At 42.6% G+C, this 144,179-nt stretch overlaps 1 protein-coding gene across 3 annotated transcripts; it reads left to right on the top strand.

The window, feature by feature from the left end:
- Positions 1-25,856: 25,856 nt before the first annotated feature.
- Agfg1 (ArfGAP with FG repeats 1) lies at positions 25,857-86,081 on the top strand. Of its 3 annotated transcripts, none has more exons than XM_052191937.1 (13): positions 25,857-26,303; positions 46,114-46,207; positions 57,767-57,882; positions 62,454-62,616; positions 63,287-63,440; positions 66,866-66,985; positions 68,911-69,120; positions 70,021-70,138; positions 72,876-72,952; positions 73,148-73,240; positions 78,283-78,441; positions 79,354-79,445; positions 80,003-86,081. In XM_052191937.1, the coding sequence occupies exons 1-13, from the start codon at positions 26,137-26,139 to the stop codon at positions 80,060-80,062; spliced, it is 1,623 nt and encodes a 540-aa protein (XP_052047897.1). In that variant the 5' UTR covers positions 25,857-26,136; the 3' UTR covers positions 80,063-86,081. The 3 variants fall into 3 exon arrangements, with proteins under 3 accessions (XP_052047897.1, XP_052047896.1, XP_052047895.1); XM_052191936.1 differs by having other exon boundaries at positions 69,958-70,138; positions 72,879-72,952; XM_052191935.1 differs by having other exon boundaries at positions 69,958-70,138.
- The last annotated feature ends 58,098 nt before the right edge of the window (positions 86,082-144,179 follow it).

Below are 144,179 nucleotides of genomic sequence, written 5' to 3'. Positions count from 1 at the left end.
ACCACCACTGCCCAGCTGGACTGCTATTTCTCACATGGTATTAGGAGAGAGGCAGAGGGGTGGAACTGGGGCCAGGGTGGAACTGGGGCTGGGGTCTATTGAACAGCAGATGGGAGAAGAGTTGCCCTTTTTTTTTTTTTTTGGATTTGGAATTTTTTTTCAAGACAGGGTTTCTCTGTGTAGCCCTTGCTATCCTGGAACTCACTCTGTAGACCAGGCTGGGCTCGAACTCAAAAATCCGCCTGCCTCTGCCTCCCAGAGTGCTGGAATTACAGGCGTGCACCACCACTGCCCGGCTGCCCATCTGTATATCTGTATTTGTATTGAGGTTCTACCAATGTAAAGTTTACAATGCCAATTCCTTTTTATTATATGGGTGGGACTCCAGCATCCAAGTAGTACATTCATTTCAAACCAGTCCTTGGTGTTTAATACGGGGCAGGGTAGAGAAAGCTAAGTAAGAGACTCTGGCCAAATGAGTTAAACCATGCTTGCTTTGGGAATCTGGAAAAGTCGCTTCTCTTCTGTGTGTTCTGGTTTCTTCATTGTCAAGTTGACACTGTAGTCACTACTTTGCAAAAACAAAGGAGCCAGTCTCGTGACACAGGCCTCTAGTCCTAGCCCAAGAGAAATTGAGGTTGAGGACAGCCCGGGCTACACACAATGAGACTCTGATTTAAAACCAAACCAAGAAAAAACAAAAACAAAAACAAAACAAACAAACAAACAAAAAAACCAAACCAAGCAAAACAGGAAAAAGAGGCTGGGGTTAGGTAACAGAAGGCATTGAGGCCAGGCATGGTGGTGCATACTTTTAATCTCAGCACTTAGGAGACAGAAGCAGGAAGATCTCTGTGACTTTGAGGCTAGCCTGGTCTACATGTAGAGTTTCAGGATAGCCCGAGTTGCATAGTAAGATACTGTCTCAAACAGAAAAGGCATTGAGTTCAATATCTGTTGAATCTGGTTTTTCTGTAAATGTTACCTTAGTGATAAATAAGCATTGTGGAGAGCATTCTGGGAAGTCAAATAACCAAGAACCAGCCCATCAATTAGAAAAATCTGAAGACGGGGCTACATCTGAAGATGTAGCTCATGTGATATAGAACTGGTCTAGCATGCATGAAGCCTGAGGTTTAGTCACAGCACCATATAAAACCAGACATGGTAGTGCATACCTATTATCCCAGGACCAGGCAGTAAAAGCAGGAGGATCAGAAATTCAAAGCTAGTTCCTGTTATATAGTGACTTTAAGGCCAACCTGGACAATATGAGATCTTGTCTTTAAAAGATTTATTTATTTATTTACTTACTTATTTAATGTATACTAGTACACTGTAGCTGTCTTCAGACACCCAGCAGAAGGGGTCAGATCCCATTAAAGATGCCACCATGTGGTTGCTGGGATTTGAACTCAGGACCTCTGGAAGAACAGTCAATGCTCTTAACCGATGGGCCATCTCTCCAGCCCCTGAAATCTTTAAAACAGAAATCACTACTGGAGAAGCACCATAGAAGGCTTAGAATTTGGCTAGAGCCAAATAAATACATTTCTGCATTGAAGCAGTAATAGCTAATATGTTTCATGTCTTGTTTGTTTATTTTCTTATTTTTGAATATTTTTTGTTTACTTATGCATGGGTGGGATCAGAGAACAGCTTATGGGGTCAGTTCTCTCGTGACTCTATACAGTTCCTTTGAATTGAACTCAAGTCATCTGGCTTGGCAGCTAGCATCTTTACTAAGCAACAGGCCATGCCTTGTGCATTTAACACCCAGGTGCTCCTCCTCATGAAGACCGAGGCACAGAGAGCTGACATAACCAACCTAAAGTCCTACAGATTAGTCCTGACTGAGCCGAAACTGAAACTCATAGCCACCACTTAGAATAGGGCGGGGCAGTTCAGATCAGGTGGATGTGAATCGAGACCTGAAAGGATAGAAAATAATACAGCCTAACTCTAATGACCCCAAGAAGTCAGAAGTTTAAAATGCTATCTTGCTTTGTTAGAAACTAGGTAAAAGGTCACATTCCAGAGCCCGCCCTTTGTTTAGACCTAGTAGAAAGGCCTTGAATAGGTGATCCTGGCCCCACAAGGTAACTGGAAATGGGCTAAGCTTATCTTACTTCTGTAAACTGCTTACGCCGTTACCCCTATACCAGAGTACACGCAGCTATAGACATTCAAGAAAATAGGAAACTAATTGGTCCACTGAGCGCGGGCTCCAATAATTTAAACTGACTGGCCTAAAAGCTATGGAGTGGTACAAATCAATTGGCTCGCATTTCGCGGGCTTTCCATGCTAAGAAATGATTGGTTTGTGATTCGAGGACTTTTTCGTAAACTTATAAAAGTTGTCACAATTCGGCACTCTTGGTCCATGGTCCTCTAGCCCTGCGCGATGTATGGCTGTGGAACCCAGAATTCTGGAATAAAGAAACCCTCATGTTATTGCATCAAGACCGTTTCTCGCGAGTGATTTGAGTGTCACCTTCCGGGGCGTGGGGTGCTAGGGTACCCTCAGTTTTTGGGGTCTTACAGAACAAGCACTGTGGGACCAGAGAGGATGCTGTAAGTCTCCTATTTCCTTTCTCGGGAGAAGCAGTGGCTAAAAGGGAATGATGCACAGTTCAAAGGAAACCCCGTGTGATGAAAAAGGTTTAGAGTCAAAAGACAAGTGGGACAGAATTCTCACAGTCAAGCCACAGAGAAGCTGCAGAGAGACTGGCTTGCTGTCTGGACCAGTTAATACCTGTGGGCTTCAACAGCAATGAGGAGGGCCCAGGGTTTTGTGAAACCACACGAGCCCTTCAAAGGTGGCCTGAGATTCTCACAAGACTGCCTTGTCTAAGAAGCCAAAGCTATCCTCTTCTTTGTCAGGAAAATGTTGCTGCTGCTTCTCTTTAGCCAGAAAAAGCCTTTTTTCTGGTGTGGCCTCTCGTCGGGTCTTGGCGATTGCAGGCATTTCCTAAAAGGTTAGACACAGATATTTTTCGGATTTGAGCAGCAAAATGTCATCGTGCATGCTTAATGAATCACGTCAGAGTCCAGACTGTGAAAAACAACCTTGCAAAGGGTGTTGAAGGAAAACAAACATTTGTTAAAATCCCTACAACACAAATGCCATCCAAAAGGTATGTTTTTCTGGGCAGGGGCTATAGCTCAGCGAGAGAACTCTGGACTAGGATGCCACAGGCTCTGTTTATTTTGACCAACACAGTGGTGAAAAACAGCATATTTTCCTTTAAAGACTCAAAGCATGTCATGTTTGTAATGTATGTGAGAGGTCGGGCTCTCTGCTTTCAGAGCTTACAGACACAATCTTAACTGTCTTCAAGTGCTGGACTCTGCTTCACACAATTGTGAGGCCTTCTTGTCCCAGCATTATCAGCAAGATGCAAAGATGTTGGGTTAGGCGGTGGTTACTGATTGATAATGCGTTTCATTGGCTTAGCATGAACAGTCTAGACAGCCCGACTCACAGCCAAGCCAAGTGGGGCCCAGTGGGAGACAGCTCTGGGGCCCTGTGTGAACCTCCACCTGTTGCTAAGTACTGAGGGCTACTGTGGGGGTAAAGCTTGTTTGTATAATAATGAACATATTTCACATTCCTCTGAGGAATGTTAACGACTCCACGAGAATTAGAAACAGCAAGGGTGTGGCTATGTCACTGTTTACAAAATGGTAAATGCCAGGACCTACAGGACAGCCCTTAAGGCTATGGGAAAGAGCTCTAAATACACGAGTCTGAAAATATATAATTTCTCAGCTATGCAAAAATATAAGGATGCAATATGAATTATGAGGGACTTCATGAATCTAAAGGAACAAAGGCAGCTGCATTAGTGAGCCAGCTTGTCAGAATGATAAAGGCAGGCAGATTCCTGAGTTCAAGGTCAACCTGGGACTCAACAAGGTTAGACCCCGGTGTGGTGGAAATGGTAATTTTAGGACAGGGTCCCACCGGGCAGTTTAGCATCTTTGTGTAACATTTTTTTTTTCTTTTTTTGGTTTTTTGAGACATGGTTTCTGGCTGTCCTGGAACTCACTCTGTAGACCAGGCTGACCTCTGCTTGCCTTTGCCTCCCAAGTGCTGGGATTAAAGGCCTGAGTCACTATTCTTTTCAACATTAAAAGAAAAAGGTGTGCTGCTATTTCCTAAGAATCAAAGGGCTGGGTTTACAGGATGACTCAAAGGATAATCAAAGGAAACCTGCAATAAATAACTGAATTGATATGTAAATAAACTGGGCTTTTAGCTGGACAGAGGTGGCACACGCCTGTAATCCCAGCACTCTGAGATTTCTGAGTTCGAGGCCAGCCTGGTCTACAGAGTGAGTCCCAGGACAGCCAGGGCTATATAGAGAAACCCTGTCTCGAAAAAAATCAAATCCAAAAAAACAAAAAAAAAAGAAAAGAAAAAAGAGAAACTGGGCTTTTGGTCTACATGAGATGAACTAGCAGAAAGCAATTTTTCTTTAGAATTTTCTCTATCAAGAGCTGAGCTGCCTGAGAGATCTCTGGCAAGTAAAAACAGCTCTTCAAGAATTTTTTCTTGGAGGCAGAGGCAGGAGGATTTCTGAGTTCGAGGCCAGCCTGGTCTACAAAGTGAGCTCCAGGATAGTCAGGGCTATACAGAGAAACCCTGTCTCGAAAAATCCAAATCCAAAAAACAAAACAAACAAACAAAAATTCTTAATATTATTTCTGACCTGGTCAGAAGAACCAATGACTTTTTTTTATAGCAGCCTTTCTGACTTTAGCTATCCAGATAGTTTATAGAATTATCAGCAGAGAGAGCTGTGGCAAACAGAGTTTTTAGAATATCAAGAAAAAAGGATGCCTAGAGCAGAGCACACACACACACACACACACACACACACACACACACACACACACACACACGGGGAATCGAACACTCTGGAAAGCCATCTCAGCAGAACCTAGGCTGTCAGCTTGGACCCACAATTAGACTTTGATTTATTCGTTTGTTTTAGCCGATCGCAGACGCCCCCTCTCTCGGAACCCCTCTCCATGCTGAGACTGGTTCTTGGCATCTCACTGTGGCTTTTTGGCTCCCGACCACATGACCTCACCTCAGGATGCGAAAGTGTGCTTTTTCAGTCATTGAATGGTAGTTAGTCTGAGCTAGTCAATCATCTAGCTCCTCGCTCTCACTCTCTCCTGCCCCTCCCTTACCCATCAATCTGATTCTCATTCCCAATTAGCCACCTTCTACTTCCTAAGTCTATTTATTTCGTGACCCAATGGATTTCATTAGGGTTGCTTACAAGGTGTGGGCCGGGGGTTTGTTTATAGGAGCGTGTGCAAATACCTTTCTCCTTCATCACAGCTATCTGAGCATAAATTCTCAGGGACAGGTGGGGCCCCATCAAGCACTTGAATTTTGTATATTTATTTCTGTTCTCTCTCTCTCTCTCTCTCTCTCTCTCTCTCTCTCTCTCTCTCTCTCTCTCTCTCTTTTTTTCTGAGACAGGGTTTCTCAGTGTAAGCTCTGGCTGTCCTGGAACTCACTCTGTAGACCAGGCTGGCCTCGAACTCAGAAATCTGCCTGCCTCTGCCTCCCAAGTGCTGGGATTAAAGGCGTGTGCCACCACCACCTGGCTATTTCTGTTTTCTATACTTGTCATCCAATAAAGAGAAACCCAGTGTTTCCTCTGAGTCCTTCCTCTACACAACTGTCCTTTCATTAAAGCAAAACAGCGGGTTGAAGAGATGGTTCTTACTGAGAGCACCCAGACCTGGTTTAGATCCCTGCATCCACATCAGGGGGGCCCCCAACTGTCTGTAACTCCAGTTCTAGGGAATCCGATGCCTTCTGGTCTTTCTCAGTATCTACTTACAGGACGCACATATATTCACATAGGCACACACACATACATAGAAATAAAAATAATAATAAATCTTTTTAAAACTCTCACATTAGTGCTTTATAAAAGAACTATGATACAACTCCCTGCTCAGACTGTTGTCAGTTTTATTCCTATGGGGGAGGGGAACAGAAGAAGAAGAGGCATTGTACTGGCTGGTTTTGTGTGTCAACTTGACACAGCTGGAGTTATCACAGAGAAAGGAACTTCAGGTGAAGAAATGCCTCCATGAGATCCAGATGTGGGACATTTTCTCAATTAGTGATCAAGGGGGGACAGCCCCTTGTGGGTGGTGTCATCCCTGGGCTGGTAGTCTTGGGTTCTCTAAGACAGCAAGCTGATCAAGCCAGGGGTAGCAAGCCAGTAAGAAACATCCCTTCATGGCCTCTGCATCAGCTCCTGTTTCTTGACCTGCTTGAGTTCTAGTCCTGACTTTGGTGATAAACAGCAATTTGGAAGTGTAAGCTGAATAAACCCTTTCTTCCCCAACTTGCTTCTTGGTCATGATGTTTGTGCAGGAATAGAAACCCTGAATAAGACCGGCATGATGTCTATATGTGTTACATTTGTGTAGACTGGTCTTCTTGTGGGACTCCTAATAGTAGAACAGGGGCTATGTCTGACTCTTTGCCTTCTTTGGGGCCCTTTTCCTTATACTGGACTACCTTGGCTAGCCTTAGTAGGGGAGGTGCCTATCTACTGCAACTTGATAAGCCAAGTCTGGTTGTTATCCATAGGAGGCTTGCCCCCCTCCCTTTTTTTTGAAGAGAAACTGGAGGGATGGATGGGGGTGGGGTAGAGGGAGGGAGGAGGAGAGACTGGGACGGGAGGGGAGGAGGGAATTGCTGTTACAATGTTTAAAAAAGAAAGGCGTGAAAAAAATTTCCAGAATGGACTAGGAGGACTCCCCCCAAGACCCCACCCCTGTGGGAGGCACCACTGATATCTGATGACTATTTGGGAAGAGAGTCACTCTTTGGGAGTGTGACCGCTTGTGGCAGGTGGCTCATGCTTGGGGGGATGGCCACATACCACCTGCCTATGGGCAGCACTGGTTGGACTTGAAGGTTAGTAGTAACAAAACTAAGAGTCAACATAAAGATGAGAGGCAGGTGGGATGGGGCACTAGGGTGAGGTATAAGATAAAAAAGAAAAATACAAAATCATTTCTCAGGTGATCTAAGAAGACTCCAGCAAGAATAAGTAGACTCCTGAACATGTGGTCCACATTTGCAGATGATAAAGCCTATTGAATGGCTATATTTCTCTCTGTCTCTCTCTCTGTCTCTCTGTCTCTCTGTCTCTGTGTCTTTCTGTTTTGATTTTTGGTTTTTCAAGACAGGGTTTCTCTGTCTAGCCCTGGCTGTCCTGGAACTCACGCTGTAGACCAGGTTGGCCTCGAACTCAGAAATCCACCTGCCTCTGCCTCCCAAAGTGCTGGGATTAAAGGCATGTGCCACCACTGCCTGCTGGCTGTATTTCTTCTTAAGGTTTAGAATACATCTTGGTGAAAAAGGTGGTAGTAGTGGGGGTGTTGAGGGGAGAGCTCTTCAGAGGCAAAGGGAAGGAAGTAGGGGGTGAAGAACTCTTGGAGTAGGGACTGAGAAGGGGGAAACATTTGGAATGTAAATAAAACAATTTTTAAAAATGTATTAGGGCTGGAGAGATGGCTCAGCGGTTAAGAGCACTGACTGCTCTTCCAGAGGTCCTGAGTTCATATCCCAGCAACATCTGTAATGGCTCACAACCATGTGTAATGAGAAACAAATAAAAGAGCGGGACCTGGAGCATTTTGTTTTGTTTTCTTTTTTTGTTTTTATTTTAAGAACAGATAAACAACACAACTAGTCTATACTGGAGAGTAATGGCATCTACTGCTGTGTTCAGGTTCCTCTGCTGTTTCTCCACCCCGTTCTTACTTCCTAATCCTTTTAGAGGTGACACTGACTGCTAATCATCATTCAATGTAGCCCATCATCCAAGAGCTTGGTGTCTGTATTGACTGGTTTTGTGTGTCAGCCTGTCTCAAGCTGGAGTTATCACAGAGAAAGGAGCCTCCCTTGAGGAAATGCCTCCATGAGATCCAACTGTGAGGCATTTTCTCAATTAGTGATCAAGGCAGGAGGGCCCCTTATGGGTGGTGCCATCCTGGGCTGGTAATCTTGGGTTCTATAAGAGAGCAAGCTGAGCAAGGTAGGGGAAGCAAGCCAGTAAGAAACATCTCCCCGTGACCTCTGCATCAGCTCCTGCTTCCTGACCTGCTTGAGCTCCAGTCTTAACTGTCTTTGGTGATGAACAGCAAAGTGGAAATGTAAGCAGAATAAGCCCTTTCCTCCCCAACTTGCTTCTTGGTCATGATGTTTGTGCAGAAATACAAACCTTCACTAAGACAGTGTTCAACCATCACATAGAAACAGCCCTCTAAGTGCCTAACCCTGTTTTAGGCACTTAAAATACATTAGAGAAAAAGACGAAAAGACCCCTCCTGCCTTCTTAGAGCTTACGGTCTCTTGGGACATGGTTAAGACCTCAAACATAATATACAGCAATCATATGGTTATCTAGGAAGTTCTTAGATAAAGAGTGGTGTATATGTGGGGAGATAAGAGAGGACAAACGTATTAAATAGGGGTCCACTGTAGACAACCCCAGAGCAAAAATTGAGATGGAGAGAAGTTAAGGAGTTATTCAGGCCAGGATCTAGCTGAAAGGAGAGCCAATGGCTAGAGGAAACTCCCAGGCAGGGATCTGGCAAGTGTATGACTATCTACTGTGCATGCTTGTCTGTGTACCATATGCATGCCTGGTGTCCACAGATACCAGAAGACAGCACCGGATTTCCTGGAACAGGAGCTACAGATGATTATGAGTAGTCTTCTAGGTGTTGGGAATCAAACTTGAGTTCTCTGGAAGAGTAGCAAGGGCTCTTAACCACTGAGCCATCTCTCCAGCCCCTCACAAATGTTTTGTAGGAAGCGGGCACAGATACTAAGCACAAGTTGGACATGGGACTTTCCTGGGTGCGTAGTAATGTGACAGAATCCTACGTCCATGTTTAAATGAGCCCTTCTTGTGCTGATGTAGAAGGGACATTGGCAGGGGTCAGTGTAGAAAGTAGGGAAATCAAATTACTACTTTCTGAAGTCACATCAGAAAATGGTGACGATCCTTCTTGATTAGTACTTCTTTAAATCAAGCTTAAGAGCCTGAGGCTGTGGCCCAGTTGCTACAAGTGCTTGCCCAGCAAGAGTGATGCCCTGAAGTCCATTCTTAGCCTCAAACAAACCCCACAGACTACGAACTAGAAGAGAGAGAGAGAGATGGCTCAGTGGGTACAAGCTGTAGCCGAGATGTGATATGACACATCTAGCCCTGATGTGACACCCAAGTGAGGGCGGACTCCACAAAGGTATCCTCCTGCCTCCCCAGGGCAGCATGCACACACTCCTTCCTTAAGAGTAATCAGTAAGAATTAAGAACAACAGAATTATAGGGGGGTGGGGGGTGGGGGGGATGGGGATGGAGGGTTGGGGGGTGGGGGGTGGGGGTAGGTGATGGCACAAGCCTGTAATCCCAGCACTCTGGGAGGCAGAGGCAGGCGGATTTCTGAGTTCGAGGCCAACCTGGTCTACAGAGTGAGTTCCAGGACAGCTAGACCTACACAGAGAAACCCTGACTCCAAAAAAAACAACAACAAAAAACAAACAAAAGAATTATAGGACAAAAAGTAACCCCACCTCTGACTCAGTTGGACTTGCTATTCCCTTGATTAGAAACTCACACTCACACACACACACACAAACACACACACACACACACAGTCTACAAGCTGCAGCATGCCTTTTCCCTTTGGAGGCTCGAGGGATCTGCATAACCTAGCTGTGTTCCATTAGGAGAGGAACACTTGTGTCTCGGAAGACAAACTGTGTCAGCAATCCCTGAGGCAAACACAAGGCCGGAAAGTTCTGGAAGTGCTGTTCGGGACTGCTGAGTGACACAAAGAATAAACTGAGGAACGTCAGCAAGCAGGATCTGCGCATCCTTTAACCAATGTTCCAGAATCATAAGACATAACTAACACCGGGCAGCTGAAGGAAACAGGCAGGCCGCTGCACCTCGCCCTGTCGTCTTCTTAAAACAATTCTTTTTGACACAGGGTGTGCCAGTCTGCTCTCTGTCGCTGTAGATAATACGATCATCAAAAACAACCTGTGGAAGGGAAGGGCTTCGTTGGCTTGCAGTTGTGAGTTATAGCCTACACGGGGACACCAAGAGGGAGCACAACAGGAACCTGGAAGCAGAACCGGAAGCGGAAGCCATTGAGGAATGCTATTTATGGCTCCTTTCCTCTAGGTTACCCAGCTACCTTTCTCACACAGGACCACCTACCCAGTGATGGCACCACCCACGGTAGCCGAGGCCATTTGATAACTATCAGCAACCAAGAGAATGTCCCACAGACACGCTCGCCGGCCAAACCTCAATTCAGGTTCTCTTCCCCATGCAATTCCTCAGTTAAGGTTGTTTCTTCCTAGGCGTGTCGAGTTGACAACCAAAATTAGTCCTGACATAGGGTTTCGCTGCACCTGAACTTGCTATGTAGTTCAGTCTGGCCTACGATTCATAGAGATCTATGTGCTTCTACCTCCCAAGAGCTAGAACTAAAGGTATGAACACCTATGCACGCATCTAATTTTTGCCTCTAAACCAGTGGTTCTCAATCTTTCTAATGTTGCAACCCTTTAATACAGTTCCTCATGTTGTGGTGACTCCCAAACATAAAATTATTTCATTGCTACTTCACAACCGTAATTTTGCTATTGCTATGAACTGTAATGTAAATATCTTTAACTTTTTTTTTTTTGAGACAGGGTTTCTCTGTGTAGGTAATGTAAATATCTTATATGCAGGATATCTGATATGTGGCCCCTGAAGGAGTTGTGATCCACAAGTTGAGGACTGCTGCTCTAAATGTTTTTGGTTGTTGTTTTGTTTTTGTTTTTTGGATTCAGTTTTTTTGAGACAGGGTTTCTCTGTATAGCCCTGGCTGTCCTGGAACTCACTCTGTAGACCAGGCTGGCCTCGAACTCAGAAATCCGCCTGCCTCTGCCTCCCAGAGTGCTGGGATTACAGGCGTGCGCCGCTACCACCTGGCTTCTAAATGGTTTTGATGTAGCTTAGAGTTTGCCAAAAAGTTGGATTTGAAGAACACAGAAAAGGAGTGGGGAAGAAGGGGAGAGAGAGAGAGAGAGAGAGAGAGAGAGAGAGAGAGAGAGAGAGAGAGAGAGAGAAGAAAGAGGAGGGGGATAGAGGTAGTTATAGAGGTAGAGAGTGAGTGCACATTTACTGGTATGTAAGAGAGGCTCAGAAAAATTAAGTCGTAAGATCTAAGACCTATAATAAGATCAAACCTGAACTTCAGAATAACAGTTGTCCTAGCCTTTGTCAGCCTAAGTACCATTTCAACAACAGTGTTCAGGGATCCTCATTATTCCACAGATGTCGGAGTACAGCTATTCAAAGAACTCCTAGGAGAGACGGCTGCCCTAGAAAGAGAGGTCTCTAGGCCTCAGCTGCACCAAGGAAAGCCAGCAGAAGTTTAAATAGAACAGCAGAGATCCAGTCACGTGAGGCAGAGCAAAGGTCAGACAATCTTTTAGCCATCTCAAGGCGAGGCTCCCGCCGGGATCATCTGGAGCAATCTCCAGGTTAGGAATGGCACGAGGGTGAACAGTGATTATTTGCAGGCCATCCAGGCAGGAGAGGTGAGCCCAGATAGCATACTTAGCATTCCTGAAGAAGAGGCTCCTCTTGACATTTTATCTATCTGCATAAACACACACACACACACACACACACACACACACACACACAATGAGGGACTAATTCAATTTTTAAAAGAGCAGATTAGAACAAGATATGATACCCCTTCAGAGGTATGCAGGTTGCTACTTAAAAGTTTCCCCAGCTTTGGTCAAGAGTGCAGGTACATCATACTACCGGAACCACAACAGAGTCCTCACTGCGGCAAGAGTGGGGATGGTGGACTGATTTCCTTCTTATCTGAAATCATAGATGAAGTCAGTGAATTGACACAGTGGCTTCATAAGGATTGGTAACATTCCCCCCCCCCCCCCCTTCACTTTTCAAGTGAGGAAACTGAAAAGCCCACAAAATGCTCTAGGTCCTAAGCAAGACATTTAAGCTTGGCCTGAGACTAAGTCTGACGTCACCATTGTTCTCCTGTCTCCGGAAGGACAGGAACACACAGGAGACCCAGGGCCACTTAAAGATGGACACCATTACTTCACTTCCTCCCATGAGTTAAACATTAACACACGGACATGGCGTTTCTGTGGTTACCAGCGTGCGGGGCATTTCATCCGGACTGAACTTCACCAGGTATTTACTCAGAACAAATAAAAACTTGTGCAGACCGAATTAAAACCGAGCCCTTGATGCAGGCCACTGCCCGACTTTCAGGACCGCGGCGACTCTAGCCAATCCAAGTGCAGAACTCAAAGACGAGCAGGAGGGGGTTTTCACTTACAGAAGCTTCTGGAAGTCAAAGCTGAACTGCAGTGATGGTTGATGTACAGTGGCCTTGAGGAGACGTGCACTAAAAGGATGGGGGGAGTTAGGTACATTTCAAACCCACAGAGCGCGGGTAGTGACGGTCACCCCGGTACAGGTGCTGCTCTAAGTGTATTTTCTCACTTAAGCTCTCCCTTTCTGGGCTCAGGGCTGGGATACTGAGTAATACTTTTACTGTACAATTATTTACAGTAAAAATGGCTGTAGGAGCAGGGCAGTAGTGGCGCATGCCTTTAAACCCAGCACTTGGGAGGCAGAGGCAGGTGGATTTCTGAATTCGAGGCTAGCCTGGTCTATAGAGTGAGTTCCAGGACAGTCAGGACTACACAGAGAAACCCTGTCTCGAAAAAACAAACAAACAAACAAAATGGCTGTAGGAATGCTCCTCCTGTACACTTGCTCCTGGGATCTTCTCTATACCTGTTTCACTCTAATCTCTCATCACAGTACCAATGACAGACCTGAAGAGAGCAATTATCAGAGTGGATATTCAGAGCGTTATCCCTAGGGGGCCGCTGTGTGTGTGTGTGTGTGTGTGTGTGTGTGTGTGTGTGTGTGTGTGATTTTCCTGGTTTGAATAATTTTTTTTGTTTTGTTTTGTTTTGTTTTGAGACAGGGTTTCTCTATGTAGCCCTGGCTATCCTGGAACTCTCTCTGTAGACCAGGCTGGCCTGGAACTCAGAAATCCACCTGCCTCTGGCTCCCAAGTACTAGGATTACAGGTGTGCACCACCACTGCCTGGCTTGAATAACTTTTCGAGTGAAGAGCTTTCTGGCTAGCAGTCGAGGGCTCTGGAGGGTGCAGCAGCATCCTTCCCAAGGCAGGCTTCAGGTCAAATCACCCAGTTAAGTCTTGTCCCTAGATTGAACTGGGGAGAAGGATACTTACTTGCCTTTGGACATTGGCCACCATCCTTTTTCCCGTTTGACACTGAACACGGTTGGACTCCCAAGAAAGAGGCTACAACAGATCAGGTGCACTGCAGAGTTCTTTTTCTTGCGGCCCTGACAGTACCTGGCAAAAGCGGCTTTAGGGGAGGGTTTATTTTGGCTGAGATTTGAAGGTACCGCCCATCACAGTGCAGGAGGCAGGCAACAGGAGCAGGAGGAGGCAGTTGGTTACCTTGTATCCACAATTAGGAAGCAAAGAAAGAGATACAAGTTTGGACTCAGATCACTTGTCTCTTTTATGCTGTCTGGGATCTCAGCCCATAGAATGACACTCTCTGCCCACCTTTGGGTGGATAGTCCCACACCAATGATCAAAATGTAGAAAATACCTTATAGACAAACCCTGAGGGTTGTTCCTTAGGTGATTTTTAGATCCTGCCAGATTGAACATCTGGTTAAATTGGTTAAATCATGGCCTCTAAAAGGAACCACCTTTCTTCTAACCCCAGCTCCACGATTCCGCAGCCTTAGGACCAAGGCACAGTGGTCAGGTCATCTGGAGCCTTAGTTCTTCATGTGTAAAGTGGTCGTAACAATACAATCTACCTGCAAAGGCTGCTGTAAGGATTATTCCTTACAGCCAAGGATTAATGGGGCCACACTACAGTAGGTGCTTAGCAGCAGAAAACGTCAGGCATTATTATTGGGGTGTCAGATATGTGTAGTTCTGGGCAAATCACATCTCATCTCAGGAGTGATGGCTCAGCGGAGTTATTTTATGTTCAGTTCACCCAAAGTTGTATCAAAAGCCACTGCCTGACTACTGGAATTCAGTGAGAAAAGCCATGAGCAATGAGTTGTAACTGTACTTTTTGGCTATTTTATTGGGTTCTATTTATCTACCACCCTATTCTACACTTAATTCTACTCTAATCCCTTCCAACCCTCCCTCCCTAATACTAGGTAGGAGAGAAAGAAGGTTAGAGGGGAAAAGGGTGGGGGTGTAGATCTCTTTAGACTACTCACTGATGATTAGGGGCCTTGAGTTCGTAGGGGCAAGTCGAATCTTCATCGCCAGAATAGCTCCAACCAGCAATTCAGCAATACCAAAAGCAGTAAACACAAAGGTAGGAACTACCAGCAGCTGTAGGGACCAGAAGCAGGTGATGTGTTTTTATAAAGACCAAAGGTATGTTTGATAGAGCCAAGGATATACTTTGTAGAGTGCTGTATGGTGTGGCAGGAAGGGGTACCTCAGCAGGTCCATGCTGAGGCACCCCCGTGCCCCCCAAGGTACCAGCCATGCGGTAATGATGATGGGTATAGTATAGAATAAAATTTATTGCCGGGTGTGGTGGTGAACGCCTTTAATCCCAGCATTTGGGAGGCAGAGGCAGGAGGATTTCTGAGTTCAAGGCCAGCCTGGTCTACCGAGTGAGTTCCAGGACAAAAAGGACTACACAGAGAAACCCTGTCTTGAAGAACAACAAAAAAAAATTATTTGGGGGCATGGGAGGGGGAGTTGAAAAGGAAATAGAGGCAGAGAAAGAGGGATAGAAAGGAGAGAGAAAGAGAGAAAGAAGAAGAAGGAGAAGGGGGAGAAGGAGCAGGGTGAGGAGGAGGAGGAGGAGGAGGAGGAGGAGGAGGAGGAGGAGAAGAAGAAGAAGAAGAAGAAGAAGAAGAAGAAGAAGAAGAAGAAGAAGAAGAAGAAGAAGAAGAAGAAGAAGAAGAAGAAGATACTACGGTTCCTGTGGAGAGAGAGGGAGAAGGGCAAGGGTGGAGAGTGAGAAAGGAGTCAAAGAGAGAAGAGAGTCAGAGGCCAAACAGTCCCTTTTATAGCAAGCCAGGCCTACCTGGCTGTTGCTAGGTAACTGTTGGGTGGAACATAGAAGGAATGCCAACAGTAAGGATGGCAGCAGCCACCAGGGGCTCTCTTGGCACCTCAAATTTATGCCCTCTCAGGAATCCCCAGCATTTCAAACATAAACTATCTGCAGTTGGCAAAAATCACGTTCTCCTAGAGCAGGAAACAAATCAGAGTTAGTGGCTAGGACAATCTGAGGTGGCCCCATATCTCAGACCTAGGATTAAAACAAAAACATAACTTTTTTTTTTAAGAAACCAAAAATTTTACTACAGTGAGTGTTTTAGAGAGCCACTTTTACAACACCTCTATCATTGCTTCTCGGTCTTTTTTGGCTAAGTGCAAAGTACCTTAATCTGGGACAGCAATTGCTTCTCAACGAGCTTGGACATGATGAGTCTGGTCCCTGTGTTCTACATGGTAGAGAGAGAGAAGCCGGGCGGTGGTGGCGCATGCCTGTAATCCCAGCACTCTGGGAGGCAGAGGCAGGCAGATTTCTGAGTTCGAGGCCAGCCTGGTGTACAGAGTGAGTTCCAGGACAGCCAGGGCTCTACAGAGAAACCCTGTGTCCAAAAAAAAAAAAAAAAATCCAAAAAACAAAACAAACAAAAAGAGAAGTCACTCCTGACCTCCGCTGGTTCCATGGTACACACACACACACACACACACACCCTGTAATAATAAAATATCGCTCCATGTGCTCCCTTTAAATGGAGGAGAGACAGGAAGGGTCCATTTGCCTTTTTCTGTGGGACCAGAAAGCCCTGTGGGGGTTTCCTTTCTGATCACTAGAGCAGGTTTTTTTTTTTTTTTTTTTTTTTTCCCCCCACAGGGGCCCCTTTCTTTCCCCTGAACCAGAAGGGAAGCTCCCCTTTCTCTTTTCAGTCATGGGCAAGAACAACGTTCCATTGACAGTGTGAATGGAGCATTTCTTACCCCAGGCTCTTCCTGTTGAGGAGGCAGGGCCTTATTCTCTTCCCCCTTGGCTGCCAAAGATTGTGATTCAAGTTCTGCACTGGCCAACAGGGCAGCCTGGGAGACTTCAGTCTGGCACAGACTGAGTAAGAAAGAAGGCAGCCTGGTGCAGAGTCTCCAGGCTGGGTCATGCTCTGTGTCATTTCTCAGCTCTGTGAGTCTGAGGATTGTCCCTCTTGCACCTACTCAGGACCATGTGACCTCCCTGTAGAATCTGCCCTTTTCACTGTGTATTCCATCACCCTGCTTCCTTTGGCCTCTGAGTCATCTGGCCAATTATACTATACATGGGACACAAGCCCTCCTAGATGAGACACTGTGTCTGGTGCCCTGTCTGGCAGAGCCGCTGCTTTGTACATAGATGCTGACAGAAGCCTGGAATCTACTGCTGGGTTCCCTTGAAGGTCTAGATAAGTGAATAACGAAGCCAGAGGAGATGCTTTGGCTTTCTAGATTGGCCTGAGATGGGCTCCATTAACCAAGGGGAGTACTTTGTATGGCCCGGCAAAGTAAGAAACACAAAGGTTATGTATGATCAGATCCTGGAACTCTCTGAGCACACTGAATTCAGCTGGTGAGGGAAAGTTTAAAATAAGTTCAGAAAAGAGAATTCAAGCAGAAGCAATAAAAGCAGGTCTTCGTCAGCAGGGATGGCCAGCACTTAGTGTGCAGGCATCTCAAGGAGACAGACACCCGTGACGGAGAGACAGCAGCCAGGTGACCGCCTGTCAGCCTTGGTGGTGAGGAACTCACATCTTGGGCCTCTGGTTTTGACACCCCGGTGCCGTCTGTCTGCATAATACTCAGAAAGCACGCTATTTCCAGGAAGTGCACACCGACTGCTGCTTCTTAGTAATTTCTCCCCCACCCGCCTTTCTAGCTCACTGCGTTTCGAAAATTGAAAAAGTAAGCCAGGAAAGCAATGTTAAAAAAAAATGAGCAAACCACAGCTGAAGGAAGGCACTATCAGAAGAAGAGGAAGGGGAAAATATCACGTTGACTCGTCTTCTACAGTGCTTTGTACTTGGGTGACTGCCCACCATGTGAAACCTGGGGGGGTGGGGGGCGGGGCAGGGGAGGGGCCTGGAGGCGTTTGTGGAAGGGACGCTGACTTTTCCTTTGCGTGACTTACACCGGCCGTTAAAAATTAGTATTGACTCCTTAGCAGGAAGCTGGAAAAGGTCCTGCCACTGGGAGGGAAGTACGTTCATCCAAAAGGAAAATCCACAACCCTGGTTTCCCTATAGTCTGAATTCTTCATGCTGTCAGTTTACCCCTGCCTCTCTGGAGAGTCGGTCTCAGGTCACAGAGGAGCCCGGGGTGAAGGATCAACTGAAGACCAAGAATGGAAGCAGAAGCACTCCATCCACCATCCAGCCCAAATGGATCTCTTGGGAAGAGGCTTGTGGAGACTTCTATTTTGGGGCCAGGCAAGACAATCAGGGCGTGGGAGGAAGGTAGGGAACCACAGAGAGAACTCATGCTTCCTTTAATATTTTCGAGATTCTGAAAAAAAAAAATAGAGAGGCAAAACAATCCTCAAAATGGAGATATCTTTAGAAGGTAGTTAAACTGCCCTGGTTTGAATCTGCAATGTCCCCCGACAGGCTCATGTTTTTGAATACTTTGTGCATATTTATTGATTGGTTTATTTATTTTTTGTGGTAGCCAGATGTGTTGGTTCCTTTCTGTTGCTGTGATAAAACATCACATCCAAGGCAACTAACTGATCAAAGAAAGGGTTTATTTGGACTTAGAGTTCCGAGAGGTGAGGGTCCATGACGTCAGGGAGGCAGGGCAGCAAGCTGCCGGTATGGAGCAAGAAGTGGAGAAAGCAATCAGGAAGTGTGTGAGTCTATAAACACGTAAACTCCACCCCTAGTGACACGTTTCCTCCAGTGTGGCTCCACTTCCCAAAATTTCCTCAAACTCCTAAACTGTTGGGAGGTGATCTGTGCACGGGCTGCCCGGTTTCAGGTAGAGCAACGACTTTGAACCCAGGAGACCTGGTGTGGGGGGGTGGCTTCCACCTATGACCTTGTGGGCGGAGCTTCCACCTGCAGGGGATGGGAGGAGTTCAGTCACCCAACCCCCCACTCCACCCCTGCAGCCCCACAACCCCCTGCAGGCGAGACGCAAGATTGTCAGTTGCAGCACCAAACTTTCCCCATATATAAATAAGGTTTCCCCAAGCTCTCAATCCAAGCCAATGAGAAGTACCTGCTGCCAAACCCTGGAGTATCCCCAAATTGTATATAAATCCTATCCCGAATCCTATAGAATTAATAAAAGGGTGTTCGAGGATCACTCCCTCGTCTGGGGGGTTTTGTCCTAAGAAATGTGACACTAGGGAAGAGGTCCTTTCTCCTCCACCAACTGCTCCACTGCAATCCTCCCTGGCTGGGCGGCCATCAGCAGCACCAAACCTGACTGGACTAGGGAGCTGCGCAGGTAACCAAGACACCAAGACCACAGCAGTGACAGCAACAGTGATGGCAGTGGCGGTGCAGAGACTGTGGAAGCGTCTCCCATGTCCTCCCCTTCTGCTAGAACCGTCGCACCCACACCTGGCTGGGCCTCTGCATTCCAGGCCACACTAAACAGCTGTCATTCAAAGCAACACACTAGGGTTGAATTTAGGGCTGTGAGTGTATTATGCAAGTGCAACAACTCTTATCTATTAAAACAAACAACAAACAAAAACAGCAACAACAACAAAACAAAACTTTGAGATAAGTTCTCAATAAGAGAAGGGAGGCTGGGCAATGGTGGCAGTCACCTTTAATCCCAGCACTTGAGAGGCAGAGGCAGGCAGATTTCTGAGTTCGAGGCCAGCCTGGTCTACAGAGTGAGTTCTAGGACAGCCAGGGCTACACAGAGAAACCCTGTCTCAAACAAACAAACAAAAAAAAAACAAAAACAGGGTTGATGAGATGGCTCAGTGGTTAAGAGCACTGACTGTTCTTCCAGAGGTCCTGAGTTCAATTCCCAGCATCCACATGGTGGCTCACAACCAATCACAATCCCTCTTCTGGTGTCTGAAGATAGCTACAGTGTACTTAATTTGTTTGTTTGTTTTTTATTTTGTTTTTTTCGAGACAGTGTTTCTCTGTGTTGCCCTGGCTGTCCTGGAACTTACTATGTAGACCAGGCTGGCCTCGAACTCAGAAATCCACCTGCCTCTGCCTCCCAAGTGCTAGGATTAAAGGCAGTGTATTTATTTATAATAATAAATAAATCTTTAAAAAACAAGACAAAAAACCAACACAGTTGCCAAGGTAGTCTTTGAACTTGCCACCCTCCCGTCTCAGCTTCCTGAGTGGTTGGGAATACAAGCCTGTAACACCCTCCTGTCAGGACCACATTAACTATCCCTGTACCATCCCAAGTTTAGTAGAGGTCGTGGAGAAGCGAGCACCCAGGGTATTCTTTTGAAGGCTCTGGAGTCCTTTCCCGGGGTGGGGGTGGGATGCGGTGGGCAGGAGTTGGTCTTTCGGGTAAGCGTCTGAATATCTGGCCCTGTTGTCAGCCCCTTGTCCTCTGCTTGCTGATTTGTGCCACGTGAGCCAGCCTCCACTACATATTCCCGGTCCCATGAATGCAGCTATGCCTTCCTTGTCATGGTACATTGAAATGTCCCCACAGCCATGCACCTTACAAAATAGACCCTTCTCCCTTTGAGTCATTTCTGTCATATATATATATATATATATATATATTCACAGCAATGCAAAGCTCAGCAACACAAAACAGACCTTTCAGATCCAAGAAAGAGGCAACCCCGCTATTCACTGCCTAAATCCAAGCTACTAAAAATATGAACTCAGAATACATCATAGGTAGCAAGGAGGACCAAGGGGACAGGTTCCTGTCTGGCAGTGGATCTCTGCAGCTCTGTGGAACCAGGTAGTGTCGGAAGTCTGACACATGATCCTCCATGAAGTTCAGGAAGCTCTCTCCATTCCACTCAAAAGCTCCAATGGCTGAAACCTTCTCCAGACAAGCTACGTGGTTTGCCATTGCTTATCCTGCTTTTGCCTCTGGGCCTGGCCCATGGCGCGGAGGGCAGGCCCACTGCGGATGAGCTGGCAGCTGGCTTCTGACTCCGTGGGGCCTCTCAGACACCAGGGTTTGTTCAGGACATTTTCTCTGACTCAGTCCTGGTGATAATAGGCAAGACCTTGAAGCAACCCAGTCAACATTTGAGGAGGTTTTAGTTTGTTTGCTTGTTTTTTTAACTATTGGGGGATTGATTTCTGAATTTGCAAAACCAACTGTAGTTTTGACAGAACTGTCACCATACTGGGAGTCCAAACAGCAAACAGAATGCAGAACCCTGCTGCCTCAGACCAAGGAGAGCTTTCCTATTTGACTTGTCTGTTGCTGTATTGTATTTATTCACTCAACTAATATTTACTGAGCCCTTTCTAAGTGCCAAAATCATTTTAGGTGCTGGAGCAATAATGCAGTTCAGGGCCCTGGTACCTGGTCTCTTCCTAAATAAAGCCTGTAGAGGGGTGTGTGTGTGTGTGTGTGTGTGTGTTTGGGGAGCGGGAAGTGTCTCACCAACAAAACAAGATCTAAGCTGGGCATGATGGATGTGAAGGGAGTTGCCACTTTCAGTTTAAAGCCATGATATGTGGAAAGGTCCTTCAGGAGGGAAGAGTGCACATATAGCTAGAAGCGGGGATGGGCAGCCATGGCAGATGCTTAAAGTGGTACCCAAAGCATGTGGGGACTGGGCCGGGGAGACATAATTTAGTAGACAAGGAGCCTCTTGGGGACTGGGGTTGTAGCTCGGTTGATAGTGTTAGTATGGTACTTCTCTAACACGCAGAGGGATTCAATCCATAGCACAGCGTAAAGTTGAAAATGTGACACGAGCTTGTAAACCCACTCTGGACAGGTGGAGGGAGGAAGACCAGAAACTCAAGGACTACATGGTGAGTTTCAGGCCAGTCTGAGCTACAGAAAGGAAGAAGCCCCCACCCCCCACCCCCCTGGGTTTTCATCTTAAAAGCCACATGAAATCATTGAAAGGGTTAACAGGGGCTTGGGGGAGTTTTCTGTGGGGGATTCCTGAATTGCATTTGCATTTTGAAAAGATTATTCTGGCCGCAAAGCTAACATCTTTTAAGGTCATTTCTGCTCAGCAAATCCAATAACCACACCATGGAGGCACCAGTGGAACTAGTTTGAGTTTGAGTCTTGACTGCATGGCTCACTGCTCACAAGGCCTCAGACAAAAAAAAAAAAAAGACAGTCTTTTAAAGCTTTAGTTTCCTTGTCTATAAAATGGGATAATTATCTCTCTCATGTTCTTGAGAGGGTTAAAGGACTGAAAATAAACACAGTCTTCCTGCATCCCCAAGTTATTCTCTGATGTTTTAAAAGGAGAAATTGGTGTTGATCTTAGGTGTAGTAAGAAAGCTAACATTGGATCGGCAGGTTTTTCTTAGACAAAACACAAAACACCTTGGATTTCATATGAACTTCAGCTGGCTCCACATCCGTCCTTTGGAAATCATCACTCCCTCCTCTTCAACAGTGAACACACAGCAGATACAACCACTCATTTAACTAGCCGTAGAAGCTGCGGCCACCCACCCTTCCTATTCTGGCATTTGCTAGATGATAGACCACAGGACAGATGAACGACCAGAATGCAGACAAATGATAAGTAAGCCTGACAAAGATAGAAACCGAGGGCCGTGGGAGGGGTGTGGGGAAAGAGGTGTGGGAGGCGTCTGCTGGGAGCCAGGAAGAGACTCTGGTGCTGTGCTCTCTTCCTAGTGGGGCCAGTAGTTCTGTTCTATTCCGATGAAGGCGAGCATTTTGCATGCCTCCATCTTTTGGTTAGCCTGGGACCTAGACAGAATGTGACTCCATGGATCATAAGTCTGAGTTTTGTTAAAATACACTAGAGCTTACTTAGTCTCCCATTGGCCAATGGTGAGATGATGTCAGCAATGACATCATTGGTTTATTAATTCTTTCATTTATCATTATTATCATCATTTATTTATTTATTAAAAATCTTCGATCACTATGGGAAGATGAAATGTGACCAATAGAGGGTCACCAATAGAGGATCTTGGAAATCCAGAAGCAAAGGAGAGGAATAAAATATTTATCTTGTCTTTTTTCATGAGTACTTAGTAGATGCAGGTATATTCTTCTGATTGATTGATTGATTGACTGATTGATGCAACATCTTACCATGTAGTCCAGGCTGGCCTGTATTATGCTGTGTAGACTGGGCTGGTCTTGACCTCACAGAGACCTACCTGCTTTTGTCTGCAAAGTGCTAGTGTTAAAGGGATCATGGCAGGCTTTGTTTTTTGTCTATTTTTTTTTAGATTTATTTTATGTATATGAGTACACTGTAGCTGTCTTCAAACACACCAGAAGAGGGGCATTGGTCCCATTATAGATGGTTGTGAGCCATCTGGAACCTCTGAGTTCAGGACCTTTGGAAGAACAGTCAGTGCTCTTAACCTCTTAGCCATCTCTCCAACCAGTTTTTTGTTGACTTTAATGGAAATATTTCAGTTAAAATAATAAAGAATTGGGTATGACAGAACCAGAATATCATTAATTGTCAGTGACTGCTAACATCATGACAACACCCCTGTTATATGTCTCCCAATGGAAAAACATGCTATTGCCCAAACTGAACCAGTTACAAATAAACTAGATCTAACCTCCTCGTTTTTGGTAGAAAATGGAGAGGATGGGGATGTTAAATGACACAGTGGGAGACTCTAGGAAAAAGAGAGAGAGCTTGAGCAGAAAGAGGCTGCAGGACATATACCACAGGCTTACTGCTCTAGAGCTGAGGAGAGACTCTGGGGTCAGAGAGGATGGAGCTGAAAAATGAGGAAGATGAAAGTCTCACACAGGAGCCGACTTTATTCAGAGCATCAGACAATTTATACTCTGAGGGTTAAGAGGAGTCACATGAGTTAAGTGTACAAGCATAGGGCAAGGAGAATGTGGTGAACTGGAGAGGTGAAAACATGATTTTCCATGGAGGCATCTGAACAGGTAACAATAGCCAGTTGTAAATGAGTCATCTGACATAAACTCAGTTCTATCTGATATAGCTGGGAGGGGAATGAGAAGGGCATCCCAAGGACAAGTTTGCATATTTGAAGAAACAGAGGTTGCAAAACTGGTCTTGGTTTCTTGGAGTTTTCTCACAAGTACGCAGAAATCTCCTCATAGGACCCCATTCTTGGACCATGTTCTGTTAATACCTAACTACAATTGTACACTAACCAGTCAAGGAAAAATATTAGATTTAAAAAAAAAAACTGGTGGCACACGCCTTTAATCCCAGCACTTAGGAGGCAGAGGCTGGCGGATTTCTGAGTTCAAGGACAGTCTTATCTACAGAGTAAATTCCCGGACAGCCAGGACCCCACAGAGAAACCCAGTCTCAAAACAAACAAACAAACAAACAAACAAACAAACACAAACAAACCTGATCTGAGCACTAGCATCCAGAGTAGCAGGACATTTGGTGACTGTCAAAGAATTATTCAGAACTTTCTATGTGTGCAGTTGTACCGTAGCTACATGAGAAGGAGGGAAGGAGGGAAAAAGAGAGAGGGGAGAGAGAGGGGAAGGGAGAGGGAAGAGGAGGGAGGAGGGGGGAAGGAAAGAGGGGGATGGGAAGGCGGAGGAGAAGAGGGAGTTTTTACTTTTCTAGGGCTGGCCTATACATAGTAGTCACCACCCTGCCACTGTAATAAATGGGTTTATTTTAAAATAAACGATATGATATTGACAGTTTAAATTGGGCAAGGGGACAGAGAGATTAGGTGATGGTATCAATAAAGCAAGAAGAGGCAAGAGTTGATAGCTGTTGAAGGTGAACTCGGGATACTAGGAATAGTTTAATGTCTTATGTAGGAAAGAGTTCAGAAGCACACTAGCCACCCTATCTGTCTCCCCACCCCCTTTTAATAATAATGCCATTTACTATTATAATAATGTTAAGTTAACCTTACGGTTGGGGGGGGGGGGGCGACTCAGCATTTCCAGCTATGAAACTTGAATTCTCCTCTTGTGAAAACTACTGCGTTTGTGGTGGGGGCTGGGATAGTACTCTGTAAGCCAGCTCTCTGAGTCTCCCACTCGCCTTTGAGAAATGAGGGTACAGATGGTTTCCCACACCTTATGGTAGCAGCTCTCAACCTTCCTAATGCTGTGACCCTTTAATCCAGTTTTTCATGTTGTGGTGACCCCCCCAAACCATAAAATTATTTCCATAAAATAATCTTATTTTTATATAATAATAATAATATAAAATTATTTTTATAAAATTATAAATAAAATAATTTTAAATTTTATTTAAAATAATTATAAATAAAATAAATTTCCATAAAAATTTTATTTCCACAAAATTCTACTTCATACCTGTGGTTTTGCTACTATTATGAATAGTAATGTAATAGCAATTGTTTCCTGATGGTCTTAGGTGACCACTGTGAAAATGTTCTATCCCCCAGGTTGAGAACCACTGCCCTAGGGGCTAGCAGTGATTTCCTGTAGCAATAAAAGGTGGGTGTTGCCAATGGACTAGGTTGGAACTCTGGCTTCGGCAGGTAAATACCGTGATAAATTTATCCCAGTGTGCCATATTCCCAATTGGTGGCATGGAAATACCAATCATGCTTAGCTCTTGGGGCAGCCATGAAGGTAAATCAGATACATGTTACGCATGCATTCCACCAACAAGGAGCTCTGAGCCTAGAAATGTTCCTTAGTTCCGGGAAGTTCATGAATGGAGCAGTGAAGAAAATTCAAGGGGCAGGCCATGTGGAACCTGATGAGAAAGTCCAGAGCCGGCATGAAACAGTACTTCAATTAACCGTGGCTTTGAAGGAGCTATGAAATAACGTAGTCATTTGAGAGAGAGCAGCTCCCAGAGAGGTGAGCTGCAATCGCAGGGATCGATCCAGGGCAGTCTGGCTGGTGGAACCTCATGTGACCAAAGTGAAATAGACGCCAGGGGGTGATCTGGCCTTGCCCAAGTAGGAGTCATTCCAGCTCCTCTCAACCTCGCTGGACATCCGGCAATGTGTGAGGATTTTTGGGATGCTGTATCTTGGAAAGAGAGGGGCCAAGCGATCACAGCATTTAGTGGACAGAGGCCAGGCATATCTCCCCCACCCCCCTCCAAACTACACCTTGCCTAGGACAGCCACAACGACAAAATTAAACTCTTCCAAAATGTCAGGAGTGATGAAGTTGGTGAATCTTGTTTGCTACACAGAGAAAAAAGTAAGCTGTGCGGGAGAAAGAAGTCTAGAGTAGCGGAGTGAATGGGAATGACGTGGAAGAAAGGCGACTAGGTTAGACTCTGCTAAGGGAGGAACTTGGAGTTTCCCCTATAGCAGCGGGAAGCTGCCTGGAGGAAGATAGGCGGCTGGACTAGAAGCGTTTAGCCCGTACAGGCACCCAGCAGATAAAGTCTGTTATTTATTGCCACCATTGTCTTCCCTACCCCGCCCAGCTCCGACCCCTGCCGCAGCGTGGGCGCAGTGACTCCTCCCGGCCAGCAGAGGGCGCCAGCCTGCACTTGGCCGCCAGCCGCCCGAGGCGGGTCTCCTCTTGCCGCTCCCCCCCGCCCCCACCTCGTCTTTCCCCCCCTTAGGAGAAGTCGGGAAGGTGGCAGCGGCGGCGCTGGCGGTTGTCCCGCCCGGCCGGTTGGTGTGACCGGTCGGCGCGTGCTGCGCAGCTTCCGCGCCTTGTCCAGCCGGGCAGAGCCGAGCGGAGGCCGAGACCGGAGCCCGCGAGGGCAGAGGGCAGAGGCGGCGGCGGCCAGGGCGGCCCGTGGGAGGGAGCGCGGGGCCCCGGCAGCGCCGCCGGCTCCCGGCCCTGCCGGCCTCCTCGGTCGGAGCCGCGGCCATGGCGGCCAGCGCGAAGCGGAAGCAGGAGGAGAAGCACCTGAAGATGCTGCGGGACATGACGGGGCTGCCGCACAACCGCAAGTGTTTCGACTGCGACCAGCGCGGCCCCACCTACGTGAACATGACGGTCGGCTCGTTCGTGTGCACCTCCTGCTCCGGCAGCCTGTGAGTGCGGACTGAGGTCGGGGGTACCGGGCCGTGGCGGCGGGGCCCGTTGGGGGATGCGGCCGGCCTAGGCCTTGGGGGCCCGGGATGCTCTTGTTCTTTGGCCGGGCGAGGGTCCAGCCTTGGGGTGGCCGGCGTGGGTGGGGCGTGGGTGGGGTCGGGGTCAGCGAGCGGCCGGCTCGGCGGAGCATCCCGGCTTCCCGCCGCGCAGCGGGCGTGGCCGGGCCTCGGGGGGCGCAGGCAAAGAGCAGCCCCGAGAGAGCCGTGCGGTGCCTTTGTGCGACCCGCAGCTCCGCGGTTGGGAGCCCGGCATTTGCTCTGTGCCGCTGAGCTGGTGGGAAGGGAGAGAGAGCAGGGACGCAGAAGCTGGGGATCTACCTCTGGTCCACAGCACTCAGGTAACTGGGACGTGTTAGGGGCGGGGGGCGTTAAAAGGTCTTGGTGAATCCCTGGAGAAAAGTTCTCCCTAGAGGATTAATTACGTGAGGCGGGGAGGCAGCAAGAGCATGAGGGTTGTGGCTGCATGGCTCCAAGTGTCCTGAGTTAGGGAAAGTTTTACTGGAAATGGATTATCGGGAGTTGTGCGCTTCAAAATAAGGATGGAGCTCGATGAGATTACTGCATCCATACCCAAGTGTCCCATCAGTATGGAGAAATGGGGACAGGGAAGACAATATTGAGAAAGGAGATGGAGGTGGCCTCCTGAAATTACTCATATGGCATATGTCAAGGCCTCTCTGTGTTGTGATGGGAATTTTTGTTCCTGTGAAATTCATTTGGAAAGGTTGCAGGTGATTCTGGAACTGATTAGATGCTATTATACGATAGTTATCTTGAATTCAGTACATTTTTAACGAACTGGTAGTTAATATTCCTTGGGTCTTAAAAAAAATATTACCGTGCGTGTCGCAGTGTGGGGACATGTGTGCATGGTGTCTATATCTGGGCTCACGTTTACAGGCTCTCCCTTTTCCTCGGCCCTCCAAAAAATTTTTATCATAATATTAATAACGATGTACATAACACATAGGACATTTTCTAAAAACGTTAGATGATGTTGATGTGGCCAATAATTCACTATTCCCCCCTTCTCCCCGCCCCCTGTTTTAAATTTGGGCAGGGAGGCATCTTTGGTTCTCCATGAGTATAACATTATTTTGGGTGGTTCCTATTAGGTTTTTGGATGAAACTTTAGGGTGTGGTGATAAATAAATGCCTTGTCTCTAAGCATTTACATCCTAATAGAGACAGTGGAACTGCATAAGTATGAAAAGTCTTGGGTACTATGCTCAACCTTGGAGTAGTGCAGTAAGAGGTCTGAGAGGTTCCTTTCAAGTTTATAGTTAGGAAACACTCAGAATTTGCCAGCTGTATATATAGTTCATGGCTTTCATTTATAAATGAAACAAAATTAGGACATTAAAGTCATTTGTGTAAGGCAACTTTGGTTAAGCTAATAGTCCAGTTTATTTAAAGTGTACTTTACCTTTTTTTTAAAAAGATTTATTTAGTTATATGTATATGAGTATACTGTCACTCTCTTCTAATACACCGGAAGAGGGCATTGGATCACATTACAGATGGTTGTGAACCACCATATGGTTGCTGGGAATTGAACTCAGGACCTCTGGGAGAGCAGCCAGTGCTCTTAACTGCTGAGCCATCTCTCCAGCCCCATGTACTGTACTTTTAATATGTGCTTAAGAAGTATGTCCTGCTTTTGTAAAACATGAGGTCCTTTGATGAATTTGAGTCATTGGGTTGGTATACATATATTTACATATGTATAATTTATTGCTTTAGAATTGACATGATTTAGAGCTCTTTATAAGTACATAAAGTGCTTCTCTTGCAGCAAGTATGTAATAAAATGATTTCAGTGTTTTAGAAGCATTAGACATATAGGATCTATCAGTGTGATTTTTGTTTTCCATAGGGTCTCTCTGTAGCCCTGGCTGTCCTGGAACTCCCTCTGTAGGCCAGGCTGTCCTTGAACTCACAGAGCTCTGCCTGCCTCTGCCTACTGAGTGCTGGAATTAAAGGTGTGTGCCACTACCATCCCTGCCTCAGACTCATAGTCATTACCCTACACAAAATTCCAAATCGAAGGACCTGAACATAAGGCCAGACACACACCACCACCCAGCTCTTTTCTGTGTACTTGTGTATACAGATGCATGCACCATAACATTTGGGTGGCTTCAGAGGAGGAATTGCAGGAGGCAGCTCTCTCCTTTCACCTGTGGATCCTGGAGATCAAACTAGGTCACTAGGCTTGGTGGCTAGTGTCATTACTGCACTAAGCTGTCTCTCTGGGCTGCTAGTATAATTTTTTATTTTAAGGGATTTTTTTTTCTTGAATATGTCGTTGGAACACGTGAAGGTTCATATAAAGATATCACAGAGGAGTCGCTGTCTGAGGAACGATCTTCAAAGACAAGTCCCAGGTAGCAGCAGCTTTGTGTAGAAGTCGAAAGGTGGGGTACTTAGCTAGGTGACCCTGCTTTTTCTTTTGCCTCTTAAAGCCATGCAATTAATACTGAAAATAGGCACTCAGCAATTTTTTCCTGGATATGAAATAGAATAAAAGCTTCTGATGCAGATTTGTTTTCCATACTAGAGATGGCCTCATACAGTGGGTGTTACTAACAAGAGGGAGGCGGGAATAAAAGACAGTGATGTGAGAAGCGCCTTCATCATCTGTCAGATCCTTTTGGGCTGTAACTTCAATCCTGACTCAAATGGACTCAAAACATGAAGACAGTTTGCTGATAGGGTTTAAATGATAATTTTATTTCCCTCCTATGAAAAGATGGTTGCCTACAGCTCCTGGAGTCACATGCTGCACTTGAGTGTAGTTGGTTAGCCAGACTCTGTCTACCCTGAGCCAGAGTCCTCACTACATGCTCCATCCTCACGTTAGAACAAGGATCCCCAGAGGCCTAGTGCAGAAGACTCAGATTTCTGCAAAGGAAGCAGGGATAGTGCAGTGTGGCCATGGAGTGTCTGCTGTAGCCTTTGGAGAAACTGTAGTTCCTGAGGAATTATATCTCTGGAAAGCCATAAGGCTGGAACACAACTTAGGAAGAATGAAATAATACTATTTTATATTTAATAGTATTTCTTATTTAGAGGATATGGTGTAGTCCAAAGAGTAAGTCATGTACGTGTTCATCCCCTTGGCTTTAGATTTAAGTCTGTGATGACAGCATCGTGTGCTCATGGTTGTTAAGTGGGACTAGCACGTGCGCTGTAGTAACTTATCGCTGTAGTAACTTATTGAGTATTCTGTATGTGAGGCTAGGGCAAGCAGTGTAGGTACATGGATGAAGCAAGCAAGGCTTGTCGGCTGCCACTGCCCGACTTCTCTAGCAGTGTCACTGTATAGGTAAACAATGTCTGTCACCAGCTCTATGGTTTAGGATGATAAATATAATTAACATACTTTTTATTCCCTCAATAATGTCTTTGTTTAGATGAAGCCACCTTTGCTGGCACTACTAGATTCAAAGCTAATCTCGCCTGTTTCTCCCTCCCCCCCCCCCCCAAGATTTCTGTCTGTCTAGTATACTTGGATGGTGCTCATTCAGAGTAAATGAACACGATTCTGAAACTTGCAATTTAGATGCAGTTCAGTGTTTGTTAGGGAGACCAGGCATGTTGTGACTTACTGGTTTGTTTCTCTCTTTGTCTTTGTAGAAAGAATACTTAAATTATGAACAGATATTCAAATAATAAACTACAGACAATAAAAATTTGTCATGGCACTGGGTTATAAACTCCCAGACTAGAGTCTCTGGGTTTAATCTCTAGGACTGAGAATGGAATTTGCTGTAATTACTTTTGTTGTTGGAGTTTCCTGTAACCCAGGCTAGCCTCAAACTCACTGTAGTATTAAGAATGGCCTTGAACTCCTGATCCTGTTGGTACTGCTTCCCGAGTGCTGGGTTCCCAGGCATGCACTGCCATGCCTGGCATATGCAGCACTGGGGACAAATACTCTATCTCCTGAGCTGCAGCCTCTTTTTTGTTGCTGTTATTTGAGACAGGGCCTTATTGTGTAGCCTACACTAGCTGTAAACAGGTAGTCCTGCCTCAGCCTCCTGAGTTTGGACTTATTGGTAAGCTACAGTATACTGCCTAAGGACTAGTTTGGGATGAAATTGTTTTGTGGAGATTGAAAAGAGTAGAATCAGAAAGCAATGCGAGATTGTTTTATTTTGAACAACCAACCAACCAACCACATAAATTGTTTAGTGAATGAAGGCTTAGGCAAAATAAAAAAGGAACATCTGAGAGATGGTTTGTTTGCTTGTCTACCTGTGTGCAAGTGTTCTGTCTCTGTCTCTCTGTCTGTCTCTGTTTCTTTTGACAGTGGTCCACCATATGGCTAGGATAGCTTTCCACTTACCATATTTCTTCCTTAGCTTCTGGGATTACGAGTATTTGCCACCATGCCTGGTTCCAGACAACTTTACTCAGTACAGGATTTAGCTGGACAGAGGTAGGGCTAACCATTGAATGCCCATTATGTGTTAGACATTGCCTGGAGCTTTTCCAAAGGAAAGTCAAAATAAGGACTCATGCAGTACGTGGGTTAAGGGGCAAACCTATCTGGACTGGTCTTTTTCCTGAGCTACACATGTACACATTTGTGAGACACTTGTAAAGAGAGCTTTGGGACTAGGATCTTTATCCCTTCCTTTCCATTGTGCATTTTCCCCCTTTCAGATGGCTGAAGTAATGACGTCTAGGGAGCACAGTGAATTTCTCTAATGTGTGTATAGAAGATGAGTCATTTACAGCTTTTTGAGGACTTTGCCTGGAACACATGCATTCCTTATGACTTGCTTTTACTTACTGCCTTTGTGCACTGGAGCTGTGGCTTCAGAGACACCTGACTTTACATGATGAAAAGAAAATATATTACTTTACACTGGTGACAGAAAACTTATTCAAATTGCTTAAAATACAGAAATGATGTCTATTTCAAAAGTTTGAAGGTGCTGGGTGGTGGTGGTGCATGCCTTTGATCCTAGCATCAGATTAAGAGGCAAGCTCAGCATTTGGGATTAAGAGGCAGGTAGATCTCTGAGTTGTAGGCCAGCCTGGTCTGTAGGTGGATCCAGGGCAGCAAGCATTACACAGAGGAACCTTGTCTCTCAGTAAAACAAACAAAAAAGGAAGTTTGAGGGTAATTTAAGACTTCTTAGTAAAGTCTTAATCCTTTTGATTAAGTATACCCTTCTGTTATGGTGGCTTATTTTCAGAGGTGCCTTAACAAACTGGAACATGCACTCAGGAATGTGATGGAAACAGTAGAATTCCCAGGAATCAGAATGCTGTTATCTTGAAGAGGAGGCTTGGGGAGGGTAGGAATAGTGTACAAAGGTAACTATGGGTAATTTAGGCCAGTTGTAGTAAAAGAGTAATGATTTCTTCTGTTACTGTAGGAAATATGGTATTACTTGAAAGAAGGAAAGAAAGTTTTCTTAAAATTGTCATGTCTAGAGCCTTTTGTCTTTTCTCTACTTTTAAATTTTGCAGGCCTTTTAGTAGAATTAGAATTCAAATTAGTGGGACTAATGTATGAAACATATGTAATATATGTAACATAAAAACCTTATCCATTTTCTTTCCAAGCTTTTAATCAGTTGGTTCTACCTTGGAACATTTGTTCAAAGTGTTTTCTTAAACGTAGCTAGTGTACAGTCAAGAATCTTGGAATTCTTGAAGCTTATAAAGGTCTTCAAGTTTTATGGGAATATTTTCCCACCAGCTAAAGAAAATAATCTATAAGTGTGTGCTACTTAAGTTAAATTTGAAAAGCAATTTGAGTTCATTTTATGTTAATTTTACAGAATTTTTCTTATTTTAAAAACACCACAAGCCGGGCGGTGGTGGCACATGCCTTTAATCCCAGCACTTGGGAGGCAGAGGCGGGCGGATTTCTGAGTTTGAGGCCAGCTTGGTCTACAGAGTGAGTTCCAGGATAGCTAGGGCTACACAGAGAAACCCTGTGGAGGGGGGCGAGAGGGGGGGAGGAGAAAAAAAAAACAAAAATGGAAAAAAAAAAACAAAAAACACCACATAAACTTTTTAAAGTAAAGTCTGTGAACAGTGGTCCGTAAGAGCAGCAAGTGCTGCTAACCACTGAGCCATCTCTCCAGCCTCACCCCAGTTCTGATGACCACAGAAAGGCTTTGATCCTTTGACACCTTTCCTATTTATTATTTTAACCTAACACAATATTCTTTTTCTCTTGTCCCCCAGTTTGGCTCTCCCCACCCTTTCTCTATAGGAAGAAAACAGGATGGCCCTCTTACACAGCGGATCCTTCCTCAGGTTCTAGTGGTCTAGTTCTCTCCATAAGTTTTGCTTTAGTGTATGGATAATTACTCGGCTTTTTGAAATTATCTGTGGCTGAAGTATAACATTTTAGTGTGATAAGACACTGTATTAGTGGGTGGTGTGTGTGGTTTTTCTGTGTTGTATATGTGAGTGTGGTATCTGGAGGCTTTAGAACATTGGGATGCCTGCTCTGCCACTCTTCCTCATTTCTTTGAGACACTCACTCACTGAACATAGAGCTAGGCTAGCAACCACATGCTTGGGCTTATAGGCCTGTGTTGGCACAGCCAGCATTGAAGTGGCTTCTAGGGGATGGGACTGGGTCTTGTGCAGCAAGCGGTCCTGCTCTCTGAGCTGTCTTCCCCAGCCCACTTAGTGTTTTCTGATAAGTCATTTCTGGGTAGTGTTTGTAATGTGCTTTGGCAGTGTTGCTTTCTAGGGAAGCTTCTTCCAGGTTGATTGTGAGTTCCTTAGAGCTCTGCACTCTCCTCCTGGCCCCTCCATTCTAGTATTTGGTTAAAGATGACTGGGGAGTCACTTGGCAAGTGAGGTGGCTCTTTGCCTTCTGCTCTTCGGTTTCAGGATGGCACGGGATGCCATTCTTGTTACGGATTCTTTACGCCATGCTTTCTTTCTGTTTTGAGACTTGTTTTTTAATTTTTGCTACTCTGAACTGTGTTTTGAAATATTGAATATTTTGGTGTAGGATTTTCAGTCATGTGTGGTAGGGCTGTTTTTCTTTCCCTTTCTTTTTAAATGTAAGAATAACGAGCTGGCAGGGTGGCTCAGTGAGTGTTCTTGCTATGAGGACTGCCAGGTCCCCCATGGTGGGAGAGGTAAGTTAGTGTCTTCTGCAACCACATGATAAATAAATATAATAGAAACATTACTGCTGATCGGTGTTCATTCAACATTTACAGTAAACTACTCCATTAAGTAGCATCCTAATACTATAAAGTTATTCTGAACTATTAACCCAAATACAGAAAAAAATGAATCCTACATGTAAAGAATGAGTTGGTGAAGCAAAAGCAAGCTGATGCATTATTTATGTTGTAAAATGTTTAGTCATTTATGTCAGCAGCTCTAACTTCCTAACATCTCCATCCGTATGATTGCATGTTCATAAGCAATATTAGATATTTCTTGAATTATAGCTGTTTTTCTTTTTCTTTTTTTAGATTTATTTATTATTTTATGTATATGAGTACACTGTCACTCTCTTCAAACACACCAGAAGAGGGCATCAGGTCCCATTACAGATGGTTGTGAGCCACCATGTGGTTGCTGGGAATTGAACTCAGGACCTCTGGAAGAGCAGCCAGTGCTCTTACCCGCTGGGCCATCTCTCAAGCTTGAATCATAGCCTTTTTATACACAAATTTCAACTCTGCATAAGGGAATGTCTCACCAAGTCTCATTTAAACAACAGCCTACACAATGATTTGTCTAGCTTCCTTCTTTGGTAGTAAGTTGGTAATGATAATAGTTTGCGTGATGATAGAAAAATAAATTCTCGTGTGGCTGCTTTTAAACTATCGCACCCAAGTTTTAAGAATCATCTATTTAGGGGGCTAGAGAGATGGCTCAGCAGTTAAGAGCACTGACTGCTCTTTTGAAGGTCCTGAGTTCGAATCCCAACAATCACATGGTGGCTCACAACTATCTGTAATGAGATCTGATACCCTCCTCTGGTGTGTCTGAAGATAGCTACAGTGTACTTACTTAAATAGAATAATAAATAAATCTTTAAAAAAAAAGAATCATCTATTTAATACCAAAGGTATGACCTTAGAAAAAAATTAACTCAACAAAACTGATTTTTGATACATAGGAAATCAGGGTTTCTTTTTGGCACTCAATCTCATTAATAAAAAAATTCAAGAATAGACTCAAATAGGAGCTCAAAGAAAATATTATTAGGGTTTAAAGGAAAAACTCCCAGGGCAGACAAGCTGTGGAGGAAGAGAGAAGAAAATGGTGCCATTTATCTGGCATGGAGGTCAGACCCATGGCTGACAAGCAGTTCCATGGTGGGGAGGAGGACGAGGACGGAAGAGGAGCCGGGAGGGAGGGATGGGGGGAAACCTGGTGTTAGGGAGAGTATGCTTATGGAAAAGAAAGAAGGAAAGGAGAAGTCATGCTCTTTCTGAAGGATCAGAAAAGTGGGCGGGCTTAGGAAGCTGCTTGGCTATATCCTGCTAAAGTGCTGCATGGACTTCTAGGAGGGAAGAGTACAGTCCCTAACTCAAGGACTAAGCACTCAGCCTATCTCTTTAGCATGACTTAGGGTGAGCTTGCCTTCCTTGGGAGGTCCCTTGGCCCAGGTGAATGACCTAGCCCAACTGGAATGTTAGGCCTTCACTTAGGCAAGAGATTTTATTATTTTCTGGGCCAGAGGCATTTCCCTTAATTAGCCTTGATGACAATTTCTTAGGTTTCTCAGAATGATGGATTCTGATGGATATGGGTTATGAACCATTGTTTGTGTTTTGATGAAGTATTTTAAATTTTTAATTGGATGGCAATGGAGCGGGGAGTTGCCAGTGCTGTTGTAGGCTAGAGATGTCAGACCCTTCCAGCTGGAGTTAACAGGCAGTTAGGAATCAAACTTGGTCCTCTACAAGGACAGTATGTTCTCTTAACAGTTAAGACTTAAATGCTTGACTGGAGAGATGGCTCAGCAGTTAAGAGCACTGACTGTCTTCCGAAGGTCCTGAGTTCAAATCCCAGCAACCACATGGTGGTTCACAACCATCCATAATGAGATCTGAAGCCCTCTTCCGGTGTGTCTGAAGACATCTACAGTGTACTTACACACATAATAAATAAATAAAAGACTTAAATGCTGACCCACCTTTCTAGCCCCCTGTTTATTTTTTTTAGTTAGTTTTTAAGGCAGAATCTCATCATATAACCTTGGTGTTTTGGAACTTGTTGTGAAGACCACACTGATCTCTAGGTCAAAGAGATCTACCCACCTTTTCCTCCTCAGTACTGGGGTTAAAGGTATGTGCCACTGTTAGTCTGATGAATATTTTAAAATATTTGCTTATACAAGTATTTTATGTATCCAGGCAGACAACAACTACCAGAATGGTTCTCATACCAGTTATAGATAAGTTCTGTTTGAGTACTGACTGGAGATCCCCAGCATTTGGAAAACACTGTTCTTCAATACAGGGCAAATAATCATGGCATCAGATACTTTTTTTTGTTAAAGAAAGCAAGTCTAGAAAGCTTTTGTTTCATTTACTCTCACCTGGATTCTTGATAAAAAAACAAACAAAAAAACAAAGAAAAAAAATCTCAACAGTTGTCAGTACTTCCAGAACCAACATATCACACTTAATATGTAGAGTGTAGTTATTATTTCGTCATACAAATTAGTTTAAAACTAAGACCAAGACCCAGATCTCTTAACGTGTGCATGCAGGAATGCATGCAACACACACACACACACACACACACACACACACACACACACACACACACACACTTACTTATCAGGAAACAATGCCAGCAATTATTGTGCTCCGTCTTCTATACAAGAGTGTCCAGTTAGTCTCTTGTCATAAAGAGCAGTTATAATTTTATAATCTGAGGGTATTTATCTTTGCCTCTTCTGCCAGCACCTGCTACCCTGTCTGAATGCTTTCATTTCATCCATTCCTGTCTGTGACCTGGTGTTTTTTCAGTGGAAGATTTTTGCTGAAACCTCTTGGTTTGTTAGTAGGAAGGACATGACTACTTCTGGGTATAGTGGAGAAGAAAGTTTATTGTAGATAAAAGGGAGAGCATAGCCAGAGGTAGAGACACGTGGGGGAGTCCAGAGTGAGCATGACCCTGAACCTGTAAGGAGGGTAAAGTTTAGACAAAATTGACTGGGTATCTAGAATATCTGGATTATATGGGGAGGACAGCCCAGCCCAGCCCAGCCTAGCCCAGCTCAGCCCGGCCCTTGGGCTGGGGACATTTATAGTATGGGGTAGAGTATGCCAGCCATGACCTGTAACAGGCACCTGAGGGATGCTGGGAGCCTGGACTGCTTCCATACCTTGAGTAGGCACCTGATTTATCCCTTTGTCTTGGGTCAGCTGTCATCAGCCTCACTATCATACAAAGATCTTTTTTGTGTTATTTTTCCTTTCCCTTTTTTTTTGAGAATTGATTAATTAATTAATTTACAATCTTAGGTTTTCTTTGGCTTTCCAAATGCTGTCAGTATGTAGACCCTGCCTTACCTTCCCAGAATTCAACATGTGCTGACTCAGTGTACGCGTTCTTCGGGCTTTGCCTTTCAGCTGTTCTTTTCATTCTGTTTCCCATCTTTTGCATTACGGTTTTACTAGAAGCCATAGCTTAACCAATGGACTTGAGTTCACTGCTAAATGTGCTTTGGGTCAAGGGTTCCGTAGCCTCTGTTGAGTTGAAAATGTTTTAATTTAAAAAAATTTAATACTTATGAATTGATGTTTTTAAAAAAAGATTTATTATATGTAAGTACACTGTAGCTGTCTTCAGACACACCAGAAGCGGGCATCCAATATCATTACAGATGGTTGTGAGCCCTCATGTGGTTGCTGGGATTTGAACTCAGTAGTCAGTGCTCTTAACTGTTGAGCCATCTCTTCAGCCTTTAAAGAAATTGCTTTCTTTAATTTTTATTTTTCAAATTAATTTCAGAGATATTTGCTGTCATCTTTTTGGAAAGAAAAAGCTTGGCTTCCACTGCTCTGGAGTCAAGTGGAGGGAGTACCGGGAGCAAGTAACCTGTCAGTATGTGATGCTCGGTTTTTAGCATGGAGGCTAACATAAATCCCCAGCTATGCTGTTTCCACAGTCTTTTCATGGAACTAGTCTATATTAAGCTTTTCCTCAGACTTTGCCCAGGGCCTGGTGAGGGGGTAGGCTGGTGGCTGTTGAGGAATTGTGAGTTTTGACCCTTGCTGTATTCTTTCTCTCAGTGAATCTTGCAATGAGTCCTGAAGTGGGACTCAGTGCCTCCTCTGGTTCTTCCATTCACAGGAGCTCTGCTCTGGCTTACCCTACAGTGAAGTTATTGCTGGCTTATTGATGCTTGTTTGTTTGTTTTTGTTTGTTTGTTTTTGTTTTTCTTTCTTTTTTCTTTTTTTTGTACAAAGACTTAATGCTGTTCCAGGCTGGTCTTGAACAGCTGGCCTCAGTTGAACTTAGCTTCCTTAGAGGTTGGAACTATAGGCCCTGGCGTGGCATGTTTAGTTTTTTCTTCTGAAGTTTGCTATTAAAGAACTGGATTGTGTTTAGGGGCTCTTCAGTGTTTTTTCATTCCATTGTTTGTTATGGGCTAAACTTTTTCCTCTTTGCTGTTCTGCCAGTGGAGTATTAAAGACCTAGTGAGCACAGTCCTTAGCTTTGTCTGTCACTGTTACCAGTGTCTGTCAGCTAGTTACTTGAATGCTGGTCTTTAAGTGGTTGTCCCTAGTATTATAAGGACCTTAGGGTTGTAGCTTTCTAAGGAAAAAAAAAGGAACTTGTGCCTTACATTTACACACACTCACACACTTACACACACACACACACACACACACACACACACACACGTTTGAACTCTGGGTGGGTTAATATTTTGAACAATCTATAAGTATATAAAGTGGCTTGGAGCCAACAGTTTGGAGAGTCTTAACTTTGGAGAGTCATCTTCTGTTTTAGATTTTTTTTTTATACTATGAAATGTGTGATTTTTTTTTTTTTTTTTGTAAATAACTAGGATCAGGATAGACCTAATGTCAAATTAACTTTAAAATATTTTGAACAGCTTCTCCCTCAGTAGGAGAAAAACAATTAATAAAATCAACCAAATGAGCTTTCTTACTCATCCAGCACAGCTTGGTATTTGAATTGAACAAATGACTATTTGCAAGATTGGGGCCTAGTTAGGAGCATACTGGCAGACATATGTGTGAGTCACACCATCTGGTTACAGTCGTACCTGGGTGGTGGTCATTAAAACAAGACTCCTGGGGATCTGGATATGACTTAATTATACTGCAGAAACATATTGGGCTGAATTGGCAGGTTACTTTGGAACTTAAAGCCAATAAACTGGCATACATGCTTTCAAAACATAAATACTCCAGTTACTAAATGAGTCAAAAAAATGTTGGCCCAAATTTGGAGACTCAGTGTGTATTTTTAGAGTTCAGAGTGGACAGTGCTTTAATATTGGCTATGGAAGAAATGATGTGATTTATTTGCCTAATACTTTCATCAGATAGATAGTATGACTCATATCATTATAATAAGCTGTATTCATGTGATCAGCAGACTAGCATGAGGAGATGTGGCATCAGTTTGCAGGAGTACATGCTAGGAATGTGCCAGTTTTGATTCACTAAGGATTCTGTTTATTTAAGAGATAGAGAACACATTTCGCCAGCTGGGCATGGTGGTGCACACCTGGAATCCAGGCATGTGGGAAGTGGAGGTGGAAGGTTCAGGAGCTGAAGGCCGACAGGCTACAGAATGAGTTGCAGGCAGACTTGGGCTTGGTGTGGCCTGGTCTCAGGAAAACCAAACAACAACCCACAACAATGTTAACTTCAGACATAATAGTTCTTCCCCCCCCCTCACATGCACACACATATACAATTTTGTTTTCTGTTTTTCTTTTCTTCTTGTAACTACCACCACAGAGTGGAGGCGTCCGTCACCTTGTGAAACTGTTAGGCTTTGTCCTGTCTCTGCTCTGTGGTTCTCTTCTCTGCAGGCTTTGCCTTCCAGGGAACGGCGTGTGATTGGAAGCAGCTTTTTCCATTGCCCACCGTTACTCACCGTACCTGTGAGACGAATCCAGACGTGCTGCTTACAGTAGCTTGCCCCTTCCAGTTCTTCATTTCACCATATTTCATTGCTTTAAAAAAACAAACCAAAACCAAAAAAAAAAAAAAAAAAAAATCCAAAACAAACAAAGCAGTTCCTCCTTTAAGAGACAGTTGTATAGCTGGGCAATGGTGGTGCACACCTGTAATCCCAGCACTCTGGGAGGCAGAGGCAGGCGGATTTCTGAGTTCGAGGCCAGCCTGGTCTACAGAGTAAGTTCCAGGACAGCCAGGGCTACACAGAGAAACCCTGTCTCAAAAAACAAAACAAAACAAAACAAAACAAAACAAAAGGCAGTTGTATTGTTTCTAATTTCTGTTGTATGTGAATAGAGAAAGTATAAACAAAAGACAAGTATTTCACTTGTGACTTTTACTACAAGGTTTATATAGCAAGTTTATGTATATTTGACGTTATTTAAAAAATAACAGGCTTGTTCTGATTTTTTCTTTCTACTGGTTTTAGAAACTGCAAATTCCATACTTGTTAATCACTGTTGCAGCCATGTTATTCACACCAACATTCTGGGATTGATGAGTGTTTTAATTTGATACTATATAGTTGTTGAAAATACAAACCGCTTTCTCAAGTATTTTATTGCTAAAAATGTATCCTTTTACTGCTACAAGTTGACATTGTATGTTTAGATTTGCCTTTGTTTGCTGTGGTGTATGTCTGTTCTTTTGTATCTCAAGAACTTTTTGTATAGTTTTGCTTTTTAAAGTGTATATGATGTATATTTCTTTACTAAAGTCTCCTGGGTAATAGCTCTGTTTTTACTTTTAAGTCTGAAACTACTAGCAATTTATCATGTTCTTCAGCAATGGCTTTTCTGATCCATTTCCTTTGCCACATGAAGGTGTTATTCTCATTCCACTGAAAAATGATTGTAATTTATTTTAAACTTTTTTTGTTTTTGTTTGTTTTTTGTTTTTTGTTTTTCCGAGACAGGGTTTCTCTGTGGAGCCCTGGCTGTTCTGGAACTCACTCTGTAGACCAGGCTGGCCTCAAACTCAGAAATCTGCCTGCCTCTGCCTCCCCCTCCCCAGTGCTGGGATTAAAGGCATGTGCCACCACTGCCCTCCCTCCCTCCCTCCCTCCCTCCCTCCCTCCCTCCCTCCCTCCCTCCATACTTGTTAATCACTGTTGCAGCCATGTTATTCACACCAACATTCTGGGATTGATGAGTGTTTTAATTTGATACTATATAGTTTCTTTCTTTCTTTCTTTCTTTCTTTCTTTCTTTCTTTCTTTCTTTCTTTCTTTTTTTTTTTTAACATTATGAACTTATATTTTTCTGGCCAGTTGCATCGAATGATATAGTTCATTCTTGGCTATTTGCTGCTATACTGTTTTTTATTTTTTTATTTTTTGGATTTGGTGTTTTCGATACAGGGTTTCTCTGTATAGCTTTGGCTGTCCTGGAACTCACTCTGTAGACCAGGCTGGCCTCAAACTCAGAAATCCTCTGCCTCCCAGAGTGCTGGGATTACAGGTGTGTGCCACCACCCTCCGGCTAACATTTATTTTGTGTACATGTGTAGGTGTGGGTGTGTACAAGCACATATATGGAATCGGAGAACAGCTGGTGGGAGTCAGCTGTTCCCTCCATGTGGATTCTGGGAGGCGAGCTCTGATCACCAGTGCCATTCCTGCCAAGCCAGCTTGTCAGCCAGCCACACTTTAACCTTTAAAGATTTTTTTGTTCATTTAATGTATGCACATGTGCCTGTGTGAGTTCATGTGTGCAGGAGCCCTTGGAGACTGGAAAAGAGTTATCAACTCCCCATGGAGTTGAGTTCCAGGCAGTTGCGAGTCTTTGTGTTGGTGTTGGCAATAGGTCCTGGGTCCTCCGTGAGGACTGTAGTAAGTACTGTAAGTAGTAACTGCCGAGCCTTCTCCTGGGCCCCTTGTTTTGGTCTTTTGAAGTGTGTGTGTACTTGTACTCATGCACTTTACACTTGTTTAATTGTTTACTGTTTTAGAAAGATTTAGGTATTTTACTTTCTGTTTTATATATAATGTTATGGAAACCTAATTGAATACAGAGTGAAAGAGTGTTTGGCGAAGATTAAAATCACTGTAAAGTTTATACCTGAATAGAGAGTCAGAGGAATTGTTTTAGTCTCTTTAACCTGATAACATTTGTTGTATTTAGACCAGTGGTTTTAATGATCGGGAATAAATTTGATTGTTCTTACTCATTGGGCAGTACTACCTTTAGTGAGGCCAGGGACACTGCTCAGTACACAGCGCCCCCAGTAAAGTGCAGATCAGATGTCAGTAGCACCTAGGGTAAGAAACTGATTTAATGAAAAGAATATTCAGTGCTGGTGCTGGTAGGCAGGCGGGTGTCACAGTATTTGGGAAGAAAGATTTTCAGGTTTCAGGACAATGCAAAGAAGGCCGTGGGAATCCTATTCTCTCTTTGCTTATTTTCCTTCTCTATGTGGCCCTAGTTGTTACATCCACAAAGCCAGGATTAATGTCCAAATGTTTTTACTACCACTTCTAGTCAGACAGATTTTCTATTATTTCTTGCAATCTTTTTTTAGTTACATAAATAGAATTTTTGTTGTGGAAAACTTGGAGAAAGAAGAGAATTAAATATAGGAAAAATAATTGCCATTAATGGCTCAGTGGATAAGTAGTTGTTACACCAAAGTCAGAGGTACTGTGTCTACCATTCTGTCATTTTTATGGCAAGATGGGAGTAGAGACAGCAGAAATAGTTAGCCTGCCTCTAACAAGGGAGAAGGTGAGAGCTGACAGCACACATAAGTTAAAAAATGTGCAGAAAGAAAGTTTAATCCTATCTTTTGTATGAAGGACTCTTTTTTTTTGTTTGTTTGTTTTTGTTTTTTTTTTTCTGTGTAGCCTTGGTTGCTTGGAACTCACTCTGTAGACCAGGCTGGTCTTGAACTCAGAAATCCACCTGCCTCTGTCTCCCAAGTGCTGGGATTAAAGGCATGCGCCATCACTGCCCAGCTTGAAGGACTCTTAACATGAAATCTTTTGGTGTTTTGCAAAGATTATTTTAAAATAGCATCCTGAAAATATTGTGTAAATTTTAGTCGGAAAGCACAATCATAAATTTGTATACTATAATGTGGCTTTACTTTTAGCCACATGCTTTCTGTGTGTGTGTATGTTTTTTTTTTTTAAAGAAATTGAAGTATTTCTACTGTTTTCCTATTGTGAGTAATGTGTAATGACCGTCTCATACTTAATTATTTAGCTACATTGTAGATAATCTCTTTAGAATAGCTTCCTAGACAGGCCCAATGGCATAAAAAACTAATTGTTACAAACTGATGAATTGATCCCACCCTTAGCTCCTCCTGAATAAACTGACTAGAAGTTAAAGAAAGTAGCATGAATGCATGTGGAATTTCCTTGACCTTAATATGGCCTCAGTAAATTGAGTCTTACTATTTTATGTGTATTGGAAGAACTTAGATCTTAACTCCTCCATCTCTCTAAATGGGAAAAATAATGTCATAGATTAGTTGAGTTCATTGTGGTTGTTTTTATAAGTTCATCTTTTATTTTGATAACATGAATGCTTTTGTCTTATGATGTGGTATTTGTCTTAGTCAGCATTTTAATGCTGTAAGAGACACCATGAACCAAGATAATTCTTACCAAAGATGCATTTAATTGTGAGCTTGCTTACAGTTTGAGAGAGTTGTTTATCATGGTGGGGATGATGGTGGGGATCGTGGCTGTAGGCCATGTAGTCAGGGTGCTGGAAAAGTAGCTGAGAGCCTGGTCCACAAGCCTGGCTGGCAGAGAGAGAGAGAGAGAGAGAGAGAGAGAGAGAGAGAGAGAGAGAGAGAGAGAAACACACACACCCACACCAGAATTGACCTCAAGCCCATTTCCAATGACAAGGTCATAACTTCTGATCCTTTCCAAATAGTTCATCAACTGGGAACTCAGCTTACAAAGGCGTGGACCCACATCCTCATTCTGACCGCTGCAATAGTCCTTTGATGGACATGGATTTTTTTTTTAATTTTTATTTAAAAACTATGTATATAGTGGGTGGGTGCATCTGCTTGTAGCACATGGAGAGGTGAGAGGACAATTTTCAGTAATTAGTTCTCCGCTGCAAATACATATACCATGTAGATCAGGTTATCAGGCTTAGCAGCAAGCATCTTTATGCATAGTTGTATCTTGCTGGCCCAGACATTTCTTTTTTTTTTTCTTTAAGAGTGTTCACAAGGAAGATAGAAAAGTCAAAGCTTTACTGGAATAAGGAGAGGCAAAGTAGCAAGTGAGAGGAAGTAGGCATTGGGGAGGGAATTCTGTAAAGGTTAGGGCGTAGGTGTGTGTCATGAGTTAATAACCCCCTAGTGGTGAGTTTACCTTGTAATAGAGATGAATTGGGAAACAAGTGTCATGATTTTGGTGCATATGACTTTCTGCCGTTAGAGGTTGAGAAGTAATGTTAACAGGTAGCTGCAAGATCCTTGGAAGTTACATTGTGGTTGTACAGTTCAGTTCTGGAAGCTGTCCAGTTGTAGCCGTTACTGCAGTGGCTCGTGTTAGTGTGTCCTCTGTCCACTGCTTATTTCCATACTTTGTTCTTAGGGAGCTGGTGGAAACAGTTAGTACATTGGTTTAAAGTTGAAGCAAAGTAAAACCAACAAAGTCCAGGTTAACTTCTCCTGCCCAGACAGTGAAAGAGATTAAAATGTGACTGGCCTTCATTCTCACTGGAATCCCGTAAGATGCTGTTATCACTGACAGTAGGGTGGAGAAGGCGAAGCAGAGAGGTTGGGAAGATGGCTGCTTCAGGAACAGTTCTCCTTTATGTTTAGGCTTAAAAATGAGTTTCTAGATTATACATAGTAATTGCTCAGAAATGTTTTTGGACTTTGAATGACTTTTGGATCACATATGTCATTGTTAAATCTCATTTTTTTTTTCTGTTTTTTGGATTTTTTTGGTTTTTTCGAGACAGGGTTTCTCTGTATAGCCCTGGCTGTCCTGAAACTCACTCTGTAGTTGGCCTGGCTGGCCTCAAACTCAGAAATCCGCCTGCCTCTTCCTCCCAGAGTGCTGGGAGTAAAGGCATGCGCTACCAGCGCCCGGCTATTAAATCTCATATTTAATGTTTATAACAAGCTTCGTAAATATAATACATTTTGGAAACTGGACTCTAAATAAGGTCTTTAAGAAATTTGATGGAGCATTGCTTGGATTGTTTAGCCCTGATTTGGTATATAGATAAGCCACTTGGTGCTTTTAGTGTAAGATTCTCAGTACATTTTTGTTCGGGTTTCTTCAAGCCATTTAAGTCTTAATTGTAGAATTAACTGTACATTTAATTTTAATTTTAAGTGTAGATTTCTGGATCTAGCTATCTCTTGAGCCTTTTCTCTGTGTAACAGCCCTGGCTGGCCTGGAACCCTGTTGGACAGGCTGACTTTGAACTCACAAGAGATCTGCCTGCCTCTGCCTTCCAAGTCCTGAGACTAAAGCACACCTGGCTAGGTTTAGTCTTGAACATTTACTGCTTATTGAGGTGATTAAACAAATGTCTTTCTTATAAATCCTTATTTGAATTGATAGCTATTAGTATTCTAGTTGGTGGAGTGAATCTGGGAGAGTAGAATCTAAAAGTGAGATCAACTAAAGTTTCATACAATAGCCAATTTCATTCTGGGCATCAAACAATTATGTTTTGAGGGCATTCTGAGGATTAAGCAAGTTCATGTGAGCAAAGTTCACTTGAGTTCAAGTTGTGTACTGTCTGAAAGGCAAGGTCACAGAAGTCTAGGCTATGTACAATCATAAAAGCATCTTGTGCTGGGAAACATTCTGAATAATGATGGGTAGGATTATGGGTAATCTGAAGTAAAGCATTCCTATTATTACATCTGGGAGGGGTGTGCAAGCGCATTCCAAGAACAAATCTATGTTTTGGAGGAATAGAGGTTCCAAGATTCTTGGTAGCTGGGTAGTGGTGAAGCATTCCTTTAATCCCAGCACTTGGGAGGCAGAGGCAGGTAGATTTTAGAGTTCAAGCTAGCCTCATCTACAGAGTGAGTTCCAGGACAGCCAGGGCTACACAGAGAAATCCTGTCTTGGAAATAAAAAAAGACTCTTGGTTTGTTTACTGGAGTTTTCTCACAAGGTCTTGAAAATCTCCTTGCACACCTTTTTTCTTGGACCATGTTCCAACAGACTGGGAGATGGGACTTTATTCAAACTGATGAGTCACCTCAGATTTCCTTTGTCACTTTCCATACAGTGTTCTTTTGTTATGCATGTCTGAGCACATCACTAGCTCTTTCTTAGGGAACCGTGAGGCTTGTGTCCACACAGATGCATGTAATAATGCTTTTTCCAGACACTGGTGTGTTAGAGGTTCTGCTTGTTCCTCTGGGGTAGTTGATCAGATTTATCTTGAAGAATGAATGCTAGTACTCTGGATTCTAACTACATTTATTGTATCTGTATGATAAGCAATAGTTTAATATTTAATACTTCTATTTATGGAATGAAGTTACTTGTAAGTTTTTGAATAAGTAAAATAATTTAAAAATACAGAGTAGTAAAATTTGTAAAATATTTTATCTTTTAGGAGAGGGTTAAATCCACCTCACAGGGTGAAATCTATCTCCATGACAACATTTACACAACAGGAAATTGAATTCCTGCAAAAACATGGAAATGAAGTAAGTATTTTGCAATTTTCAAGTATGTTGCAATCATTTTAATGTGATTTAATACGTTGCTTAAAATGGTAAGTTTCTTGTCTCAATATTAATTTTGTATTCCATATTTGGATATCTCAGAAAGTCTTATTTGATAATGCCTTTGGGATTAATGCCTAAAATGATTTACTGTGGTACTGAAGTGAAACATAGATAGGTATTTAAAACTTAGCAGTGTTGCTGTAGAAAGCAGATTTGGTGGATGTGTTGTATCTCGGGGAGGAAGAAGAGCCAGCTCTGTAATAAGGCGCTCAGCTGGTGAGCATGCCTTGTGGCGAGCTCTCACTTGAGGCCATCTCATGTCTGTATGATGCTTAATGCTCAGCAGGTGCTTAGCAGAGGGAGTTAGGAAAAGATTTGGAGAACTGTTTTCTCTGACCTCTCACAGGCTCCCAGGAAGCCATGCTGTTTGCTTATTTATTTGTAGATTTAAGTTTAGTTGCTAATAAAAGTAGTGATCTATTGTTTTAAAAATGGGTAAAATTGAGAGTGTGGTATTGCTTTTTCTGTTTTGTTTTAGGGGGAAAGTTTTGAGATAGGGTTTCACGATCTATCTATCTATCTATCTATCTATCTATCTATCTATCTATCTATCTATCTATCTATCCATCCATCCATCCATCCATCCATCCATCCATCCATCCATCCCTGGCTGTCCTAGAACTACTGTGTAGACCAGTCTAACTTCGAACTCAAGAGATGCACCTGCCTCTGTCTCTGGCATCAAAGGCATGTACCACTATGCCTGGTGGGAATGCTTTTTTAATCTTGCTCAGCTCAGCTCAGCTCAGCTCAGTTGATGGGTAGGAAGCATTTTCATTTTACAGGAAAAGCCTGCTTTTTAGGAAGGCAGTGGGACTTTAAGTGTACTATTTGGTTGCATATCTGTGATGACCTTAGAGGTGACAGAAGAGGCTGAATGTTAAGATTTTATTGGTTTTAGTCACCTCTTATTTAATTATTAGAAAGTGTTTACAAGTTTATTATAGTCTTTTTTTTTTTTTTGCCAGTGCTTCAGAATCATTATTAACATAACTTGCCTAACCAACCATTGTTGGACATGTATAATAATCCAGCACTCAGAGGCAAGAGGATCAAAACTCAAGGTTATCATTGGTTACATAGCAAGTTCTGGGCCAGCCTGGGCTGCATGAAAATCACCAAAACCCAAAATGGAATACAGTTATTTGCCTAATATGATTGACATCTAGTTTTGTTTCTAAAATGTGAAGAATGAATTCACAATTGTGAAGTTTTCTAAAATACATATTTAAAGAATAGAGCATACTTTAAAGTTTCCCAGTTTTGCCAGTGATAAAATATTTTGGGTTAGTAGGTGATTTGAGTACAATATAGGAAGCTACAAAGCTGGATACCATGGCTCACTATTTAAGAGCACATGCTATTCTTTACTGGAGCTTTTCAGCTCCTAGAACCCAAGTCAGGCAACTCATAACTCCATGGGATCTGATGCCTTTTTTTTTTTTTTTAAATCTGCCTTACCCCCCACCCCCATCTTTAAAAAAGGTGTCATACTTAAACACATATATTTAGGATTAAAATGGCAGTGTCATATATCTTATTTATGAATAGATTTATATCTGGAGATGAGTGCTTCTTTTTTTATTTTTTGTTTTTTTAGATTTTTGGATTTGGTTTTTTTCGAGACGGGGTTTGTCTGTATAGCCTTGGCTGTCCTGGAACTCACTCTGTAGACCAGGCTGGCCTCGAAGTCAGAAATCCACCTGCCTCTGCCTCCCAGAGTGCTGGGATTACAGGCGTGCGCCACCACTGCCACTCAGTTGAGATGAGTGCTTCTTAATTAGGAAATCAGAAAGTACATTGGTTTTGGCAGCATTCTTAGATCTTTTATTCTCCTGCTCTTTCACCATCTTAAAGGTTCACCATGCAGCAAGTGTGTTAGATTGTTGTCAGTATTGGAAAACATTGGTAATTTAAATTTGAAAGCACCATGGATGATAGATAACTTGTAGTGAACAGAGCTGACCTGCATGCCATGTGCTGTGTACAGTCACTCAGACATTCATATAATGAAACCATCTGTTGTACAACCATATGAACATTCACCTTGATCTTGTATTACACATATTTCAGTCATGTACATGTTAACTGCAAAAGAAGGCCATGCTTCCTACCCAGAAGGTAGTGGGAAAGATTACCAAGATTCAAGACAAAAAGACATGAAACATAAAACTATTAATTGAAACCCTCAGTGTATTGGTTTATCACATATATCCATCTAGAGAGATTATCTATTCATTCTGAACTTTGTCAAGAATTGGTAACAAAATTGAAAATTATAAAACTAATAGTTATAGTCGTTATTGAAGTGCCTATGTATTGGGCTGTGTTGATAGCTATTTATCACAAACAATACTGTTATTTATAAATATGCACCAAGGTCATATGTTTTAGAGAATATTTCTTTAGTTTCTTTAGATATGCTTTATAAATGAGTTGACTATTCGGTGTGTGTCACAGACCAGAAGCAGCTGGAGTATACCTCTCAAGTCCTAGGGCATGGCGTGCCAGATGGTTAGAATTTATGTGACAGCAAAACAGTGCATTTATTTGCTGTGTTTTTGACCAACAAATTGTTTCACAGAATCTCTTCACCCACTTCACCCTGTAGCTTGGTCAAATTTTTTGTCACTATAATAAATTACCTGAGGTAACCTATAAAGAGTACGTGCTTACTTTGACTTTTAAATCTGTTTTGTTTTTTTATTTTTGAGATAGCATCTCTGTAGCGCAGTCTGGCCTAGAGATTGCTATGATCTTTCTGCATCAGCCTTTGAATGCTGGGCTATGGGTATATGCCACCATGCCCAGCCTTAGAAGGTTTGTTCTGGTTTAGAGTTTTAGAGACTTCAGCCTATATGTCTCACCGGGGTGGGAAGGAACAGGGCTGGCCTGGGATGTCTTAATTGTCTTCAAGGACTTGTAATGACTTTAAACACCCCCCCTTCCTCCACCCCCAGTCTCTTCTTAGAGGTTCTACCACCTTCCAGTATGGCATGGTTGGGACTAAGCTGTTACCACAGAGCCCTCTGTGTTACATGCTAGATTCATCTGCTTTAATCTGAAAGTGTCTTGGGATGTTGCCTTTGTGTTCCAAAGTGACTTCCAGTTTCTGTCTGATGTCTGCCTGAGCATGAGGCCCTACATTCAGATCCCCAGAATCTACATTAAAATGCCTGGCTTAGCAGCATGGGCCTGTGGCTCTAACCCTGGGAGCCAAGGACAAGAGAGCTCTGGAGCTTTGTGTCCAGCCATGAAGCCAGTCAGTGAGCTCCAGGTTCAGTGAGAGATCGGGGTCAGAAAAGTTGAGGAAGACATCCAGCATACACACACACACACACACACACACACACACACACACAGAATTTCCAACATTTCCTTCACGTGACATTGCATGTAAATCATGACTTTTTAATTAAAGGGATTTCACTGTTGGGTTAGCTTTTTGTTCTCAAAGTAGTAGAAAAGGGGCCAGTGAATGGTGGACTAGATAATTACATAGAAAAGAGAATGTAATAATTGTACAGTTTTTTTTCTAGAAGTAAATCTCCCTCACTGCTGAAGTTCTGTAGGTATGCAGTCTGTGTAGATGTAGTACCTTTCACTGCTTCTGGTGTTTGATGAGCTTTCTGCTAGTTTGAGGATATATTAATTGGTTTTGAGAAAAAGTCTTCAAGATAAAATACATTTTTTTCTGTTAGGTGTGTTTGATTTGTCACCTTCCTTCGTGTGTGTGTGTGTGTGTGTGTCTGTGTGTCTGTGTGTCTGTGTGTGTGTGTTAGTAAGGATGGAACCCAGGGCTTCTTGTTTGCTAGACACTACCAACTGAGCTATGTCCAGCCCCTTCTATTCTTCGTTTTTGAAACTGATTTATCACCTGTTTATCACCTCCTGTTCTTGGGTGCTAGTGTTACTGTGATGAGCAAAACTTATCCCAATGCTAAGCTTGAAGATTATATCTTTAATTGTGGTAAGTATACTTACATGAGACAAACGCTGATACATCTTTTAGTGTGCAGTATACTTTTGCTAACCCTAGGCAGGCACAGTGTTCCTCAGCATATTGCTTTAGTCAGTCTTTCTGGTTCCTCCTCAGCCCCGACAGCCACCATTCTATTTCAGGTGTCACATACAAGTGAGATCATAACATTTTTGTCTCTCTTAGGCAAATTAGTTTAGCTATTTGTTCTCGAGGTTCATCTTTGTCACATATGACAGACTTTTTGAAGAAATATATTTTAGGGAGGTGGCAAGGTTAGCTTAGAGTGTATCATTCTCTTCTTTTCCTTGAGTCAGGGTTTCTCTGTGTAGCCCTGGCTGGCCTGGAGCTTGCCTTGTAGATGAGTCTGGTCTCAAACTGACAGGCACGACCTGCTTCTGCCTCTCCCTCTGCCTCCCATGTGCTGAGACTAAAGATGTTTGTGGTTACTGCCTGGCTTATAAAAAAAGATAGAAACAGCGTATAAGCACTAAAGGCGACCAGAGTGGGGTCTTGTCCCTACACTCCCTTTTTTCCTTTCATTGGTGTTTTTGAGACAGTCTCCCTATACAGCCCAAACTTAACTCTGATTCCTGTTTAGCCCACGCTGCCCTCAAAAACCACATGATTCTCCTGGTCCAGTCTTTTTTGTTCAGGGATTGTGATTTTGTATCTTCCGTGGCTGCCTACTTTATCTGTGTTTTTATAACCAGAATCCTATTTGAAAAAACGAGTAGTTGAAGGTTTCACTATGGGGCTAGGAAAAAAAAAATCAGTTTTCATTTTATTACGAGTGATTTATGAACCTTGTGACTGTAAGCAAACCATTTTTCTCTCTTGAGTTTCATTTTCCTTTGGAATATATTGCTAATTCTGTATTATTTATTGCCCAAGGCTTAAATAACAGTATCTTAAAAACTGATATATTTTATTAATGCACGCTGACCCTTTTATGTGGAAAGATACTTTCTGATTAATTTCTAAGTTTAGACAATAATTATAACAAAGGAACATGTTGTGCCTTGAATAGAATTTAGTATACAGAGAATTTTGTAGAAATGTTTCACTTAAGGCAAGCAGGCATTACTGTGAGAGGATGTCATTTTAAACTGCTGTTTCCCCTGGACAGCGCTATGCAGTAATGGCTGTTGCCTCCACTGGAAGACTTCCTTCCTTTTATAGCATCATTTCCTGTGTACTTTTCAATGCCTTCTTCTAAAATAGGCTTCAGTTCTTCTTTTTAAATATTAGTCTTGAATGCTTGGGGAATGTCATTGTTAGTCCATGTTTACGCAGATGTTTCCTATGAAGCATGAAATGTAAACATCTTAAGATCTTTGCTGGAACTGATCAATACATATATTATTGTCTAAACTAGTCAGACCCTAGGTGTAAGCAAGTAGATGTGGCTTTTGCTGACCTGTGGTTGATATATATTTAGAATTTAGATCATTGAATTTATTCTGTCTAACTAAGTTGGGAACGAAATGTTCTAGGTCAGCATACATATTTTAGCTGGAACAAAGGGAGAAGCACTTCATTCTACAGATGCTTCAGGGAAGGTGGAACAAAGGAATAATACACTAGACAGGAGGTTCATGCATCATGAAATCTTTACCTAAAAAACTATAACACAGTTAGCAGTGCATCCTAGGGTGTGTATCTGGGGTTTGTTGTATCATTTCCCCTTGGATTGGATAGGCTGGGAGGACTTGTTGGAGGAGTAATACCACCAGATACCTTTGAAGAGTTACCTAGGGGTCAGGGCTTGTTGGGTATGATTGGTCAGGACAAGAACTTCAATGCTTCTTCAAGGATGTCATTATAAGGCAGGGAATTCTGTGCTTTAAGCTAGATGTGGTTGGTCCTAAGTCTCCTATTATCTCACATGGTTTTGTGAGGCAGGGTTATAGACCTGTATCTGGTCTCACAGATAAGCTTCTGGCTATTTTCACGCAGCTGTATATGCTTTAATTCTTGATTAACACATTAGAAAAAGCAAAATGTTAAGATGGAATATAAGGCTGGAGAGATGGCTCAGCATCTAAGAGCACTGACTGCTCTTCCAGAGGTCCTGAGTCCAATTCCCAACAACCACGTGGTTGTTCACAACCATTTGTAATGTGATCTGATGCCCTCTACTGGTGTGTCTGAAGACATCTACAGTGTACTCATATAAACACACACACACACACACACACACACACGATCAAATCTTTTTTTAAAAAAAGCATTAAAAAATGGAATAAAATGGTTTTAAAATGTATATAAATAAATATAGAATTGTTAATTTCTTTTGTATGAGACATATGGATAATGGTGGTTGGTTTTTATCTCTGCAAGCATAGTTCAGTTTATATATCATTTAGATGCTCTTATCACTGAGAAATATGTATCAGCTGGTGATCTAGAAATACTAGCATTGTCATGTGAATACAGCTTACTGCATGTAAAACTGTTTATATTGTGTTTGCTATTGTATTACTTGATCCATGACATGTATTTGAAATATTTTTCTTATTATAGATTCTCTCTACCTTGTTTTTTGTTTTTGTTTTATTTTGAGACAGGGTTTCGCTGTTTAGTCCTACCTGGCCTGGAACTATGTAGATTAGGCTGGGTTCAAACATAGAAGATTCACTTACCTCTGCCTTTCAAGTCTTGGAGTTAAAACCATGTGCTACCGCATCCTGTAGAGAGATGGATAGGCAGAATAGTGTGTTGGTAATGGGCTGGAATGTAGCTCAGGGTTAGAGAGATTACACCTATGTACAGGACCCTAAGTTTGATTTCCCAGCACCTCAGCAGGATAAGGGTTGGCAACAGCTGGATATGATAGTACTGTACCATACTGTAATACTGTAATGCCAGACTGAGACAGGAGGATTGGAGTTAGAGGCCAGCTTGGGCTATGTACATAGCAAGACTGTGTTTCCCTGAAAGTAAGTAAGTAGAAAGTAAGAAGACTTTCTATTACTTTTGGTAATAGACTTTTGTACATTTGTAGTAACTATTTAAAGCATTTCTAATAACATTATAACATTTATTCTTTAATTAATAACTTTTTACTGTTTCATTTTCTTTTTTGCCCCTATTTTTAAAAAGGCAGAAATCAGGTACTTATCTTGAAATTTTAATTTATTTAGCTCTCTCTTTTTGTATTTTATGGAAAATATTAATTATTAAATGTTTTATTATGTCTTACCATCATGAGTCAGTACTCTATCTGTATTTAGGAGACAACAGACCAAAAAGAAAATTTGAGAAGTTCTGTGTAGAGATGGATTATTGGGAAAAGATGCTCCAACTCCATCCTCCTGCTCTTCTTACTCATCTAGAAGTGAGCAGAATCATGCTACGTTGTTTATACTTTCCATGCTTTATGGACAGTAGAGGTTTATCTCAACAAAGGGGGATATGTATGTTAGCATTTCTATTCTTTCCTTGTGAGGATTATAAAGCAGGAATAAGTGATCCATGTCTTACCTGATCTTTTCTCAAGCTTATCTAAACTGTTTCTTATTTTCCCTTTTTAACACGAGTGGTTTGTTATGCTATGCAGCTTTCCTTCTTTGGGCTTGCTAATTTGCTCCTGTGTGTGTTTGTCTTAACAGCTGTCACAACCGCTCAGCTACACCTGACAAGCCTGTGTGGAACCCCTTGTTTTTTGGTCTGTGGTTGGGTTGGCCAGCCCTTTTAGATTTCTAGTGACTCTTTTAGATTGAGATGATTGGATCCTTTGATGCTCACAGCTCCCTTAAAGCTGTCTAGCTTTTGAGGTTTTACTGAGTGTTTGACTGCAGTGGCTGGTGGGTGCTGCCATTACAGTCTGGGGTACTGTGCTCCAATGTGAGATTTCCTTACAGCCAGGCTGTGCTTTGCAATAGTCGCTTGGCTAACTTCCAGTTTTCCACATTAACTATCCATTTGCCAACAAATTCTTGAATGGTAAAAGTGTACATTAAAAACACTTTACATTCTGTTATTGGCGATCATGATGCCAATTCTAAGATCACTTAGCGCTATAGTGAGGAAAGGATAACTCACAGCTTTATGAATTGATTCCTTGGCTCATTTGTTCTTTAATTTTATATTTAATTTTTTCCTAAGATGGGTTTTGAGTCATTTTGTTCATTGAACATTTATGGCTCAACTTAAACGCATCATAAGGGTTAGTACTGCGTCAGGCACATGCTCAGTGAGTCTAACATGGCCGCTTATAATCTTTTTCTGTAGAAGTATGTAATGTACTTTGTGAGTTCATTTTGGTTTTTTGGTTTTTCAAGACAGGGTTTCTCTGTGTATGTAGCCCTGGCTGTCCTGGAACTCACTCAGTAGACCAGGCTGGCCTCAGAAATCTGTGTGCCTCTGCCTCCCAAGTGCTGGGATTACAGGCGTGCGCTACCACTGCCCGGCATAGAGGGTGATTTTTCAAGACCCCTTTGATTTTGTCTGCAGCAGGGTTAAAGGTGGACCTCATTTCCTTCGTTCCTTCCTCAGCCATTGTTGTCCAACCACCCACCACTGCAGATTTCTCAAAATAAAACAGCACAAAAAATTAACAATATACCAATGCTATATTAGTTCATATTACAGTAATACAGTTTGTATCTCAGTATCAGGTGTGTTAATGCATTGAGCCTGCCTAATATCCCTTTCATTAACTTCCTAATATTTTTACATAAGAAGATATGACATATCTTACAGCTTTGTAGCAAGAGTGGGCTGAGCTAGTTTAGGCTTTCAAGCACCACAACCACGTTATGCTATAATTAGGATGATTATTTACCCCCTTTCTCCGGAGAGATCATCAAAACTAATCTTACTATGTATTGAGCCCTTACAAATGATGGCTTCCAAGGGTCATTATTATTCCTCACTACTGTTTTTAGCCCACACCCCTAGGTTCCCATGTTAATAGATGCTATTACTTTCCGTGTCTTCTTGTTCATTTTAGATTTTAGTTCCTTACACTTTTCCTGCTGTTGCTAAATTCCAGCTAGTGTTCACAAGGATTCTTCCCATAGCCTTTGATCCCCCATCCCTTGTCTTCCAGTGGTCTTTCATCCCAGTTGCATTATCAATCACTCTATGACCTGTTGGGTTTACAACTTAAGTATTTTGTGGCAAGATCTCCCCACTGATCCTTTCTTCCCAGTTTTTTCACTGTGAAACTTAGCTACACTAGCCAACTAGCAGGGCCTTCATTCTAATTTGCTTTGTCTTCACCTCTCTTTGCCTGGCGTGAAGTTCATGGTCTGTATTATAACCACTCTACTTCACCTTTTGTCCTATTGCACTTGGCAGACATCAACCACCTGCAATTTTAGTTGGCTTTTTTCTTCATTCTCTAACTTAAAGGACCCCCTACTCCATTAAATTTTACTAAAACATAACAGACAGAAAACAAACTGCTCTTAGCAAAGGCTTATAGATGGTAGTTTTAAGATGATAATGGGAATAAAACTCAACTATTCAGGGGCCAGATAAATTGATCTCCAGGAAGCAAAGAGGCTTTTTTTTCTTTTTTTGGGCTGGGAGATAATGTTGGGAAAGTTTGGACTTTGATAGGAGTCTTGCTTAGTGACAAGTTTTCTGACTAAATTTTTTTGTTTGTTTTTGTTTTTCCGAGAAAGGGTTTCTTTGTAGTTCTGGCTGCACTAGAACTCACTTTGTAGACCAGGCTGGCCTTGAACTCAGAAATCCACCTGCCTCTGTCTCCCAAGTTCTAGTATTAAAGGTGTGTGCTACCACTGCCTGGCCTGACTAAATTTAAGAAACACTTTTTTGTTTGGTAGAAAGAGCACTACATAGAGGTGTGTCATATCACTTGTCAATTGTACAAAGAATGGAGGTATATTCATAAAATTAGTATATTCATAAAATTGCATATGTGTACATGCACAGCCTCCTTCCCTCAGTATACACCTGGAGGTCAGAGGGCAACTTTTCGGCATCTTCTCTCCTTCCACTGTGGGTTCCAGGGGTTGAACTTAAGTTGTCCACGGGTATTTTTATCTGTGGGTTGTGTTGCCTATTTTATGTTTGGTTTCATTTTTCCCAGTCAGCATAATTGTCTAGAAGTTTTGTCTTCGGGTTTCTATTGTTGTGAAGAGACACCATAACCATAGCAACTCTTATAAAGGAAAACATGTAATTGGGGCTGGTTACAGATTCAGAGGCTTAGTTTGTTATTGTTGTGGTGGGAAGCATGGTGGCATGCATGCAGACATGGTGCTGGAGAGGAGCTAAAAGTTCTACATCTGGATGGGAAAGCAGCAGGACTGGAACTTGAAAGGCTACCCCCCTGTGACACACTTCCTCTAACAAGGCCACATCTGCAATAATGCCTTTCCCTATGAACCTATGTGTCATTTTCACTCACACTGACTGCCACAAAGTTTACGCATCGCCACATTGCTCCTTTGACTTGCTGCATAGTCTTTTCTTGGTCTGTGCTGCAGTTTGTTCGTCCATCACCACTACATACAGTCGGTTGCATTCTTTCCAATTTGGGCTCCCCAGTAAAGCTACTGTGATCAGCTGTGTACAATCCTGTGTGCAGACACCTGCTTTCATACTTTTGGGGGACATAGTTCCAGAGTGACCTGGTCATGGAGTAGGAGTATTTAGTGTTTAAGAAGCTACCCAACTATTTTCTTTAGGGGTTGTACCATTTACATTCTGGAGTTTCAGTTGCTCCATACTCAGCATCAAGAGATATGGTCAGTAAGTAAATAACTGTCATTTCATAGTAAGACTATGGGACTATGGGTCTGTATCCTGCGTTTCTGCTGCCAGGTTTCAGCGGCATATGGTGTTAGCTTGCTTTGTTGAAGTGACTGTTTATATACCCTGCCTCCCAACTTAATCTTAAAAGTTGTATTCTTGTTTCTTAGTACTCTAGGCTCAAGGATTTTCAAATTTTAAACATTTGATTATGGGTTCTTATCTTTTTTTAAGTATCTTTCTCCTTTATAATTCCTTTTTGCATCTTGTTTGAATTTTGTTTCTCTTAATTCTTCAAAAAGAGTTAAATGTCTCACACACTCATAAGGCTAGTATTTGTGTTATGCTTTATCGACAGACTGCTTACACTTCTGGTATTTTGTGTCCTCTTTGGCTGTTGTTAGCTTGCTAAGGGCCTTCCATTGCTCTTAGCCCAGTTTTTGTTTTATCAGTAAAGGAAGGATTTTCCCAGAGGTTACTTGAATCCTTTGACATGATGATTGACAGCTCATGATCATGCTGAGACCAAAAGAGCCCAGTGCTCCCAAGTCTCAGTTCACCACTTGTTTCCTTTTAGATTTCTCTATGAGCTTGTTGCTAAGATTTCACTGTCTTGCCACACATGCCAGTAAGTTCAATTCCTTAGTTTATGATTGCAAGCAGCATTGTAAATGGCTTTCTCAAAGAAACAGAATTTTCTCTTGAAATTTCATTAAATTAGGACATTGATTTTTTTTTTTTTAACCCTTTTTTCTCAATTCTTTTCAAAGGTCTGCAAACAGATTTGGCTAGGATTATTTGATGATAGATCTTCAGCAATTCCAGACTTCAGGGATCCACAAAAAGTAAAAGAGTTTCTACAAGAGAAATATGAAAAGAAAAGATGGTGAGTGAAAAATTGGTCTTTAGTTAAAGCGCATAGATCGGGCATGTGGTACAACTTGACTGACTGATTCAGGCAGGCAGGCAGAACTGCGGTGTTAACGGTTGGTTATACAGCCATGCCCCCCTAGATTTGGTTTCCAGAGACCTTTGCTTGGTTTTATCTTCACACATCTGTGCTTGGCAGCAAGCAGCCTTTCATAATGATGTCAAGGTTCATGCCAAGGACAATTCGTGGTCTCCTAATCCTTTCTGTTTCCTTAGATGTTTTTAGTTTGTAATGCTTCTTTCTGTAAACTCCTTATTTCTTCACTATTTATTACGAAGTATCTTTTAGGCATTGTTAAAGCTCTTGTGTCTGTCTACTTAATTGTGTCCTGCTGGAGGTCTGTGCCCCAAATATCCCTTATTTTTCACCCAAGAAATTAACTTGCTGGTTGAGTGAGAAGGGAACAATTTTACTCCTTATATACTACACTAAAGCCAAGATGACCTTTCAGCAGAGCATGGGGGCTGTACTGATAGAGCAGTCACTCAGCCCCTCAGCTTTAGCTTTATGAAAGAACTAAGTATGGTTTTTTGTTTTTGTTTGTTTTTTTTTTTTTTTTTGATTTGGTTTTTTTCGAGACAGGGTTTCTCTGTAGCCCTGGCTGTCCTGGAACTCACTCTGTAGACCATGCTGGCCTCGAACTCAGAAATCTGACTGCCTCTGCCTCCCAGAGTACTGGGATTATAGGCGTGCACCACCCGCCTGCCCGGCTTATCTGTTTGGTTTTTATAGCAGTACTGTACAGTCTGTATTCCTGCTTAGGGGATTAAGATGGTGAGAGAGTTGAGGATAAAGGGGATTAAGATGGTGAGAGAGTTGAGGATAAAGGGAGCAGATAATTGGGAAGTTATCTTGTTTCCCCAGAGGAAATAGTATTTTGACCCAGGGAATAATGTAGTCAAAGGTGGGATTGGGTGGAAGGAGTTTACTATGGATTATGGGGAAGATCCCTTTGAATAGTGAGCACATTTTCTCCGAGTTACACATTCTGTGTAGTCTGTGTTTGACTACTTCTAAGAAGTTTTTTTTTTTTTTAAACTTCTTATTTTGTTTTTTTGTTTTTATGGTTTTTTTGGGGGTGGGGGTTGGATTTGGTTTTTTCGAGACAGGGTTTCTCTGTGTAGCCCTGGCTGTCCTGGAACTCACTCTGTAGACCAGGCTGGCCTCGAACTCAGAAATCTGCCTGCCTCTGCCTCCCAGAGTGCTGGGATTACAGGCGTGCGCCACCACCGCCCGGCTACTTCTAAGAAGTTTAATAAGAGTTATCTAGAACTCTCTTCATGTGCACTAGATTGAACTAGATAGATTAGTTAGGCATATAGATGAAAATGTACCAATGAAATTTTAGTTCAAGACAGAAGAAAATATTTGCAGATCCTGGAGTGATAGTTAAATATCATACACAAATGACATTTTTAATAACAAAAGCTATCCCCCTTTTATCACTTTTGTTCTTAATTGTCTAAATTTCCCAGCCTATAGAGAAAATAAAACTGTTCTCCTTAAGGGACCCCAGCATAGCTGTTTGCTTAATGCAGCAGGACTAATTTTTAACAATTCAGAAAGTGAGTTTGCTGTTAGTAGTTAGATGGCTTGAGTTTTAGTGATATTAGCCCTAGCTGCAAAGGGGGGCAGGGATGTGAGACAGGGAATGTGAGTGTCACTAGGAGAGTAAAATCCTCAGTTCCTCTCCTGCATTTATAACAGGAACCCTGAAAATCTCAAGTAATAGTTTGTCTTACTTGCATGCCTTTCCTACGAAGCACAGCATTCCTAATCTCCTTTGCAATAGCAGTTATAACATGTGAAATAAGATACTTGACTAATACAATTATACAGAAGAGCATGGATGCATTTTAAGTGCAGGTCTTATTACTATAATCAAATGATTTCATATTGATGTTTTTATATGACTCCTCCCTGTCAAGCACTAAAATGTTGAACCATCATACTTTATATCTGTAATGATATAGATTATGAAATCTCTCAAACTCATTGCAGCAGATAACTATTTTGAGTCATTGACTTCATTTTATATTTAAAAATTATGAAAATATCATCTGTCATTATATTCTAATTAGAATTGTTTGTGCATAATGCTTTGGAAAAATGGGTCTTTTATGGGAAAAACTGCGATAACTTTCTATGGCTTTCAAAGCTAAAATATACAATATACTAAACCAACTCTAATATTGCTTCTTGTGTTTTACTGTTAGATTAAATTACAGCTTTTATGGATGATTAAATTTTAGTACATTTTCAAAAAAATATAGAACAAACACAAGCTTTCTACAAGTGTCAGTGGGTCCGGAATCTGCATGTGTCTGTCTTATCACAGAGGCGGGGTTTGTATGTGGTCTGAGCAGCAGCCTAGCACCCGGCCTCCCTAGGAATGTTTGTTGTAGGGAGTGGCTTGTGCAGCAGGGATAGTGTTGTCTTGAGATGGTTCTTTTCACTTAGATATACATTCTTACTTTAAGTGTGGTGAATCATTATAGCCATAAACTGTTATCTGTCTGATCCTGGGATCGGGATTAGCAGCACCCAAGAATTCATGTTGTTAGTGTAATGACAGAGTATTGGAGAACATTAAGTGTTTGATTCTCAGATCTCGTCATTCCTGTGTTCTCGTAGTCAGGTAGTTGTATTGTTTGTGAATATTACATGGTTAGTTAATAGCTAACACATTGGCAGTTAATTCTAACCACACTACAAACGTGAATTTGTTTATATCCCACAGTAACTTAATAGGCAGAAAAAAATCCGAAGCATGGAGATGAAATGATTTGCTCAATGTTTCATAGTTGTTGAGTGGTGGAGCTGGGGTTGGAACACTGTCTCTGAAATAAGTGTTTTTAACTACCTTAATCCTTTATCCCCTCCCCACTCAATAATGGTGAGTGAGGATGAGGGTAGGAATACACTTAAAGTCATAGAGAACAGAAGGTTCCAACAGTCCCTTCCCTGACACGAACACTGCTGATATTTGGGCATTATATTCCTGCAGTCTTTTCTCCTTCCTTTATTCCCTCTCCTGTGTCTTTTGTATGTGACCGCTTAGACCTGAAAGACTTGTTGAGTCACATGGGCATCTGTACAAGCCAAAGAAACTTAGGGGCTATGTAGAATTATATACATTTTAGAATAATGTATGTAGTTTTCTATTGACAGGTATTTGTTAACTTTGTTCCCCAGGTTTTTTTTGTAAGGATTTATTTATTATTATATCTCTAAGTACACTATAGCTGTCTTCAGACACCAGAAGAGGGTGTCACATCTCTTTATGGATGGTTGTGAGCCACTGAGTGGGTGCTGGGATTTAAACTAAGGACCCCTGGGAGAGCATTCAGTGCTCTTAACCACTGAGCCACTGCTCCAGCCCTGTTCCCCAGTTTTTAAACATTAAGATTGCAGGGGTAACATAATGTGTATCTGTGTATACTTATCTAGTTACTTGCTAAGGATACGTTTCTAGGAGTAATTCTTCTGAATATAGAGCATACCTGTATGTGATTGTCATTAGATAGCAACTAAAAATTCAGTTCATATGGACCAGAGGTGTATAGTACATTTATATTTTATTTGCCTTAAGTTTTCTTTATGACTTGTTTCTTTTGTCCATTTTCAAGTGGAGTTGTTCTTTCTTTCTTTCTTTCTTTCTTTCTTTCTTTCTTTCTTTCTTTCTTTCTTTCTTTCTTTCTTTCTTTCTTTCTTTCTTTCTCTCTCTCCCCCTCCCTCCCTCCCTCCCTCCCTCCCTCCCTCCCTTCCTTCCTTCCTTCCTTCCTTCCTTCCTTCCTTCCTTCCTTCCTTCCTTCCTTCCGTCCTTCCTTCCGTCCTTCCTTCGAGATAGGGTTTCTCTGTGTAGCCCTGGCTGTCCTGAAACTTACTCTGTAGGCCAGACTGGCCTTGAACTCAGAAATCCACCTGCCTCTGCCTCCCAAGTGCTGGGACTAAAGGTGTGCACCTCTACTGCCTAGTGGAGTTCTTATTTTTAATAGTTTATATATTTTAGGCCATTATAAGTGTTTCCTCACTGATTTATCTTTAGATATTTATGATATTAAGAGTTCCTCACTTTAAAAATTACAGTATTGTTTGTTGTGATTTCTTCCAGCAGCAGGTGTTATGGTGTATTGTCTCAGGAAGGCCATGAGTAAATAATTGAAACAAATTTTATGACCAATGCACATTTTTCTTTAAATAATTTTGGGCAGTTAATAGCCTTAAACTGTCAGTTTTAAGTTCTACCTTTTCCAGTAATACTAGTGTTGTAAGAGTGCTGTATAAAATTTAGATTTAATAATTTAAATATGGATTCCTTAGCCATGCAAAGGTGATGCACACCTTTAATCCCAGAACTTGGGAGGCAGGGATAGGCAGATCTCTGAGTTCAAGGCCAGCTTGGTCTACAGAGCAAGTTCCAGGACAGCCAGGGCTACAGAGCAAAACCATGTATGGCAAACCAAGAAAAAAATATGGATTCCTCAAATTTTTCTTAGCAGTCTGTTTTGATTTTCACATTGCAGGTATGTTCCGCCAGAGCAAGCCAAAGTGGTGGCATCGGTTCATGCATCTATTTCAGGGTCTTCTGCCAGCAGCACAAGCAGCACCCCGGAGGTCAAGCCCCTAAAATCTCTATTGGGAGATTCTGCACCTGCATTGCACTTAAATAAGGGCACACCTAGTCAGGTGAGGGTTGGTAACTCCTGAGGATGACAGGAGGGTCGAGTGTTGAGAGCCTGTAACACTGTGTCTGTGATCTGTGAAATACATTAAAAGATTGTTCGACGTGGTAGGAACATATGTTTTTATTGTCTTTGGCTTTGACATCACTTTGTAAAGATCTTCTGTGATGCCTTAACAGAAAATAGCAGGATTTGCAACATACCTGATTATGTTAAATGTGTGCTTATTATCATTGAAATGCAATGGTTTTAACAGTGTACCTCATCAGTGAACACTGAAACCATTTATATCCTCAATATTCACTTTGTTCTACTTAGAATGTTATGACTGTTTCTCAGTGTGACACTGTTATGCTATACTGTATTTGAATGAATAGCTTTGAAGTTGTAATGTAGAGCAAATCCTACCCTTTTGATAGTGTATTCTAGAGCCTCTGAGGAAATTCTTCTCTTTCCATAAGGCTTAAAGTGGAAAAGTGAGGAGAGGAGTAAAGTCAGGATACTGTAATCTTCGTGTGTATAAATGCATTTTTAGTACAATGAATTGGAGAGCTTTTATAAAACTTATAGCAAATATGACTGAAAAATCTTTATGATTACATAAGTAATCACATAATTTTGTAATACATAAGTTTGTATTTTAGAAACACCACGAATAAGTACTGTGCTTGCAGTCCCCAGTTGTAGGTCGCTCTCAAGGGCAGCAACAGGAGAAGAAGCAATTTGACCTTTTGAGTGATCTTGGCTCAGACATCTTTGCTGCTCCAGCTCCTCAGTCAACAGCTACAGCCAATTTTGCTAACTTTGCACATTTTAACAGTCATGCAGGTATGTCTTTTCCTGATAGCTATTGCCTAGGATATGTGTAAAACACCAGGAAACATTAATCATTTGCTATACTTAAGTGTCAGTAAGTGTAGTTCACTGAGGAATTTTGATCATCCATGAACATTGTAGCATATAGATATATACCCATAGTATTTTTAGGGGGAAGATCTTAGATAGCATCTTTTGTTTTGTTTTTGTTTTGTTTTTTTTTGAGACAGTTTTTCTCTATGTAGCCCTGGCTAACCTGGAACTCACTCTGTAGACCAGACAGGTCTTGAACTCATTAAAATGTACCCTGGTACTTTTTACTTTTTAATCACAAAAGAAATGATGTATAACACATGGAATGTGACTTCTTTTCATGAAAAAAAAATAGGAGAAGAATTACATTTTTAAATTTTTTTTTTTACACTTTATGGTGTGTGTGTGGGTGTGTGTGTGTATGTGTATGTGTGTACGTGTGTACGTACACTCCATGGTGGATGTGTGGAGGTAAGAAAACAACTTGTAGGAGTTAGTATTCTTTTTCCATGTGTGCCCTGAGGATTAAACTCAGGTTTTCAGGCCTGGTGATAGGTGCCTTTCCCAACGGCATGGCCTGAGGCAAGACATTACTACGTATATAGATAACTACCTTTTTATTATGGACAATGACGACCAAATGCAAATGTGTAATGTAACTTAAGTATGAATCTCATGTACCTAGTACTGTTTTCTTTGTCATTCCACTCATCTGAGTTTGAAACACAGTTTAGACATAAGTACTTTGTGTCTATGTGCCTCCTCCAGTGTATTCTTTGTCTGTTCTTGCACATCTGCACAGTACCCTTTCGGACAGTCTGCACCAGCTGACTTCTTATCTATCTCTCTACTTACTTATTTTTAACACAGGGTCTCACTGAATTTGTAGTTAACCAATTGGCTAGCCAGGCTAGCCAACAGCTCTGGGTATCTTGCCTCCGGTTCCTTATCTTACTACCCCAAGCTCTGGGGATACAGATGCTTTTTTGCTTGTGTGGAGGAGCTCTAAGTTCAGGTCCTTATGTTTACAGACTATCTACTTTGCTGAGTTAGAGTCATTGCTCTAGACCCTAGAATTTTCATTGTTAAATGTCACAGTCAGTGGTAGAATCATTCTAAATAATGGCAATAGTTTATTAGTATTTGAATGTTAATTCCAGTTCAGATTTGTGATTTATTGTGTTCAGATTTATATATATTGTATATTATGTATAGATAGAAACACACACTGCTCTCGCACACAGTATATATGATTTATTGGAATCAGGTTTTATTTCAAAAAACATATCCTTTGCAACTGAAATTGGTTAGGTTTCTAAAGGTTGTTCCTTCTCTTTTTCATTTTGATGTGTTAGAAAAAGTAGATTATTTGTTTTACAAATTCTGTAGTATTCTGAACTTGTTAATTGTCCCCCTGTTAGAACCTTTAAAAGCTTTCTCTTGTATTGCTTATAAGTTAGTAGTTGGATCTAGAGATTCCCATCACTTGAAGGTTTGTATTTTTCTTGGCAGGGATTGGGACTGCTAGGTAAGTGACAGGTTTGTGGGTATATGTCAGTAGAATGCAGCAGGGGGCTCATAACTTAGGGCTTAAGAGACTTTAAAAGCTTTTAAGATTTATTTTATTTTATGTGTTTGTGTTTCAGTTGCATGTATGATTGTGTGCCACGTGTGTGTCTGATGCCTATTGATATCTGAAGAGGGTGGTGGGTTCTGGGTTCCCTGAACCTGGAACGATAATTAGTTGTAAATCACCATGTGCATAATAAAATTGAGCCTGTATCCTCAGCAAGAGTATCAAGTGCTCTTAACCCAGAGCTGTGTCTCTGTTCTCACATGATTTTATAAAGGAAGGTAGAATAGTGTGTCTCTTGAGTTAAGGCCAACCTTATCTACATGGCAAGTTCCAGGCCAGCATGTTGAGATCCTAAGGAAGGTTAGAAATTTGCAAGTTTCAGTAGTTGAGGTATATGGCAGTTTTCTTTTTCCTGTGTTAGTCAGGCTACAAAAATTTCCCAAATGAGAACATTTTCTCTTCTCCTTTAGGTAGCCTATATAGCAAAGTTCTTCTTTGACCAGACAAGGAATTAAGGTCTTAATTCCTATCACCTTCCCCCCTCCTTTATAACATTTATTTTTAGTGTACTAGTATTTTGCCTACATGTATGTCTGTGTACTGTGTATACAGTACCTGTGGAGGTTGTAAAAAGGCGTTAAATTCTCTAGACAGGAGTTACAGACAGTATGAGCCACAGTGTTGGTGCTGGGAGCTGAACCTGGGTCTTCATGGGAGCAACAAGCGCTCTAACCACTGAGCTATTTTTCTAGCTCTATGCTTCTTACAGATTATGGTTTTATTTCCATTTTCAAATTGCCTTTGAATTATTTTTTATTTTTTTATTTTTGGATTTGGCTTTTTTAGAGACAGGGTTTCTCTGTATAGCCTTGGCTGTCCTAGAACTCACTCTGTAGACCAGGCTGGCCTCGAACTCAGAAATCCACCTGCCTCTGTCTCCCAGAGTGTTGGGATTATAGGCGTGCGCCACCACCGCCCGGCTGAGACCCTGTTTCTTAAAACTAAAAACAAAAACAAAACAAAAAAAGAAAACAAAGTGTTTGTATCATTATTTTAGGTACTTAATTACTCTTCAGGTTCACCAAGCTGATTGTCATTTTAAAGTGGGGTGCTGGGCTGGGAAAGTGGTTGAATAAAGTGCTTGCTGTGTAAGCATAATGACCTCACTTTAGTCAGCCCACACATGCAAGTTGAGGACAGAGGTGTGCATGAAAATCAGCACTGGGGCAGAAGAGACTGGGGATCTGTGGGAGTCAGTGTCCAGTGGTAGAGACAGGAGCACAGGCCCAGTGAGTAGCCCGCCTCAAAAGAGTGAGGAGAGCAGCCAAGGAGACACTTGATAAATACAGTTACAAACTTAAAAAGCAGGGCTAGCCTGGTCTACAGAACAAGTTCCAGGACAGTCAAGGCTACACAGAGGAACTCTGTCTGAGAGAGAGAGAGGGGTGGTGGAGGAGGAGAGAGAGAGAGAATATGAATATTTTGTGGTCTGCATCCACAGTTTTATTTACTAAGAGGAATACATTTAGGGCTCTGAATTAGCTTTCTTTTGTTACTAGAGTCTTTAGTGCTGTAACTGCAGCAATTCAAGGGTACTATGAATAGATTATCCCTTTACAAAACACTTTGGGAGACTTCTGGATACTCTTTAGTATATATTACTAATTGGGCTAATACTGGTAGCATTTAAGATGTGAGTTTTAAATGAATTCTCTCTAAAGTGAGTTGTAGTGCATTGACATTTCATAAAATTCTTAAATTCATTTGTCATGTCTTTTCAGTTGTAGTTTTCATATTCATTAACATATGTTGTCCTTGCCATTTACAGCTCAGAATTCTGCAAATGCAGATTTTGCAAACTTTGATGCATTTGGACAGTCTAGTGGTTCGAGTAATTTTGGAGGTTTCCCCACAGCAAGTCACTCTCCTTTTCAGCCCCAAACCACAGGTAGAGCTTCTCCAGCATTGCGCTTAAATGTTTGCTTTAAAAAACAAAATTCTCCTAATGTAGTTTTGAAAAACTAAATTCTCTAATGACCTATGTCTAAAGTAGCTCTATCTTGCAACGCTCTGGGGAAACCTGAAGTCTGTTTCTCTGAACTCTTTGTCTGCTCTGCGTCATCTCCTGTCCTCCTTTTCCTGCACATGGTCTCCTGCAAGACTCCACCCAAAGAGGTGGGAAACACCACAAGTACATGCAACATCGTGCCTAAGGCTCATGGTGTATCTTAGGCTAAAGGAAGCTAGTTGACGGCTTCTGGAGAAATAAAAATGTTATTTTATGGAACAGCAAATTGTTACATTTATTTAGTCAGGTATAAATTATTACTGGCCACCTTAATCAAATGTAGAAATAGTTCTGTGCAGGAATTGGTTTTCAAACATTGAAAATTCTTCTGTTAAAGTGTATTGTTTTCAGAAATTCGTTGAACTCTTATTTAGCTTTGTGGCTGATTATTTTTCTTTCAACTTTTAACTCTGTATGTGTTGTCTTAAAGGCTTTTCTTTCAATTTTCTCCTACCTCCTTAACCTTCATCATTTACATAATTTCTGGCTGTCCAGCATTTAGAGTACTTTCATCTAGCTGCAGTTTTGGTGAATTTACTTCAGCTTTTCCTCTCCAGGCTACCCACAGTAAGTTCTGTTGTCCAGTAGGCATTTTTTATTAAGTTATATGTTTTTTGTATTATTTCATGTTTTTTAGTTATAGATCATCATCCTTTTTAAAGATTACCCTTCTCCTTTTAAACTCAAGAGTTAAAGGTATATAGTAGTTATCAATGAAAGTTATTTGGCTTAATAATTGGAAATAAAAATTTTCACAAAAATCTTAGAAATTTTATATTTAGTCTATTTGCTAGCTACTCATATCAGATCACTATCTTTTAACATACATGTCTATTTATGTTAATTTTAGCTAATTTTTCTTTGGAAATTAATTTTTAAAATGGAGACTTAATTTTTTGACTAGGTTGATGTTGAACTGGCAATTGTCCTGCTCAGCCTTCTGAATAAGTCAGATTATAAGCATGTGTCACCATGCCCAATTTTTTTTCATTGAAACACCCAGAGTTTAATTCTTGAAAAAGATTTATCAGTTTATATTTTTTTGGACTGTCAAAGAATTGATTGATGAAAGGTATTTTAATGATCCATTTTTGCCTTAGGGGGGAAAAAAACCTTTGAACTTTGCTGCCACCTTAATTTGTATAATATGGTTTTGACAGTTTAGGGAAAAAGAACTCCTACTTACGTAGGATTCTAAGCATGGAGAAAGAGGGGTGCATGGCCTGTAGTCTTTTGTGAAGACATCAGAAGTCTTGGGTAGAGAACATATTTTACAGATTTAGTAGCCCAGTTGCCTACTACAGCTAGGTGAGTTGTGCTTTATAAAGGCAACAGTCAGCGTCAGGTACTTTAATCCTGTACTTCGAGCTACATGGTGGGACTTAGTTTTACTGTGAGCATCAGGTCTGTTGAATACAAATTGAATTGCTGCAGAGTTAAGTAATGGCTCTTCAGTGAAAAAAAAAAGGCAAGGACTGAAATAAAAATTTTCAACAACTTTATCCTCAATATAATCTTACACATTGCTCAGAGTCTGCTGAGGAATTCTCATGACACTGCAGACCTTCGTTCTCGTGTTTATCCCAGGGTAGATACTGTCTTACATATTGTCAGGGCCTTAGAAGGTCAAGTTTCATATTTTACTTAAAAAGTCATGTTTGTCATTTAGCAGTCACTGATTTTTAGGAGTATGCATGATTATATATGTATGTATGTATATCTACCTCAGGCAGAAATGATCAAATGCATCTACCAGCGAATATTGAGAAGCGTAGAAATTTCATGTTTTGTTTATTCTGTTACAGGTGGAAGTGCTGGATCAGTAAATGCTAATTTTGCTCATTTTGATAACTTCCCCAAATCCTCCAGTGCTGATTTTGGAACCTTCAGTACATCCCAGAGTCATCAGACAGCATCAACTGTTAGTAAAGTTTCAACAAACAAAGCTGGTTTACAGACAGCAGACAAATATGCGGCACTTGCTAATTTAGACAATATCTTCAGTGCTGGGCAAGGTATCAATGTGTAAACAAAACGGATACTAATTTGTCTAAATTACATACGTTAAAATCTGAGGAGAAAATGCTTTTCTCACTTGTATAGAAAATAATGTGTTCATTGAATGCTTTAAGTAAAGGTTCTTGGAATTTTTGCACAAAATATCAACTATGAAACCAAAGACCTAGAAATTTATAAACAATTTTGAAAGGAAAGTAATTGAAAATAATTGTATTTTTGTCTTAAAACCCATGCTCTACTGTTCAGTGGCTACAGAGGGCCAACATTTTTCATGCACATAGCTAATTAAAATGTTGTTTTGTAATTTTAATCGTATTTGTTTTGAACTATTATTTACCAACATTTTGGATTTGTCCCATTATTTTTGTAATATATTTTGTAGTAAGTTTTGGCTTTTAGTAGTTCCCTGTAACAGTATATATAATGGAGAACAATGGGAATATGTTCTACACTTGATTCTCACCCTGATCTTTGGCATTGTTTTTCTCATCTGCAAACTGGGAGGGGTCATAATTGAAGTATTGCACTTAGATTTTGTGAATTATTGTATGTAAGACATTTAGAGCAGTGCCTAGCTCAGGAAGCACCTTAATTTCCTAAACCCTGGGAGACTGGTACTATTAATAGATGGTGTACCTTAGGTCCATCCATCATATAGTCTTCTGTGTTAATTTGAATAAAACCATCCATTTTAGAGTTCTTTGAGTCCTGTCCACTTAAAATTTAGGTCCAGTTAGTTTTGGGTTTACCTGTGGTTCATGGCAAATATGATTGATAAACTGAGAATATGATATTAAAGTTTTGGTGTAACTTTTTTGTTTGTTTGCCTCCAGGAGGTGATCAAGGGAGTGGTTTTGGGACCACGGGTAAAGCTCCTGTTGGTTCTGTGGTTTCAGTTCCCAGTCATTCAAGCGCATCTTCAGACAAGTATGCAGCCCTGGCAGAGTTAGACAGCGTGTTCAGTTCTGCAGCCACCTCCAGTAATGCGTACACACCCAGCAGTAATGCCAGCAGGTACCCTCCCTGTCTCAGTCAGCACTCCTGTCTGTTTCTTTCTGTTTTTTTTCCACATCTGAATAATGTAGTTAAAGTGTATGACTGTTGTGGGGTTGTAATTTAAAAATAATTGAGTAGTTTTTATGTCTGAGGGAAACTGAGTGTAATTTGCTATTTAAAATATAATTCTTGTATCTGCCACAGTTGTTTTATCAAATCTTAGACATCTTACCCCTTTTCCCTCTTAGATGATAAATGTACTTCAAACAGCATACATTTTTAGATGGGCAATTATATGCCTATGGATCATACTCAGCAGAAAGTTTGTTTAGCAGTCAGATTTCATATATCAGGGCACAGTTTTTAGTCGGTTTGCACCAAACAGCAATACTGCTGTCCGGTCTCTAGCTCATCGTTGTCTGTGTGTTAAGTAAGGTTGGTTGTGATCTCACGGCCCTGTCTGTGTGCACAGTGCTTACAGGGTCATTGTGTGTTAAGTAAGGTTGGTTGTGATCTCATGGCCCTATGTTTGTGTGCACAGTACTTGCAGGCATGCACTGCCGAACCCGGAAAAGCATCAGACTTTCAACAGGCTTTTTAAACTTATCAAGAGTATACAGTATTCTAGTTATTTCTTTTGTTTCATTTCTGTAGATTATATCTGTTCTATTACTATTATTTATTTTATTTCTCTGACACCTTTTCTAGAGAGAAATTCTAACTACTTGAGATGGGACAAATTGAAGCCAAATAAGAAAATATTTGTTATATCTTAATAGTAACAAAGTGGCCTTAAGGCCTAGAAACATAGATGAATTCCATGTGATAAATGGATTATTGATATTGTATGGTGATACATTAGTGGTTTACAAGCCTCTTTCAGGGTCTGTGAAGTCAGACCTCTTTTTCATAATAATCCTGAGGGGACTGATTTGATTTTTCAGTGATTGACATTTGTATTTGTGGTACACAAAATAAAATAAGGCAGGAAAACCTTGCTGGAATCTTGAGCAGAAATTACAGTAATACCATCAGATTGTATCACAGTAGACATTGTGTTTCTTCATGAACACTGTTTCATTTCTGATTTTTAAAAAATGTGGTCTTCTTTTGTGGCCTGGACTAGTTAGTTAGGGTTTCCACTGCTATGAAGAGACACTGTGGCCAAGGCAACTCTTATAAAGGAAAATATTTAATTGTGGTTGGCTTAGAGTTTCAGTTCGGCAGGATCCAGGCAGACATGGTTCCAGATAAAGAGCTAAGAGTTGGGTTCTACATCTCGTCCTGTAGGATGCAGCAGAGACTGTGCCACACTAAGTGTAGCATGAGCATAGACCTCAAGGCTGTTTCTTCAGTGATACACTTCCTCCAACAAGGCCGCATCTCCTAATAGGCCCTCCCTAGGGGTCTGGAACGTTCCACGTAGTCTGTGGGGGCCATTCCTCTTGAAACTACCACTCCTAGTGTTTGAGTCATGGATTTTACTCATGCTCTCAAGTTGCACGTGCTACCATTTCCCTCTTTACCTTACAATCAGGTTGATGAGTTTTTCTAACTAATATTCTTGGTGAAAATTACAACTGTTTTCAACTTTATTAAATGTTGTCTATTAAACATTTTCTGCATGTTAATGTTATGCATGTATCAAGTAGATTGAGTGCATTGTTAAATATATGGTCAGTTTGAAAGAAATTTATGGTTGTTGAGTTTTGGGTCAGAGCAGCTCCTTATTTTGTGGTGGTTTGGATTTGAACTGTAAAAACTGCATCTTCTGAGGCAGGCAGAGCTCAGGCGATAGTGCTTACCAAGCATGCACCAAGCTCTGGATCTAATCCCAGCACATAAATGGGGTATTAGCAGCACCTGGAAGTAGAAGCAGAAAGATTGGAAATTCAAGAACACCCTGTGTAACAGATTCCAGGCTAGCCTGTGCTATATGAAACTTTGTCTCAAAAAAGAAACACATCTTGTAATTGATGCTTTCAAGCAAATGTTAGAATTTTGGGCAATTTGTATATTCTACCATAAATGATAGCTTTCCTACCATAATGATAACTTTCCAATACTTCAATGAAATGATTAATAGTATAAATGAAAATGAATTTAAAATTTTGCATATGAAAATATGCCAACATTTGGAAGATTGAGACAGCTCATTGAATAAGTATTTTCATTTTGTTAAATAGCCACCATGATAGGAAATTGTTCAGTCATTGAAAGTCATTAAAACTTTGGCTTTGTGGAGTGGGAAAAGTTCATCAGTAGGTTTCAGTTTCCCTATTTCAGTTAGCTTTAGCAAACTGCATTTTGGTGTCATGTCAAAGAAAATGAAGTACTCGTGTTGTTCAGTGTGTATATAAAGCTACATGTTCTTTCTACATGTCAAACAGATGCTAATATATACATTTCTTTTCTGCTTAGCCAGTATGTGGATTAGTACAAATATAAAACAAGTTGTCTTTGCTTTGAAATGCAGTTATTAAAAATGTTTATGCTGTCAGATAATGGAATTCAATCTTAGATAACATTTTTAAATGAAATTTCTATAAACTACTGATTACTGAAGATAGCATATATAAATACTTTGTTACTGGAATTTCAATAATTTTTCAGAATATGAACTCATCTGGCTTATCTGTGGTGAGAACTACAGTGATGTGTGTGGCACGGTTGTTTTTATGTGCTTGTATATGCTTTGAGCACTGTAGGTAGACTGCCTTGTCTCTGGGAAATACTGACTTGGTGTTCTCTCCAGCAGTGTCTTTGGAACAGTGCCTGTGGGTGCCTCTGCTCAGACACAACCTGCTTCAAGTGGGCCTGCACCGTTTGGGGGTATGTGCTTTTTTATACAGAAGCTGAATATGTCGTATGACGTTCTTTTTAGGGGTGCTGGAAGGCAGGAAGAGAGCAATGTTTTGTTATCAAAAGGTTCACATTTCTGTCTTAAAATATATTGAAGAAAATTTTTTAAAAATCTTGAGTATAAAATATTAGGATTTTATAGCATGTTTTATACTTCTTTAAAAGCTACGCCTTCTACGAATCCATTTGTTGCTGCTACTGGTCCTTCTGCGGCATCGTCTACAAATCCATTTCAGACCAATGCCAGAGGAGCAACAGGTAAGAAGAAAAGACAGAATGAGGAGTTATAACCTCTGGGGAAAGGAGCTTACCGTAAAGACCTAAAATGCGAGCCCTCCTTCTTACCCTCAGTAGTGTAAGAGGAAGGGCAAGGGGCTCTATTCAGAAACATACACTCAGCAGCTGGGTGTGCTGTGCTGCTGGGTGCCTCTCATCCCAGCACTTGGAAGACTGAGGCAGGAGGATAAAGAGTATGAGGCCAGCCTGAGTCACATGGAAAGACCTTGTCTATAAAACAAAATAGGACAAATGCTACTGAAAATGTATAAAATTTAGGAATCAACATACTGGAGCTGATAAATTACGTTTCAACCCTCTTGACAGAAACGTTGGTTTTTCAGGTGAGAAAGCTCAATATGGATAGAAGAATGTGATTGACAAGAGTAGTTTGATTGACTCGCTGCCAGAATGGTTATTAGTCATTCAATATTAACAGAATATTTCCTCACAGCCCCATGAGATTATATCAGATGAATGAACTGTGTTATATTTCTTTATTATTTGATATTTGTAATAATACTTTATTATTGTATATAAATACAATTATATATAATTCTAATTAAATATCTCTAGTGCCTCTATTTTAGGGTTTCTATTTTTTGTTTCTCTTTCTCTTTCTAATAAGAGCTGAGGATGAAACTTTGTGTCCTCCTACATTCTAGGTATGCATTATACCAACTAAACTATATCCCCACTTATTTTGGAGTTCAGTATTTGAATATTTTATCTTTCAATAACTTCATTATTTCTGTTTATCTCCCCCCACCACACCTTTTTTTTTCTATACTTGTTTCATACCCAAGCCAGTCACATTATTCTCATTGAATTTCTTCCAGTTCTGTCTTGCTGCCATTCCCTGGCATGGCATGCCAGCAGTTACAGGTGGTGTGGCCGACTGTCCAGTCAGTCTAGACTTTGTAAGCTTTGTTGCTGTGTTTCAGAGTAATATTGGAACGAGAGCTTAAACTTCAACTGAAGCAAGTGTTGATGTGAAGTTTCAAGAGTCTGTCATTATAGGCTGGGCTGTGGTGGCATATGCTTTACCTCCCCAGTACTCAGGAGGCAGAGGCAGGAATGTCTCTGCGAATTTGAGGCTAGCTTGGTCTATAGAGTGAGTTCTAAGATAACCATGGCTACTCAGAGAAATCTACGCCGAAAACCCCCACCCTCCCAAAAACTGTACGTTGTTGTTATATATCTAAATCATTAAGAATTAGTAATTATGACTGATGTCTTTATTATTTTTAAGACTAAGGATTATGATAATAGAGCTTCCATGGTGGTATTTTGTCTATAAACCCAACCATGAGGGAGAGGCAGAGGAGGATCAGGTGTTGGAGGCCACTCTAGACACTACAGGGAGAACGTATTTAAACAGAGAGACAAGAATTAAACACTGTGTTATCACAAGTCTGAATAATAAGTATTTTTTTCATTTACACAAATACTTTAGTCATAATTTAAGTATTTGAAATTCCTATCAGATTTAATAAAAAAATGATGTTTTAGGGGCTGGTGAGTCAGCTAGGTCTGTAAACGGCTTCTTGCTAATCCCTCATGAACTGGGACTCGGATCGTGGGGGAAGAGAGCCATTTCCCCTACTCTGTGGCTGCTGTGCTAAAGTTGTTCAGTTTGTAGAGATACCCAAAAGAAGAAAAGCTCAAATTGCACCTTGTCTGGTAGTAGATTTAACTTAGCTCTAGTTAAATCTGTGCTTATCTCTCTGTGTGAGCAGTGCTCTCTGGGTAGCCAGGCTGTGAGGTCAGAGGCTTTAAGTCACGCGTGTGTTTGTGTTCTTCTGTGTACAGCAGTTAGGGGATCCCTCACCGCCTCTTTACTTTTTTCTGTTTTTAAATAAGAAAGTTTTTGTTTTTTAAGATTTGTTTGTTTTATGTAAGTATTCACACATACCAGAAGAGAGCATCAGATTCCATTACAGATGGTTGTCAGCCACCATGTGGCTTCTGGGAATTGAACTCAGGACCTCTGGAAGAATAGTCAGTGCTCTTAACTGCTGAGTCATCTCTCCTGCCCAATATGAAAGTATTTTAAGAGCTAAGATTCTACATAGACTATAATACTATATATAAAATCTATAGCCAGCTTTGGGGGGTTTAGAAATCATTATTCAACGGAATGAGTTCTGCTGTAGTGAGAGGGCATAGGGGGAAGTACGGAGAAAGCAGTTTCACAAGCAGTACTGAGGCAAGAGTAGTTGGTTGAAGCCTCTGGATCCTAAGAAGAGAGTAAAATATAGTGACTAAACTTCATCACCGAACTCTTCTTGTCAACTTTTTCTTCTCTTAAACTTTAAAAAATGAGAGAGAGGAGGGAGGGAGGGAGGGAGGGAGGGAGGGAGGGAGAATACATGGATGCTCATGTGCTTCATAAAGAGTGGACAGCACAGTGCTGGCTGTCATCCTCAGGAACACCATCTACCTCTTTTGAGACAGGCTCATTGGCCGGGAGCTCACTGGTCAGGCTGCACTTGCTGTGTGTGTGTGTGTGTGTGTGTGTGTGTGTGTGTGCACGCGCAAGAAAGAAAAAGGCAGGCAGACAGACAGACAGACAGACAGACCTGCCTTGAATTTACTTTGTAGCGGAGGCTGGCCTTGAGCTACTGATCTTTCTGCTTCTACATCTAAACTTTTGTCAGGATTCCATGTGTCTGCTCATGCCTGGTTCTTATTATATTGTTTTTTAGGGTTATGGTTGTATTTTCAAATGCTAAAACTAAGATTATTTTTGTTTGGAGATAGAAGGTCATTAAGCAGGCTTGATTAGTCTGCAATTTGCTATATAGATAAGGCTGGCCTCATTCACAGATAATCCTCCTCCTCCCCAGTCTGGAATTAAAGGTATGGGCTGCTGTGACGAACTAGGAAGGAATTTTAAGAATGGATTTCATCAGTGGTTTTTCATTTGGCATTTATTTTTCTGAACTGTTAAAAGTGACACATTACAATGTGATGAATGTAATTGAAACATGAACTCTGATTTTGGGGTGTGTTTCCACTGTTTATTCCTGTGACACCCAGTGGGCAACAGCGTGTTCTAACTCAAGAGATCTTTAATGAAACCAGTTAACTTTTACTTTAACAGTAGCTGTATATGACTTAATTGACCTTGGTCTCTTTATGGCTTCCCATAAGGCCTTTCTGGAGCAATGCATTCTCAAGTGTTTCCTCACGCTCATTTTGGTAGGTGGCCACAACTAGATTTGTGTGGCAATATATCTAGCTGCTTGTGGAAGCTTCTGCTAGTGTTCTGGATCCTTGCATGTGGAATTAAGTTATTTCCATGTTTTAATATGGAGTGGGCATGGATGTGTGGCATTAAGGTCACATTGTATTTAAAGTAACATGAGTATCCTATGTGTGATTTATGCTTTAAGATTGAAAAGCATTGCTTACCTCCATGGTCACAGTAGAATGTTAATAGCTGTTTTGATCATTTTTCTTATGTTTAAATTCATAGTACCTTTAAGTGATACCTTTTTGATGTACCAACTCATTTTCCTGCTTTATCTCATCTGGAGTTTGGTTTGCCTAACTGTCTGAGCTTTGCATTGAGTGCCTTAAACAGTGACTTGTCAGTTGCATTAGTACATTTTGTCTGCAGTGAAACCCTGTCTCCCTTGCAATGTGCTCAGACTTTCTTTCATTCACTTGCTTCCCAATAGCCTGGTCTTTCTTTTCCTTTCTCATCCCCCCCCCCCCAAAGTAAAAAAATTAAAAAATCAAAAACCTTCTATAGTTTAATTCTTTGAACAAATTCACATTGTCACAAACATTAGGATTACTGTGGGTAACTTTATGTAACACTTTTCAGTTTGTTTGTTTTTAGCTAAAAGATTTTATGGAATCTTTTTAATATTTAATTTCTTTACCTTGAATCCATCATTAGTTGGGTAAAATATTTGAAACTGGGAAATTCAACAAATTGATAAGCTTTTCAGTATTTCTCTGTATCCTTATTTTACTAAGTCCCTTCCTAGAACAATCATATCCTTGGAAGGTGCTCTTTTAGGTATTTCCTACCAGTAGCTAACATAGCATTCTGCTATTGCATGTCTCTAAGATGAGAATTTGTTCATATATGTGGTTGTTTATGTAATTGGGGGCATAGGCATATCACATAAACATTGGTGATTTCCACATAGATTACTGGTTAATGTGCTATCCATCAAGCACAGTAAGCCAAAGAGGATCAACTAACATTGAACATGGGACCTGTGGGCCTGATAGTTTTCATCTCTTCTAAAAATGGTCTTTGCACTTATTTTCCAATCTTTGTGCATTTAAACCAACTTCTGTAGCTCAGTAGTCCCAGATATCCTCCATTCTCTTGAAGTTATGAAATGTGTGTGTGTCGGTGTGTGTATATATATATATTTATTTGTTTCTTATGTGTATATACATATAAAATATGTATATACACATGTAATTAGTTAATAGGAACTTAATATATTCTTATACTTGTATTGATGCTTTTGATTTTTCTTTCTTTGTCTTTGGCTGTAGTTATACAAGTATAGTTTTGAATGGCCTGTGTTCATCCTAGTTGTCCTATAAATTCTGTAACTTTTAGTGAGTTCTTTTGAAGAGGTCTAAAATTAGAAAAGTGAACCTTACACAATAGTAGACACTAAGAAATTAAAGTTTGCTTGTTTTTCTTTTGTTAATTGAATATAGGAAAACAACCTCAAACCCAGGATGTATATAATGCTGTCCACATGACAGTATGACTGGCTTCTGAAAGCAGGCTGTGGTTTGACTTTATGTAGTTGCTTATGGAAGTTTTCTTGAGATTTCAAATGACAGATTTAGTAGTTTTTCTCTCTGGTCATTGCATTTCGGAAGAAAACTTCCTAGGTTACCATAGAGAGTGCTAAACTGTACTAAACTTTGTCAGAATTTGGAGGTTTCAAATGCCCTTAGCGGTTTCAAGGTGAGTGTTTGTATTCCACACTATGGACTGTTCGCAGTGTCTCTGACCTACCTTTTCTTTCTTCTGTCAGCGGCAACCTTTGGTACTGCCTCTATGAGTATGCCAGCAGGGTTTGGCACTCCTGCCCAGTACAGTCTCCCCACCAGCTTTAGTGGCAGTTTCCAGCAGCCTGCCTTCCCAGCCCAAGCAGCTTTCCCTCAGCAGACAGCTTTTTCTCAACAGCCGAATGGTAAGTGCCAACATTTGGCCAGTGGCATGACTTCAGTACTCTTTACATAGCGTGATGCTAAGTAATTGAGACAAAGATTATCTTAAGATTGCAGTCATCTTATGTGCTAAGTATTGACTACTTAACACTAGAAGAGAGAGCCTTTGGTGGTGTGGGCTTAAGAAGATTGTGGTTTTATAAGTGTCCTTGATGCTAGGAGACATCAGTGACTAAAATGCTTCTCAGAATCACCCATGTCTTTGTCTCACAAGTCCATCTTGTGTGTTCTCACATGTTTCTTGACTTGATGTGAATATTTTATAGTCCTGTAGAGTATTAGGTTTTTGGGTTTTTTTTTTTTTTTTTTTGCTTTTCATGGCAAAGAGCTGGTATGCTTTTAGGGTGGGCATGTGCATTTTGATTAATACTCTAGATAGGCGACAGTGTTGTGCTTGCAGCTTATTTATAACATGCTAGAAAATTCCATCAGCCTTTCTTTTTACCTAATTTTTTACTTGCTTAACTTTGAAATCTATACACTTCAAATAGATTCATGGGTCTCATGCATTCAGTAGTTAGGAAATACAGTGTATAAAGTCATCATAAATGACTTTATTTCATAAAATACGTGGGGTTGTAGGATCCATTTATTGTCCCAAATAATCATGCAGTCATCAGTTAAATCTGTGAAGGTAGAGTTAGATTATTTCAGAACTCTGAGGCTCTTAAATACATGCCATAGGAAGTTTGTCTCTGATATCTAAGAAGACATGAGACCTAATGTGTTAATCTTGTTTTTTTTTTCCCAATCTGTTAAGAATTTTTATGAAACTTCTAATACTGAGATAGGTTCTTGGTGGCAGTGTAATTTATAATTGATAGTATCTCATTTTTTTCTTTTCTTTTTTCCTTTTTTTTTTTTTAAACAACAAGGTGCAGGTTTCGCCACATTTGGACAAACAAAACCAGTGGTAACACCTTTCTGTCAAGTAGCAGCTGCTGGAGTATCTAGTAATCCTTTTATGGTGAGTGAATTTTAGAACCTTAAAAAATACATTGTGTCTTATTTTTAAACTAGGGAAACCAAAGTGGCTGTAATATGACTGAACACAACCTCCTGTTCTGTTCGTATGTGTTCCTGTACAGTTTGTGATACTGTAGCGTATGCAGGCCCTTATAAGACCTTTTAGATGGAGTTGCAAATCAGTGCTAATAGCAGATTTGCTGTTTCATTATGAAATGCAAGCACTCTTGTCAGATTATGCTTGAGGAGAAACTGCTAGATTTAGGGAAAAGGAGATGTAAGAATGAAATTTTTTATTTGAACTTACAAGTTCTTCTTTAAGTGTTAGGTTCCTCTTTAGGTGGTATTCAAACCGTGAGTGTATGTGAAAGGCATATATAGTCTGTAACAAGTAGTTAAGTAGATTTGTAGTTTGTTGACAGCAATGGTGAATAAATGTTGTCAACAACAAATTCTTAATAAAATGTTGACATTAGAATTAAGTACAGTCCAATGCTCTCATCTCAAACAGACATCATTTCTATTTGTTTATTTTGTCCTTTTGTTTCTTTCCGACAGACTGGTGCACCAACAGGACAATTTCCAGCAGGAAGCTCATCAACCAATCCCTTCTTATAGCCTTATATAGACACTGTACTGGAACGAACTTTTATGTGATCATATTACATCTCTTCGCCTCTTGCACTGTTGTCTTGTTTCACTGATCTTAGCTTTAAACATGAGAGAAGTCTTTAAACTGCCTGCATTGTGTATTAAACACCAGGTAATACGTGCAAAACAGAGGGCTCAGCAACAACCTTTCACTTGTGAAATGGCAGGAAAAGGTAGCGGCATCATGTGAGTTAAAAATTGGCTAATGTTAAGTTATTGCAGATCCTACATTCATTATGCTGCAGTACTGTACATACTTTTCTTAGAAATTAGCTATTTGTGCATATCAGTATTTGTAACTTTAACACATTGTTATGTGAGAAATGTTACTGGGGAAATAGATCAGCCACTTTTTAAGGTGCTGTCATATAGTTTGGAATGAATGATTAAAATCATTTGAAGCATTGCTTCTGGAAAATTCAAATTGGAAGGTTTTATTCATTCTTGGATTTTTCCTTCTAAAGAGCTCTTCTATTCATACATGGCTAAGTTCTTTAAAGATGTGGAGGACACCTGTCTGCGGAATTAAGCTGATCATGTTTTGCTACAGTTTGCAGGTGAACAAAATAAATATTAGAAAATATGCTATTGTTTTTGTGTTCTTGCTGCAATGCCTTTACCAAAGTGGCCTTAAATAATGAGTAGTGAGTTGAGAACATCTTGAACTCATAAAGACTTCTAGTGACTAACTTTTTTAAAAAGGCCATGTAGAAAATTTATTAAAACTACTAGGACTGCTGTATTCAGGAATGTGACAGTGGAAAAGCATTTAAATGTAGCTTGTCAGATTCACCATGCTACTTCTAATTTCTCTGCAACTTCTTAATTTTGTGAAATTTGTAAATATGGAGAATTTGCATGTATGTGTATTTACAAATATTTTTTAAAGATCTTGAATTCTCAGACTGCAAAAGGCCTACTTTAACTATTTTTTCTCTCTGTTTTCATTGTCTTTGAATGTATTGGAAGCAGACATGCATTGACTGTGACATGATTGCACCTGAGGTTTTTCCCCTCATTTTCTGGACAGACTGATACTATCTATCAAGCATTTGTTTGTGTTTGTTTGGGGATAAAGAAAAAGGAACCCAATGTTACCTTTAAGTGATACTTGTGTAAAAAGGTAGCAATACTAATTTTAGTTTATCTTTTTGTTAATATTCAAATGAACTGTTAAAATATTTATATGTAGTAATGCCTCATTCATCCCAGGATAATCTGGCCCTTTCATCAAAACCAAATACAACTAAGAATTGAAATGATTAAAAAAAATCTTTGAACTATACCCCTAAGTTATGCATTTTGTATGTAGAGCATATGCGTTTCTCTGAATGTGAGTGTTTAATAGTTTGGTAATTTGATTTATTGGTTCATAGCATATTAGTGTTGATGAAAGGAAGGGTCCCGAACAAGGGTCAAAGCATGTATGCCAAAGGCCCCATGGGGACAGCCAGACCAGGCAAGAGGTTGTGACTCCACGCCGTCAAAAAAGCTGGAATTGCATACACAGCATGCCATGCCTATTAGAAGATGGTAACTTAAAAAATGTTAAAGGATTGGTTTTAAACAATATAAGCATCACTTTTCTCACACATTTTATTTTTATTGGATGCATTTTTGCAGTGATGGCTATCATGCACTGAGACTCTAAAGTCTCAGTGTTTACTTGAAGCACTGTAGTCGTGTACCCTCCTTACCATGAAGTTGTCCTTTCTATGTACTTGACAAGTTATGTGCCTGAGTCTTAGTCCTCTCTGAACAACCTGCCACTGAGAATCTGGTTAGCGTTGCTGAAGCTCACCTGCATTTTGGGCATAGTCTTGAACTCTTTGTACATTTGGGAATCTCATCTGTTTCCATGGAGGGAAGACTTTAAACTTTTGTTTGAGATTGTGTTAGATTCAAATCAATTCATATGTACAAGTTAAATTATATAATTATAGGCCATCACTCAAATAACCCAGCAGACTTTCTGTCTGTTAAGTAAATTAAACAGTTGTTATCAAAATAACTTTAAAGACTATTTTTTCTAGTAGATCTTGAGATGTATAATAAGATGGGGGTCTGGGGATTGTTTTGACTTTCAGTGAGTGCCTATAATAAAAATACAAGTACTTAGGTTCAGAACAGTTCCAGGGTTAAAGTGGATTTTCACATGCTTTTTTGTCTTTTAAAAATCCCCTTCTTTTAGGCTTAAGTTTTGGTTTCCTTCTAGTTTTCGGCACCATGTTGAACATTGAAAGGTTAGTGCTCGGAGTGGAGGCTGAGTGGCTGAGGGACACTGCGGGCTCATTGCTCACACCACCTTCCAGCTCTGTCTGGTCAGAAATGGAGTTCTGTGTTGAGAAATTTAAAAACATCTTGATCTTGTTTTTATGACTTAAGGAATGTTTTAGACTTTTTTTTTTTTTTTAAAGAAATAGAGGTTAGGTTGTCATCTTCCATAAAATCATTTTTTCTATAAGTTTAAATACCCATTGTACTTGGTAACTCTTCTGTCAGTTGCAGAGTCGAGAAAGTGACTGGCTGCTTACAGCCATTGCCAGCATTTATGAGACATGCTGTTTTACAGTCATAGTTTTTATAACTGTCGATGATCCATCCCACCAAGAGCTTCTGTTTACTAAACTTGACTCTTTCATAGGTTAGTATATTAGAAATAAGTACAGAAGGATTTCTAAAACATACCTTTTAAGTATGACTGTAATAGTCCTATTACTTGATAACATAGATATTTGATGTAAAATAACTTTTCTAAAATGACAACAAACACTGTTTATGTCTTGCCCACGTTTTCGATGTCAGGCTTAGTAGAAGCTGAAGACAGTCATACTTTGGCATTCAGACGCTTCATGTAACATAGCAGGGAGGCACTGGAGACTGCACTGTGCACCTGTGAAATCCAGATACTGAAAAAGGCACAAACTGACTTAGAATTAGCAGAAAAGCAGCTAGATCTGGTGCAGGTATTCAGGATCCCTAGATAACATTTTGAGAACACAGCACTTTAAGTTTGTGTGTTCCTGATGATCTGTTTACCTCTGATGGGGAAATCTTGCTTCTTCTGAACTTAAGGGATTGTTTCTTTTGGTGAAATTCCAGTTGAAATCACTGTTAAATATTTTAAAGTACTAATGGTGATGGTGTGGGTGTGGTGTTTTTTACACCCTAAGTGGTTTTTATCTACTACTATGTATTGGAATCTACAAGGCATAGAACAGGTAAGCTAGTAACAGTTTGTATTCTTGGGAGAAAGTACTGTTGGATTAAATTGTGCTTTCATATTTAGGTGTTAGTAGACCTTGTCTCTTTACCAAGTTACTTCCTATATTCTCAGAAATACTTAAATCATTTACCATGAATTCTTTTATACCTTGATCAGATAAGTACTGTTTGCTCTGTAGAGTCTTGCTTTGTTTGCTTTTTTAAAATGGCACGATCTCTACATAGCCCTGGCTGTCCTGGGACTCCAGCCTCAAACTCACAGAAATCGTCTGCCTCTGCCAGCACACCCACCCAGCCCACTGAGAGTCTTGGTAACCTGTAGAGTAGTGGGGTGAGATGGAACAGCTTGGCACCTCAGGTTGGCAGTGGCTCATTGTATGGGACAGCTTACCTTTATTTATGTAGTCTGTTCCCCCTACAGTTTCAAAATGTGCTTTTTTAAAGGTAATTAAAAGTTTGTATAAATTAGCTTATTGTACTGAATTTATCAGTTATTTGCACTTTGTGTATTTTAAAGCAATGTTATTACTTTGCTTTTGTATGGTTGAGTTTGAACAAATGAAGATATGAGTGTAACCAGGACTGTGCTGCTGGGTGAGTCACAGCGTCTGTGAAGAAAAGATGAGGGAACCTGCCTTGCAGCAGCAGGCTTGGTTTTACTGGTGGTCTGGGCTTGTGAGATGCTGTTGAAAGCAGCCCGAGTGGAGCCCGTCCCTCGCCAGGTTCACCGCCCCTTTCATGATGAGATCCAGGCTTTGAAAACCCTTCGTTTATATTTTTAGTGATGCATTCTATAAGCATCTAGATACTAGTTTATATCTGAAAGTACACCATAATTTGGAAATGTCCAAGTGCTGGGAAGGACTGGAGCAGACGATGGTCTTTCCTGTTACAGGGCTGACATCTGCTGTCTGCGGATGTGCCAGTGTCCCAGAGGAGCAGAGCATGGACTCGCAAAGGGCTCCTTGTCTCCACATCTATCTCACTGCCCTGCTTCCCTAGCCTTTCAATGAGAAGATCCTGGGCAGGGATGACAGGTGGACAGGGCTTTCCTCTGGCACCTTTTCTTCCATTTTAGGATTTTGGATTAGTCTTTCCAGTGAAGAATTCTGCCAGGAAGGTATATCTAATATCCTATCCATTCTGCATGTTTTATGCCTATAGTTAGAATCGTTAGAATCCATTGTTTTGAAATCTGTACTTGTCCAGTACCTAGATCTGTGGAGGCTAAGGAAAACAGAATGTTTTGATACAGAATTTTATCAAAAGAAAAAAATCCTAGATAGAACATTTTAATTACTAATAGACATGCCCATTGGATTAATTTTTTAAATTGGTTTGTTCTCTAGAGTCTTGACCACTTGTTGTCTGAGTCACAATCTTAGTAGCCTTGTGGTTATAACACTTGAGGCAACAAAGGTTGTAAGCTAATGTTCCATAGTGTTCCTAGAATGTGTGAATAGAACCAGAGTTTTAGAGACTTAGACGTCTTTATCTGTTGTAAATGACATGCTTAGGGTTTTTACCGTTGGGCAGTGTACACAGGGTATAAGGTAAACACAGACTGTCTCCCTCTGCAACTTGATTTTCTCACTTGAGGGGACTACTTACTGTTCCTTGCATTTGTAGTTTTCAGGAATGCTGTCTGTTTTGTCTGTCTACATATCTGTGTATGCCTTTCATGGTTCTGCCTTTTTAAAATGCAGACTTAGCAACCTTCTCCTTGGTTTTAACTTGGGCGCCTTTCTATTTTGCCACACGCAGCACTATCCTGTTGTATGAATGGCATCAGGATCCAGGAGTGGATGTCCTTTGTAGGAACATTTTTGTATATATATGCATACACATACGCACACATATTCATATACATATGTATACACATATATACATATATGTGTATGGTTATGAAAATTCTTCATTTTGCCTGATAGGGAACTTTCAGCAAAACAGATAATTCTATTTTGAGGCTCACCAGCTATTTATATATGGTATTTTATTTCCACCTGAAAAAATTTCAGGTCTTTCAAATAATTGTAAAGTGTCAGCATTTAAATTAGATTGTGAGGGCATTCAGTGCTTTCACTGAGAGACTATGGAATCTCATGTCTTATTTTATACCTTACTCGTTCTGTCACCCCTACCTGCGACCCCTCAAGTTTCTAAAAGAATGGCTTGAAGACTTTTACAGTTTGTCAGTATTATGCATCTCCTCATTCACATTAGCTTGGAATGAACCTTATATTTATGAAAGAAAGTGCAAGTCTATTTTTTCACGAGAGTCTTCAGAATTAGCTTTTGCTTTGGAAAATGTTTGGGGAACAACTCGTAAATTTTTGACTTTGACTTAACAAAAATAATATGCATTTAGTATTAGTTATGCATAGAACTTGCTTCCTAGAAAAGTTTGTTTTTCATGAGGAACACTTACCTAGTGACTGACTTGAAAGCACCTGTGTGTGGAGGGGAGGCGTGAGGGAGGTTCCCAGGGCAGTCAGTGGTCAGGCTGGCTTCTGCAGGCTGGGTTTGAAAAACGTAACATGCTAAGGTCTTTGAGGCTCAGTCTTAGTTCAGGAAGTAGTTTTAGGTCTAGATACTGATTTTGATAATTGTTTCTTTTCTCTCTTGGAGATGCTGAGGATTGAACCCTCAGTGTTGCACATACTAGGCAATGCTCTATAACTAAGTCCAGCTGATTTCTTGTTCATTGTAAACTATTGTTGAAATAATTTTTTAAAATAAAGACATGAATTTGTGTACCATTTGGGATGGCCTCTTCAATTGTGTCATAACAAGATAACTAGGAGATTGAAAGATGCTCCTCTTTCTGTATCTGCTTGCAACAGAAATGTCTTTTTCTCTGCTTAGTTTTACCAAACTTCTGGATATGGAATGTTTGTTGATGGAATTTGGTATCTTCATTGAGTATTTCTTTTTTGCAAAACAACCCCCTCCTCCAAAAACAGACGTAGTTGTTTTTATCCTGGCCAAGATATAGTGCAGTGAGGGATGGAGATAAAAGACGGGGGGGGGGGGGGGAGGAGGGGACAGGTGGAGGCGGCACTAAACCAAAGTAGAGCACTGGCAAATGACGTCTATAAAAAGAAATATCCAGCTGAGACCTGAAGTCAAGGAAGAATGATTTAGTTCAAAGTCAAGAGCAGCGCACGTGTGGAGGTCAGGTTAGAGCAGAAATGTAGGGCTTGGAGGGAAGGGAAGGCTGTGGGCACAACTATGAGGCCAGGCTGAACTGGTTGAAGACAGGCTTCCAGAGGCCATGTCAGTGAGAGTGAAGATAGCCTGACCTACAATTTTGAGATATGACAGGCTTTAAGAAAGAACTCAATGAGGCAAGAAGCCTGAAGGCTGTGCTGACTTTTGAAACATTTCAGTATCTTGATTCTGTAATTTAGAGGCTCCCGAGCACCTCCCAGTCATGCTGTAAACCAAGTGAATGGAAAAGAATCCTGAAAGGATCAGGAGAAAGTAAAGGCGCTAATGCAAAGCCTCATCTCTGATTCCAGAAGCACCGTCCCGCAGCATCCTGGAGCCAGAGCTTGTAAATTATGGAGAGGGAAAACTGTCCAATAAGCAGCGTTCTCTGTCTCCTAGAAACACCGTTTAGGAACACAAATGAGTGTTCAGATAAGTGAAGGCAAAGACTGTGTTGCCTCCAAACACTGCTAGAAAGACTGAAGGCAAACATGAAACAGATCTTTGGGAAGGAATTTTTGGGGCCCAGAAAGGTAAATGTGAGAATATTTTCTAGGCCTCAAAGGAGTAGGTGTATGGAAGTGACTAGGCCTGCAGTGGTACATTTGAGAAGTACACTGAATTACAGGTGACTGGGGGGCTGGCATGAAAATTAACTTGATACAGAACTTGGAAGAAAACTTTTGAAGACGGAAGAAGGTGCAGTCCACTGTATCACCATTCTGGTGTGTGGTGGTTTGAATGAACACCACCACCCCTATAGCTCCATAAGGAGTGACACTATTAGGAGGTGTGGCCTTACTCAAACTAGGTTCAGTGCCACTATACTCTTCCTGCTGCCTACAAATCTCAGCTGCCTCTCCATCACCGTGTCTGCCTGGATGCTGCCATGCTTCCTGCCACAAGGAGCCCTGGACTGAACCTCTGAACTGTAAGCCAGCCCCAATTAAATGCTTTCCTTTGTGAGAGCTACTGTGGTCCTAGTGTCTCTTCACAGCAATGGAAACCGTAAAACAGGGAGGTGCTAAGATGCTCTGAAATCAAATAGATCTTGGGAATAGACTGAAATTGAGATATATTTCATATACCATAACTATATGTCATACATTTTGATTATAATTGAAAGGAAAAAGTTTTATTCGATATATTTTTTATTTACATTTCAAATGATTTCCCCTTTTCTGGCCCCCCACTCCCTGAAAGTCCCATAAGCCCTCTTTCCTCCCCCTGTTCTCCCATCCACCCCTTCCCACTTCCCTGTTCTGGTTTTGCCCTATATGGCTACACTGAGTAAAAGGAAAATTTTACACTATGAAAATTATATCTCATAACATTTATATATTATGTGTATGGGGTCGGTGAATGCACTTGCAAGGGTGCACTCAACGGGAAGGTCAGAGAACAGCTTGTGGGAGTGGGTTATTTCCTGTGACCATATAGATCACGTCAAGCTTGGCAGCAAACACTGAGCCATCTCTCTGGCTCTCTATCTCACTTTTAAATGCAAAGGTAAAATAACTAGAACACTCTAATATTTACTCTCCCATGCTGAAGCATGCAGGCTTCACTTGAGTCTCTGGCATAATATTAGTGCACACCAAGCTGTAGGCACTTTAACACATATTATTTTTAAGCAAGTGAGCAAGAGGATGGTTGAATTATACCATAATCTAACATTTGACACATTTCCTGGGATGATGAGATTAGGGAAACTGGGTCACTGTGTTCCCAGTTGTGATGTGCCGCCAGCCTTGGAAATGATCCTTATTTCCCATCACAAGGGCTTTTTCGGCCAGCCACTTGCCCATCATAAGCCATGTCTATACTTAAGAAGATGGCAGCTCAGCTACTAGTGATTGTCCTCCAGCACTTGGCTAGCGATCTGTGTGAGAGTTCATATAGGAAGTATCCTATATGATAACGTAGATCAAATAAGCCATGTGGGACGTTGTGTTGTCATAATGATAGAAGCTAACCACTTTTCCCATCTTGGGTAGGAGCACAAGGAGGAAGCAATGGTACAAATGGCAATAACGATAAAGGGGGCAGGAAACTATCCAAAGTCCAACTTAGAAAGAATCCAGTATCTGAACCCCTTTGCTGCTGTTTTAGTTGAGTGATCTGAACCTACCAAGGGTTTAGTTGTCTTCAGTGTATTTCCTAAAAATGTTTTTCTTTCACTAGAAAGAATGAACAGGTTTGGTAGCCTCTGTTAAAATACATGATGATGTCTAGCCATCTCCCTCTGGTTATTCACCTTGGTTCATACAGGACCTACTGCTTTCATGGCTCTGCAGGTATTTGTGGTACAGTGATTAATGTTGACTGCTGAGCCCCTTAAATGTGGATTCAAATCCCAGCTGTGCACCTGACGCCTTATGTAAGTTACCAGTTATGAATTTTTCTGTTTGTAAGATGTGGATCAGCCGGGTGGTGGTGGCGCACGCCTGTAATCCCAGCACTTTGGGAGGCAGAGGCAGGCAGATTTCAGAGTTCGAGGACAGCCTGGTCTACAGAGTGAGTTCCAGGACAGCCAGGGCTATACAGAGAAACCCTGTCTCGAAAAAACCAAATCCAAAAATCCAAAAAACCAAAAAACAAAACAAAACAAAACAAAACAAAAAAAGATGTGGATCATGATACTAATCTTTTATTGCTATCAAAATTAATTTAGATGGACGGATGTCCTCCACTAAAGATAACTACAATCTATAAACTTATTTAGCCACTTAATTAGTTTAAATGATTAACATGAATTTTATCTTCAAGGAAGATAAATTTTATCTTCAGGAAGAATAGGTTGGAACCCATTTTAAGAGTAAGGTTTGAAACTGTTTGTTTTTATTAATTCACTTTTATAATTCTAGCATCCTCTGCTTGACTCTTTATGAAGAAACTAGTCTTCACTGAAATCACACATTAGTTCATCAAGTTAGTAAAAACACAATCTTAAAATCAAGTGAAAACCCACTTCTGTCATTGGCAATCCCCTTAATGAGTGCACATTAGGGACTGCATTTTTTTTTGTTGTTGTTGTTGTTGTTGTTCAAATGGATCTGTGGATCATTGAACTCACTTAGGAATTTAAAAGCTAAGTGGATCCTTTGGAAACCAATCTGACCTCTAGTGTAGCCAAGGGAAGACTCAGGCTTATGGACCTCTAAGGGCCATTGATGAGCAGACATCTGCCTACTGTTGTCATCACGCTATATGGAACCATCCCCTGGCCTTATTGAAGATTCCCTCTAAGGCACATTGAATTCCAGTGTTGAAAAGATGAATAATGAGATGGGCCCTTTATCCCAGGCTCTCTGTGTCATCCTTTCAGTGATCTGCTTGCCTTTTCCGGTGCACCACCCCATAGCATAGTCTCTCTACTCAGTCTGGACTGTTCACCCATAACACTCGGCTTGTTTAGTACCTCCGTTCAAAGGGCTTCTTGGAGCTTCCAGTGGCAATTAGAGTCTCCCACACAGTATTCCCACAGTGTTATGAACAATTACCAACTGGTTATTTCTTGGTAAAAGTGATCACCACTATGTCCTCTGACTCTTGTGGAGAATTGTTTGATGAAGATTTTGGTCCTACCTGCTGTGTTAGCAATACTGCCTAGACACCTGTTTTATGTTTCCTTTAGTGGCTTTGGGTTTTTAATTCTTTATTCTTTTCTCTGTCAGAATGACCCAAAGAGAAAAGATATCATTAACATCTTTCTTGAAAAAAGAAGCCATTTGAAGACCTTAGGTTTTCAGGAAACTGCTATGTCTCTTTGTTCTTGCTTTGGTCCCTCTGGTAAAACTTTCTACCCCAGCATCAAGAGTCTAGTGGTTCAGCTGAACAAAGATGGCCTTTGGGGTTGGTATAGCTGAATGGCCTGAGGATGCTTTACCATCTACTGTCTGCACATGCATGCTGGCTGAGAGCAAGTTTCTCTGGAGGCTGAGTGTGTGGCCTATAGAAAATAGTTGAAATAGTTGGGGAGTGACAAAAGCGCCAACACTGATTGGCATTTTAGATGTTCTCACTGAAAGTCTTTTCTTTCCTTTTCCCAATTCATTCATCTGGTTTTTGACATTGGAGGGGCTGTGTGTGTATATGTGTGTGTTGTGTCGCTCAGTTTTTTATATACTACACACATGTCTTTTATTGTATATATATACTTGTGTATGTGTTTGTGTCTGTGTATGTAGCAACAGAAGACACCGATGAGCTGGAGAGCTGGAGTTAGTGTTTGAGAACAGCAGGGTGGAGACTGGAGAAGCAGCTCAGCTGTAAAAGTGCTTGGTGGTCTTTCAAAGATCCCATGTTGAATTACCAGCCCCACATCAAGAAACTCATAACCGCCTGGGTCTGCAGTTTCAGTTTCTTGACATAATTTTCTGGAGTGTAGTCACCTGCACTCAGTGGTACACATAAAAACATTCAGGCCCACACACATAAATGATTCTAACACAAAAGCAAACAAAGCCCACCCATGTGGCATCACACTGTCAGGAAACAAGAAAGAAACATTTCAAGAGGTCTTTGTTCTTCATATTTTTATCACTTTCTCTGCTGACCCCTCAAAGACTTGGTGGCCCAGAGGACATGTGACTAGCCATTCCTTCCTTTGGAAATAAGTTTCATTCTAAATAAAATTTATTGCCTTATTTTGTGAGACCCTGTTTTCTCAGACAGTATGCCTTTTACAGATAGTTTGAATTCCAAGTATTTGTAGAAGATATAATTGTGGTTTGATTTCTCATTTTGTTGCTTGTAGGAGTTTCTTATGTAGAGTGTCTTCTGAGGTGTAGGGACACAGCTGAACCACATACTTAATGAGCTCTTCTATGTCTGACCCATATGCATCACATAAGACACTCAGTACCCATCATCACTGACATTGTAAATGGCTTTAAGTGGATTCTTGATGACAGCAACCATTGCATAGAAAGTGGATGAAGTCATTTGTTCATTAAGTCTTAATGGATGCCATTTACTGTGAAAGGGGCTGGAAATTTGAGACTGCCCATGGTGGGTGGGTCCTTGATTGAGCTCTTCAAGGTCTTGGAATCTAGAGTTCCACTGGGATTGTTTACGAAAAGATGCCAACCCCGGGGGAGCTGGGACAGCTGGCTACGAAGCTTGAAGAGGAGAGCTGGTGAAGACTCTCAGACTTGCTTGCCCTGTGTCCGCAGAACATTGAGAGTTGTTGAGGCACCGGCAATAAACAGGAAGAACAGCACATCAGAGTGAGCCAAATAGAGTATGCAGATTATGCATCTTAAGGTCAATTTCAGATGAGATGGACAGGAAAGCCGACTGAGACAATGATGGGTCATTTTATATCATCAAGTGAAGCAGGAGCCAGTTGTGCAAAGGGGTGAGAAAAATCATAAAGAAAGTAGCTTAGGCAACAGTGCTAAAAAAAGGCCCAAGATTTATGCCTTTGAAGAGGGCGAAGAAGGCTAGAGAGGGCTGGCAGGGCACTCTGTTCCAGGCGGGTGGGACTGGGAGCTTTTGGATGAAATGACTTACAGTACATGCAAAAATGTAAAGGGGAGTCACTGTGGGTGTGATGTGGCCCAGACTCCAGCTGTGGAATGAGAATGAGCGAGGGCAGTGGAGGTGGCACCGCTAAGTGCTTAGCAGACAGAGGGTGGGGTCGGAACTGACGGTAGCAGGGGGAAAGGATACACTTGTGAAAGAGGAATTCAGAAGTACGCATGCAGATGTCAACACTCAGTATAGGAGCATCATAATCTGAGCCAATGGTGAGCCAGTGGGGCAGGCTGAGAGATGGCGGGGAGACAGCTGGGGTGTCTTCCTTCTACGTGCTGTATAAGGAGCACTTCTTTACATTTCCCCAAATTTATTTCTTTTAATTTTGATACATTATAGATTTATGTATAATTTAAAAACTAAATTGGATTTTTTAACTTTTGTGTATTGTATGTATGGTGTGAATGGGGGGGGGGGGGAGTATGCACACTCTTGTGCACATTTGAGCCCAGAGGCGGTGTCCTCCCCCTGCCTGATTCCCTTGAGGCGAGGTCTTTTTCTATGAACAAGAAATTCCATTTTTGCTCAGGCTGCCAGCTAGTGAGCCCCAGAGATCCTCCGTGTTCCTCTCAGAGCTGGGGTTACAGGCTTGCGCAGTCAACGAGCATTCTCAACCACTGAGCCCTTTCTCTAGCCCTTTTTGTACAGTGTTAAGAAACACCCTTCACTCAGTTTCCACCCACTGGCAGCCCATTCTGTAAATACAGTAAAATACATCATTAGAAACTGACATAGAGATTTCAGTTACTGCACAGTGTGTGTGGTGTGTGCATGCAGAAAAAATGCTAATTAAGGTCGAAGTCCACCATGGCCAGATAGTGGGAATTGTGCAGTCTGTGTAGTGTGGGAGACTCTTCACTAGCAGAGCCTCTCCTTCTCTGACCTGGTCTGGGGAATTCTTTTTTCTTTCTTTTTTTTTCTCAAAACTTCTGTTTTCATTTAAGAATAACTTTACCATTAAGTTTTACTTTTAAAGATAAATTCAGTGACATTCAGCTGGATGTTAGCAAGCATCTAGATTCTAAAACCACATGATTTTAACATACTATGTGCAACTACAAGCAATTCAACTCAGTACATTTAGCAACTGAAAAGGATGTTGGAGTCTCTTAGCCCACATCATGTCTTCAAGAGCAGTCCGGGGAATTCTAAGCCCCCTCCCCGCCCCCCCCCACGCCTCTGCCGGAGGAATGTCACGTAACCTCAATTAGGTTACAGGATCAATCTCCTTTTCTCCTGATACAATCTGTTTAGCTGGCACCTGAGATTGCTGAAATGCTTCCCCATGCTAATGAGGCATTTTGCTGCCCTAAGCCCTCACCCAACGACCTTCACCCATCCTGAATGTTCCTACCCTCAGCCCCCCAAAACATTATAAGCTTGAATCGCCCTTAGTAAAGTTCTCTGACTCCTAATAGCTGGCCCTGGTGTGGTCATTCACCGTAAGTACTCACAGGGCTTCTGAATCACCACTACCCCACTCACTGCCGTCTCTTTTCCTACTGCCTTCATGAACCTTTAGGTGGACAGTCCACGCGAGCAGGGAAACACGTGCATGTAGGTGTACATCCCCATGTGCCCAGGAATGTGTGTATGGAGACCAGCAGAGGATATTGAGTATCCTGCTCTACCTCATCCCTTTGAGACAAGGTCTCCCACTGAATCTAGAGTTTGCTTTTATTTATGTATTTTTTCAGCTAGACTGGCTGGCCTGTGATTCTTTGGTCTTCAAGCCCACTCTACTATGCAGGGGTTGTAGGTGCACATGGGCATGCTCAGCTTTTTGTGGGTGCTGGAGATAGGAATATAGCCCCCATTCCTGCATGCATGCATGCTCCTCCTTGTCACATATTTCCCCAGCCTATTTGCTATCATTTTTGAACAGTAGCAACCCAAACTGAGTTCATGTTCCTTCGGTGCTACACATAGGCAGATGTGAGGCATAGACATTTAGGAATGAGTAACTACATTTTGGTAGTTACAGAAATGAGTGTCACAAACTATGAGGCAAGGGACATTGAACTTGGATGAGCACGGCTGCCTTCAGACATGTTCCTACATGTGAGCAGGATTTCTGCCCTGAGCTAATATTACATCCATAGTATATCTCTGTGGGCCTTTGATCACAAAGAAGCAAATCTGACCACAGGGGGATTTCTTCCCAACCAGGGCTTTGTATTTACTGTATATTCTTGATGAATATATAGAATACAAAGGGTTGTTTTAGCAAAATAGTAGACAAAAGTACAAAAGAGATCCTTGGAAATGTGTGTGTGTGTGTATGTGTGTGTACCTATACATTTAAATTTTGGAATTACAGGAGCTGTGGCTGTAAGACTATAGTGGAAATAGTGCAGAGTGTATGACCAAAGGTACAGCCATGGTTACCGGAAAGGGTTCCTGAAACACTTAGCAAGGACCATGATTCCGTTCCTATCTGTTCCATTGGTCAGAGAGACCTCCATTAATACTATTAAATTATTAATCTGTGATATGACAGGAGAGTAATATCCACAGCAGTTGAATGCATGGGAATGACCTCTGGGTCATGGGAAGAAAGTAGGAAAACAGAAAGCTGACCAACCAACAAGCAAGGACATCTCAGCAAAGACGCTAGAGGCCAGCAGCTATGCTAGCAGCAGCACTGCTTCTTGCAGCCACACCTATGCTGGCAGCAACCCTTCCCACAGCCACAGCCACAGCCACAACCACCCATGTTAGTAGAGTGGACCCCGGTTGAAGAGAGGAGAGACCTGAAGAGAGAAGGAGGTCCAAATGCCTGGCTTGGCGTGAGGCTTATGGTCACTCCCTTGTTGATGCTTTGGTTTCTGTGGTGAACACTTATTTCCGCTTGGCTACTCCCTTACCTTAAAGGGCACACAACTTTATTTAAACTGCAGTTTTAGGTGGATTCACTTCCTTTTCAACAGTGGAATGTGAACTGTCTGAAATATTGAACGAACACGTTGTTCTGTCTGCTTGAGAATGAGATTTCTTTGACCTCAGCTGGAGATGAGCATCTTCCTTATCCTTGCCAGTCAGGGCTGGCACCCCAGATGGAAGGTGTCATGCCTTAGTTTTATTTTCACATAATATATTAATGGTAAGAAGGTTTGGAGAGGAAAGAGCCTTAAAGTCAATATTCATCAATAAAGATGGTCTATGTATTAAGTAGAAAACCTTATTTTAAAAAGAAGCCATTCAAGGGTAGAAAGATGGATCAATGTTTGCATCCCTCTCTCACACATAAAACCGTGGGTGGGGTGGTGCCCCTAAAATCCTAGCACATGAGAGCATAGAGAGGATCCCCTAGGCAAACTGCCCAGCGATTAGCTGAACGGGCAAGGTCTGGGTTCAAATGAGAGGCTCTACATTGATATATAAGGTGGAGAGCAGTTGACAAAGATGCTGGAGGGAACGCCTAGTTTTTATGTAAACCCGACACAAGCTGGCATCATCTACGAAGGAGAAACCTCAGCTGAGAAAATGCTCCTACCAAACTGGCTTGTGGGTGGGGGGCATGGTCCATTTTCTTGATTGATGATTGATATGGGAGGGCCCAGCTGTGCCATCCCTGTACTGGTGGTCCTGGATACTCTTAAGAAAGCAGAGTAGACGAACCATTGAGGAACAAGTCAAAAAGTAATGTTCTTCCATGGCCTTTGCATCAGTTCCTGCTTTGAATTCTTGCCGTACTTCAATGACCGATGGATCACAAGTTGAAAGATGAAATCAACTCTTTCCTCTCTGAGCTGCTTTTGGCCCCAATGTCTCATCACAGCAGTAGAAACCATAAGAAAACATGCCAACCTCTGGTCACCACATGGGCCTGCACACTCATGAGCACACATATGCAGATACACATGCAACCCTTACACATAAGCATGCAAAAGAAAAGCTATTCAAAATGGAAAAAATAATCATAAAAATTAGCATAAAATCAAAATATTTGCTAGCTATATATGGAGAAGACTATTATATTGCATCGAAAGGCATGTAAGAAGTCGTGAAATGCACTAGTTCCATGGAGTTCTATTGAGTGTAATGAGAGAGTTATCTTCCTTTCTTCCTTTTTTTCCTTTGTTCCTTCTGTTCTTTCTTGTTTTAATTTTTCATGACAAGGTTTCTCTGTGTAGCCACAGCTGTCCTGGAACTCTAGAGCTTTGTAGACCAGGCTGTTGGAATTGAGATCTTCCTGCCTCAGGCATGGGATTAAAAGTATGCACCATCACCACTGCACCATTTTTCTTTCTCTTAAAGTCACAGCAATGTTTCTAAAATGTGAACGTCTGTAAACATCCTCTTAGCTTTGAAACTTTAGTAAATTCACGTACCTTTTTTTTTTTTTTTTTTTTTTTTGGTAACTGGTGAGAAGATGGGTTTCTTCCTTCCTTCCTTCCTTCCTTCCTTCCTTCCTTCCTTCCTTATTTCCTTCCTTCCCTTCCTTCCTTCCTTCCTTCCTTCTTCCCTTCCTTCCTTCTTCCCTTCCTTCCTTCTTTCCTTCCTTCCTTCCTTCCTTCTTTCCTTCCTTCTTTCCTTCCTTTCTTTCCTTCCTTCCTTCCTTCCTTCCTTCCTTCCTTCCTTCCTTCCTTCCTTCCTTCCTCCCTCCCTCCCTTCCTTCCTTCCTTCTTTCCTTCCTTCTTTCCTTCCTGCCTTCCTGTCTTCCTTTTTTCCTTCCTTCCTTCCTTCCTTCCTTCCTTCCTTCCTTCCTTCCTTCCTTCCTTCCTTCCTTCCTTCCTTCCTTTTTTTCCTTCCTTCCTTCCTTCCCTTTTTTCCTTCCTTCCTTCTTTCCTTCCTTCCTTCCTTCCTTCCTTCCTTCCTTCCTTCCATTTTTTCTTTTTTTCTTTCTTTAACAATGCCTACTACAGTGTGGCTCATAAAAAGACGGGCAGCCGGGCGGTGGTGGCGCACGCCTGTAATCCCAGCACTCTGGGAGGCAGAGGCAGGCAGATTTCTAAGTTTGATGACTGCCTGGTCTACAGAGTGAGTTCCAGGACAGCCAGGGATACACAGAGAAACCCTGTCTCAAAAAAAATCAAATCAAAAAAAAAAAAAAAAAAAAAAAAAAAAAAAGACAGGCAAAAGCCAATTGCTGGTGGGGGCTCACCTTAATCGGGGAAATGATATTTAAACAGGATTTGTTGCTGGTGAAAATCTAGAAAGATAAAGGAATTTGTGTACTTGTTTATAGCACCTAGAGTGGCCAGGGCCTGGGGAATGGGAAAGAGAGGACGACACAGACGTAAGACTTAAAAGGCCTTGAAAGGTAGCTTTGAGAACAGGTAAAGGCCTGGCCTTCCACGGCAGGAGCAGGGAGACATTGCCAGCCAATGGCAAGGAGGAGGAAAGGCAGGCTGTTTTACAGACGTCGTGGTAGTGCGCGAGAGTATGTCAGAGTTTACAGGTAGCAGAGACATTGATTGTAATCTTCCCGGGACTGGGAATTCAGTGAAAGAGAAAGGGGGTCATGGGGTCATGGAAAGGGTAGGGCAGAGGGCACAGAGGTCCGTGGGTGTTGGGAATGTGGGTCTTCTGCCTAATCCATATGTGTTCGTAACTGGGAAAGCATCACCCCAGCACCTTTAATTTTACCCTCCACTGCAGTAAACAACTATAGATGTAAGCTATAAGGTGAATATTTTCGGGGGTCTCCGATGCTCCTCAAGGTCACAGACCCTGAAGCTGGATGGTCTGAGGATAGGTTGCCTTTCTTTTTTTTCTTTTCTTTTTTTTTTTTTAAGATTTATTTGTTTATTTTGTTGTCTTCAGACACACCAGAGAAGGCATCAGATTCCATTACAGATGGTTGTGAGCCGCCATGTGGTTGCTGGGAATTGAACTCAGGACCTCTGAAAGGGCAGTCAGTGCTCTTAACCACTGGGCCATCTCTCCAGCCCCGATAGATTGCCTTTCTATAGCTCCTCTGTTCTGTGGTCACCATGCAAAACGCTTTGCTAAAACTACTTTCAAAATCTGATTGTGGGGCCACCCTTAGAGAAAAATGGTCATCTAGACTGAAGGCAGGTCCAGAAGTCACACAGTCTGGGCACAGAGCACCCCTACAGCCTTTTTCCTTGGAGTCAATGAACACATGACAAATGAAAACGTTTTTTTTTAAATTTTTTTTTGGTTTTTTGGATTTGGTTTTTTTGAGACAGGGTTTCTCTGTGTGTTCCAGCCCTGGCTGTCCTGGAACTTACTCTGTAGACCAGGCTGGCCTCGAACTCAGAAATCCGCCTGCCTTTGCCTCCCAGAATGCTGTGATTACAGGCATGCGCCACTACCGGCCGAGGTATTTCTTAAGCATATGGACTCTTTCCGTATAATATGTTCAACATTCTGTGGGGCTAATATTGTGTCATTCACAGTCTGGGAGGCCTGAGGGTGATTTCCCCATTTCTTCAGGCAGACAGGTTTTTTGTTTGGTTGGTTGTTTTATGTTTTTTAAACAGAAGGCTTCCTGAGCCTCTGAGACCACACCCCACCCCCAGTTTGCTGTGGTACCTGATGATCTTAAGACAGGATCTAGAAGCATCAGCCCTGTGAGGAGAATGAGTTGTGAGGAAGCAGATGGGCTTTGAAGATGGTGGACCTCTCCACCAATGGTGACTTGACAGTTCCCCTGAGAAGTTCCTTGGGTTCTAAGAGCATCCTCTTAGGTAGAAGATATAGCCACTAACCTAAAAACCTAGGGCCCTTTCAACTGAGATTCAAACCAGTGTTGAACACAGCAGATGGTGGAAGCTACCTCCCTAGGACAGGTTCTGTCTTTTTCTATTGACTTACAGGTGTCAAGGGAAATGCCTCAGGGAAAATGCTAGTAAGGGAGAAAAATGTCTATGGGCAGATAGACCTCCCTGGTGCGGCTATTCCAAGAATGGCTGTATTTAGAAACAGGTATCAGTTCCTCCATACGTCCTCAGTGAGAGGGACAGGCAAACTGAAAACAGCTGACTTAATGACTAGGCTGTTTGACAGGGAAATAAACAGGAGGAATTCAAGATTTTCCTGTAGAAACTAATAAACAGCAACAAGGAAGGAGTCACGTGCTCTGCTTGGCTCTCCCGAGCATTGGTACTTAAGGGCCTCCCCTCAGCAGGCGGAGCATCACATCTCCCTCTCCTCTCCTGAGTTTCTCTCCTCACTGTACCTGATTCCTCTCTTCTGACACCATGGGTTGCTGTGGCTGTGGAGGTTGTGGTGGCTGTGGTGGCTGTGGCTGTGGAGGCTGTGGCTGTGGAGGCTGTGGCTGTGGAGGCTGTGGCTGTGGTGGCTGTGGAGGCTGTGGCTGTGGTGGCTGTGGTGGCTGTGGCTGTGGTGGCTGTGGCTGCTGTGGCTGTGGCTGCTGTGGCTGCTGCAAGCCTGTGGTCGTCTGCTGCTGCCGCCGCTGCTGCAGTTCCTGTGGCTGTGGCTCCTGTGGCTGCGGCTGTGGCTGTGGGAAGGGCTGTTGCCAGCAGAAGTGCTGCTGCCAGCAGAAGTGTGGTTGCAAGAAGTGCTGCTGCTGCTAGGAGAGCCAGGTGCTCTGCTCCTACCTAGGAGATATGGAAGGTCACACTGTGCCCTGCTGGTAAGCAGTCACCGTTTCCCCCTCTTCCCTTCCTCCATTTCTCACCAGCTTATCTCCAGCTTTGTCTCGGCTCTGCATGCATCTACCCAGACCACAGGAAGCAGGTACACAACCAAAGACCTAATGGTAAGCTGTCTAAATACAGCCAGAGCCAGCTGGGAACCCTGTTCCTATGTACGACAGTTTCCATAAGTGTTCAATCTTTTATAGATATTCAGACTTATATTAAGTCATTTTGATGTTTTCTGACTGCTTGATGGTTTCTATATTCACTCCTTAAATTTCCAAATAAAATAACTTGATATGCCTTAAAACCCTCTTCATGCGTTATGTTCTCATCCCTGCAGTGCTGGTCTCACTAAGACCCCCTCAGCCCTGCATCCTCTTCACACAGCCCCCAGCCCCTGACATGTGTCGCCGTTAGAGAACAACAACCCGTGTGCTGCTGCGGGATGACCTTTCCCCAGCAGTGTCTGGGTCCTTGGGTCTCACCTATATCTTTCTAGGTGAAGGAGGTGGGGATTGGTGGCATCGGTGGGGTTTTATTTCTTAATTTGCCTAAATAAGTAAGAGTGAGGCTGAAAGGAAGGGGGGGCGTGTGCGACTTTGACCCCGTGACATTTGGCAATTTCTGAAGAGACTAGAAACTTTGGCTCGCCATGAGTGTAGTTGCTATGGCACGGAGTCGGGTGGGAGGAGTGGGTGGGGCTTGGGGATGTCATGAGGCTCTAGCCCTATCTGGTGCCTGTGGATCACCTCTCTCATCTGCTGACGTCACAGGCAAACCGCATAGGCTAGTCTCATGAAAGGAGAGACCTGCAACACGCCTTAACCCACCAACTCTGAGGTCATCAGAAGGTGGAGACTCACTTTGATGTCATTCTAAACCCCATTTAGAGCCCACCTCACCAGCCATGCATTAGACGGGCCCCTCTTCCCTTTTGCACCCTGACTCTGGACAGTTCAGAGAGGAAGAGAAAGAGTGGGGTTTCCTTAGACCCTTCTTTCTGGATATGAATGCTTGCTTCCCTTCTTCCAACAAGCCTAAAGAGGCTGGCTCTGGCCAGGCAGTGGCGACACACTCCTTTAGCCAGCACTCGGATGGCCCAGTCAGGCAGGTCTCTGAGTTTGAGGCCAGCCTGATCTACAGAGCAAGTTCCAGGACAGCCAGGGCTACATAGATAGACCCTGTCTTGGAAAAACAAACAAAAACAAAAACAAAAAAAAAACCCCAAAACAAAACAACAGCAATGATGACAAAAAAGAGGCTGAGGCAGGGGCAATAAAGAAAGGGAAAGAGTTAGTGCAGTCAGCCTGATGGAAGGCCAGGTCTCTCTTCCTCCATGCTCTGGCCACGCTGTTTTCTACACCATAAAGAGTTTGAGTTCAGAAGTGTCCCAGCTTTCCACATCCCCCTCCCCATTTCCCACCCTCCCCAGGTTCACGAGTGCAGGTTGCCCTTCTCTACCATGTGGCCTTTGGGGCTCTCCCTGCAGTGGAAGCCGCCCTGGAACTGCTTCCTTCTCGTATCAGAGCCAGTTCTGGGCACACGTGAGCACACTACAGCTTTTGACTTAGCGGGTGACAGCTGTTATCAACACCTCACAGATGTAATGCTTAATCTTGAGAAAGAGATTCTTTCGTTTTCTTTTTGAGACAGACTTTCATGTAGCCCAGGCTGGCTCCTAACTCCCTATATGGATGAGGCTGGCCTCAAACTTCTGATCCTCCTGCCATTACCTCCCAAGTGCTAGGATTACAGAGATGCACCATTATGCCTACTGATACTCTTAACAGATCTTATCCTTTAAAAATAAGGATCTAGGGCCTTGCATGTGCTAGGCACATGCTCTGCCCCTGAGCTATATCCATTGCCAAAAGAGTTTTCTTCAAGCTGCTCTTCTAGATTCCAAGCTAGATGCATAGGAGATATTCTTGACATGGCGGGACTATAGCTACTTTTCAAGTCATACCCCTTATAGAGGTGGCACGATTTTATCTGGTATCTCATCTTCCTCTTAAAATGTCCTCTTCTTTGGTCTGCCTCAGAGAAGTGATCTCTCTGTTGGTTTCCTTAGTAACAAGATGTCCTAGTTTCATTCTTGTTACTGTGATAAAATATAACAAAAAGCAACTTAGGGGAGAGAAGGTTATTTTGGCTCACAATTCTAGGTGGCAACCTATCTTAGGGTTTCTCTTGCTGTGAAGAGACACCATGACCCCAGCAACTCTTACAGGGAAAATAGTTCATTGGGGCTGGATTACACTCAGACGTTATTACATTGCCATCATGGTGGAAGTGTGGCAGCACACAGGCAGGCAGAGTGGTGCAGAGGTAGCTGAGAGGAAGGCTAGGTTGGCAGGCTGCAGGAAGTTCGAGGGAGTGACTGGGCCTGGCTTAAGTTTCTGAAACCTTAAAGGCAACCCCCCCCCCCCCCCCCCCGTGACATCCTTCCTCCAACAAGGCCACATCTCTTAATAGTGTCACTTCTTATGAGCCAGTGGGTACCCTTTTTATTCAAACCACCACACAACCTATCATTGCAGAGGAGTCCAAGTGAAAGGAAGTTTACAATAGTCACATCCCATCCACAGGCAAGAGTGAGAGAAATGAACGCAGGAGTGCCTACTGCTCGGTTCATCCTCTCCAGGACAATCAGGACAGTCCTTTACAGACATGTCCACTGTCCAACCTGATCTTGACAACTAAATATCGCCACCACATGAGGTAATATATTCACTTTTATTACGGTGTCTTATGTACATGAAATGATAGATGATTTATAGATGCTCTGCACACACATATAAATATATGTATATATGGCTATGAACACACACATATACATATCTATGTATATATATATATATATATATATATATATATATATACACACATATATCGTCTTAGGGTTTTACTGCTGTGAAGAGACTCCATGACCAAGACAACTCTTACAAGGACAACATTTAACTGGGGCTGGTTCACAGGTCCAGAGGTTCAGTCCGTTATCATCAAGGTGGGAGCATGGCAGCATCCAAGCAGGCATGGTGCAGGCGGAGCTGAGAGTTTATCTGAAGGCTGCTAGCAGATACTGACTTCCAGGCAGCGAAGACAAGCAAGTATAAAGTATTATGAACAAATATTTCAGTAAGACTTATTTTGTGTTTGAGGGTTGTGGATGGGTATGAAATTCCATACCCATAGCCACCTAGCTTGCCCTATCTTTGAGTTCTTGTCTTAGTTTATCCATAGGTTGTGTTGGGTATCTAGCATTCTTATCATGTCTAATTTACTGTCAGAAGAAGCATCAGAAATTCAATAGCCTAAACTTTATAACTAGTCCTGACTTTTGTTTCCAGCTCGACTGTCTGCTCACTTTATTGGATAAAGCTGGATGCTATAGTCAAATTGTTTTCTTTCTGAGTTCTACTTTGAGATACTAACAATGGCTAAATTAAGTGGTTATACTTGCTGGGTTTGTTTGTCAACTTGACATAAGCTAGAGTCATCAGAGAGAAAGGAGCGTCCATTGAGAAAATGCCTTCATGAGATCCAGGCGTAAGGCATTTTCAAATTCAGTGATCAATGACAGATGGTGGGGCTAGCCCATTGTAGCTCTGGGTTCCATAAGAAAGCGGGCTGAGGAAGCCATGGCAAGCAAGCCAGAAAGCAGCACCACTCCGTGGCCTCTGCATCAGCTCCCGCCTCCAGGTCCCTGCCTGCTTGAGCTCACGTACTGACTTCCTTTGGTGATAGACGGTAATATGGAAGTATAAGCAGAATAAACCCTTTCCTCCCCGACATGCTTTTTTTGGTCACGGTGTTTCACCACAGCAATAGTAACTCTACCTAAGTCATGGTCTCCTCAGCCCTGCTATGGGCGTTTTAGAAGTGTTATTTCCTGTGCATTTTACACTGACTCTTTGGATCCGTTGTTATCATTTCTGTCAGAGAATTAAGGTCTAGGAAGATTGACGCACAGCTGTCTGGAGGGGGTGGGGAGGCCAATTCATGCAGGACAATCTCAGACATTCTCAAAGACCCTTGGTCCCTAATTCCTTTCCACTTCCTCCTGTCCTGTTTTCCTTTTAAGATGCTGTCAAAGTTCTTCTTCAAACAGCCTTACAGGGCCAGGTGCAGTGGGCACACCTTTTTAAATACCAGCATTTGAAAGACAGAGACAGGCAGAGCTCTGAGAGGCCAGCCAGGGCTGCACAGTGAGTCTCTGCTCCCTGGAAGCACTCTCCCCTCTTATTACATAATTGGAGGAAATTCGTCACCTTTAAGTACTAATATTCATCAATAACTTTACCAGCCATTACCTTGAGGCATCTGCTACCTTATTAGACTTCATACCTTTCCTTCCTTCTTTTTCTCAATTTCTTTATATTTTTCTTATCAGTTTAGAGTGCTTGAATGCACATTTCTTGCACTATCCATACTATCTTGTACAGAATGAGGTTTGGCAAATCTTTTTGATTGGCTTTGGTGCTTCACAAGTGTCTTATTTTTCAAAATAGAACGGTAAGCATTGAACTTAATTGGTAGGTGCCCCAAATAGCATTCCTTATGTATTCTGAGTAGCTGACACCTGACTACTTTTAGCTGGAATGTTGATGCATTTGAGCCATGATTTAGATAGATATTTGTATTACTAACAACTAGGTTGCATGTTTAGATAACCAATCCAGTGACCTTGGTTTTATGGGTTGTCTGATTAGAGGTTGAAAGTTTGGTCTATGACCATACTGAGATGAGTTGACTGCTCACAGGTAGATAAATCTGAGTGCAGACACATTTGAATAAGCTCTGATCATAGTCTAATGTTATTTTTAATATAATTTTGTGTAAAGACTTAGAGCTGGGGACATAATTCATTTGGTAGAGTACTTGCTGAGCATTCACGAAGTTTTGAGTTTGATCCTCAGAGATGCATTAAAACACAGGCATGGTGGTTCACACTTGTATCACAATACTCAAGGAGACAGGGGAACAAGTTCAGCCTCATTCTTAGTTGTAAAGTGAGTTTGAGGCCAGTCTTATCTGAACTATATGAGACCCTGTCTTAAACAAACAAACAAACAAACAAACAAAAACAAAAACAAAAAAACCCCACCAACAACAATTAATAGAATCAAAGTTCTTTTTAAGTGTGATTTATGTGGTAGTCTGGTTTCATACTCTGAATAATTATAGGGACACCCACACCATGCTACGAGGGAAGGCATTATTATTAGGATTAAGCATCAAAGTTTCAGATCTCTGGGTAGCCTTCAAGTGTACTGTATCTTGATTTCTGTAGTTTCTGTCTGTCTTTTATTAGCTTTCTATCACCTGTGAGCTCTGTGAAATGACTAACACACACCTTCAAGTCACATTCATTGAAACCTGTCCTTTTCTACTCTTTTTTCCCCTCTGGTGTATATTAGTATACAGGATCCTCTGTTCTTTCCCATTGGAGACTCAGCAGCAGAATACTTTTTTTTTTTTAAATGAAAGAGATCTTTCAGACATTCACTTCTAAAACACAGAAAAAACACAGTTACTGATTGAGGATTTTAAAAAAAAAAATGTAATTCCATTTCCTTGTGAGTCTAATCAAAAGCAGAGCTTCTGAATGGCAGCTTTACCACTATCCAGATACTTGCAACTAACAAAGAAGACTTGGAGGAGAGGAAGCAGTTGATAAAATACTCTACACTGATTTTCAACTTGACTTTTTACAAATATATTTGGAACATGAATATGACCACGGAAATGCACATTTCCAACAAATCGTATAGGAGATTGGTACAAAAAGAGAGGCCATAACAAATGTACAGGGGGGAAGTGTGAAGTTGACTCACTTATTAAAATTAGAAGAGATCAGCGAGCCACAAACATTATCCCTCCTTCCATGACCATTCAGGGGGAGAGGGGGGCGGGGACTGGCCCACATCAAGGCTAAACTCTGCTAGTCTGGGGATTCTCCAGTGTCTGACTGGATTTAGAGACATAGCAAAGTGGGTGTGTCGGGATTTCTTGGGATCAAGACTAGGGGACCCTGGCAAAGTAGATGGTTCAGTGGGTAAAAGAACTAACTATGCCAGCCTAATGACCCAGGTTGGAAGCCTGTGGACGTGAGTTTGATTCCTGGAACCCACATAAAACCCCAAATGCTTTAGCATACATCTATAATCCCAGTCCTCCTACACTGAGATGGGAAGCAGAGATAGGAGAGCTTTTAGGAAGCTCACGAGCCAGCTAGCCTGTATTATACTCCACAGCAACAGAAACCAGAGAGACTATTTCAGCAAGATGGAAAGTGAGAACCAATTCTTTTATTTATTTATTTATTTATTTATTTATTTATTTATTTATTTATTTATTTTTGGTTTTTGGTTTTTTTGAGGCAGGGTTTCTCTGTATAGACCTGGCTGTCCTGGAACTCACTCTGTAGACCAGGCTGGTCTTAAACTCAGAAATCTGCCTGCCTCTGCCTCCCAAGTGCTGGGATTAAAGGCATGTGCCACCACTGCCTGGCAAGAACCAACTCTTAAACGCTGTCCTTGGAAGGTTTGAATAGGAGTGACCCCCATAGAGTCATGTAATTGAATGCTTGGCCCAGAGGGAGTGACACTATTAGGAAATTATGGCCTTGTTAGAGTAGGTGTGACCTTGTTGGAGAAAGTGTGTCACTGTGGGGGTGGACTTTGAGGTTATATATGCTCAAGCTATGGCCAGGTAGCATACAGAGTCTCCTGTTGCCTGTAGACCTCTTAGTTCCTTCTCCTACATGTCTACCTACACAGCACTGTTTCCCACCATGACTATAATGGGCTAAACCTCTGAAACTGTAAGCCATTCCTAGTTGAATGTTTTCCTTTATAAGAGTAGCCATGGTCATTGTGTCTCTTCACAGCAATAGAACACTAAGACACCTCCACATGTGTACTGTGGCACAAGATTGCTAGTACTCACAACATCACAACCTATCACCTCCATGCACACACACACTTTAAAAAAATTAGAGACTAAGGGATATCCTTATACAAATGAAACAAAAATTAATGAAGTCGCTTTGAGGGAAAGGAGCCAAGCACTGATGTTTATGAGAATGTACCATTTCTTAGAGATATTTTGATGTACATGCTCTTGTGAATACACATTATAAATAGTATAAGCTATGCTATCATGTTGAAACCTACAATTGTTTCCTATTGTACAGTTGTGTTTAATGCATGTAAAGACCCCAAACAAACAAACAAACAAACAAGCAAATAAAGAAAATAAATTCCAAGGTAGTATTTTAGGACAGAGACAACGATTTTGGGACAGTGACATATTTCCAGGGAGACAACAGACAGTGGTTCCATGTCAGTAGAGTGATACAGTATGACATTGACACAGACATGGCCAAGAGTGCTGTCAATGGCAGCAGACACAATGCAGTGTGGTGGCTGGTGACTGAGGTGGGCTCCGGGACTACAGATACTTGGCATGGGACCTCCAGGCAGTACCTGCAGGAGCTGTCCTCTGTCTGGTGCCTCTGCCCCCTCTCCTACTTAAGAAGGGTCAAGAGCAGCCAGCATAGAGATGTAAACGAACAGAGAGACAAAGCACAGAGTAGTGGAGAGTGCTGTGTGTGCAGACATTCAGATCCCTCTGCACACCCCCAGAATGATGACTCACAGGGCAGGAAGGCTTCGAGGAAGGCGAGAGGAGGCATGTAGCACATAGTCAGCCTCATCCATCAACGACTGAGGAACACATCGCTCTACTGAGGTCTGTGTTCCACCAGGCCAAAACGTGACCCCTTCCCTCAAACGAACAAACAAAATCCCAGGGACACTGAACACTTCCCCCAAGTAGTTTGCTTTCTTCTTTTCATTTCTTATTCTTTCGTCCGGGGCTTACAGAGTTCACGCATTCCTTCCCTGGTACCTGCTGCTTCTCGCTTTCCCTCAACCGTGCTCACCTTGCTGTATGGTGCTTATCTGCAAGTGCTGCTTGCTGATTGCCAAACCTAACTCAAAAAATGACGCTTTCTCTCCAATCTCCAGCTCCTTCCTCCTCACAGCTGCAGAGATTCACAACTTACCTGTCTTGTTTTTCTTGGTAATGCTAATAAAATTTCCTCAAGCTAAGAAAAGAAAAGAAAAGAAAAAAAATAGAGGAGGAGGAGGAGGAGGAAGAAGAGGAAGAGGAGGTGGAGAAGGGAGGAGGGGGTAAAGACATCTGTGAGAAGTGACTATAAAAACTATAAAAAAATTCCACCTTGTTATCACAAAGATAACAAGGTGGGTTAATCCCACTACCATGGTAGAGGCCACCCACATTTGTCTGGTTTTAGTCACTATGCCTTGGAGATGGGCCCCTGTGTATAACAACCAGATGACTTCCGGGTGACGCTGTTTCACTTGTATTTGGGTATATAATTAATTCCTTTGACTCTTTGATAGGTTTTTATCCTTATTTCAGGGTAACTATCTGGGAGAAGCCTGTCTTTTACAATAAGGGTTACCTGGGTTGGAGGGAGATAGCAGGGGAGATAGGATAATCAATGGCTGTTTACGGGTTTATATTAATGAAGGCTCTAAAAAGAAAATAAAAGCTAAACATAACAAATTCTTTCAAGCCAGAAGGATCCTTGAAGGAAGTATACAAGGCTCCACGTGAGGTTCCTGCTGAGGAAGTGGGACCCATGCCAGGTTCACTTCCTCTCCAGAGGAGGTACATAAGGGGCTCCCCTCAGCAGGAGGAACATCACATCTCCTTCTCCTCTCCTGAGTCTCTCTCCTCACTGCACCTGAATCCTCTCTACTAGCACCATGGGTTGCTGTGGCTGTGGTGGCTGTGGCTGTGGTGGCTGCGGAGGCTGTGGTGGCTGTGGCTGTGGTGGCTGCGGAGGCTGTGGCTGTGGTGGCTGCGGAGGCTGTGGCTGTGGTGGCTGTGGTGGCTGTGGCTGCGGTGGTTGTGGTTGCTGTGGTGGCTGCTGTGGCTGCTGTGGCTGCTGCAAGCCTGTGGTCGTCTGCTGCTGCCGCCGCTGCTGCTGTAGCTCCTGTGGCTGTGGCTCCTGTGGCTGCGGCTGCGGCTGTGGGAAGGGCTGTTGCCAGCAGAAGTGCTGCTGCCAACAGAAGTGTGGCTGCAAGAAGTGCTGCTGCTAGGCTTACCATGTCCCTCTGGACGTCTCTTGCACCCCTCCCCCATCTCCGGACCTCCTCAGCAGGTAACTGCTATAGGTGAGTTGTGTCAGTCTATCTGTTCCCATTTATCTGTAGGCCACAGTTGTGACCTGAGTCTATCACCAGCCCGCGGAATACCACACTTTGTAACAATTGTAGAAATGAACAAATATGCTGCCTTCTCCATAAATTGCCACATTCTAATCACAACCGTGACAGAAGGTAGTCAAAATAGTTAATGATGTAACTTCTTAAATCGCCCATTTTTATGTTCTGTTTTTACCTCTGCAAAGCTTCTCTGTGTACACAAAGCAACTCCTGTCTTAATAAATTACACTAAACCAACCTCAAAGATTCATCTCTTATTTTTCTTTCTAAGCTTCAAACGTCCCTAGACACGTGAGTTTTATCTCAGCAGATAAGGCCAATCAATTTGAAAAAGGGCAGCTGAGACTCCAAGGTGAGATAAATGGTTTGCAGTAGGCGTAGATGTCTAGATAATTGTCCCTTTGTGGATTGAGAAGGGAGGGAATGTGGGGGTGGGGCACCTTCTTAGTCTCAGCACTTCAACATTATCCATGAGAAAGCACCATAAACCTCTCACTTGGCAGCCGCCAAAGTCTGATGTTGGTATTAGCTCACTTTCCAGATGCTCATGTGGTGTGAGGCCTGACTGATTTTGAGGATCCTCACTTTGAAGACTACTTTCTGCTATGGCATGTTTGGTCTTACTGCTCAGGGCCTCACTGTTGACATCACTCCAAGGACTCTTTGGGTGTTGTTACCTTTCCCATCCGAGATCTCAGTAGTCCATTGCACTCTTCTCATGGACCATCACACTTAACGAAGTCTCTCTATCATCTGATTCATCTGTCCAAGGTCTGGACGATGAAGTTGGGCTATAGCTAGCTTGGGTACTATTAAACTCTTAGCTGCCACTCCAAACCACAGGTCAATGTCAGTTATGATGTGAAATCGACAGTAGATTAAAGAACCTCGAATCACACACAGAAGGTGTCCACACAAGCAATATGTCCCTCAGATACCTCCTTATTGAATCTCCCCTCAGGCCCCACCCATCTCTGTAGACTCCAGATTCCAGCTCTTTGGAGGTTCATATAATAATAGAATGATAATGAATAAAGTTGCTTGGAGGTCCCAGCAAGCACTAGGTGGTCCGGCTGAACCAAGGCAAACCTGGCTCCTTCAGTATGTTTCCCAGGAAGACGTTCTCATAACTTCTCAAGGTCCACTTAGAGTGTCTTCTTGTAACTCTAAGCAGAGCCTAGGCCAGCTTACACGGAAGATATGGAACATGGAATGAACAGAGAAGAAAGAGGAAGAAGAGCTCAGTGAACCGGTGATCACCTGCCCCAAGGCTCAAGAGGTGGCCATGGAAAAGCTAACTGCCATTTTCAGGGCTGTCAGGGTGGTGTGGATGGTGTGGGTGATTCTCATGACAGTAGGCTGACAGTATGGTTTGGGTATCACCTGTGTCATGTCTATGGTAGCTTGTCCATTGATCTGCAGGATCCCTGAGCCTCTGATGGCCTCAGATTAGCCAGAACCCTCTAGTTACTGTCAGCCTGCAAGATTCATTCTTGGACCCACTGTCTGACTACTCATTCTCTTTTCCTCTATCTACTCTTGAAATTGTCTCTTTTCGTGGAACCTGCTATCCTCCAAGGGGTGGGGGGGAGGGGCAGGGGATGGTGAGACAGAGAGAGACAGAGAGAAAGAGAGACAGAGAGATGAGACAGAGAGACAGACAGAGACAGATACAGAGTCAGAGACAGTTCAGGTTCATTCATCTGACAAGGCTACAGTTTTCCATTCAGGACCTTGGAGCCAGACTTTTGCATAGCAATGCTGATCAGAACTCTGGGGCACACCCATCTTTTCTAAGACCTAAAACCCATTCTCTTCTAGATGTTTGCTTTTCTTGTTCCATTCCCTGGAAAAGAGTTTGCTTGTGGCCCATGGAAGTAGAAGAGCTGCACTGTGTAGAGCTGGTGGGTTTCCACCACTAAGTGTTATTAGCATAGATTTCTGAAGGACACATGGACGATTTTATTCTTAAACCAGTGTGGAGAGCTTTTGTGGCCTCTTGGCAGGAATTTGACTTTGGCTGAGGACAAGGAAATGGGCTTCAGGCAGGAATCTAATTTTAGACTAGAACAGGGAAGTAAGTTCAGACAGGAATCTAATTTTAGGCTAGAACAAAGAAGTAGGCTTCAGGCAAGAAAATGACTTTGGGCTAGGACTTGGAAGTAGGCTCAGATATCTTGGTCATCCTGATAAACCCTTAGAAATGGTCATCATGAGAGTGATCACAGGACTTTAATTATTGCCTTGTTGATTCCTCAACTATTTGTGTTTATTGTACCACTTGACCTTATTACTTGCATGTCATTAAAATGGTATAAAAGAAAATTGGGAAAAAAATAAACCCTGCTCAGCCTCAGAACTGCCTGGGGTCATACTACAGTGTTGTCTAATTGTCTTTTTTCTTTTTAATCCTCACTCCTGCACTGGAGAACCTGTTGACTGACTAAACTGGCTTGGTCAAACCAGATCTCAGAAATGGTATTAAGAGGAGACAGAACAAAAACTCAGGGAGGCAAAGCTTATTATACTCCTAGGTTCCAGAGAGATGAGTTCATGCATGAGAAGGTAGTGAGCAACAGGCAGAAAAGCCAGTCACTCGTGAGGAACAGAATGAGAGAGGACTTAGGGGCTCTCTCCTTGCTTCCTTAATGAAGCTTACAACAACAGTTGGCAGCAGATTTCATTGGTGTCTCTTAAGTTATACTAGGTCTCATCCAGGGATAGACAGGAAGAGGAACTTGAGACCAGAAATAACTTGATTGTATTAAGGTACCTGACCTGACTACCTAGTAGGCATGCTCAAAATTTACAAGACAATGTATCACTGCCATTTGATGGACATCTTTTACAAACATGGTGTTGGTACAGGAACATTATGACACAATTCTTTCTGCTCAGTAGGCAACCATTTGCTCTAGAAAATAAGATGAGCACAAATCTATGGTGGCTACAGGGGGCAAGGTGGGACAATATGTACAAACAAAGTCTAAGTGAGTGCATGACACCAGAAAAGTGACCTGAATGGAAAACAGCACATATATAAAGCCCCTGGGTCTTGTCAATGTGCTCCTTCTGACTTGTCTGCTGAAATCCTAACTCCCAACACCTCAGGAAGAGTCAGGACTTGGGCTAGAATATTTAGCTGAGTCTACTTCTTGTCAAGTTTTCTAGCAGGAGTAATAATCATTATGGCTCATGGCACAAACTCTTTGGCTTCCTCTTTCTTATGGCCTTGGCATTGTCTTGCTCTCCCTGTCTGTTACACTCAGTGCTGGTGGATCTGAGGTGCCAGTAGACACATGGTGCAGGCAGAGCTGAGGGGAGGAGAGGTTTAGGCTAAAGCCTGTGGAAGGGTCTCCTGACTGCCATGCATGTCAGCTAACGTTGTTGTGCATGCCTCGTGTTCTCTCTGTGCTCACAAGTTCTTCCCTCAACGTATGACCACACCTATTCAGTCACAGGATAGAGACCTTTATGATCTCATTTTAGTGTAATATTTCAACATTTTTTTATGAAAACAAGCAGTGGAATTTCAAGGCTTTTCAGGAAACTCACATTGAGCAGAGACAGATGAATGCAGAGCCAATAAGTATGACCAGAGCTGAAGAACTAGAGAAAGGGTGAAGCTCTGTAGTGAGAAGGGAGAGTCGGGGAATCTCCACAGAGGGCCTCCCCGAGTTATGGATGCAGGGAAATTTTGCTGGGGAGACTTAGGTGTGTTCATACTAGAGAGGTTTGTTCTCACCTGTGCTCTGGGACAAAGTCTTCAGCATAAGAACTTTGAGACCATGATTTTTCATACATTGCTGAAATCCTAATTCAACAATTCAGTAATTCAGTAATTCAGCAGAGTGTGCTGTGAGGTGGTGAATTCAGCATTCTGATAATATTATAACAAACAGAGGTGACTCTAGATATCCCTGAAGACTGGCTGAGCAGTTGATGATTTAAAGCTATTTTTGTGATCTTCTCTGGCCAACATTATCCAGAAAATGATAAAACAAAACAAAAGAAAAGAAAACAAAAGGATTTTGATCAGCGATTATAGGAAGAGCTGCTTCCCCAACATAGCACATTCACCCCTAACATTCCTGCTGAGCAGATTTTGAAAACTCATGTGTAGTTAGAAAACTAGGGAAGCTAGAGAGGCAACATCAAAATTTTAAGTACACATCATAGCTGAAGTTACATAAAACAAAAACAACAAAAACAGCAACACCATACACACACACACACACACACACACACACACACACACCCCAAAAGAAAACAAAGTCTGTTGTCTGTCATCAGGCCAATAGTAATGTCTTCAATAGATAGAAATAGAAAAAAAATGTATTATCTGTATTTCAGTAGTCTGTGTTTTTGATTTGTGTGTGTGTCTGTATGTGTGAGTGTAAATGAGTGTGAGACTATGTGTGTGAGTGTGAAGCTCTGTGTGTGCGTGCGCACACACACGTGTAAAACAAAATTTTGGATGTATTCATGGAACTTGACTTCCACAGTCTGGAGCTGAGATGTCTTCTATAGACTCAGGTGGTGAGGACCTGGTCCCAATACAGCAGACATGGGCTTTGTCTGTGGGGTCTGGATACATCAATGGATTAATCCACTGTCAACAATGGGCCATGGAGAATTGATGGAAACTTGAGTTGGACCTAGTTTACAGGTAGGCCCTTTGTTCCCAGCTTCTTCCCCTATTGTGTGTTCTCTCTTTATACCCAGTTGCTATGAGCTGTCTGTCTTTGCCCCATCATGTTTCCAGGGGCACCATTTTGCTTTGGTACAGGTTTCTGGAATAGGGTTGAGCAAGCATGATCTGAGAACTCTGAAACCATGAGCTCAAATGTATCTTCCCTCCTTTAAGTTGACCTACTGTGAGCTTAAATGTATCTTCTCTCCTTTAAGTTGACTTAAAGGACTTCAGTGTCAGAAAGCTAAATGACACATTGTACCCATACTACTTGGAAATAATGGGACTCTGATGAAAGGAGAAGCAGACCCTTGAGGAGTAGAATTGTGTTGACACTAGGGTTGTTTGTGGCTACAGAGGAAAGAGAGCTGGCCTCAAGGTTATTGACCCACTGTCACCACTGGTATCCACCAAAGGTTTTCCTTTCTTTTCCTTTCCTTTCCTTTCCTTTCCTTTCCTTTCCTTTCCTTTCCTTTCCTTTCCTTTCCTTTCCTTTCCTTTCCTTTTTTTCTTTTCTTTTCTTTTCTTTCTTCCTTCCTTCCTTCCTTCCTTCCTTCCTTCCTTCCTTCCTTCCTTCCTTCCTTTCTTTTTTAAAAGGATTTAGAGACTTTTAAGGGTTGGGGATGTGGTCACACCAAAGAAGACACAATAGAAACTTTCAGTAGTTAATTGTATTTTATTAGAAAAGAAAATAATATTGGATAAGGACAAATAAAGAAAAAGGTGTAGAGGCAGGAATCTAATAGGGGAGAAATAGTCCTTCATCAGGCAGAAACATCAAGAGGTACTTGATTGCACATTCTGAAGGAGCACAGTGGGAAGGCTTCTGCAGGGCGTGGCTGTTTGTTACTGGGGAGCAAACACCTCAGAAAGGTTAGAAATACCAAAGTAGAAAAGAAAGGAGCCCAGAATCCAGAAGCAAGGCCATAGGCCAGGGAGACCCACAGGATGGGTAGAGGACAGTCAAGCTTGTCTGGAGGTTTGAGGAAAGGCTCTGGTTTCCTGGTGCCCATGACCCAGAAACAGAGACCCAGTAGTCATGTTAGCAACAGCACTGCTTCTTGCAGCCACACTTCTGCTGGCAGCAGCACTTCTGCTGGCAACAGCCCTTCCCACAGCCACAGCCACAGCCACAGGAGCCACAGCCACAGGAGCGGCAGCAGGAGCGGCGGCAGCAGCAGACGACCACAGGCTTGCAGCAGCCACAGCAGCCACAGCAGCCACAGCCACCACAGCCACAGCCACCACAACCACAGCCACCACAGCCACAGCCACCGCAGCCACAACCGCCACAGCCACAACCGCCACAGCCACAGCCACCACAACCACAGCACCCACAGCCACAGCAGCCTACCCGGTAGCATCTGCAGGTGGTGCAGCTGCTACAGCCACCACAGCCACCACAGCCACCACAGCCTCCGCAGCTGCCACAGCCGCCACAACCTCCACAGCCACCACAACCCATGTTGTCAGTAGAGAGGACTCAGATGCAGTGAGGAGAGAGACTCAGTAGAGGAGAGGGAGATGTGATGCTCCTCCTGCCAGGGGAGCCCCTTAAGTACCATCTTGGGAAAGAGGAAGGAGAAGGATGGAGGACACATGACCTGAGGTCACTTCCTTGTGGAGCAGCTGCTGTTTTCCCAGCAGGGTCACCCAAAGTTCTCCCTTGTTTATGTCCCATGCACTTCACATGACCTTGTGCACTTGCTAGCAGTGACTTTTCCTTTGTAAAGTTGCGTCACAAGCACATGGTGAATAGCTGGTGTGGGGGAGGGGCACTCATCTGCGCAGCAGCAGGCCACATCTTCCAGATTTGCAGAGAGGCGGACACCTAGTTGAAAGCAGCCTTTCCCTGGTCCTCTTCAATGCGTTTCTATTCATTGCATTGCCTGCTTGAAATCGCCTCACTTCAACAGGAAGTCTCAAAGGAAAAGCAAATTAGGAACATCCAGATAGGACTCCTCCCACCCTCTGAAATGGTTATATCTTCATGACTGTGATTTTCCCATTAACTGCTCAGTTAGTGTCTTGTGAGTTTGCTTACTCCCTATTTAATTAAAAAAGAAAGAGTCGACAGAAAACAATACGATTCTCCTCTTTCTTAAGTTAAGTTCTAGTACAATCTTCCCTCCTTTCCTTCCTATCCCTGGACTCCAGCCCTTCCTGGTCCAATTCACTGGCCTGGATTTAATTTCCATATATAATGTTCCCAGGTAGATCCTCTAGCATAAGTCAGTTCACACTCGTCTCCAACAACACAATCCACCAGTGTTCTGCTCTTGACTCCATCTTCATGCCCCGGGGCCTCAGAGGCACATTTGGTGTCCTTCTCTCACACTTCTATCAAATGTTCCTCCGAGGTACCAAGCCTTGACACATTCGCTCCAACACACCTTATGGCCGATGCTCAAATATCCCACTTGACGTCTTCCTATCTTTTACTTCAAGGTCTACTCTCCCATTAGACTCGCCAACAGCTTTAAATCAGACCACATGTCGCTAGTTCTACTCAAACCCAGCCCTTACGAACCACACAAGCACGAGGTTTCACAAATGAAGAGTCAATTAGCTCATGAAACTTCCAACCTCAGATCCCCACAGAACAGCTTCACCAGGTTCAGGAAACAGACTCTGGTCACACAAGTGGCGAGGGAGTCTTCTGGGATCCCACTAACCCTTGCGGCTGCGCCTGCATTCCCAGTGGTCAACAGCAATGCTTCCTCCATGTATTCCTGGGAAAAAGTCTTCACTTGTGTTTCTAGTGCTTTGGTATGCATGTGTACACTCACCTTGCTGGCACCAACTCTTAATTAAACCCTACCATAACCCCCAGGAGTGCCCTCTATCTCATATAAGTAAATGTCTTTCATTCCTCTGCTGGCCTTGATCAACTCTCCTCTGATACTGTTGTGCCTGCACTAGGCCAAACCTGTTGACACAGGTACAATTTCTTTAAAAAGCAAAATAGCAAAACCAAAATCTCAGACAGAAAGAGCCCATGCAAGAGTATTGGTGTGTTGCCCTGAAAATTAATATCCTGATAGGAAAATCTTCTTCCCTCCCCAAATCAAGCTATACAAAAATCATTATGTCATGGAAATGCATATTCCAAAAGAACTTTGTCTTGTTAAGAAAATTGTCATTAAGACCCCAGGGCCCCTTGGATAAATCCCACAGTGAGGCCTCACATGCAGAGGTAGGAAGCTGACTGCAGCCCCAGCTGACCCCATTCCCTGGAATTTCTTTGTATTTGATGACTTTAAGAGATCCTGGGTATTCCTAGAGGTACAGTAATCTCTTCCTCTGCTGTGTGTGGTTTTCTTTTGTGTGTGTCTATGCCCAAGGTAGCCTCTTCTTAGAAAGAAAGCAGTAGTGTTGAAGTTCAGGTCTTTCCCTGTCCTGCATCAGCTTACATCAGTATACAGCACTCCCATATCCATATATTTGCTATTTTGTATAATTTTCATCAAACTCAGAAGTATAGTGATGTTTGTTGCTCTTCACTGCACTGGGCCTGGGGCTTCAAGTTCCCATCCTGAGTGTGACATTTATGACCTAAAAGCCAACATAGCCTGAAGGAGCTCTTGCCACACCTGGCCAGAAAGCTAGGATTCTGAAAATCAAACGAAGGATCTTATCTTGCAAGTGGCTGAATTTCAGGGTGAACTGAACTTCGAACCCTTCAAGATGCCTCTGATGAGGAGAGAACACTCTGGGGAAGAATGGAATCGTGAGAACTGGAATGGAGACACTCAAGCTGGGGGCATCTAACGGCTCTATTCCCACCATGAAGATATGAAAACCCTCTTTGCAGCAAACTCAGTTCTTCTAGTGCTCATGTTATGGCTCTTAAATATCTGGATCCTGACATCAACCGAGAGCTCATATGTGGAAGAGTCAGTCCTCAGCAGATGACACTGATGAAAGACAGAAGCTTTGGGAGGTGGGGCATACCTAGACAAAGTCAAGTCACTGAGAAGTCACTGAGAACATGCTGCCGAAAAGACATTGTGACCCTCTCCCTTTTCTTTCTCTCTCTGTCCTTCACTTCCCCAAACCATGACTTATAGAGTGTCATGCTGGCACAAACACTCCACCTTCTCATTCCTACTCAGCACAAGGTCAGAGCAATAGAGCCAAGCAACCAGGAACTGAATCCTTGGCAACAGTGAGCTGAAAGAAACCCTGCTTCATTTGTTTATCATAGGCACTTTGTCACAGTGATGTCAGCTTCATTTTTTCAAAACCTACTTTAAAAAGGGTTCTGGTTTTGTTTTTTGTTTTTGTTTTTTTGTTTTGTTTTTTGTTGTTGTTGTTTTTAGATATTTTCTTCATTTACCTCTCAAATGTTATTCCCTTTCCTGGTTTCCCCTCCAAAAACCTCCTATCCCGTCCCCCTTCCCTGTGCTCACTAACCCACCAACTCCTGCTTCCCTGACATGGCATTCCTTTACACTGGGGCACTGAGCCTTCCCAGGACCAAGGGCCTCTCCTCCCATTGATGTCTGACAAGGCCATCCTCTCGCTACATATGAGGCTAGAGCCATGGGTCCCTCCATGTGTATTCTTTGGTTGGTGGTTTAGTCCCTGGGAACTCTGGGGGTACTGGTTGGTTCATATTGTTGTTCCTCCTATGGGGCTGCAAACCCTTCAGCTCCTTCAGTGCTTTCTCTAACTCCTCCATTGGGTACCCTGTACTCAGCCCAATGGTTGACTGAGAGCACCCACCTCTGTATTTGTCAGGAACTGGCAGAGCCTCTCAGGAGACAGCTATATCAGGCTCCTGTCAGCAAGCACTTGTTGGCATTCACAATAGTGTCTGGGTTTGGTAACTATATGGGATGGATCAGCCTCCTTTCTAGTCTACAACCCACCAGAAGTAGTAGAAAAGTTAATAGAAAAGAGATGTTGTGGACCTGTTTATAAATAGTTCCTTGGGGCTATTCCAATATCCAGTTCATGTGGCAATCACCACTCATGAATCAGCAAGAGCAGTTCAATCCAGAAGAAACTGCGAGGCTCAGCCAATCAGCTTGAGTACAATGAATACCATGAGAGGTTCTTTGGCAAGTTACTCTCTACAAAGTCATGACGAATGGAAATCAGCAATGCAATGCAAGGTGAACCAATCAATGCACGGGCATAGTCAGAGAGGCAGTGCAAGACGAACCAATGCCAGAGCCTCCTCCCACCATCTGTGGAGTCATTTATATTCTTTCTAATCATCATGTGTCCTCACATGCGTGTGCTTCAACAAACACCCGCTCACCTGAGTCTGCCTCAGCAAAACATCCTTTCACCTGTCTGCCCCAGCAAAACATCATGTGACATAACTGAGTTGCCAAAGAAACCAGAAACTTCCACTTCAAAGTGGCATAAGCTAACATGACTATCTAAGAAAGGGAGTCCCTCCTGTACCTGAAAAGCACACAGTGGTGTCCCCTGAGGCAGACGCTCTACACAGCGCTGTGGGTCCTCTCCACATCCTCTGCTTGAGATCAATAACTACAAGCCAGGGTAATGGACGAGCAACAAGATGTGACTCACCAGGAGGTACACTTCACACCTGCATAACTGCATTATTTTCTTTGTGTTGCACTGTGCATTGGGCCTCATATATGCTTCATCAGTGCTGTACCTCCAGAAATATATGATTCTTTCCATATTAGGGATGTCAATATAGCGATTATTTAGGAAAGCATTGCAGGGTATGAGATCATTGTGAAAGTAGCACATACTAGATAAGGATGAATACAGGTATAGATCACCCAATTTAAGGCTCTGGATTACAACTAGTTATCACAGGATTGCAACTAGTTATTGTAGTATGTTCTTCTTTTGAATATATTGCATAAAAAGAAATCTTTCAAAAGCCATATAGGTTTAGTCCTGGCATTGAATCATAATATCTTTTGTATCAATGCTAAATTTTATTTCTTTGTTGTTACGTTTGCTGCCCTTTGAGTATTTCATATGAGTATAAAGTGAAATATGATCATATTCTATCCCTCACACTAGACAACCAACTCCCCCACCTCATATCCCAATTTCATGTCTTCTTTCTCTTTTCCTCCTTCTCCTCTCCTCTACCTTTTCCCCCGCTTCCTCCTCCTTCTTCTTAACTCACTAAGTCCATTTAATGTTTCCCGTATGTGCATGAGTATGTATCCATGAGTGCAGGACCTATCAATGACAGCAATCCAAAGAAGATGCCTCTCTTTCTCTAGCAGCTATCAGGGCCTCCTGACATCACCACAACCCACATCTACACTGGAATTTGTAATGGTGTGAGCTTCTGAAGACCTTATGTGAGTCACTACTACTGCTGAGGGGTCATGAGTGTAAGAGCAATGTCATATTCAGAAAAGCATTTTACCACACTCCTCCCCAACTCCACCTCTTACATTCTTTCCCCCCTTTCTCTCCTGAGATGTTCCCAGAACCTTAGCATGGGGCAGGGGCTCATGATGAGATGTCACATTAAAGCGACCTGAGTGACCCTGAGTCACTTATGTCTTTACATTCTATATTTTGGATTTGGTAGGACCCCATATCACTGGAAGTCAGTTGGTAGTAATACACATTGGAACCATGAGACAGGACAATTTGATATTTCATTAGCTGAAAGACTGGCCTCCAAGGATCTGATCACAGCTTCCTATGTGACCCTTTGTAGTACTGCTATCATGACAGGTGTCTCAAAAGTCTTTGTTCAGCAACAAAACATCTCTCAAGCTTCAACAGATATGAACGGGAAATCATTCATGTGGTCAAACAGAACACAGACGAAAATATTTTTGTAGCATCTTTTACTTTATTAGAAAATGAGGAAAATATTATACAAGAACTCTAAATGAAAAGGAGAAAAGAAACAGTACAGAGAAAGGTGAGGGGGAGACCAAAAAGAAAGGGAAAGCAAAGGCACTAAACCGCCATAGAGGCAAACAGCAGGATCGCACTGGAACAGGGTCAAAGGTTGGAGAGTTACATGGGACCTAGGCTGCGCAGATGTTTTCCCCTGAGAAGTCTCCTATCCAGTTGGATAGAAATTCTTCAGATGGAAAGACTTGAGACACCAAAGGCAGGAGGGAGGGAGAATAAGGAATAGACAACAAAGGACACAGTGACAACTGTTAGACACAGAAGCCAACATTCTGGAAGGATCCTAGCAGCAGCAGCACTTCTTGCAGCCACACTTCTGCTGGCAGCAGCACTTCTGCTGGCAACAGCCCTTTCCACAGCCACAGCCACAGCCACAGCCGCAGGAGCCACAGCCGCAGGAACTGCAGCAGCGGCGGCAGCAGCAGACGACCACAGGCTTACAGCAGCCACAGCAGCCACAGCCACAGCAGCCACAACCACAGCCACCACAGCCACAGCCACAGCCACCACAGCCACAGCCACCACAGCCACCACAGCCACAGCCACCACAGCCACAACCGCCACAGCCACAGCCACCACAGCCACAGCCACCACAGCCGCAGCCACCACAGCCACCGCAACCTCCACAGCCACAGCAACCCATGGTGTCAGTAGAGAGGACTCAGGTGCAGTGAGGAGAGAGACTCAGGAGAGGAGAGGGAGATGTGATGCTCCTCCTGCTAGGGGAGCCCCTTAAGTACCATCTTGGGAAAGAGGAAGGAGAAGGATGGAGGACACATGACCTGAGGTCACTTCCTTGTGGAGTAGCTGCTGTTTTCCCAGCAGGGTCACCCAAAGTTCTCCCTTGTTTGTGTCCTATGACCTCAAGCACTTGCTAGCAGTGACTTCTTTGTAAAGCTATGGTCACGAGCAAGTTCGAAGGTGCCAGTCTGGGGGAGGGGCCGCCATTTTCACAAACACACACTAAGTCTTTCAGATTTTGAATGAAGACTCGGTCACTGGCAGCCGTTCTCTTTCTCTTCTGTGCTTTTCTCCATCATCTGTTTGAAATATCCCTCCTTTACAACTACTCTCACATCAAAAGAACAACTAGGGCCATATGTGTAGAATGTGGCATGTCTTAAAAGGTCTCCTGTCTTCTATGTCAGCTTACCTTTCTTCTCATCAAAAGAGAAAATCTCTTTTTATGATTTTTATATATCGACGGCTATATTTAAAAGTCACTAACCATAAATGTCACTTTTCCCTATTTAATTCACCAAATTTCCTATAATAGTCCTGATACAATCCTCCTTATGATGGGCTTCTTCCTAACCTGGCCCCATTCATCGCCCTGATTTCATTTCTATGTGTACCAGAAATGTATGCCTCTAGCTCACATTTACCCCCATACCCCTAATCCATCCGTAATCAAGTCTCTACTCATCTTTTTCCCTAGAATCATAAACATCTTCAGTGCCTACGGCCTACACTTACGTAGAATTTCCCCTGCACCAAGATAAGTGCATGTTCTTAATGTACCCATCTCTATACACCACGAGAAAGTGTGTGACTCCTTGCTTTCCCTCACTCCTGTTTCCTCTGCCTCACTGAACTCAGCATATCTCTAGGTCACTTGTATATGTACATAATTCATCCTACCCACTCCCTAAAAGTCCTTAGGAAAACTATCTCTGGACCAGATGTCACCCAAGTGAGCAGGACTAGGCAAAGGATAGCACCAATCAGACATAAGAATTTTCAACCCTTCCTGATACTCAGATCCTTGAGGAGCCCTGGTACCAAGTAAGAAACACATGCTGTTTATTAGGCACTGCGTTTATTAAGTGAAGAACAGAGGATATGTTTCCCCTGGGCTAAGATTTCCCTAGAACTTCCACAGATTGAGATAGGTGTTCCTGGAGAATTGCATAAAGACCAGCCTTCTTTGTGACCTTTCTGTTAGTGAACAACCCTTTAAGCCTCACCATGATCCAAGCCATATTCGGATCCTCTCCATATAAATTCTGTTCCTCCCTTATATAAAGTCCACCCTTCTCTCTTCTCCAAATCCTGGTGTGCTACAATAACAACCCTACGGCTTAGCGAAAGGCCATCTACTGGAAACCTGGATCAGCATAGTAAGCATCGATATGTTTTATACACACAAATTTATATTCCATAATCAAAGACTAAAGTTAATTCCTGATTCAAAGTGGAAGATACCAAAAGCAACATCACTATAATACAGATGGGACTAAAGACTGACTGCTGCATTTAAATCTGTCATTAAGACCCCAGGGACCCTTGGATAAGTCCCACAGTGAGGCCTCACATGCAGAGGTAGGAAGCTGACTGCAGCCCAGCTGACCCCATTCCCTGGAAAGAGGACACTGGTGTTGTACTTGGCAGTGACCTTCGACTCTGTTCTTATTTGTCCTTCCCACTCCACAGACTTCCTTTCTCTTACAAGCTCACTGAAGGCAGGGTCTAGGCCTCATCTTTATTGTGGACATTTCAGAAGCCCACAGGCCCTGTGGCCCAGGGCCTCCCTGAAGGTGCCTGTGGTCTCTAAGCCCTGCACGCAGCTTCACAGCATGGCAGATGAGCTTTCAACTCAGTGAGGGAGATGCTGGAAGTGCAGCCATTGCTTGCACAGCCTTCTTGGGTCCCTGGAGCCCAGAATTCTTCCCAGACATGTTAGGCTCTTTGGATTCATCCTGGAGTGTAGTTTAGGAAGAGCAAACGTGACTGAAATATGCAAAAGTCAATGCTGTTGGAGAAGAGAGGTAAATAATAGTGGGTGAGATTCTCACGAGTACAACTCATGTGACAGCAAGGAAGTTGTCATGTGTTCCCTGCTGGACTCCTCAGCATTGGTACTTAAGGGGCTCCCCTCAGCAGGAGGAGCATCACATCTCCCTCTCCTCTCCTGAGTCTCTCTCCTCACTGTACCTGAGTCCTCTCTCCTGACACCATGGGTTGCTGTGGCTGTGGAGGTTGTGGTGGCTGTGGCTGTGGTGGCTGTGGCTGCGGTGGCTGTGGTTGTGGTTGCTGTGGCTGTGGTTGTGGCGGCTGTGGCTGTGGCAGCTGTGGCTGTGGTGGCTGTGGCTGTGGTGGCTGTGGCTGTGGTGGCTGTGGTTGTGGCTGCTGTGGCTGTGGTTGTGGCGGCTGTGGCTGCTGCCGCCGCTGCTGCTGCAGCTCCTGTGGCTGTGGCTCCTGTGGCTGCGGCTGTGGCTGTGGGAAGGGCTGTTGCCAGCAGAAGTGTTGCTGTCAGCAGAAGTGTTGCTGCAAGAAGTGCTGCTGCTAGCATGGCTGCTGGCCTCTGGGCTTCTACTGTAGGTAAGTGATGAAGAGGAGCCTGTCTGTGTGTCTGCCTGCTCCTGGTGCGATTGTGAGTCACCAGCACGAACAGAGCTTATTGCCACTGCAGCCTGGCATTTCTAGAGTTGATATCCTGCCAACCCTTGATAGGCACCAAGCAAATGAATGAATCCTAGGTCTTCTGTGCCACTTACCTTTCCATCATGACTGTGGCAGATGCAGGCTGGCTGGGTTATGCTGTGACACCCTTCAGTGTCTGTAACTCTCACCAATGACCTGTTTTCCCATTGCATTGACATATCTGTAATCACAAAACTCCTCTTGCTTAATAAACTTCAGCAAACCATTCTCAAACTCTTGACTCCAGTGTGTCTCATTCACTCTCGGTCTCTTAACTGTCTTTCCATGGGGAGAAATAAGCTCCAGCTCAGCAGATGGCACATTCTGGGTGGGACCGCAGCAGAGGACTAGAGACGGGATGGACTGTGATGTGCACACACAGGCAGTGATGCCGATCCTAGGGCAGACCTTCTGGGTACTGGGGGGAGGGGACAGACCCTTGTCATGGTCCCCAGATCAGAATTCTCCTCTTCCTACATGCTGCCATGATCTGGACATCTTTGCTCGGTCAGGAGATCCGGCCAGGCCATGCTGCCTCACCGTGGCCTGGAGCTGCTGGGCTCAAGCACCATGATGGCTGTGCTCTGGGGTCAGCTTCCCTGTGTCAGATTGGCCTGGGGGATGGATTCAGTAAACTCTGCGTTTGCCTGTGGGGTTGTTTACAGAGAGAATTAACAGGCGCGAGAAGGCCAGTAGCATTACCCTAAATGTGCATAGCACCTACCTGGGTTAGGGCCCAGATTGGAACAAAGGCGGGGGCAGGGAGAAAGCCAGCAGAATGTCCCTCCTTTCCTTCTCTACTTCCTTACAGGACACAGATGTCACAGCAGTCCTGTGTCACCTGTCTCTCATACCATATGTTCTGCTCACACATGGGTTTGAGAAACCACATTCTATCTATCTGTCTGTCTATCTATCTATCTATCTATCTATCTATCTATCTGTCTGTCTGTCTGTCTGTCTGCCTGCCTGCCTGCCTTCCTTCCTTCCTTCCTTCCTTCCTTCCTTCCCTCCCTCCCTCCCTCCCTCTCCCTCCCTCCCCTCCCTCCCCTCCCTCCCCCTCCCTTCTTCTCTTCTTTCTTTCTTTTCTTTCTTTCTTTCTTTCTTCTTTCTTTCTTTCTTCTTCTTTCTTCTTTCTTTCTTTCTTCTTTCTTTCTTTCTTTCTTTCTTTTATTAGATATATTCTTTATTTACATTTCAAATGGTGTCTCCTTTCCTGGTCCCCCCCCCCCCCCCCACCCCCAAAGAATCCCATAACCAATCTTCTCTCCCCTGTCCTCCAATCAACCCTCTCCCGCTTCCCTGTCCTGGTATTCCTCTACTCCGTGGCATCAAGCCTTTCCAGGACCAAGGACCTCTCCTCTGTTTGGTGTCTACAAGGCCATCTTCTGCTTCCTATGTGTCTAGAGCCATGGGTAACCCCATGTGCACTCTCTGGTGGTGGTTTTGTCCCTGGGAGCTCTAGGAGTACTGGGTGGCTCATATCGTTGTTCCTCCTATGGTGCTGTAAGCCCCTGCAGCTCCTTGGGTCCTTTTTCTAGCTCCTCCATTGGGGACCCTGTGATCAGTTCAATGGCTGGCTGAGGGTGTCCCCCTCTGTATTTCTCATGCATTAGCAGAGCCTCCTAGGTGACAGCTATATCTGGTTCTGGTCAGCAAGCACCTGTGGGCATTGATAGTAGTGTCTGTATTTTGTAACTGTATATGGAATGGGATGCCTAGGTGAGGTAGTCTCTGGATAGTCTTTCCCTTATTTCTATCCTCTGACATTGTATAGCAAAAAAAAAAAAAAAACAAACCATATTTTTATTGAGGTTGTTTGTTGTGGCCATTTTGTCACATAGTGTACAGTAGCTAATGGAACTGTGTGTATTAGCATTTATGAAAGAACAGTGTGCCAAAATCACCCTATGTCCTTTCTTTTAAAGTTGCATGTCATGGATTCTTTTGTCCCAGTCTAGATGATTGGCCTACCCATACCCACTGTAGGTTTCCTCATGCACAAAGCAATGTGTTTCCACATCTTTGCTGGTTTCCCATGGTGTTCCCTGGTCATTCAGTGTAGACACCAGATTCCAGTGTAGACACAACTGTTCTTCAGTTAGCAGCATAGAGCAATAAGAAGAGCAGGCGTCACAGTGTGGGTTGGGCTACGAGGCGGGGCCAATACTTGCCAGCTCATTGGTCATATCTGCCTTGGATTCTCTAGACTTGTCTTCATTGTCATACTAAGCAGAGCAAAGCACAGGGGCACAAACAAGTATATCCAAACCATGGAATGATTCATCCAAAGGAAACATTCATTGTTCATGAGTCCAACTCAGCTAAGAACAGATAGAATGAGACTTCAGAGACGAGCCAATGCTACATTTTCCTCCTCCTGGAAGTTGATGTTGATGTGTGTGTGGATGAACCACGAGAAACTAAGCAGTCAAGTTGGTTTGCGTATCAGCAAAAAACAAAAACAAAACAAAACAAACCAACATGTCTGTCTCTGATGCCTTGTCCATCTGTAGTATCCCTGAGTCTCTGATGGCCACCGGTTACCCAGAGCCTCTTAGTTACTATCAGACTCGAGGATTCACTCTTGGACCCACTGAGTCTTCCCACCCTCTTGTATCTACACTTGGAATTGGCCCTTCCGATGGTACCTCTTGTCTGACTGGAGAGGAGTGAAGAGAGCTCTGGTTCATCCATCTGACCTCAAGTCAGTTAGTCACTCAACCCCTTGACCCAGTCCCTTGAGCATTACTGCTGGTCAGAAGAACTCTGGGACATCTAACCTGTTGTAGGAACTAAGACCCAACTCCTTCTAGGTGTTTGATCCCCTTGTCTCATGCCCTGGAGATAAGTTTGTTCTTAGTCCATAGCATTAAGCAGTACATACATTTGTGAAAAAAAGAACAAGAAAGGGTGCTTGAGAATTGGCTCAGTCAGTGAAGTGCTTACCACACAAATATGAAGACCTGAGTTTAGATTCCCAGCACCCACATCAAAGTCTAAGTATGGCAGGTGACTTAGTTAGGGTTTCTATTGGTGTGTTAAAACACCATGACTAAAAGCAATGTGTGTGTGTGTGTGTGTGTGTGTGTATGAGGGGGAGAGAGAGAGAGAGAGAGAGAGAGAGAGAGAGAGAGAGAGAGAGAGAGAGAGGAGAGAGGAGAGAGGGAGATAGAGCTTGTAGTCCATCATCTCGGGAATTCAGGGCAGGAACTCAAGGCAGGAACCTAGAGACAGGAACTGATGTGGAGGCCATAGAGAAACACTGCTTTCTGTCTTGCTCTTCGTGGCTTGCACAGCTTGTTTCTAATAGCAACCAGGATCATCTAGCAAGGTTTGGTACTACCCACAATGGGCTGGGCCTTCCCCCATAAATCAGTAATCAAGACAATACACCCATAGACTTGCCCACTGGCCAGTCTTATAGAGATATTTTCTCAATTGTGATTTTTTTCTTCTCAGGTTTTTTTCTTTCAACTCGGCCTTGTTTTTGAGTTAATATAAAAATAGCCAGTATAGAGTGCCTACTGTATAACCCAAAGACTTACACAGGCCATGTAAAAATTAGATCCATAATATAAGTTTATGTAATTCCAGCATGCCTCTCTAAGGAATAAGACACAGAGTGAGGAAAACTCATGGGCCAGACAGACCGGGATCCACAGCTGTGATACTGTGTCTCAGACAAGGTGGAAGGCCAGTGCCAATACCAAAGGTTGTCCCTCTGACTTCCATTGTACGCAGTGGCACACAGCAATACAACACATGCTCATGCGCACACACACACAGACACACACAGAGAAAGAGAGAGAGACATCAATACAATACAAATACACACATGCACATAGACACAGACACACACTGAGAGAGACATTGATACAATACATACAAATACACTCATATATGCACACACATAGACACAGACACACACAGAGAAAGAGAGAGAAACATCAATACTGTACAAATACACACACACAGACACACATGCAGGGAAAGAGAGACATCAATACAATACAAATACATACACACTCACATAGACAGAGACACACACTGAGCAAGAGAGAGACATCAATACAATACAAATGCATACACATACATACACACACAGACACATAGAAACACACACACATACACACAGACATACAGAAACACACACACATACACACACATACACACACATACACATACAGACATACAGAAACACACACACATACACACAGATAGAGAGAGAGAAAGAGAGAGAGAACATGAATAGGGGTGTTCATGTGTACCCCTATACTAGGGATAATGAACTAGATGGATTCCTGTTCCAGCTCCAATGATAGATCTTGTCTCAAAAAACAGGGTGATCACAGAAGACACTGGACTTCTACCCTTGACCTCTCCATGCATATATGCATATCCACATGAATATGTACATGTACCAAACACATGCACACACACACAAACACACATGTCAGAGTGCATGCATTGTTTTATTTATCTTTTTAAATAAACTTTTAATTTCTATTTTGAAAAATGGAAAAATGTATACATATATACAATATGCCTTAATATTATCCCTGAAACTCCCTCAGGACCCACCAGTCTGTCTCCTTCTGATTCATACCCTCTTTTAAGATTGTTCTTTGTCTCCTAAGCTCAGTTGGTGCTGACTGTATACAAATGGATGTGAGATCATCCACATGGACAATCTACTAGCAGCCACATCCCCAAAGAAAACTGACTCTCCATCAGCAGTCACCAGCTGCACCAATACTTCTTCAGCTAGGGCTTGGGACTTAGGAGCTCCTTCCCATCTATGCTGGAATGCTGGTTGGCTTCATTTTGTACAGGTCTTTTTCAGGCAATAAGAGCTATGGTGAGTCGATGTGTGAGCCATGCCGTATCTAGAAGGCAACAGTTCACAGCTCTCCTCCTTATCCCGTAGCTCTCACATCCTGCCCACTCTTTTCATGATATTTCCTGAACTTGGATGTAGGGAGGTCCCACAACTGAACACTCACAGTCTCTAATTCTCAGCACTTTGACTAGTTATGAATCTTTGCCTTAGATACTACCACTTCAACAACAACAACAACAACTATAAACAAAAACACTTTCTGTCCAATAATGGGAGCAGAATAAATTTTTGGGTCGAAATGTAAATATTAAGAAGGTAATTTGACAACTTGGCAGTTAGCTGAATATCAGCAGTAGTTTGGTTCTATGATTCTCCCAGTCATGAGTTTTAATCATGGTTATAGAATCAGACATGAAATGTTTCTTGTGAGGTAGACCTCCTATCAAATTGGAAAGTGGTTGGTTATCTTCTTAACCATCATACCACTATTGCACTGATGGGAGCAGCTCTCCCGACAAGTTGGTATTGTAGCATGTAGTCTATCTCAGGGCAAGATCATTGATATTGTTTGGTTCCCATCAGCTTGCTTAGTACATCCCAGTGCTATGTAAACTAGTAACCATAGAAATAGTTTCCTGATCAGTTTGAGATTGGCTCCTCAAAGGTCTACGATCAAGGAGGGTGGTGTCTTTAAGAATAGAGTATGTCGTCTGCAAATAATGATAGTTTGACTTCTTCCTTTCCAATTTGTATCCCTTTGACCTCCTTATGTTGTCCAATTGCCCGAGCTAGTACCTCAAGTACAATATTGAAAAGATAAGGAGAAAGGGGGCAGCCTTGTCTGGTCCCTGATTTCAGTGGGATTGCTTCAAGTTTCTCTCCATTTAGTTTGATGCTGGCTACCGGTTTGCTGTATATTGCTTTTACTATGTTTAGGTATGGGCCTTGAATTCCTGTTCTCTCCAAGACTTTAAGCATGAAAGGATGCTGAATTTTGTCAAATGCTTTTTCAGCATCCAATGAAATGACCATGTGGTTTTTTTCTTTGAGTTTGTTTATGTAGTGGATTGCATTGATGAATTTCCGTATATTGAACCAACCCTGCATTTTAAGTGACCCAAAAAACTCCACTAGAGAGCTCCTACAGCTGATAAACAACTTCATCAAAGTGGCAGGTTATAAAATCAACTCAAGCAAATCAGTGGCCTTCCTATACTCAAAGGATAAGCAGGCTGAGAAAGAAATTAGGGAAATGACCCCCTTCACAATAGCCACAAACAGTATAAAGTATCTTGGGGTGACTCTTACCAAACATGTGAAAGATCTGTATGACAAGAACTTCAAGACTCTGAAGAAGGAAATGGAAGAAGACCTCAAAAAATGGGAAAACCTCCCATGCTCATGGATCGGTAGAATCAATATAGTTAAAATGGCCATTTTACCAAAAGCAATATACAGATTCAATGCAATACCCATCAAAATCCCAACTCAATTCTTCACAGAGTTAGAAAGAGCAATTATCAAATTCATCTGGAACAACAAAAAACCCAGGATAGCTAAAACTATTCTCAGCAACAAAAGAAAGTCTGGGGGAATCAGTATCCCTGACCTCAAGCAATACTACAGAGCAATAGTGTTAAAAACTGCATGGTATTGGTACAGTGACAGGCAGGAGGATCAATGGAACAGGACTGAAGATCCAGAAATGAACCCACACACCTATGGCCACTTGATCCTCGACAAAGAGGCTGAAAACATCCAATGGAAAAAAGATAGCCTTTTCAACAAATGGTGCTGGTTCAATTGGAGGTCAGCATGCAGAAGAATGGGAATTGATCCATCCTTGTCTCCTTGTACTAAGCTCAAATCCAAATGGATCAAGGACCTCCACATAAAGCCAGACACTCTGAAGCTAATAGAAAAGAAACTGGGGAAGACCCTTGAGGACATCGGTACAGGGAGAAAGTTTCTCAACAGGACACCAATAGCGTATGGTCTAAGAGCAAGAATTGACAAATGGGACCTCATAAAATTACAAAGTTTCTGTAAGGCAAAGGACACCATCAAGAGGACAAATCAGCAACCAACAAATTGGGAAAAGATCTTCACCAATCCTACATCAGATAGAGGGCTAATATCCAATATATATAAAGAACTCAAGAAGTTAGACTCCAGAAAACCGAACAACCCTATTAAAAAATGGGGTACAGAGTTAAACAAAGAATTCTCACCTGAAGAACTTCGGATGGCGGAGAAGCAACTTAAAAAATGCTCAACTTCATTAGTCATTAGGGAAATGCAAATCAAAACAACCCTGAGATTTCATCTTACACCAGTCAGAATGGCTAAGATTAAAAATTCAGGAGACAGCAGGTGTTGGAGAGGGTGTGGAGAAAGAGGAACACTCCTCCACTGCTGGTGGGATTGCAAATTGGTACAACCACTCTGGAAATCAGTCTGGCGGTTCCTCCGAAAACTGGGCACCTCACTTCCAGAAGATCCTGCTATACCACTCCTGGGCATATACCCAGAGGATTCCCCACCATGTAATAAGGATACATGCTCTACTATGTTCATAGCAGCCCTATTTGTAATTGCCAGATGCTGGAAAGAACCCAGGTATCCCTCAACAGATGAGTGGATGCAAAAAATGTGGTATATCTACACAATGGAGTACTATTCAGCCATTAGAAACAATGAATTCATGAAATTCTTAGGCAAATGGATGGAGCTAGAGAACATCATACTAAGTGAGGTAACCCAGACTCAAAAGGTGAATCATGGTATGCACTCACTAATAAGTGGATATTAACCTAGAAAACTGGAATACCCAAAACATAATCCACACATCAAATGAGGTACAAGAAGAAAGGAGGAGTGGCCCCTGGTTCTGGAAAGACTCAGTGAAGCAGTATTCGGCAAAACCAGAACGGGGAAGTGGGAAGGGGTGGGTGGGAGGACAGGGGAAGAGAAGGGGGCTTACGGGACTTTCGGGGAGTGGGGGGCTAGAAAAGGGGAAATCATTTGAAATGTAAATAAATTATATCGAATAAAAAAATTAAAAAAATAATTGACTTATTTGTGCATAATCACATTGAAATGCATGAATAATTACTATAAAAAAAAGAAAAGAGTATGGAATTTGGTTATCATGGGCAACCAAGAGAAAAGACAATAGTTTGCCTTATTTTGGGTTCCTCAAGATGCCGCTGGCTAGTAAGTAATAGGAGGCAAGCTCATGGCTGGAATTGAGAAATACTTTAAGTAGTGGATGCAGTGCCATCCACTACTGTGATAGCTCGTATATAGCTCCAAGTTCATATTTTGATTTGACTAGCCGATAATCTAGGAAATTTCCCTAAAGCTTCTATATACACCTTGGTTTGGGTTAACTAACACTTCACCCTGCTCTTCCCTGCACACCTCTGCTGTTTTATTTTTGAATAGATGTCAGATATGGTGACGAGAGGACATAGGAGAAGCTTAAGGAAGTTAAAACAAAAAGGTTTCTTTCACCCAGAGATTTTGAAATGGTGAAGTACCTGCGCACTAAGAAGAGGGTCACATCATAAGGAGCAGCAGGAGAGAAAACCCAATCAACAAGGCTGAAGAACAGGGAGAGAGAGTGTGAGGGTGAAGTTACATCCAGTGGATTGTACTGGTGTCTCTAAAAGCTAGTTCTCAGCGGTGGACAAGGAGAACTGTGGGGCCACTGATAACTTTACAGAGGGCTAGCTGATGATTTGGACACAATGCTCAAATTTTCTAAGACAGAATATCATGGCCATTTCATGAATGTATCTTGTCCAAACATAGTACTGGCTCCTCTTGCAAATGCCGGTTTGATATATATGGATATATATATATATATATATATATATATATATATATATATATATATATATGGATTTAAGTACAAATTTGTCATGGTTCCTAGAAACAAAATGAACAAAAGCAAAAGGCATGCTAGGCTGAGCACTTGTCACTCTGAAAGTTACCCAAATAAAGGATGAACCACACAGAGTCTCTATTTTGCTGCATTTCTCCTGTGGGTCTGAACCATGCCTTCTCTTTTATATCCTGACGCTGTAACAACCAAGACCCCAGAAAGCAGATGTTATCTGGAGATAACATCTTTAGTGCAACTAAGAAAAAGGTGACTAAGTTAATGTAAGTCAGCAGGTAGTGTCCAGGATAATTTTATGTCAACTGAACACAAGCTGGCATCATCCGAGAGGAGAGAACAATTGAGAAAATGCCTCCATCATCAGGCTAGTTTTACAGGGCAGGCCCGTAAAGCATTTTCTTAGTGAATGTTCAAAGGGAGAGGGGCTAGCGCATTGTGGATGGGGCTATCCTTGGGATAGTGCTCCTGGGCGCTCTAAGAAGCAGGCTGAGCAAGCCATGAGGAGCAAGGCAGTGAGCAGCACCCCTCCATGGCATGTGCGTCAGGACCTGTCTCCGGAGCCCGGCCCACTTTGAGCTCCTGTCCTGACTTCCTTCAATGAGGACTGGAGACCTGGAAGTGTAAGGTGCGGTGTTTCATCACAGCAATGATGATCCTAATGAGGCCAGGTAGGTTTGAATTCATCATGACTGACTTGTTCAATAAACTAAGAAAGGAGGCACACATTAGAACTAAGCAGACTCTATGAAGTCCGAGTTTTCCAAATTTGCTTACGGCTTGACCTTGAACTTCTAAGTATGAGACATTATGAGAAAAAAACACTTGTGAGCTAAGCCAGCCACCCCATGTACTTGGTGGAATAAGAGAAAGGACATTGATGACGCTTTGCTTTTTTTCTTCTTTTTCCCTTTTGATTCATCTGGGCCCTGAATCCATGGGTAGGTGCCACTCACATGTAGGGTGGTTGTTCTCCCCAACCCCTGTACCTCTCTGCAAACAGCTCCACAGACATATTCAATCTCCCACATCTATCCCCAGGTCAATCTAAACCAATCCAAATGCAGGAATGCTGACCCCAGAGCACAGCCATCACGGTGCTTGGGCCCAGCAGCTCCAGGCCCATGGTGAGGCAGCATGGCCTGGCAGGGATCTCCTAAATGAGAAAAGATGCCCAGATCATGGCCGGTACGTGGGAAGAAAGGGAGAATTCTGATCTGGGCACCATGACTCACTGCAAGGGCCTGTCCCCTCCCCCCAGTATCCAGAAGATCTGCCCTAGGATCAGCATCACTGCCTGTGTGTGCACATCACAGCCCATCCCGTCTCTAGTCCTCTGCTGCGGTCCCACCCAGAATGTGCCGTCTGCTGAGCTGGAGCTTATTTCTCCCCATGGAAAGACAGTTAAGAGACCGGAGAGTGAATGAGACACACTGGAGTCAAGAGTTTGAGAATGGTTTGCTGAAGTTTATTAAGCAAGAGAAGCTTTGTGATTACAGATATGTCAATGCAATGGGAAAACAGGTCATTGGTGAGAGTTACAGACACTGAAGGATGTCACAGCATAACCCAGCCAGCCTGCATCTGCCACAGTCGTGATGGAAAGGTAAGTGGCACAGAAGACCTGGGATTCATTCATTTGCTTGGTGCCTATCAAGGGTTGGCAGGATATCAACTCTAGAAATGCCAGGCTGCAGTGGCAATAAGCTCTGTTCGTGCTGGTGACTCACAATCGCACCAGGAGCAGGCAGACACACAGACAGGCTCCTCTTCATCACTTACCTACAGTAGAAGCCCAGAGGCCAGCAGCCATGCTAGCAGCAGCACTTCTTGCAGCAACACTTCTGCTGACAGCAGCACTTCTGCTGGCAACAGCCCTTCCCACAGCCACAGCCGCAGCCACAGGAGCCACAGCCACAGGAGCTGCAGCAGCAGCGGCGGCAGCAGCCACAGCCACCACAACCACAGCCACAGCAGCCACAACCACAGCCACCACAGCCACAGCCACCACAGCCACAGCCGCCACAGCCACAGCTGCCACAGCCACAGCCACCACAGCCACAGCCACCACAGCCACAGCCACCACAGCCACAGCCACAGCCACCGCAGCCACCACAACCTCCACAGCCACAGCAACCCATGGTGTCAGGAGAGAGGACTCAGGTACAGTGAGGAGAGAGACTCAGGAGAGGAGAGGGAGATGTGATGCTCCTCCTGCTGAGGGGAGCCCCTTAAGTACCAATGCTGAGGAGTCCAGCAGGGAACACATGACAACTTCCTTACTGTCACATGAGTTGTACTCATGAGAATCTCACCCACTATTATTTACCTCTCTTCTCCAACAGCATTGACTTTTGCATATTTCAGTCATGTTTGCTCTTCCTAAACTACACTCCAGGATGAATCCAAAGAGCCTAACATGTCTGGGAAGAATTCTGGGCTCCAGGGACCTAAGAAGGCTGTGCAAGCAATGGCTGCACTTCCATCATCTTCCCTCACTGAGTTGAAAGCTCGTCTGGCATTCTGTGAAGCTGCGTGCAGGGCTTAGAGACCACAGGCACCTTCAGGGAGGCCCTGGGCCACAGGGCCTGTGGGCTTCTGAAATGTCCACAATAAAGATGAGGCCTAGACTCTGCCTTCAGTGAGCTTGTAAGAGAAAGGAAGTCTGTGGAGTGGGAAGGACAAATAAGAACATAGTCGAAGGTCAATGCCAAGTATAACACCAGTGTCCTCTTTACATGAATGGGGTCAGCTGGGGCTGCAGTCACCTTCTCACCTCTGCATGTGAGGCCTCACTGTGATTTATCCAAGGGGCCCTGGGCCTTAACGACAAATTTAAATGCAGCAGTCAGTCTTTAGTCCCATCTGTATTATAGTGATGTTGCTTTTGGTATCTTCCACTTTGAATCAGGAATTAACTTTAGCCTTTGATTATGGAATATAAATTTGTGTATATAAAACATATCAATGCTTACTATGCTGACCCAGGTTTCCAGTAGATGGCCTTTCGCTAAGCCGTAGGGTTGTTATTGTAGCATACCAGGGTTTGGAGAAGAGAGAAGGGTGGACTTTATATAAGGGAGGAACAGAATTTATATGGAGAGGATCCGAATATGGCTTGGATCATGGTGAGGCTTAAAGGGTTGTTCACTAACAGAAAGGTCACAAAGAAGGCTGGTCTTTATGCAATTCTCCAGGAACACCTATCTCAATCTGTGGAAGTTCTAGGGAAATCTTAGCCCATGGGAAACATATCCTCTGTTCTTCACTTAATAAACGCAGTGCCTAATAAACAGCATGTGTTTCTTACTTGGTACCAGGGCTCCTCAAGGATCTGAGTACCAGGAAGGGTTGAAAATTCTTATGTCTGATTGGTGCTATCTTTTGCCCAGTCCTGCTCACTTGGGTGACATCTGGTCCAGAGATAGTTTTCCTAAGGACTTTTAGGGAGTGGGTAGCTTGAATTATGTACATATACAAGCGACCTAGAGATATGCTGAGTTCGGTGAGGCAGAGGAAACAGGAGTGAGGGAAAGCAAGGAGTCACACACTTTCTCGTGGTGTATAGAGATGGTACATTAGGAACACGCACTTATCTTGGTGCAGGGGAAATTCTGCACAAGTGTAGGCTGTAGGCACTGAAGATGTTTACAATTCTAGGGAAAAAGATGAGTAGAGACTTGGTTATGGATGGATTAGGGGTATGGGGGTAAATGTGAGCTAGAGGCATACATTTCTGGTACACATAGAAATGAAATCAGGGCGATGAATGGGGCCAGGTTAGGAAGAAGCCCATCATAAGGAGGATTGTATCAGGACTATTATAGGAAATTTGGTGAATTAAATAGGGAAAAGTGACATTTATGGTTAGTGACTTTTAAATATAGCCATCGATATATAAAAATCATAAAAAGAGATTTTCTCTTTTGATGAGAAGAAAGGTAAGCTGACATAGAAGACAGGAGACCTTTTAAGACATGCCACATTCTACACATATGGCCCTAGTTGTTCTTTTGATGTGAGAGTAGTTGTAAAGGAGGGATATTTCAAACAGATGATGGAGAAAAGCACAGAAGAGAAAGAGAGAACGGCTGCAAGTGACCGAGTCTTCATTCAAAATCTGAAAGACTGAGTGTGTGTTTGTGAAAATGGCGGCCCCTCCCCCAGACTGGCACCTTCGAACTTGCTTGTGACCATAGCTTTACAAAGAAGTCACTGCTAGCAAATGCTTGAGGTCATGGGACACAAACAAGGGAGAACTTTGGGTGACCCTGCTGGGAAAACAGCAGCTGCTCCACAAGGAAGTGACCTCAGGTCATGTGTCCTCCATCCTTCTCCTTCCTCTTTCCCAAGATGGTACTTAAGGGGCTCCCCTAGCAGGAGGAGCATCACATCTCCCTCTCCTCTCCTGAGTCTCTCTCCTCACTGCACCTGAGTCCTCTCTCCTGACACCATGGGTTGCTGTGGCTGTGGAGGTTGCGGTGGCTGCGGTGGCTGCGGCTGTGGTGGCTGTGGCTGTGGCGGCTGTGGCTGTGGTGGCTGTGGCTGTGGTGGCTGTGGCTGTGGAGGCTGTGGCTGTGGTGGCTGTGGTTGTGGTGGCTGTGGTTGTGGCTGCTGTGGCTGTGGCTGCTGTGGCTGCTGTAAGCCTGTGGTTGTCTGCTGCTGCCACCGCTGCTGTAGTTCCTGCGGCTGTGGCTCCTGCGGCTGTGGCTGTGGCTGTGGAAAGGGCTGTTGCCAGCAGAAGTGCTGCTGTCAGCAGAAGTGTGGCTGCAAGAAGTGCTGCTGCTGCTAGGATCCTTCCAGAATGTTGGCTTTTGTGTCTAACAGTTGTCACTGTGTCCTTTGCTGTCTATTCCTTCTTCTCCCTCCCTCCTGCCTTTGGTGTCTCAAGTCTTTCCATCTGAAGAATTTCTATCCAACTGGATAGGAGACTTCTCAGGGGAAAACATCTGCGCAGCGTAGGTCCCATGTAACTCTCCAACCTTTGACCCTGTTCCAGTGCGATCCTGCTGTTTGCCTCTATGGCGGTTTAGTGCCTTTGCTTTCCCTTTCTTTTTGGTCTCCTCCTCCCCTTTCTCTGTACTGTTTCTTTTCTCCTTTTCATTTAGAGTTCTTGTATAATATTTTCCTCATTTTCTAATAAAGTAAAAGATACTACAAAAATATTTTCGTCTGTGTTCTGTTTGACCACATGAATGATTTCCCGTTAATATCTGTTGAAGCTTGAGAGATGTTTTGTTGCTGAACAAAGACTTTTAAGACACCTGTCATGATAGCAGTACTACAAAGGGCCACATAGGAAGCTGTGATCAGATCCTTGGAGACCAGTCTTTCAGCTAATGAAATATCAAATTGTCCTGTCTCATGGTTCCAATGTGTATTACTACCAACTGACTTCCAGTGATATGGGGTCCTACCAAATCCAAAATATAGAATGTAAAGACATAAGTGACTCAGGGTCACTCAGGTCGCTTTAATGTGACATCTCATCATGAGCCCCTGCCCCATGCTAAGGTTCTGGGAACATCTCAGGAGAGAAAGGGGGGAAAGAATGTAAGAGGTGGAGTTGGGGAGGAGTGTGGGAAAATGCTTTTCTGAATATGACATTGCTCTTACACTCATGACCCCTCAGCAGTAGTAGTGACTCACATAAGGTCTTCAGAAGCTCACACCATTACAAATTCCAGTGTAGATGTGGGTTGTGGTGATGTCAGGAGGCCCTGATAGCTGCTAGAGAAAGAGAGGCATTCTTCTTTGGATTGCTGTCATTGATAGGTGGTCCTGCACTCATGGATACATACTCATGCACATACGGGAAACATTAAATGGACTTAGTGAGTTAAGAAGAAGGAGGAGGAAGCGGGGGAAAGGTAGAGAAGAGGAGAAGGAGGAAAATAGAAGACATGAAATTGGGATATGAGGTGGGGGAGTTGGTTGTCTAGTGTGAGGGATAGAATATGATCATATTTCACTTTATACTCATACGAAATACTCAAAGTGCAGCAAACATAACAACAAAGAAATAAAATTTAGCATTGATACAAAAAATATTATGATTCAATGCCAGGACTAAACCTATATGGCTTTTGAAAGATTTCTTTTTATGCAATATATTCAAAAGAAGAACATACTACAATAACTAGTTGCAATCCTGTGATAACTAGTTGTAATCCAGAGCCTTAAATTGGGTGATCTATACCTGTATTCATCCTTATCTAGTATGTGTTACTTTCACAATGATCTCATACCCTGCAATGCTTTCCTAAATAATCGCTATATTGACATCCCTAATGTGGAAAGAATCATATATTTCTGGAGGTACAGCACTGATGAAGCATATATGAGGCCCAAATGCACAGTGCAACACAAAGAAAATAATGCAGTTATTCAGGTGTGAAGTGTACCTCCTGGTGAGTCACATCTTGTTGCTCGTCCATTACCCTGGCTTGTAGTTATTGATGTCAAGCAGAGGATGTGGAGAGGACCCACAGCGCTGTGTAGAGCATCTGCCTCAGGGGACACCACTGTGTGCTTTTCCGGTACAGGAGGGACTCCCTTTCTTAGATAGTCATGTTAGCTTATGCCACTTTGAAGTGGAAGTTTCTGGTTTCTTTGGCAACTCAGTTATGTCACATGATGTTTTGCTGGGGCAGACAGGTGAAAGGATGTTTTGCTGAGGCAGACTCAGGTGAGAGGGTGTTTGTTGAAGCACACGCATGTGAGGACACATGATGATTAGAAAGAATATAAATGACTCCACAGATAGTGGGAGGAGGCTCTGGCATTGGTTCGTCTTGCACTGCCTCTCTGACTATGCCCGAGCATTGATTGGTTCACCTTGCATTGCATTGCTGATTTCCATTCGTCATGACTTTGCAGAGAGTAACTTGCCAAAGAATCTCTCATGGTATTCATTGTACTCAAGCTGATTGGCTGAGCCTCGCAGTTTCTTCTGGATCGAACTGCTCTTGCTGATTCATGAGTGGTGATTGCCACATGAACTGGATATTGGAATAGCCCCAAGGAACTATTTATAAACAGGTCCACAACATCTCTTTTCTATTAACTTTTCTATTACTTCTGGTGGTTGGTAGACTAGAAAGGAGGCTGATCCATCCCATATACAGTTACCAAACCCAGACACTATTGTGAATGCCAACAAGTGCTTGCTGACAGGAGCCTGATATAGCTGTCTCCTGAGAGGCTCTGCCAGTGCCTGACAAATACAGAGGTTGGTGCTCTCAGTCAACCATTGGGCTGAGTACAGGGTACCCAGTGGAGGCGTTAGAGAAAGCACTGAAGGAGCTGAAGGGTTTGCAGCCCCATAGGAGGAACAACAATATGAACCAACCAGTCCCCCCAGAGTTCCCAGGGACTAAACCACCAACCAAAGAATACACATGGAGGGACCCATGCCTCTAGCCTCATATGTAGCAAGAGGATGGCCTTGTCAGACATCCATGGGAGGAGAGGCCCTTGGTCCTGGGAAGGCTCAGTGCCCCAGTATAAAGGAATGCCATGACAGGGAAGCAGGAGTTGGTGGGTTAGTGAGCACAGGGAAGGGGGACGGGATAGGAGGTTTTTGGAGGGGAAACCAGGAAAGGGAATAACATTTGAGAGGTAAATGAAGAAAATATCTAAAAACAGCAACAACAAAAAACAAAACAAAAAACAAAAACAAAAAACAAAACCAGAACCCTTTTTAAAGTAGGTTTTGAAAAAAAATGAAGCTGGCATCACTGTGACAAAGTGCCTATGATAAACAAATGAAGCAGGGTTTCGTTCAGCTCACTGTTGCCAAGGATTCAGTTCCTGGTTGCTTGGCTCTGTTGCTCTGACCTTGTGCTGAGTAGGAATGAGAAGGTGGAGTGTTTGTGCCAGCATGACACTCTATAGGTCATGGTTTGGGGAAGTGAAGGACAGAGAGAGAAAGAAAAGGGAGAGGGTCACAATGTCTTTTCGGCAGCATGTTCTCAGTGACTTCTCAGTGACTTGACTTTGTCTAGGTATGCCCCACCTCTTAAAGCTTCTGCCTTTCATCAGTGTCATCTGCTGAGGACTGACTCTTCCACATATGAGCTCTCGGTTGATGTCAGGATCCAGATATTTAAGAGCCGTAACATGAGCACTAGAAGAACTGAGTTTGCTGCAAAGAGGGTTTTCCTATCTTCATGGTGGGAATAGAGCGGTTAGATGCCCAGCTCGAGTGTCTCCATTCCAGTTCTCACGATTCCATTCTTCCCCAGAGTGTTCTCTCCTCATCAGAGACACCTTGAAGGGTTTGAAGTTCAGTTCACCCTGAAATTCAGCCACTGCAAGATCAGATCCTTCGTTTGATTTTCAGAATCCTAGCTTTCTGGCCAGGCGTGGCAAGAGCTCCTTCAGGCTATGTTGGCTTTTAGGTCATAAATGTCACACTCAGGATGGGAACTTGAAGCCCCAGGCCCAGTGCAGTGAAGAGCAACAAACATCACTATACTTCTGAGTTTGATTAAAATGATACAAAATAGCAAATATATGGATATGGGAGTGCTGTATACTGATGTAAGCTGATGCAGGACAGGGAAAGACCTGAACTCCAACACTACTGTTTTCTTTCTAAGAAGAGGCTACCTTGGGAATAGACACACACAGAAGAAAACCACACACATTAGAGGAAGAGATTGCTGTACCTATAGGAATACCCAGGATCTCTGGAAGTCATCAAATATAATGAAACAACCACCGAAGAGATATCCCTCTGACCCTCAAGAGAACATGGCCCTGCCAATGTCTTGATTCCAACAATGTTGTCACTAACCCAACAATGAATGCCCCGTCTCTATCATTGGCTATAATAACCTTAGGAAACCAATAACACACTTCTTTAGGAGATTCATTTGTGATACTTGTTGCCTCTATAATCACTTCATGCTATGACCACTAGTTTATTCCCAGATTCATTTGTGATTTTAAATGTAGCCAGATTTGGGGCTAAAGAGATGGCTCAGTAGTTAAGAGCACACAGTGCTATTGCAAAGACTCAAAGTTGGCTCCCACACAGCTACCTATAACTTCAGCTCCAGGAGATGCTATTTTCTGACCTCTGTGGGCACCTGCATTCACATGCACAGCCCCACCCCCCATATATATATATATATTTTGTCCCATATATATATATATATATATATATATATATGGGACAAAAAAAAAGAATTAAAAATATAGCCAGATTACCAAGTCAATTCCAGAAAACCCAGAAATATTTCAGAAAGTTATTTTTCTAACATAAATTTTTATTGATTATTTCACATCATGAACCCTGATTATACTCACTTCCCAGTCCTCTTATGTCTCCTCCTGACCCTTGTGAGCTCCAGACTAAAAAAAAAAAAAAAAAAAAAAAAAAAAAAAAAAAAAAAAACAACTCATTTTGTCTTGTTTATATATTCATTGGAGCCTGGTCAAACTGCCACTGGTCAGCCTCCTAAGGAAAGCATAATCTTTCTCTCCCAACAACCCCCACCAGAAGCCATCAATTGTGGAGAGCTATGCCTCAGTGTCCTTATCAAAAATATAAAGAGTTCACTTTGAAGGCTCCCCTTTTAGGCTGTTACTTTTGGGCTTTGTGGGGTTGGGGTGGAGGTAAGGATTGTTACAGAAGTCTTCTATGTTCTTCTTTCTCAGCTGTGTGTCTGCAGTCATTGATACCATTGAAAGAGTAGCTTCCCTGCTTCTATAGTCAGCAGGAGCATGGATTCTGGGCTTCTACATGGTTTCTGGCAACAGCACAGACAACACAGATAACCACACGGTCCCCAGCATCAGTATGTGCCAGGGACCTCTGCTTGGTCTGAGGGTGGCAGAAGGTGGCAGTACTGCCTGGCCTCTGCTGAAGCAGAGCCACGGAGCCGCATGGCCTCCCAGAGAAGTACACCACGGCAGTCATTTGATGAGGTTCAAGCCAGTAAGTGGACCATGCTTCATCTTGAATGTCCTGTCAGTGTTTAGAGCCAGGACGTGACTCAGCTGATTGTTAGGGGGCAGAGTCCTTGCAAGTTCCAGGCTGCTGCACACCATCCTGTCACCCCTACTTGAGTTCCTCCATCAGCCACAGCCTTCCTTCACATCTGTCACAGCTGTTGGGTCCCCAGTTCTGCCACACATGCACTACTCTGCTCATCTTTTCTCCCTCTCCAACACATATTCTTTCCATACAGTGGCACTGGAAGCTGCGGTGTGTCACACAGTATAACATTTTACCCAAACAGTGTCACATGTAAATGTTCATTTGGCGAACCTGTTGGTCTGGTTCAAGGCCCCGGCTTCTGAACTTCTTTCAAATATCCTGCTGTTGCCAAGAGAAGTAGAGATGCTGCAGCTCTGGTTCCTCAGGACTGGCCCCTTCAAATAGTCTAGTTGCTCATAGATGGTGTAGATGTTGGGGTGGGCTAACCCAAAGCCCTGGATCTTGGACTGGGTGGTAGCCAAGTTGGTCAGCCCCAGCCACTACCAGACTGGTGCTGCTTCTGGCCAGAAAACTAGTTTTTAAAGATTCTATTCCTCTAACTATGATTGCTACCAAATCTATACTGGTCAGGGGTCAACCTATAAGAGATATGGGTTAAGGGATTCTTTATCACAGTTTATTTGATTACAGGGACTGGCAAGTCAGTTCAGAATTTATAGACCAAGCTATAAGAATGGGTACATGTTTTTGTATCATATATGATACAAACATATATTTGTGTGGTCTAAGTATATATAGTTTATCTATTTATACAATACAAATAAGTATACGTACCTGAGAAAATTTGAATGGGGTGTGTTGGCCTAATATACTTAGTAGTCATCCAGATGAAAATGCTAAGTGAGCAGCTGAGGACTGAGGTTCGGTTTTTCAGTAGTTACACTTGAAATGTTAATATCTCAGCTAAATAAAGCACAAGGGTGGGAGTAGTCTGCCCCCAGGACTGCTGGGAAGAAGGATCTGCAGAGGATGGAAAGATAGTACAAGTCAAGGCTGGAGCTACCATTCTTTGTCATCAGTGTGCAAACATAGAGACTATAGGATGTCATCAAACAATATATAGAGAAGAGAGGGCATCAGGGCTTTTTAAGGTTAAAAAGTTTCAAAAGGAGAGGCTAGCAGACATGATAGAATGGAGCAGTAATGATGGAAAGAAGTTGGTTTGCGTGGCATCCTAGAAGTCATTAAGGAGCCCTTCTAGACAGCTGGATCATAGCAATAATGTTACCAATGGTAACAGGATCACAGCAACAGTGTTACCAATTGCAGCATGATCACAGCAACAATATTACCAATGGTAGCATGATCACAGCAACAATGTTACCAATGGCAGCACGATCACAGCAATAATATTAGCAATGGTAGTGTGACCACAACAACAGTGTTACCAACTGGTGCTGTAAGATGACCACTGATGACCATTAGCTAATGCAATGCTGCTGATGATGGAGGACTGCAAAATTAGATAGGAATTGATTGGGGGTGGAAAAGCCTAGGAAGGTGTGACCCGCGGCTCA

The sequence above is a fragment of the Apodemus sylvaticus genome, chromosome 9, assembly GCF_947179515.1.
Source record: "Apodemus sylvaticus chromosome 9, mApoSyl1.1, whole genome shotgun sequence".
NCBI classification, from domain to species: Eukaryota; Metazoa; Chordata; class Mammalia; order Rodentia; family Muridae; genus Apodemus; species Apodemus sylvaticus.
This window is presented reverse-complemented; position numbering and strand designations above follow the sequence as displayed.

What these genes read in the sequence shown, in the direction of transcription:
- Agfg1 (XM_052191935.1), top strand. Translation starts at nt 26,137, where the DNA reads ATGGCGGCCAGCGCGAAGCGGAAGCAGGAGGAGAAGCACCTGAAGATG. An exon ending in TTTTCAGCCCCAAACCACAG is followed by an intron (nt 66,986 to 68,910) that starts GTAGAGCTTCTC and finishes ATTCTGTTACAG; the next exon opens with GTGGAAGTGCTGGATCAGTA. An exon ending in TATCTAGTAATCCTTTTATG is followed by an intron (nt 79,446 to 80,002) that starts GTGAGTGAATTT and finishes TCTTTCCGACAG; the next exon opens with ACTGGTGCACCAACAGGACA.